Here is a 144,179-nt window from a genome sequence, read left to right on the forward strand (position 1 = left end):
TTTTCATGTGGCGTCTACCTGGAAATCGAGTTCTAAGACTCGATTTATAACCCAAAAATAATTACAAAATATACTCAGAAGACCCAAAATACGCAAAAACGCGGAAAGAAAGAAAGAAAAGAAAGAAAGAGAGAGACCCAGGCTGCGCGACCACAGCCGACCCAGGCCGCGCGCGACCCAAGTCGCAAGCGTGACCTAGTTCGCATTTCTGGTTTTTTTTTTTTTTTTTTTTGGATGAACACATGTTTTCAGCTGAGGTCGCTGAAGAACTCGATGGAATCATTGTTGTTGTCGTTGTGGTTGATGTTGTTGTCGAAAATAATATTTTCTTTGTTGTTAAGGTCAGAAGGTGTAAAGGAACTCTTTTCATTTTAAATATGGATGTAAATCGAGTCTTAGAGACTCGATTTATAGGTGGACGCCACGTGGAAAAAGTGACAACTCAGATCCGATCAGAACATGAAAATTGACCCTCAAAGACTCGATTTATAGGCCCTAAACCGATTCTCTTAGATTCGAGATGCTAGTAAAAAATATAGTTTGAAAACTTAGCCTACTAATTATAATGTTTAAAAATTATGGCTAATTTCCTATTTTGGCCAGGCTGGACTCACAACACTTAGAGTTGTCATGCATCCTTGGTGGGATTCATAGGGTTGAGAATTAAAAAAAAGGTCAAAAGAAAATAATAGCATTTAATGAGGGTGTAGTGTAGTTGATTGTTTCAATTTTTTAAAGAAAAGAATAAGTATAACGAGGGTGGAGTGGTTTGTTTGAATTTTGAAGTAAATGTCATTGTCAAATTCCCACGTTAGCGCAACAAGAACAGGTAGGATTTCTCTGCCAACTTTGTTTCTATTGTATAACACATAAAATGCACAATTGCATATCAAACCCTGCAGCAGCAGCATGCTTACGTGATTGTGATGGCTGAAATACTGCACCCGGCCTGCCTGAGAGGCACCACCTCCTGCAGAAGCACACCTTTTTTGTCTTTCCCTGCTAGCCCCAATACAAACTAAGACAAAGTTAATTTGACCATATAGCCCCGCACATACAAGTCTCGTTTAATTCATAGCCTCCAAAATTTTCTTTTGTCGAATTCATTAATTGTAATAGATGTAGAAAGTGTCCTCCAGCTCCAAGTCTCATTGCAAAATCAGTCTGCAGGGAGTAGCATATGTTTTGATAGGCATTTGGTACCGTGTCCCCAAGGGTATAGTTTATTTTATTTCAATGTTAGTGGTGGGCCCATGTGCATAGAAGCCAGTCTTTTTTTTAAGGATACTACTCTCATTCCCTCTTGCGCCCTAACTTGACATTTGGCATCACCCATTCACCTACCCTAATATTTCAAGGATTCTACTCCAAGGCTAATATCGTGAATGTTCATAAAATTTTACTATTTGCCAGCCCCAGTCCAGATACAACGGCCAAGAATCTTATGTTATTTCCTTTTAATTATATACTTCAAAAGGGTGAAAATGGGTAACTAACCATAATTTTCTAACTATATAATTAGTAGTTTCGGTTCCCAAACTATATTATTTACTAGCATCTCGAGTCTAAGAGACTCGATTTTAGCCTATAAATCGAGTCTCAAAGACTCAATTTTCATGGTCTAATCACGTTCAATGTGACATATTTTTCCACGTGGCGATCACATGGAAATCGAGTTTTAGATACTCGATTTATAACTCTTATATACATATCAGAGAAGAACATATCAAAGAAAAAAAAAAAAAAAACTAGAAAGAGAGAAGAACCCAGGCCGCGCACCTCAGAGAAGAACCCAGGCAGCGCGCGCTGCTTGGCAACGCGCTACCCAGGTCGCCTTTCCTATCTGATCTGAGCTCTAGATTCTTTCTCCCTCTGATCTGATTGTTGTGTTTCTAGATTTCTTATTTATTTTTTTTTTTTTTGTGTATTTCGGCTTGTACGAGAGACTTGAGACTTCAATTTTTTTTTTTTTTTAATTTTTTTGGTTTATAAATCGAGCCTTAGAGACTTGATTTCCAAGTAGGAAAAAAATGCCACATCAGACCATAGAAATTGAGTCTTTGAGACTCGATTTATAGGCCAAAATCGAGTCTTTTAGACTTGAGATGCTAGTAAATAATATAGTTTGGGAACCGAAACTACTAACTATATAGTTGGAAAATTATGATTAGTTACCCATTTTTCAAAAGAGTAAAGTATAAATTTGATAGAGATTTTCTCCAAAAAAAAAAAATATGATAGAGATAACTTAAACATAATCTTCTTAAAAAATAAAAAATAAAAGACTTAAACATAGTCCCTTAAGTAAGACGTCTAAAATTCTCTAATTTAATTTAATTATGTAATTGTATTATATTAGTCGTTTAGTTACATTAGTGAATTTTAGTATCCTTTGGAAGATAATTTCGTATATGTGTGTGTGTGAATTCAAAATTAAGAAGTTAAAGTATAATGCTTAAGATTAAGAAAAGCTCCTTAAACTTATTCAAAATTTAAATTAGAGAGAACATAAATGCATAGCGAAGTTCTTTTCACGGTGACAGAGTTAGCAACCTTCTATTTGTTTTTATATAGTTTGATTTTTTAATGCACCACATCGGAATCTTACAAATGTAATTATAATGCAGATGAGGTGGGTGTTAAATGAGGTTCTTCGGCTATATGTAGTCTATATCTATACCAATCAAGTTGTTAGTAGTCCTAAAACCCAATGCTAAAATTAATAGAGAATGAAGAGAGCCAAAATTTTTATTGTCTATTGATAACCCACTAGCAACTTGCAACACATGCTATTCATTCTTTTTTTTCTTTTTTTTTTGATAAGAAGCTATTCATTCTTTTTAAAGTATACAACGTGAAACAATTTTTTTTTTGGGAGAATGATATTAAGGTACGTTTGGTACACAAAATGAGGATTACAACAGGAATTGTAATATTTATTACTACGAATAAAATGTGTTGTAATGTAATAACTAAACTTATTTATTAGTTTGGTTGTAAGGTATAACATTAGAATGAAACTTAACATTTATTTTAGGAAATTTCTTACTCATACAATTATATCTCCTTAAAAATTGTTATTCTTAAATTTAAGAGAGATATGTGTTATTTTTTATTACTGTTTATTTTTATAATTGTTAGATGTATATGGAAAGTTTGTTTATTTGAGAATATATTAAGTTTCAAAATTACTGCACTTACTAAGGAATAACTAATACAACATTTTAAAGAGGAATAGTTATTCCTCATTTTGAAGAATAACTATTCATAAGGAACGATTATTCCTTGTAATAAAAATATAACCAAATTAAAGAATAATTAAATCATAAGAATAATTATTACATTACAGTGCCTATTATAGTCTACCAAGTATGGCCTTAGTTCTTATCCATCATATATATAATACAAGTTGAAGTTGTAATGGTGGGAAAGGGGTGAGAATTAAAAAAGATGAAAAAAAAAAGAATCAGCATTGAATGAGCTAGGGTGGAGTACTGGGTCAAATTGTGCAAACAAGATCAACTAGAATTACTACCACCTACCAATTTCGTTTTCATTCTTTAGCACACAAAACAAAACGAACAGTTGTGCCAGAGACACAAAGAGTCTCAGACCAAAAGGCATAGAGCTATACTTTTTTGTTTTAACCGCTAGCTTACTAGCTGTCCCCGAAATCACCCTTATGCTGTGCTAGTGCTCAGCAATAAGCATATATACAAACTGTGTATGGTATCTATTTATATTGACCATTCCTCTTCTAGCATGCATGCAAACTTGGTATCATATGAGATGTATAATATGAGTCGGAGTTGTCATGGTGGGAAAGGGGTGAGAATTAAAAAAGATGAAAAAAAAAAAAAAAAAGAATCATCATTGAATGAGCTAGGGTGGAGTACTGGGTCAAATTGTGCAAACAAGATCAGCTAGAATTGCTACCACCTACCACCTACCAATTTTGTTTTCATTCTTTAGCACACAAAACAAAACGAACATTTGCACCAGAGACACAGAGAGTCTCAGAGCCAGAGGCACAGAGCTATACTCTTTTGTTTTAACCGCTAGCTTGCTAGCTGTCCTCGAAATCACCTTTGTGCTGTGCTAGTGCTCAACAATAAGCATATATACAAACTGTGTACGGTATCTATTCATATTGACCATTCCTCTTCTAACATGCATGCAAACTTGGTATCATATGAGATGTATAATACGAGTCGGAGTTGTCATGGTGGGAAAGGGGTGAGAATTAAAAAAGATGAAAAAAAAAAAAATCATCATTGAATGAGCTAGGGTGGAGTACTGGGTCAAATTGTGCAAACAAGATGACCTAGAATTGCTACCACCTACCACCTACCAATTTCGTTTTCATTATTTAGCACACAAAACAAAATGGACATTTGCACCAGAGACACAGAGAGTCTCAGAGCCAGAGGCACAGAGCTATACTCTTTTGTTTTAACCACTAGTTTGCTAGCTGCCCCTGAAATCACCCTTGTGCTGTGCTAGTGCTCAGCAATAAGCATATATAGAAACTGTGTACGGTATCTATTTATATTGACCATTCCTCTTCTAGCATGCATGCAAACTTGGTATCATATGAGATGTATAATATGAGTTGGAGTTGTCATGGTGGGAAAGGGGTGAGAATTAAAAAAGATGAAAAAGAAAATCATCATTGAATGAGCTAGGGTGGAGTACTGGGTCAAATTGTGCAAACAAGATGAGCTAGAATTGCTACCACCTACCACCTACCAATTTCATTTTCATTATTTAGCACACAAAACAAAATGGACATTTGCACCAGAGACACAGAGAGTCTCAGAGCCAGAGGCACAGAGCTATACTCTTTTGTTTTAACCACTAGCTTGCTAGCTGTCCTCGAAATCACCCTTGTGCTGTGCTAGTTCTCAGCAATAAGCATATATACAAACTGTGTACGGTATCTATTTATATTGACCATTCCTCTTCTAACATGCATGCAAACTTGGTATCATATGAGATGTATAATACGAGTCGGAGTTGTCATGGTGGGAAAGGGGTGAGAATTAAAAAAGATGAAAAAAAAAAAAAAAAAAAAGAATCATCATTGAATGAGCTAGGGTGGAGTATTGGGTCAAATTGTGCAAACAAGATCAGCTAGAATTGCTACCACCTACCACCTACCGATTTCGTTTTCATTCTTTAGCGCACAAAACAAAAAGGACAGTTGCACCAGAGACACAGATACTCTCAGAGTCAAAGGCATAGAGCTATACTCTTTTGTTCTAACCGCTAGCTTGCTAGCTGTCCCCAAAATCACCCTTGTGCTGTGCTAGTGCTCTGGAATAAGCATATATACAAACTGTGTATGGTATCTATTTATATTGGCCATTCCTCTTCTAGCATGCATGCAAACTTGGTATCATATGAGATGTATAATACAAGTTGGAGTTGTCATGGTGGGAAAGGGGTGAGAATTAAAAAAGATGAAAAAAAGAATCAGCATTGAATGAGCTAGGGTGGAGTACTGGGTCAAATTGTGCAAATAAGATAGCTAGAATTGCTACCACCTACCACCTACAAATTTCATTTTCATTCTTTAGCACACAAAACAAAACAGACAGTTGCGCTAGAGGCACAGAGCTATACTCTTTTGTTTTAACTGCTAGCTTGCTAGTTGTTCCCGAAATCACCCTTGTTCCGTGCTAGTGCTCAACAATAAGCATATATACAAACTATGTACAGTATCTATTTATATTGACCATTCCTCTTCTAGCATGCATGCAAACTTGGTATCATATGAGATGCCACATTCCACTTCATACACTAAATAACTTTCACAAAATTAATTACTAGCAAAGTTTCACAATTGTATATACCTAGTTTAAATACAGAAGTTCACACAATCAAGTTTAATACAAAATTACTTAGAGTTTAAAGTAATTATTTATAATCCCTAATGAATTTGAAGTGTTTTTTTTTTTTTTTTAATTATTGGAGTGATCAATTTTAGTCTTCCATATCTAGTAATTATTGTAATGCCTTTATTTTGTGGGGAGAGAAGTAAAGAGAATTCATTTGAAAAGAGAGAGAGAGAGAGAGAGAGAGAGAGAGAGAGAGAGAGACAAAGTCACTATATATTAGCTGTGATAAGACATTAATCCTTGCAAGTAGTACGTAGTTGATGCATGTTAGTATTATACTTGAGATCAAAGCATTATACCAGTTGTTTCAAATTGATACTTCTAGCTTTATATTTGTATTTGGTACAAATCTTATGTAATTTGGGTTGGTGTGCCTGGTTTTTTTTTTTTTTTTTTTTCTGCTCTATTAAAGAAATACTGAAGAATGTGTACATTTGGTGCAGGGTATCAAGTAAGGCAGCAAACTTTGATTAGGAGGTTAGAGATGGGTTTTCAATGTATGAAGTTTATTAGACTTTCTGATTGCTGGGATGCTCTCAGTCCATCTTAACTGCCACTTTAGCATGGTTCAAGGGGAAAAACAACCTCCCAGTTAGCACGATAATCAATCAGGAGCACGTCTGACACTAATGACTACCACTATAGTGGAGAATGTTCAATTTTTCTTTCTTTTTTACTTCCTTTTTTTTTTTTTTTTTGGGTTTTCTCCTGGAGATTCATATTCTTAAAATTTTTTGTGTATCTTTGTTTGTCCTTCGGATTGTTTGGTTTTGCCCTGTGTTCATCTCCTCTTGATGAAAATATTTCCCTATGGTGAGGGGGACACTTGTGCTTGGCAATGAAATCTTGAATTTTTAGATATCCTATGTGCCTTAATGCCTTCATTTTTCCCATAATTTTTCATATTTATTGTCAAATGTTTCGGTGACTAGTTGTGCCTATGACGTCTAGCTCAAATGATCCTCTTCTTGAAGTTATGGAATAAAGGGTAGGGTCTTGGGCATTAGACCTATTGGGTGTGTCTAATTTGAATTATAAGAAATTGTTATGAGAAAAGTTGAAAGTCAGTCACATTGCAAATGTGATTGTTGAATCTATGTGACTATGTCAAGAAGATGACAGCATAGGAGCCCTCTCTAGACCTTGTCTTATAATGTGGTCATTATTTTCTCCTAGGATGCCCAAGCCTATCACATGCCCAAGCCACTTTTACAACAAATTCAAAGTAACATATTGTTATTGGCAATTACTAGTTAGACAAAAAAGTAATTTCAATTGTGGATTCAAATTAGAATCAATAATAACTTACCACTTATTATTTGTTGTTAAAATATTGTAGAGATGTCACTTCTCAGTAATATAGGTTTAGTTATAATGAGTTGTTTTAACTTTTAATCCTCAAGTTTAAATTGATCATTTTTATTTGGTACTAAGAGCCCATCTAATTCTTATTCCGTTTATTATTATTGGTTGGAGGAATTATATTTATACATAAGAAGGGAAACAAAAAGAACTTGACACTAACTCTCAAAAAAAAAAAAAAAACTTGACAATAATTAAGAGAGAGAGCCAAAAGGAATCTTCCATTAATATTATACGCTTTCACTCACTGCAAGTAACTTCCAAATTGTTAAGTACATTATATTCCTTTCTATTTTTGGAAAGGTTTTTTCAAAAATTAAAAAAGTTGTTATTATTTTTTCAATTTTTGAAATTTTTTTTTTTTAAAATGAAAACTAATATGTGCCCTTAGGACACACATTAGTAAAATCCTTATATTAAAACTGATTGTCTCAAAACTACTAAATCAAGAGTGCCAGTAACATAATTGTTAAACAAAAGGAGTTATAGTAAACATATAATTGTTAAAACAATATATCTTCCAAAAACAAACAAACACTAAAAGTGATCAGACAACTTTCTCCACAATACTTGGCTCATGTTCATGACATTCTTTGCAGTTATACTCCTTCCCACCTTGTCTCATAAACTGCATTATAGTAAAATATGAGATTCATTACCATGGGAGGAAGAAAAAATAAGCCATCACCAGATATTTTTTGCTTTAAAGTATATAAAAATATCAAGCACTTGAACAATACGAATATGTGTACACAAAGAAGCTAGGTTGAAAATTGGGAAGGGGCAGTTGATTTGATTATGTGATTCTTACAAATATAAAACAAATTCACTCAACTGGTAGAAAAGAATGATGCAAAATCATCACCTAACTATGACTGCAAACAAAAGACACTGTTGATAATGAGGCGAATGGCTCCAGGTGAAGGAGTATTTGCTAGTACGACTAACCAATGATAACAGCATGTAGCACTTAAAAACTGGGCCATAGAATGAGGAAAAAATATACCTTTTGCCAGGACCCACGATTTCATCAAGACAGGGGACCAAAATATAAGAAAAAAAAATTGTGACATGTTTATGATAATTACAAATATCATACAAGCAAAAAACATAGGATAAATAATAAATCTTAATAAACACGATTAAGTTAATGTTTTTATTTATATATATACATATATATATATATATATATATTTTTTTTTGGTGAAAAGGAATATATATTAAAACTAAACAAGAACAAAAATCGCATAGCAAAGTTTGATTAGGTACATCCCATTGAGTTCATCCTCAAAAACAGAAGCAATCATCCAAGATAGGAGACACCAAAAACCAAAAAATAAAAAACAAAAACCCTAAATAACTTTTGCTATAAAGGAAGTATTTTTGAGAAGTTACCTCATTAGCAGTCGTCAAAACTTGCGACTCGTAGGTATCTTCTTTCTCATCTTCCTCAGAGTTGCTTCCCCATTTTTTTTTCTACATCCTTTGTGGCTGAACGAACCGACCCCGGCGGTCGACGGCCAACCACCCTCTTATGGATCTTCAATATGGTCGAGTAGGTGGTGGACAAAGCTTGGTCTCGGTTCATTTTTCTCTATCCCAGCACATCCATCATTTTTGGTTCCTAACAATGGAAAATAAGAAAGCAATTAGATTAAGCTTAAAATTTATTAAAAATGCAAAAAAAAAAAAAAAAAAAAAAAAAAAAAAAAAAAAAAAAAAAAAAACAAACAAACAAACAAACTAGAAGACTTACCAGCAAAATGTCAGGACTCTTAAGTTGGATGGTTTTCCACAACTTCCCGTTTTTGTGCACCCAAAAGATTTGTCGGAACATAACCTAACCGCAAACGATCTGAAATTTTTTTTTTTCAAAAAAAGTTGATGGAGGTGAATTTGCTAAAAAAAACAACACTTGCGATTCCACCACGGAAGACACTTTCACTGTGTCTTCCAAGGTGGTAAGTGTTGTTTTTTTAGCAAATCCACCTCCGTAAACTTTTTTTGAAAAGATTTTCAGATCGTTTGTGTTTAGGTTGTGTTCTGACAAATCTTCCGGCTGCACGAAAACGGTGACAGTATTTTGACGTAGAGCAGTCGAAGGATTCGAAACGTTTTCATGGACATATTTTGTAAAAAAAAAAAAAAAAAAAAAAAAAACAGAAAGGAAGACGATGTTTTTAGGCTTTTGAACTTGAGCTGAGAGAGAAGATGCTTTATGCTTGAACTGAGCTGAGAGAAAAATGAGAGAGGTTCTGGGCTTCAGGAGTTATTTGCTTTAAAATCTTTTGGGCTCATTTTAAAACTCACTCAGCCCAGTTGTCCCAATGGAATGTACCGACACGCTAAGCACTATTAAAATATTAATGTGTTTTTCTTGGATTCTGTATTTTATTTATTTTAAGTTTAGAGCATAAGGTGGTGTTTGGACACCCCTGGTTTCATCCCTCATATCTCAGTTTTGATAACTCATTACTCAAAACTAATGGGCCTACACAAGCAAATTCTATTTGGCAAGGTTTACTTAATTCATTTCTAAGTTTTTTGAGTTAAGAATCAGAAAACTCCTCAGTTTTGAATTAAGAATTAGAAAACTGGTGAATCCAAAAACTTGTTTTCAAAACACCAAAACTAAGTTTACATGGCGAAGTTGTAAATACCTGAACCAAAGTGGGCCCCACGGCAGTGTCTTGTCCCATCACAGCTCAATTCCCACACTCTTCCCAACGGTCGCATGCCAAACATCTCAACCAACCATCTTCACTCTCTCATCATATCACTACAGGAAGCTCACCTCTCAACAAAGCTTCTCTTCTCCTCTCCCAAACCCATGGCACACTTAGAATGGGAAGTGACAAAATTTTCACTCTCAAGATTATGAGTAAAATAAGAATATACATCAAAGAAGTCAATACAATTTTCCTGAACATACATCTGCACAAATGCTAAAGAGAGCCACCAGAAGATATAATCATATAAATATTATTATTTACTTGAATCTAGCTTGGTTAGAAGAACTGTATCTGTTAAATAACATTATTATTAGCAACGCAATGTGTTATACCATGTTGTGTATACTAGAGTGGATGCGAAAGAGGAAGCATAAAATAGGAACACCAAGAACATGAAGGTTACGTGGTTCAGCCTTGTCAGCCTACATCCACAAAGGAATCCCTTAAGGGTTACATCTTTATTGTATAAGAGTGTAGTACAATAACCTGTGTTACAATAAACCCTAACATGAGTATATATAGGCGACTAAACCCTAGACTACTAATATAAGCAGGAATGGGCTTGGGCCTATTACATTGGGCTAATATGTCTAATATATATCTCTAACACCCTCCCTCAAACTCAAGGTGGAAGTTCGATGAAAGCTTGAGATTGGATAAGCATGAGAAGATCACTTAGAGATGCTTTGAAGAATGCCTTTGAAGAAACCACAATAAAGAATATGCCAATTGACCAATTTTAGAGTTTCAAATGAATAAACGGAGTCCAAAATTGGAATCTACGCGAAAAACTAAGCAAGATAGGCACTTTAGAAAATTTTGACTTTTGGTCAAAGGTCAACGCAAAAAATCAAACCCAAAAGGTCAAAGTCAATGGTCAGAGCTCACGGGTCAGATTCGGGTGGTTCGGGTTGGGTCGGTCCGAGTCAACGTCAGCTAGGTGACGTGGTGCTGACAAAGCGACACTGCTGACATGGCTTGCTGACATGGTTGTAGATGTGGCTAGGGCAGACGTGGCTTTTTGCTTGTGTGGCTATTAACGTGGAGTGATGACGTCATCCAGTGACGTCAGATGACATCAGCAGCAGTTTTTCGGCGCGTGGCAGGAGCGTGCGTGATCACCAGCGCGTGGAGGAGAAGCCTGAAACTAGGGAGGCGCGTGTAAGCTTAAATGATGGCCGGAATCTTAGGTTCTGTAAATCGGTTGACAAGAAGGCCGTCAGGGCGGCGCGTGTACCAAGAAGATGAATTGGAAGTCAGGAATCTGAGGCGGCGCGTTGAGATATTTCGGAGACAACTGCGGCGCGTGGAGGTGCGTGGCAGGGCTTCGGGTGACCGGATTTCTGGGTTTTGGTAGCGGGAGGTTGTGGAGCACGTCTGTGGTATTGGTTTCATCAAGCTAAGTATGGATTTGCGCAGATCTGATAAGTTAAGTCACGGCTTACTTGGTTATTGGATTTTGACACAGCACAGAGCCATGGTAGTTGCGAGATGCTATGGAGTCTGGATCTAGCAGACAAACATGTATGACTTCAGATGATGGTATGCACGTGAGAATCTTCTTTTCTGTGTAGAGATGTTTGTTTGATGCCAAGAACGAAGTTTGGCTCTGATACCATGTTAAAATACATTATTATTAGCAACACAATGTATTATACCATGTTGTGTATGCTAGAGTGGATGCGAAAGAGGAAGTATAGAATAGGAACACCGAGAACATGAAAGTTACGTGGTTCAGCCTTGTCGGCCTACATCCACGGAGGAATCCCTTAAGGGTTACATCTTTATTGTATAAGAGTGTAGTACAATAACCTGTGTTACAATGAACCCTAACATGAGTATATATAGGCGACTAAACCCTACATTACTAGTACAAGTAGGAATGGGCTTGGGCCTATTACATTGGGCTAATATGTCTAATATATATCTCTAACAGTATCCAATAGTATCATAGCTTGCACTTTACAGCTCTATGGTATAATTTTTCATACTATAACAAAAATACAAATTGCAAAGACCTCAACTGGAAAGCAATCTGGTTATTGTAAATACTAAACCCACGAGATTGCAAACCATATGATAATTTTTGTTATAAACATGGAGAGATTGTTTAGATACTATTGATTTCCAGTTTCAACTACGAAAATCGTTAAACATTACTTAAATGGATAGAAAACGAATTCTTAAGCATTTGGAAAGTTAACTAATGTAACTGTAAACTAAAGCATTTGGCGCTCGCTGGGTTCCACTATCAAAGATCAATGCAGCCAGATTCAGAGCAGAAGGTAGAGCAGATCAGTGAGCAGCCAGATTCAGAGCAGAAGGCAGAGCAGACACTTGGCTAAGCTAAGCTACTTGTAGTTTTAATTTTATGAATTTTATATAGCCTATACTGTATGTAGTTTAGTTAGTTTGTACATTGTTTAGTGAAGCATGTGACTGTGCACGTGTGAGCATTTAGTTAGTTTGTTAAGAATCTGTTACAGCTGTTAAGTTAGATTAGTTAGAATCTGATTTGTATATAAGGACTACTCGTATCATTAAGCAACTGAATGAGAAATTCATTTTTAGCAAATTTCTCATATGGTATCAGAGCATTAGTTTGCTATTCTCTCAAATCCCCAAATTTTAGGGTTTCGTTCCTTGAAAACTTAAAGCTTTTTCAATGGCGTCTACGTCAAATTCTTCTTTGTCCACTTCATCTGAGCAAGATCCAGCATTGGTTGAAGACATGTCGAATCCCTTGTATCTTCACCATGCTGAAAGTCCTGAAGCTATGCTCGTGTTTGAAGTTCTGACTGGTGAGAATTACCATGCCTAGGCTCGATCCATGAAGAAGGCTTTGATTGCAAAGAATAAATTTGGTTTTGTTGATGGCACTATTACTCTTTCGTCTCCATTGATAAAAACTCCAGCAGCCATTGATGCTTGGATTTACTATGATAACATGGTTGGTTCTTGGTTGAATAAGACAGTTTCACCTCAGATCAGAATTAGCATCACCTACAAAGACACAGCACTGGAAATCTGGAATGATCTTAGGGATACACATTCTCAAGGCAATGGACCTAGAATTTTTCAGTTGCAAAAGGATATTACATCAATCAATCAAGGTGATTGTTCAATTACTAACTTTTTCACTCAATTAAAGATGTATTGGGATCAACTCAAGATTTTCAGGCCTAATCCAACCTGTACTTATAGGAAATGCACTTGCAATATGTCCAAAAGAATTGAGAATCTTCACTTTCAAGATTCAGTGATGCAATTCTTAATGGGGCTCAATGATTCTTATTCTCAAATCAAGGGACAAATTTTGTTAATGGAGCCACTTCCGTCTATTAACAAAGTTTATTCCTTGTTGATTCAAGAGGAGAGGCAGAGGAATGTGGGAAATTCCGATGCTCATATTGAGTCCACTACTCTTGCTGTGAAAGGGTCTAATTCCAATCCTGCCTTTTTTGGAGGAAAGAATTCTAAGGGCAAGGATAGGCCCATTTGCTCGCTTTGTGGGAGACTTGGTCATACTATGGAGAAGTGTTTTGAGCTACATGGCTTCCCTCCTGGTTTTAAGCCTAAAGGAAAGAGGTGAATCAAGTGGGTGTTCAAGATGATCTTGTAGAGAATGGACAGTCATCCAATGATACTACTTAGTTCACTTTTACTTAGGAGCAATGCCAACAATTCTTGTCTATGCTAGGCAATCAGATACAAGCTGCTGCTCACCTTTTTAAAGATGTTCATATGGCCAATAGTGTGATCAAGCATCAGTCAGATCAACAAGCAACTTCTTCTACAACTGCTCCTAAGCCTAACAATGCTCTCACTATGTCAAGTATATCCTTCTTTAGGAATTCTGATTTGAGACATTCTATTTTTTCTGCACATATAGTCAATAGAACAACTTTTGATGGAGATACTTGGGTTATTGACACTGGGGCAACTGATCACATTGTGCATTCTGTTCATTTATTCACTGAATTCACTACTGTTAGTTGTGTGGTTGCACTTCCTAATGGTGAAACAGCTATGGTAACTCACATAGGTTCTATCACTCTTTCATCCACTCTTACCCTTCATAATGTTCTCTGTGTTCCTTCCTTTTCTTTTAATCTTTTGTCAGTTAGTCAACTCACTAAGTCTTGTTCTTGTTGTCTTGTTTTCTTGTCCAATTTCTGTTTTATACGTGACCTTATGTGCTGGAGGACGATTGGTGTGGGTGAAGTTCATGATGGGTTGTACTTGCTGCAACATAGCCCTTCAGATGCTTGTACCCTTCCAATCAACTCCAAGGTTCTTGAATCTTTTCAATCAATCTTCAACTCTGTTTTCAAGACTGTTTTCAGTCAACCTCAATCTCATGTACTCAATAATATTGTTGTACCTTCTTTTATATGGCATCTTAGATTAGGTCATCCCTTAGATGCTAAACTTTCTTCCTTAAAGAATGTACTTCATAATTCCGTTTGTACCTTTAATAAAGATTGTGAGATTTGTCCCCTTGCAAAGCACAAGAGACTTCCTTTCCCTTTTCCTAATCACATGTCAGATTCTCCTTTTGATATTCTTCACTGTGATATTTGGGGTCCCTATAGTGTTCCTACTATTGATGGACATAAATATTTTCTTACTATTGTTGATGATTGTACTAAATCAACTTGGGTTTATCTCATGAAGTCCAAGTCTGATACTAGGTCCATTTTACAATCCTTTTATACTATGATTAAAACTCAGTTCAATAAAGCCATTAAAATTTTTAAAACTGATAATGGCCTTGAATTTCAAATGATTGAATTCTCTAAGACTTATGGCATTATCCATCAACATAGTTTTGTTGCCACTCCTCAACAAAATTCAGTTGTGGAGAGGAAATACCAACATATTTTGTGTGTTGCAAGAGCCTTAAGAATTCAATCTAATGTTCCTATTGCCTATTGGGGTGACTGTATTCTCACTGCTGTGCACCTTATCAATAGACTTCCATCACCTCTTCTTCATGATAAAACTTCTTTTGAATTGCTTTATGGCAAAGTTCCTAATTACAGCTCACTTAGAGTATTTGGCTGTTTGTGCTATGCTTCTACATTGGCTCATAATAGACCTAAATTTGATCCTAGAGCTATCAAATGTGTTTTCTTGGGTTATCCCTTTGCTATTAAAGGTTACAAACTGCTTGATTTACATTCTAAAAGAATTTTTATATCGAGAGATGTTGTTTTTCATAAGTCCATTTTTCCTTTTCAATCTCTTCCTTCTTCCACTTTTCACTCTCCAATTGATCCTTTGTCTCAACTTTGTATTCCCAATGCTCCACCCTTACCTATTGATGATTTACATTCTAAATCTGTTCCTACTGTTAATGGTCCTCCATCTGATCATGTTCCTGATCTTGCATCAAAACACACTAATCATCCTACTTCTCATCTTCTTGAAGATCATTTTTCTAATCTTCTTGAAGAATTATCTGTGTTTTTGCCTAATGATATAGTTGATAATCCTCAATTGCATCCTGATCCTATTCCATCCTTGTCCAATCCTCCTGATTCATCACTTAGAAGGTCCACTAGGGTGTCTAAACCTCCTGCCTATCTTCAATCCTATAAGTGTAACACACTATCCACTAGGTATCCTATAGCTAATTTTGTTTCTTCTCACAAGTTATCACCTAGCTATTCTCATTTTTGTGATGGCATTTCTGCTCTTAAAGAACCTCAATTTTACCATCAAGCTGTTGGTGATCCTAATTGGGAAGCTGCTATGGTAGTTGAACTTGAAGCTTTAGAACAGAATCACACTTGATCTATTGTCTCTTTGCCTCCCAATAAAAAGGTTGTTGGATGTAAGTGGGTTTTTCGCATCAAGTATAAGGCTGATGGTAGTATTGAAAGGTATAAGGCTAGGCTTGTGGCAAAGGGGTATACTCAGCAACAGGGTTTAGACTATACTGAGACATTCTCCCCTGTGGCTAAAATGGTGACAGTCAAGCTTTTCTTGGCTTTGGTTGTTGTGCATGGTTCGGTTCTTCAACAGTTGGATGTTAATAATGCTTTTTTAAATGGTGATTTGAATGAGGAGGTTTACATGTCTCTTCCTCCCGATTTGCACAACGAGGGGGAGTTGGATGGTAAGGGGGAGCTAGTTTGCAAGTTGCACAAGTCCTTATATGGACTTAAGCAAGCTTCAAGACAATGGTTCTCCAAGTTTTCAACTACCCTACTGCAGCTTGGTTTTGTATAGTCCAAGGCAAATTATTCATTGTTTGTTAAGCAACATGGTAAGCTTTTTATAGCACTTCTAGTATATGTTGATGACATACTTATTGCTAGTAATGATATTAAAGCTGTGGAAGATCTCAAGTTATCCTTGGATAAGCACTTCAAGTTGAAGGACTTAGGCAATTTGAGGTATTTCTTGGGTTTGGAAGTTGCAAGATCACAAAAGGGTATTTCTTTGTGTCAAAGGAAGCATGCCCTTGAAATTGTTCTTGATGTTGGGATGCTTGGCTGCAAACCTGCTAAAATTCCCATGGAAGTAAACTTAAAATTAAGCAAGGATAAGGGAGAGTTATTGCATGATGCTGGGATGTATAGGAGGTTAATAGGTAGACTATTGTTCTTAACCATCACTAGGCCAGACATTAAATACTCTGTGCATCGGTTAAGTCAGTTTATGTCTAAGCCTAGACAACCTCATTTGAAGGCAGCTTATAGGATCATTCAATACATTAAAGGGACTGCTGGTCAAGGGTTATTTTTTCCATCAAACACTTCATTGCACATCAAAACCTTTGCAGATGCAGATTGGGCTGCTTGCACTGATTCTAGAAGGTCCATTACTGGTTTTTGCGTCTTCCTAGGTAATTCCTTGATTTCCTGGAAATCTAAGAAATAGAATACTGTTTCTAGATCCGCTGCAGAAGTCGAGTATACATCAATGGCTGTGGCTATATGTGAAGTAACATGGATTCTCTATTTGCTAAAGGATTTGAGTATTACACATGACAAGGCTGCTCTTTTGTTCAGTGACAGTGAGGTAGCAGTCCACATAGGGTCTAATCCTGTGTTTCATGAGCATACAAAGCATATTGAGATAGATTGTCACATTGTGAGAGATAAGGTGCAAGATAGAGTTATAAGATTGATGAACATTAGAAGTCAATCTCAGTTGGCAGACTTGTTAACAAAGGCTTTGAATTTGACTCAATTTACAACCTTAATTGACAAGATGGGAATTTTGAATATTCATTCCAATGGTGCCCATCTTGAGGGGGAGTATCAGAGATCAAAGTAGCCATATTCAAAGCAGGAGGTAGAGCAGATCAGTGAGCAGCCAGATTCAAAGCAAAAGGCAAAGCAGACACTTGGCTAAGCTAAGCTACTTGTAGCTTTAGTTTTATGAATTGTATATAGCCTGTACTATATGAGTTTAGTTAGTTTGTACATTGTTTAGTGAAGCACGTGACTGTGCACGTGTGAGCATTTAGTTAGTTTATTAAGAATCTGTTACAGCTGTTAAGTTAGATTAGTTAGAATCTGATTTGTATATAAGGACTACTCTTGTGTATCATTAAGCAATTGAATGAGAAATTCATTTTTAGCAAATATCTCATATCCACTGAACGTGGGTTCGCTATTAGGGACAACGAAGGGGGAAGCTGACAGACATGGGTCCCATGGCGGCGGTGCAGTTGGGTGAGGATGGAGGAGTTGAGGTCAACGATGGTCGGCAGGTTTGGGATTTGAGAGCACCGGTGTGAAAGGGAAATGAGGTGTTTGAGAGAGGAAAGTGAAAGGGAAATGAGTTTTGTGGTTGGGACTAGAGAGAGAAAAGTGCAAAGCCAAAATAAATTTGGGTTCAATCCGGGCTAACCGTTCTCATTGAAACACATGGCTAGGGGTGGCAAAATAAGCCCAAACCCATTTGCCCGCCCAAACCCACCCACTCTAATTAAACCCAAACCTACCCAATTATTAGTTGGGTTAAATGGGCATCAACTTAATTAGACCCAGTAATTATTGGGTTTTAACTAAAAACTCATTGGGCCCATTTAACCCAAAAATAAAATACCCAAATTCAACCAAACTCTTCCCAATTAAAAAAAAAAAAAAAAAACATCAGACTTTTCAGTGTTCAGGTTTTCATTTTCCCTCCCTCTCCTTCGTCAAATTCTACGGCGGAGTCGGAGCCACCGGTTTCAGTCTCAGCAGCTGCTGCTGCCGCTATTTGCTGCTCGATTCTCGTCGGCTTAGGGAACTGCGGCTGCAGAGACGGCGAGTGAGGAACAACAAGTCGATAGCAATGCGAAGAGCCAAGTCAACCCGGATAGAGATCGAGTTATCACGCCTTGGTTGCAGGACTTCAATGCTTGGTACCTGGATGTCATTGCTAACACTGAGCTCGTTGACTATGGTCCTGTGAAATTTCTTTTGATTTTTGGATTCACAGTGAAATTTTTTTTGGGCTTGAAATGACATTTCTTCATATTTGTTGCACAGTTTGGTTGCCAAGAAAGTGAGAGAAAATAGAAAAGAAAAGAAAATATTTTTTTATTTAAATTTTTAATATAATTGTTGACGTGGATGTGCTTATGTGGAATTTTTAATCCCAAGAATGGAGACTAGAGGGAGTGGAAAAGGGAATCTAAGAAAGTGTTGGAGTTTTTCACTTTAGGAGCATTTTGGTAATTTTGATAATTTGGTGGGTTGGGGTTTACCCATAATAATTGGGTTGGGTTGGATTTAGGTTAGAAACAATTAGTTAAATGGGTTTTAATTAAGTAAATGAGTTTTATATACCCAACCTAATTATACCCACCTCAAACCCGTCTATTTGACACCCCCCTACTCCAACACTATTTACTAACAAGGGAAGAGTACGTACCCAATGTGTCGCTGTCTCTTGCACGACGACCACGAAAACCAAAACCTGAACCTGAAGAGAAGCCTCTGCTCCCTGTACGTAAATTCAAAATTGAAGTCAAACTCAACATTTTTTATAGGCAAAAATGCAAAACTGACCCTCTAACTTTTAGTTTTTGTCATTTCAGTCCTCTAACTTTCAGTTTTGTCATTTTAGTCCTCTAAGTTTCAATTTTTGTCAATGTAGTATTCTGTTCGGTTTCAGTTACTGTTACCGTTTAGTTTGACCCCTTTTTTTTAAAAATAATTTTTGTAATTAAAAGAAAATAAAAAAAGCCTGGAAAAAAAAACATGGAACTTTTTTTTTGTTGCTCGGAAAAATCAGAGCAACAAACCTTAGATCTCTAGCTTTCAGTCAGTTTGGAAAGACGGCTTGACTCCTCAAAGCCATCGAGAGCGCCGCCGCTGGCAGAGGTGGCACCGCTCCATGATAGCAGTGTGGTAGGACTAGCTCGCCTAGGCTCGGCCTTCTTCTTCGTGGTGGAGTCACTGTGTCTGGGCGCCGACTTGGAACAACACTGGCAGACAGTCCAGCCGAGGCGGAGAACAGCCTGAACATGCTTTGGCAGAGGAGGTTGAGCTTGGAAGAGCCTTAAAAGAAAATCCACCACCACCGTGTCGTCGGTCATGGCCTCCTTGACCCATTCATCGTCGCTCATATTCTCACTACGGCGTCGTTTCAGGGAGAGAAAAAGAAGAACGAAAATCTTTTTGGTGGTGTTGTATAGCGTGTGTTTGTGTTAAATAATGGAGAGAGAGCAGAGAACGGGAAGGCTGACTGGCTGAGGAAGAAGGCTAAAGGGACCTTCCAATTCCATTTTTTTATTTTTTTTTCCAAGCATTTTTTTTTATTTTCTTTTAATTACAAAAATTATTTTTTAAAAAAAAAAGGGTCAAACTTAACGGTAGCAGTAACTGAAACCTAACAGAATACTACATTGACAAAAATTGAAACTTAAAGGACTGAAATGACAAAATTGAAAGTTAGAGGACTGAAATAACAAAAGCTAAAAGTTAGAGGGTCAGTTTTACATTTTTGTCTTTTCTATATGTACCAAACAGAGACAAACCATTCCATGAAACACACGCACAACGACAACATTTTTTTAATTTATATAAAAAAAAAAACAACCAACAATAATAATAATCAATTCATAGTACACTGAGAAACCAAGCAATATATATATATATATATATAATATACTCCAAATCCCTAATTATAGAGGGTCGAGAGAGCAAAGAATTTCAATTTCATAATGAGGGTCGAGAGATCAAATATTATAAATTGAAGAACCGCGAGATGACATGATGATGATCTAGAGTTCAGATAATCACCTTTTTTTTTTCTTTTCTTTTTTCTTTTGGTTTTGAGACTCTGAGTACGACTGTACGAGTGTGAGGATGAACAAAACAAACCAGCATTTCTTTTTTCTTTTTTTAATGAAAACAAACATCATATATACTATGCTTGGTGTCACGTGCAAGATGCTTACATACGTTAAAAATGTGTATATATATATATATATATCGCTTACCTTTTTCTCCTCCCAAAAAAAAAAGTATATATATATATATATATATATATTTATAAAAGTTAGAAGGTCAGTTTTGCATTTTTGCCTAAAAATTTTATAAGATCTTATAAAAGTTTGTGGGGAAAGATTTGTGCCTTTTATGTCATATAATGATCGGTATTTCCAAATAAAAGAAGGCCACTGGACTGAAACTTTTGCAATTGTTGCTTTATGCATTTGGAACAATCAAAATGCAAAACACCAAGCCAAGTTTATGACAACCTGCAAAATTTATATTAGAGCAGTGGAGTTGATGCATGAGTATCGATTTGTGATTCAGGATATTTATGTTTTAGCCAAAAAGGCAAACATCGCAATTGCTAACAAAACATTCAGAAACTGCATATAATCAAAGAGAAAGAGAATGAGTAAGAGTTTATATCAATAATATCTTTATACTACATGTAAACCATACATGAATATGTTTGTCTAGATAAAAACCAGAAAGCCCAAAGATAGCAGCTTCAGTCTCACGACTAATTGAGCTTCTACATGAATATGTAAACCATATGATAGAGATTTCCTTGTAGTAGTCAAGTCTCATTGTTAGCTCCATCTAATTGAGCTTCTACATGAAAAAGAATAAAATTCCCTTAGCAACATATCATCCCTTGAAACACCAATAAAGATATATGTCAGCATAGGCTGTAATGTGTTCATTATAAGTTCACTACAAGTTTTTGAAGTTATTACCTCACTGAGGAAAGCCAAAGGAACCTTGGAATTTTCATCAGCCAAAGAAATCCAGAGAAGATCAATTTTCTAAGTTACCATCTAATTGACATGCATTAGATTTTTATTTCAAGAAAATTTTAAATATTAATTTTTTTTTAGTGAGTTCTAACGTTTAACAACAATAAGGAAATAAAATTCAAGACTTGGTATTTACCTCAACTTTTGCTAATATTTTAAATATTTGAGTTCAACATTGAGTGCAAAATATCATAACTTGATACTATCAATTGTTGAACAACCCCAATTAAATAACAAGACATGAAAGAGCTAAAGCTATCAATATTTTGAATAGCTGATTTCTGATTAACAGTAGTCAACATCCTTAGACCACACTATCTTTTCTCTTAACAGAATTTCTTAAACACAAAGATAACTTGATTCTCTCTTCCCTTTAATCCATTGTTGTCGGACTTCTGCTCCAGTGCACTATTTGCATCTCCCTAGTAAGGGGAAAAAAGAAACTAAGTAAAAAAAACCAAATCTATAAAATAAAAACATAATCAAAATATGTCAGACCAGAGAATCCAATGAAGGCATAAGCCCAACACAAAGAGCAGTAGCATCTCCAAAATTTGGACATTACATGATACTACGCATAACAATAAAATGTTTTTGCTGTTGTCATCAGCCAGTAGTATAAATTAATATCAATAATCATGTCATATTTTGACAACCCTGAACTTTAATGTTGGAACCCAAAGATCTTGGTGTTGCTCCTAAAGTTTACAGACCCCTAGAATAATCAAAAATAATAATCAGATCATTCAAACCCTCAACAACTACACCAAGTCAACATTTTTACATTCAAATAGATATTCCTAGAAGTCCTTCAATGTCAAGGTTTTATACAGGAGATGGAATAAAGTTAATTATGTTAGAAAGCATGCAAAAAAAAAAAAAAAAAAGTTCTCCATTACATTGACGTCCAATTGTGACAAACACTTGTAGAACCCTTCCACCACTATATTCTAATTCACATTATGTGCTAAATTGCCAGTGCCAAATTTTCTAAACAATTGAAAATAAAAATAATTGAAGACCCAATTGAATTTAGCAGCTAAAATGATGCCTACGACATTATCAGCCATAACATAAAAGTCAAAAGCAATGAACATAAGTTATCACAACTGATTCTTGTTGGAAATATTTTAGTGAATAAACAAGTTTTGATACAAAATTAATATCCAAAATAATTAGCAAGAATGTAAAATAAAAAGGAATTTAGAACGATCTCACAATGCTATAGAATCACGCTACGAAAGCGTTGTTCTTAAAGGTTGATTCGTGTCACCCGGAGTAAAACTTGGTGCGACTGATTCTCTTGGTCAAACAACCCCCCAGGATTAGACTATAACGTCAACCTTCGTGATGAACACACTTCCACTCATGAAGGTTAAAGAACAACCCTCTATTGCCTTTTCTTAGAACAAATATAAATTGTAGAAAACTATGTGAGAGAGACATATTATAGAATTGTGTATATCTAAATATAGAGTAATAAACTATGACCCATAAGAAAGGGTGTGATGATAGGTATTATATAGGCTATTCATGACAATAATGATCTACAGTTATTAGTTACTAATAATCCATAAAAGCCCAAAGGCTATATTATCTATTATTGCCCAATGGCTATTTTACTCATATATTATCTATTATCTACCTTGGTTCTGTCTAGCACTTAGCCATCACCGCTTGGAGTAGAAGGACTCGTCTCTGCCGTTGGAAAGCTTGCCTCTAGGGCCATAATGGCCCTAGGCTTGCTTCGCCGAGGAGGGGTCCTTCCGTGGATTGGCCCTTTGGCCTGGCGCTGGCCTGGACATGGGCGACCTTGCCCTCCATCCCCCCGTGTAACAATAGCCCCATGCTGTGCCACTTTTTTTTTTTTTTTAAAGTTCTCCATTACATTGACGTCCAATTGTGACAAACACTTGTAGAACCCTTCCACCACTATATTCTAATTCACATTATGTGCTAAATTGCCAGTGCCAAATTTTCTAAACAATTGAAAATAAAAATAATTGAAGACCCAATTGAATTTAGCAGCTAAAATGATGCCTACGACATTATCAGCCATAACATAAAAGTCAAAAGCAATGAACATAAGTTATCACAACTGATTCTTGTTGGAAATATTTTAGTGAATAAACAAGTTTTGATACAAAATTAATATCCAAAATAATTAGCAAGAACGTAAAATAAAAAGGAGTTTAGAACGATCTCACAATGCTATAGAATCACGCTATGAAAGCGTTATCCTTAAAGGTTGATTCGTGCCACCCGGAGTAAAACTTGGTGCAACTGATTCTCTTGGTCAAACATCCCCCCAGGATTAGACTATAACGTCAACCTTCGTGATGAACGCACTTCCACTCATGAAGGTTAAAGAACAAGCCTCTATAGCCTTTTCTTAGAACAAATATAAATTGTAGAAAACTATGTGAGAGAGACATATTATAGAATTGTGTATATCTAAATATAGAGTAATAAACAATGACCCATAAGAAAGGGTGTGATGATAGGTATTATATAGGCTATTCATGACAATAACAATCTACAGTTATTAGTTACTAATAATCCATAAAAGCTCAACGGCTATATTATCTATTATTGCTCAATGGCTATTTTACTCATATATTATCTATTATCTACCTTGGTTCTGTCTAGCACTTAGCCATCACCGCTTGGAGTAGAAAGACTCGTCTTTGCCGTTGGAAAGCTTGCCTCTAGGGCCATAATGGCCCTAGGCTTGCTTCGCCGAGGAGGGGTCCTTCCGTGGATTGGGCCTTTGGCCTGGCGCTGGCTTGGACATGGGCAACCTTGCCCTCTATCCCCCTGTGTAACAGTAGCCCCATGCTGCGCCACTTTTTTTTTTTTTAATTACGAGGCATCTATTGGCTATTCGTGTGGCGTGTTTGACGCTTCGGTACGTGAGGCACACCCTCATTAATATCCTTGCAGATTTACGAGGACCCAGCGACTGGTAGACTCTTTGGAAGTTAGGCGGAGTTAATACTGCGTGTAATTCTTCTTTTGAACTCTGTGCGGATTGATTTCCATCAGCCTTCGCCTTCTATATAAGGCGCTCTGGGGAAATCGTTTTCTCCCATTCCACACATCCCTGAGTTTAATAGGAATCTAAAGTTCTCCACTTTCTAGGCATTTCCAAGGGCCTTGCCAAAATTGGGATTAAGGCTTAGGGAAATGGGGCGGCTCTGGGTAAGGGCAAGGAAGTCGAGCCCCCTTCAAGAGCCGAGAATGCCACCCCAACCTCGGACAACACAGCGGAGGCGAAGTAAGCAGAGGCCAAAGACGCTCCTTCCTCTTGGCCGAGCAAGAAAGAGGATCCTTCTTACAGATGGGAGGAAGGTTCGCAAGGAACATAACATCTCTCTCCAGTACGCGAATTCGCATTCGCCGGCCCTCCAAGTTGGTAGTGATTTGCTAGTGCCCGGTCATTGTGAAACTGGGAGAGAATCAATGGAACACCCTGGGATGGGACCAACAAGTGCCACCGTTTCCTCTTCTTTCTCATCACTAGTACCGTCCATGCTGGCCCGAGAGTTGTTGGTAGCGTTAAAACAAGCCTACCTCAGCCTCTCTTTTTATAGTTGGCTTTAAAACAAGCCTGCCTAAGCCCCTGTTCTTGTAGTTAGCTTTAGAACAAGCCTGCCTAAGCTCTTTCTGTGTGATGTACTTTCCTTTGTTTAATAAAGAATTAACTGCACTTTTTTGCTTATTTTATTTTATGAATCTTTAGCTTTTCCTCAATAACTGTTTCATGTATATGTGTGTCGTTATCTTTCCCTCCAATGGGACCTGAAACTAATGCTGCTAACTGTAACAAAATATCGCCATCTTGACTTTAACAAAACTAACAGTAGCATTCGGCCGCTAATTTCACGTGAGTTAAGTACGTAAATGTAACCAGGAGAATGTCCATGTGTTCTATATTGCCGAGATGACCCTCTCCCATGATTAACCGTCGCATTCACCAATACACAAGTTCCTCCCCATAGACGGCGCCAATTGTAGGGACTGGGTTTGCACACCCTCACTCCGGTTGATGAGTGGACTCCAGCCCGGTTAGCCCCTTACAATAAATTTGTAGAAAGTGGGTTAAAGGACTAGGCATCAATGAATGGGATAACGGTTAATCGTGAGATTTAGGAACAATCAAATAGAGCTTAGCCCAACTTCTACGAGAAAGTTCGTCCTCGGAACAATCCGATGAGCTTTTCTCTCCTTATTATTAAGAGCGAACTAAGTTACAAAAAACCCATCTACCTCTATGGGTGGTTTCTCTTATTATATAGCCCCTTTTCTATTAATCTCTGCCTTCCACTTGTTGGTCATCCAAGCCTATACTTTGGGGGCTTGTCCCATCAGCTGCCTTTCCAAAACTCCTGTTAGTTGAAGCAACCAAGACATCACTGTTCAGAGGTCACTTCTTCATTAATGCGGCCAGAATGTCAGCTGCATGCTTTTAATATGGGGGTGACACCTCCCCCCTCGATCGTTCTTCCTTAGTGCCCCCGTGGCCGACCTAGGGTAGTTATCCTTTTTCCTTGGGATGCTCTGGGAGGCGGCCTTTGATGATATGTTGATCCTCTCCTCTTCGATCTCGGTTGGCCGAGGACATAGTCGTCCTCGATGATGCTCCATGGCGATTTGGGCCTTCCTCGCTCATCCTCGGACGCTGCATTGTCCTCGGCGTGGGCTTTGGGCCTGATATGGAATGGGCCGTGGTTGCCAAATTCCCAGGCCCCACAGCTAATATTATTATTTCACATGCTTGAAGTGAAATGACAATATGCTAGATTTTTAGGGATTCAGATCCCTATATTTCCTAGAGTACTTCACCAATAAATTTCTTTAAATCCTAGCCACTCTTTTATGATTTAATAATCTAGATTCTGTCATATCAGCATTCCACTAATAATACTCTTAATTATTTTGTTTGCAATATTATTTTATTATTTTAAGTGTATTGTTAGTAGAATACTGATATGACAGAATCTAGACCTTCAAATTATAAAAGAGTGGTTAGGATTTAAAGAAATCTACTTATAGAGTACCCTAGGAAATCGAGAGATCTGAATCCGATTTTTAGATATTTCGCATGAGAAACATACTTCTATATATGAAACTTCATAAAATCTTGATTGAAACAAAATTCAATCATGTGTTGCCAAATGAAATTAATTGCTCACAACATTGATCATACCAAAGTCTTAGTCTATCATGACATAAATTTCACATGTCATGACCTAAATCATTTTATTAAACGTCCGAATCTTATAAATCTAACATGCTCCTAAACGATGCAGGATATGAGAAATGCAAAATGATCTTATAACAAATGATTCAATAAATATATTCTACCAAAATTATACCATGACTATCACATCCTACTTATTGACAAAATGTAATCTAAATACATATGGAATCAAGAAATCACCTTCTTTTTTTTTTTTTTTTTGACCAATAAAAAATGGGTTAGCCCGTCTTCACACAATAAATCATTCCATTTCTTTTGACTTATAAGTAAGATCAACATAATAAGTATATTCTTCTTAAAGAAAAAACATAATAAGTATATCATTATATTTTACCTAAACCAAAGATCGATTGCAATCACTATTGAACACGTTCTTGATGTAATGCTCCATGCGTAAATTGACTATAATCCTACCAAACAAGGCTTATCGATCTTTGTCTTTATTTTAATAGAGTTAGTAAATTTACTTACCCAACATTTACTCCAAAGCAGTACCACACATTGCACTTTCCTTTTTTTTAATTTATTTGGATGAAAGGTTGGAACATTGCAGTTTCCTTGGCTTAGCTTATTTGTATTTTGTACCCCACATGGACATAGCTTTTGGGACATAATACAAACGCACTACCCCATAGCATTGAAAACATAAGTGACATAAAATGTCATCATACCAAAACCAGCGTCTATGTTCTAAAACCTCGAAGGCATTAGGCATAGAAAGACGAAAGCATGTGAACTTTGACAAAAAAAATAAATGCATTTGAGCAGTCTTTTTCTTCCTTTCATTTTATTTTTTCTTCTTTCCCTTAAAGCCTGTCACAGCGAGCAAGCACGCCGGGCATGTTTGCCATATTTTAAGCACTTTGTTCCTCCAGTCCAAGTCTAAAATGGGCACCCACATAAACAAATCAAAAGAAGCAACTTCTAAATTACTACATTATTACAACAACAAAAAATTAGTAAACACACGTCCATGAAGACTTTCCCCTCCCTCCTATAGAGGGAGAGACAAAGGCAACATAATAAAACCATAGATGCTAAGTCAGAATCTGACTGCAGATCATGTAGATCAAACAGCACTTTGATATACACTCGTGGGAGGTCCTAAGATCAAATTTATAGAACATGTGAGTTTGTAGGAATATTGGGTCTAGTTCTATCATTTTAGAAGGGGAATAAATGACAACAAGATAACAGAATTGTACACATACAGATGGATAATCCTAAAGATATAAATATATTCATCTCTGTGATATACTTAGATGATTAATCTCACAGGTAAAGGAAGTGTACAAGGAGAAAATTATCATGTTTATAACTCTTAAAACACACTCAGCATATCAGTTTTTAACATAAACAAAAACAAATTCAAAAATATAGTTAAAGCTGCTACAAACTCAGAATCTGTCTGCAGTCGATGCATATTTAAGACAAAAGTTTTGTGCCTTGCATTTCATCTAAAATACACAGCCTAGGTATAAATTCCAGTAATTAAGTTTCCTGCGTTATATGAAATTCAGATGATGTAACATTGTTCTTGGGAATCATTAACAAGAGGATCTAATTAGATATCAAGATTCTCATTGTAGAAACAACAGCTATTTGACACCTAAAATACCACTTGGAGACATAAACACTTCGATGACATAATTTATGACTTCCAAGAACTAGTCCAACAAAAAAATTCAGTATCAACTTCTATACTTTATTGGCCCTGGAATATTACAGCAAAATCCAACCCCAGTTAATAACGAGGCAAGATGGTCGGACCAATAAAAGTTGCCTCCAAAACAACACTTATCTACGCATTCAGCCTTTGGTTCTCATAATTGTGATGCTGCCTTTTCCTCCTTCAGTGCGGATTTTTGTTTTCCCAACTACAGGCTTCCCAGAGAAAGCTGAAGTAGGGTAAGAAGCAGCAGGATCTTCATTACCTTTCTTTGATTTTGAAGGAGGTGGAGTGAGAATCCGCTGGTTTATCTCCTTCAGAGTTACGTCTCCATGAGCCCCACTGGGTTTAATGAAGGCAAATGGATAGGCCACAGAAGCAGCCAACTTAGTTGGAGTCCGTAATTTTTTTTTTTTTTTTTTTTTTTTTTGTGAGTATGGTAGGTTTTGATTCTTTACTGTGGGTCTGAGGAAAGAGATCTGCCTTGGGTTTGAACGTTAGGGGAGCTGGTAGAGGAGGAGTGTTGGGCTGGGAGAGCTGGTAAAAGCAGCTAGGTGACGTTTGGTACAGGAGAATCCACATTACTCTTGGTATTTAGATTTCTAGGAATGTGATTCCTAGGAATCACATTCTTAAGAATGTAGCTATTCCTATGTTTGGTTTATTCCTAAGAATCTTAAATAAATTATTTATTTTTTCCATTCTATCCTTAGATTTGAATGTGAACTACCAAGTTATTTAAAAAAAAGGGTTACAATTGTCAATTTATAAAAAATATAATTTCCTTTAAGCTTGAGAATCTAGATTCTCACCTGTTTTAAAGGGAATCCACATTCCTACTGAGAGGGGTTTAAGGATTCCCCTGACATCTGATTTTTTAGCATGATTTGCAACCAAACATGAGAATCTTTAAACATTTCCAGGAATCCTATAACATTACCCTGTACCAAACGTCACATTAAGGTCTGTATTTTGGTGAAAGAGAAGGTAGAGCATATATCAGGGTCTGATTTATTTTTTATTTTTATTTTTTATAAAATTGCGTTGACGCGAAAAATTATGAGAGTTTCAAGCTTCGGTTTTATATATCCATATTCATTTGGACATATTCAACTAAAGACTATTTAATCAAATTTTATATAATAATTTTTTAAATATAACTATTTGGACAAATGAAACGAAAATATAACAATTAAAATAAGACTATATATATATATATATATATTAATTCTATATTAAAATAGGTGAGGGGATTTGAATATGTGATATCTCCAATAGAACAACAAGAGTTGCCGAATCAATTAGTACAAGGCTCTTGGCCTTTATAATTTTTATTTTTTTCTCATATTTCATCATTTCGCCTAATCAACATCATCTCTAAATCTCTGTAGTCCAAGTCAATATTAGCATAATTTTATTATCTTACAAAATCATCTCACATTGACATCTTTCTCTTATCCAACTTTCTTCATCATTTTCAACCCTTACAATTTATTTCAATAACTTATTCTCTATCTCTTTTTTTATTCCGATTCAGGATTTTTAGATCAGTAACAATATATATATATATATATCTGTTATTAATACTTTTTTTTTAGATAATATATTTTTACATTTATATTATTTGTACTTTATTCATTGTATAGAAAAATATTTGCACCTTCCTATAAACTATAACTCTGTCTTTTGTGGGGATAAAGAGGGGGGGAAAAATACCCCTCATTGACATTTTATTTTAATGGGTTTAATTAAAGAATCCGAATTTGATAAGGATAGAATGTAAAACTAATGTTTTATACCATTCATTAAGAAATTGACACATCAACTTTTTTACTTAAAACTCAACACATCCTACCACACATAATAACATCTCAATAAACTCATAATTAAGTTGGATTTTCAAATGGGTATTAAAATTTATTTTGTGTGGTTATATTTATTCTTTAATATGTAATATGATGATGTGACATATTAAGACTGAAAGGATAAAACTTGAGTTTTACACCACATTTTTATAGAATAGCACAATAATTGAATAACCCAATAATTGTGTTAAAAAGAAGTCCAACAACTTATTAGATTTAATCCAAAGCAAAAATTTTAGCTAAACACTCAATTTAAGCCTATGTCTATGCATCATCCCATACATACAATTCATTCCATATGTATCTATGCATCGTACAATGTTTTTCATAAGCATGGCCAATACATACCTAATATACAATACTCTTTTAGTTCAATTTGGGTAAGTATAATCCTATATTAACTATGCTATCACAACTTCCACCTCCCCCCAACAACGCCCCCCACCCCACAAACCCCAAAAAAAAAAAAAAAAAAAAAAAAAATCCAAAACAAACCTGACAAAATTCGGTTTTAGGACTCATTACATTTTTTGCAAATGTGATGGAGAATCACTGTCCATGGCATTCCACAAAATACGCAGAACAAAACAATGAAATAGCATCTCAAGATACATGCTGAAATGAGTAGCATCCTACGGAGATAGAATATCTACGGTCAACTACCTTGCAGAAATTCACTAACTCACAAATATCCAATCTTCAGCTCATGGATTTCTAAGAGCTTCCAACCGCTTCTCAAGCTCATCAACTCCCGAACTGCATGGGCCAAAATTCCATAGTTGATCAAAAAAAGGAAAGAGTAGAGAATTTTATTTTATTTTATTTTTTGAATAGCAAGGAAAGAGTAGAGAAAATGAACACAGTTCTGGATTTGCAAATGAAATTCCCCGCCCACCCACCCGTGGGGTCGGGGGTTGGTAAAATGAAGATACGATTTATTGCATAAAACTAATAGACAATTATTTTGGTAGGTATGCAATGCACCTCCCACAACAATCAAAAAAATATATTCTATAAGAAAAAGAACAAACAAGTGCTTTAGAACAACACATTAACATCAATTAATTTAGTAATAAACCTAAACACGGCACAATAAATAAATATGATTTAACTAATTTGTATATTAAACAGAAATTTTTTTGATAGGTATATATTAAACAGAAAATTGCAACCTTGAAGTAAAAAAGAGAGACAAAGATTGAGTGCCACTCAGTTGACATTTGTCTTAAATGAAAGAGAAAAAGGAGAATCTGAAAATAGACTTTACATGAAAACACCTAATAAATTATGTGTCCTTATGTGTCCACTATGACCACAAAAAATATAGGAATTTCAACTTTACCTAGTCCACAAACGATGAAGTTAATTAGCATGTTTTAATCAACACAAAAAAAGCTGTTACACTCCTTATATACAGGCACATGACAGTTAATATTAAGCATTAAGAAAGCCTTTCAAACAACTATATTTTGAAACGTAGTACATCTAAATATCTAATCCATATATAGGCCAATTTTATACCACCTTATCCAAACGGTACAGGGGAAAAAGAGTTTCCTTTTATCAATATATTAAATTGCAGAGAATTTAAACTTCATGCTCAATGAATATCACATTAAATTATGTACAACAAAATACTACAAAAGAATAGATAATTAGATGAAGCAAACATGCCAATACTGGTGCAATATCAATTCTCAAACAGCATTAGCTACTTAAACTAATTAATAAGCAAGTGGCACGTAAATCATCACTATCTCAATATTTTAAGCAAAATCAATGCATTACACATTTTTTTTTGTTCATGAAAATACAAAACCAACACCTAAGCATTTGAGACCCTGAGTTTTACTTAGTTAAAACTTTTACCACTACAATAACACCTTCATAGACAGTATTGCAGTGCTTCTTATCACAGTTCAAGCAAAAAAGAGGTTTAAATTCATTATTTTAATAACTGGTTAAATTTTTCCCAGCCATAAACCCATCAACATGTCTTACTTTCAGTTTCATAAAAATCTTTCTTATAGTTAAATACAAATTCATCAACCTCAAAAATCTTGTGTCTCAGGGCAATTGTAAAGAAACTAAAATGTACCCCTTATTTCAATTTTTTTTTTTTTTTCTTTTTTGTGGGGGTCAGGGATACAGGAAAGGTTACAAGGCAAGCAGTGTTATATACCTGCCAGCAGCATCAGCTCTTTTCTGGGCAATCCTTCCTTTGGGAGCTGCTGACAACTGCCAAGAGTTCAAGTATAACCCAAATCAGCTTAGATACAAAAAAATAATAATAATAATACCAAATGGTAACAAAGTCCAGAGATGAATAGCTTCTGATACCAACCTGTGAGGCAACATCAACACCAATTTCATCTAGCACCTGCAAGAGAAAATAAAAAGAAAATTTTGCCATTACTCATTCCGAAATCCTATAATTGATGATTTATAAAGCAAATAAACCTAATATGGCGTCCATCTAAACTTGTAAGAACTTAGGATATCTGACATCATTTCTTCTCAATATTTCTAGCTTTACCACCAGAAACCCAGAAGTCTGTAACTAGTGGCTCAAAATTATCAGGTTGGTTCAAATCCATTGCATGCAATTACAAAATGACAATCAAACTCAGACAGACAAGTCATTTAAAAAATATTAGGGACATCCCTGGATAAGTAAAAGGATTAAACTACTCCTAAATTTCATAAGTCCAATGGTAATTCACTTAAGATAAAAAAAGTATAAACAAGTGCAATTATTTTACAAAGTACAATTAATAAATGCAATTAAAGAAGCCTGCCTGATTTGTGAGCTCTTCGGTCTCATCTTCAGCCTCGTCATCATCCAGGGCATCATCTATGGCATCTGACATCATTTCAGTCTGCAAACCTCAAAAATAGACCGTTAAGTTCCAAAATAAGCAATCAAGAAGCAAACAAAAACTTATTTCCCATAATAGTATAGTCTACAAAGTCAAGGGACAATCTTACAGTCATATCCATCTGGGCAGATTGTTTCTGAAATTCCCGTATCACCTTTGCTTGCTTTGCAGGGGCCATTTGCTGCAAAAGAAATATATCAGTAACAAAAACACCTGCTATTTATGAAGTGCAATTATACAACTTAAGGTTTCATCTAAATGGTAATCAAACAAACATCAAGTGAAAGAAAGGATCTTTTGAACAACTCATTATGAATCATTAAGAAGTCTCTTTGAGATCAAATCATGTCATTGCAGTCAAATCTTGAATCTTGTAACAGATTATTGCGTGTAACTTTTGCTAAAGTCACACAAGTCAAAAACTATACATTAAATTAATGTTTTGTCAATCTCATCATTAAATCACATGTTCTCTCAATTCTTATCATGCATGTCAAATTTCACGTCAATTGGATGTTGTTTACTATTTAATCTATAAATTCCAGCATTTGGTGTATTTTAAATAACAAAAAAATAAAAACTAGAAATTTGAACAATTAACATATGAGATGACTCTTAAATCCAATCACCTTAATATTTGCCAAGCATGACAGTGTGTTAAACACATATAATCCAATGTTGGTTTTGACAAATTACTGCCAATAAAAAAAGATTTTGTGTGGTGTAACAATAACCAAAAGTTACACACACACACACACACACACGCCCGCGCATGCGTGTGTGTATATTAGTAAATATTACCATCTAACCTTATTCATGGCTGCCATTGCCTTGGTGGCCCCTTTCATGCCCACAGCAACTGATGAATGTGCATGCATTGCCTGCAGACAGGAAAAATGTTGCTAAAGCACTATGCACAGATGCACTAGAAAAAGCCGAAAAAGAAAAAGAAAAAATCAAAAAACACAGACAGATCTTTGACAGTCCACCTGTGTATGAGTTGCTATTCCTCTCATTTGAGCTCGACTACCTTGTAAGTTTGCTATTTGTTGCCTAAGCCTGATTAGCTGGCGAGCTAGAATTTTGGTTGCTCCCTGCAGAACACACAGACAGAAATAGGACAGGCCTATGATAAATCTGAAAGATTCAAATAACACAGGAACTGTAGATAAATTAGATGTCACAAACTCAAGTATTTTAGGACTGGCACGAATCTAGTTGACTCATAAGAAACAGAACATACCTCATTTCCAGTTTTAGCCGTTCTCTTTATCTCAGCAACAAGCTTCTTTTCCTAACATGATTTAAAATTATGTGAGAGATAACAACACAAACTTAGAAAGAGGAGATGAGGATAGTTTGGAAGCTCTTCACATACTTCTAATTGCAATGCTCCAATTTCCTTCTCTATACCTGAATCCACATGGAAAAACAGTAAAAACATTTATTCAAGAATTGATAAATTGCCACAGCCACAAAATTTACCAATGAACTGTTAACACCACTTAAAAAGGCAAAAAGAAAATGTGATTTGATCCCATAAAATAGGGAGCTTAAGAAGCAGTTGCAGCAAAATGATAAAATTCCACATCCCAAAAGAGAGTCACATACCCTTCAACCAATTTTGATGACTTATCAAATTAATAGAATGCTTTGTGATAAGGCTATGTTTTCCCATCTACAATATCATGGGCATTCCAATATCCAATGTAAAACAAAATAATACTATAAGTACAGGTAAAAGACTAAGTCAAACAACAAACAATACTTCTAAATCAATAAGAAACAACTCACTATGCAGAGTAACCTAAGTAAACACACTAATCTTACCAATGTAATGGATCCACAATAGACTAGTCAAGGTCAACCACAGGTATGCTTTTTTGCCAAAGTTGTACTCTTTGTTACTTCTTCAATTGACATTTCCTTTTTTACTACTTCTATTATTGTATTTTTTTTGTTATCCTTGACCTTTTTTCATTCCCTCCACTTGAATCAACTCACCCTCTCACCAGTGCATTAATCACTCTCATCTGAACATGACCAAACATCTCAAGCGACTCTCCCTCATCTTTAATCAATAGGGACCACCCCAATTTTTAAGCAATTGAATCCTATCTTTCCTTGTATTTCCACTTGTCCATCTTTCTATTTTTAAAGAGCGAGGAAATATAAAAAGGAATTTACAATGAAGACTGCCAAGAAAATTAGTTCAATCATACAAGGATCTTAGAAGAAAAGACTTCAGTGAATTCCAATTAAACATAACACCATTAAATGTCCAATTATTAGACTCTTGCCAGAGCCCACATAACACAGTGTAATAGCCAACCATATTTTTATAGCTCACATTACTACCAAGCCAACCTTTCCAACAAGCAAGAGCCTCTGTCAATGGTCCTAGGCATCACCCAACATACTCAAAAAAAGAGTTTGCAGTTAGCAATTGTTAGGGTACCCAAGGACGCCCTTTAACCCAATTTGGAGGAGCTAACAATCACTGACGAGAATTTCGTCTTTATTTGATAGAATTTATAAAGGATCCATCACTGTAGCAACTAGACAAGGATGGTTATAGATTATTTGTCTAGTTAAGGAGTACTAGTGGACCAAGTTTCTAATACAGTTCTAGTTTTGTTTTGATAAGTAAAGAAAAAGGTAAAAAAAATACAGATCTAGTTCATAGCCATCACCTGCATTTTTAAAATTAATTAATTAATTAATTAATTATTAAAAAAAAAAAAAAAAAAAAAAAAAAAAAAAAAAAAAAAAAAAAAAAAAGGAGACAGATTCTCAATTGGTGGCACACTAGTAGGCATCTCCAAAATCTGTTTGCTAATTATGCACTCTTTCACTGGGTCTGGCCTATCTTCTTTTTTTTTTTTTTAAATAATAATTGCAATTCATTAATACCAAAAAAGGAATATACAGGAAGCATCCAAAGAGAAGAAAAACAAAGCATGGAAAAGAAACATAGAAAAGAGGAGAGCAAAAGCTGTTAAATTGAATGGCTAAGTCATAAGGAATCTAGGAACTCCATCAAAGAGTATGTAGAAGGAGCAGAAGAGTGTGATACCCATTCAAAGAACGTTTGTTCCGTTTCCCTCAAGCGTGCATCTATTTCATTCCATCCAGATGCACCAAATAAAACTAGAAATGTATTTGAACTAGCCTATCTATGTTAGAATGTCCACATAACAGCATCTTGAGTCAAATTTCCATGTACTCTTGCTTCAAATTTAGAATTTTTTAGTATGTGTGACCAAGTACTCTATTTGATTACTGAAAGCACCAATGCTTTCACAATTTTTACCGTTCTTGATCCTATAAACAGTTTCAAGAATCCACTTGAAATCATAAAATCCACTGAAACAAGTTCACAAGCTCGTGTGGTTGATCACCACAACTGAAATAAAAAAATTTACTCAGCTTCATTGCACACCCCAATTCAAAAGTGACACTTGTTATTAAAATTCAAAGTACCCAACAATCATTTTAAAGCTATACATCAATGCCAATCAACCCCAGAAAAGCACAATGCCTAATCTATAACACAAGGCCTCTCTCATTAAGCCCAACATCACAATATTTAGCTTCCATAACAATCTACAAATACACTAAACACATAAACTGCAATGACGATTGATGATGATGATTCTTCAATGTAATTAAAAGTTAACTTTTCGGAAATAATAACAATATATATATACCTCTAGTAGCATTTGTCATCTCTCTCTTGCTCTCCCTAAGAGCCTCTGCAATTAGCACACACAAACTCAAAATCAGAACAAAATAAAGCAAACCCATAATTCAATTTACTCCACAAAACCCAAAAAGTCAAACAAAATTCAGTCTTGCAACGATCGAATTTTCCAAGACTAAAATTGATTTTTGTTTTTAACAAATAACTGAAACCGTGACTTAAAAACGCGTATAATTTGAATTGAATGAGAAGGAGAAAAGGGAGGGGATAGAACTAGAAGACGAACCTTTGGGGGTGGGTTTCTTTGAGAAGATATTCATCATCTCTGTCTGATCGAAAGCGTACTAAGCTGTTCAACGGTGGACGAAAGTCTATTCAGTCTTCTAATCTAAGGTTTTGGAGTTTGCGTGTGTGAGACAGAGAGGTCAGAGTTGCCCGGAAGATGTGTAGAAAGCGCGCAATGATTCAGCGTTTTCTTGCAATTTATATAAGGATCCTGTGGTGCCTCATAGCATTTGGTTTTTTTTTTTTTTTTTTTAACTCTATTTGATTACTGAAAGCACCAATGCTTTCACAATTTTTACCGTTCTTGATCCTATAAACAGTTTCAAGAATCCACTTGAAATCATAAAATCCACTGAAACAAGTTCACAAGCTCGTGTGGTTGATCACCACAACTGAAATAAAAAAATTTACTCAGCTTCATTGCACACCCCAATTCAAAAGTGACACTTGTTATTAAAATTCAAAGTACCCAACAATCATTTTAAAGCTATACATCAATGCCAATCAACCCCAGAAAAGCACAATGCCTAATCTATAACACAAGGCCTCTCTCATTAAGCCCAACATCACAATATTTAGCTTCCATAACAATCTACAAATACACTAAACACATAAACTGCAATGACGATTGATGATGATGATTCTTCAATGTAATTAAAAGTTAACTTTTCGGAAATAATAACAATATATATATACCTCTAGTAGCATTTGTCATCTCTCTCTTGCTCTCCCTAAGAGCCTCTGCAATTAGCACACACAAACTCAAAATCAGAACAAAATAAAGCAAACCCATAATTCAATTTACTCCACAAAACCCAAAAAGTCAAACAAAATTCAGTCTTGCAACGATCGAATTTTCCAAGACTAAAATTGATTTTTGTTTTTAACAAATAACTGAAACCGTGACTTAAAAACGCGTATAATTTGAATTGAATGAGAAGGAGAAAAGGGAGGGGATAGAACTAGAAGACGAACCTTTTGGGGTGGGTTTCTTTGAGAAGATATTCATCATCTCTGTCTGATCGAAAGCGTACTAAGCTGTTCAACGGTGGACGAAAGTCTATTCAGTCTTCTAATCTAAGGTTTTGGAGTTTGCGTGTGTGAGACAGAGAGGTCAGAGTTGCCCGGAAGATGTGTAGAAAGCGCGCAATGATTCAGCGTTTTCTTGCAATTTATATAAGGATCCTGTGGTGCCTCATAGCATTTGTTTTTTTTTTTTTTTTTTTTAACCCTTGTTACATTTGTTAATTCACTGCTTTAGGAAAGTTTTCATTCTAAAATATTTAAAAAATCAGGGTTTTTTTTCTTTTTTCATGAAAATTTTATAAAAATATTTGTTAAATCATTATTATTAAGACATTCGTTAAATTTTTTTTTTTCCATACATACAGAAAAAGACCTTGGGACCTGGCTGTGCCTCACAATTTCTAAAGGCTTTTGACTTTTATTTGAAGCTACACAATTTCTAAAAGCTTTTGACTTTTATTTGAAGATGGGTTAAAACGATACTTAAGTTGTAAGTAATGTATTAAATTGAAAATTACAACCCTCAAATCTAGGGTAATTTTGATTTTGATCAGTTCCACCTATCGTTAGGTTTCATTTAGATTTAGATTTACTCCCCTTTGTTAATGCGTTTGTAGGAGGCAAAATTTTAAGCCAATTATAAAATACCACATCAAAATTTAGTGACAAATTCTAGATTAATATGTCATCAAATTAATTAAATCAAATGATAACATGTATCATCCAAATTGACATTATATTGACATATTGAAATTTGTCACGTGTCATTTGACCCACAAAATAATGATAACTTCCTTGTTCAAAATTTATGGATAATTATCTTTATTAAAATAAATAAATAAAATAAAGATAAATTTTCTATTCAAAATTGAAGGATAATTATCTTTATTAAAATAAATAAATAAAATAGAGATAATTATTTATCTTTGTTGATTATTATCTTTTATCAAAATATGATATTTATCAAAATAGATCAATATAGATAATTATCTATAAGCAAAATTTGGGTCAATCAAGAGTCTATTACATGGCATATCAATTCAAAGTAGAGCTTATCCTCTATAAATAGAAGACATCCCCTCTCATTTTCACAATCAAGTTTTCAAGAAGCCCAAGCTGTAGAGAAATTTTGTCTCAAGAATCTTGAAGAACATTCGAAGAACTTAAAGGACAACAAATCTCTAACAAGCTGAAAGCCAGAGATTCGTTATGAAGACCCTTTGATCCATCTCCCAACCAAATTGAAGAAAATTTTACATTCGAGTCAAGACCATAAAGAAGATAGAATCAGAGTAGCACTTTTTGTAAAAGAGTCAAAATAGAGATTGTATTCATTACTTGATTAATACAAAATTATATTGGTGAAACTCCTTTTGTTTGATTTTCTACAATTGAGAAATTTTGTGTTTACAGCGCTGTGTGTAGTTGTCCAATAAGATCAAAATTAATTAAATTAGTCATAACCATAGAGGGTGCAAAATTAAAATAATAAAAAACATGAAGGTTGCAAAATCGAAACAAATGCAAACATAGAGGGTGCAAAAATTAAAAGAAATGCAAACATAGAAGGTGTCATTACTCATTGAGTTGTTACTTGTCAATCAAATAGTTAATGGAAACATACAAGTGGAGTGGATCATAATTTTGAAACTTCATGAGACAAAATCAAAATTATTGCTAATTTTAGATGTGTAATTTGCAATTTAATCGTAATAATACTTTAGATGTGTGATTCTAATTTAATTGTAATAACATCATACTTTGTGGTGTTCGATCACACCTCCCCTCCTCACTATCCTTATATATATTGAAAGCCATGAGAGAAGGGGTGGGGAAGAAAGAAAGAAGAAAATGTGAAAGAATGCATTATTTGGTTTTTTTGATATATTTCGATGTAAGATGGAAAAGGGGTGGCAAAAAAAGAAAGAAAGAGGAAAATGTGAAAGAAATCATTATTTGGTTCTTTGATATATCTTGATGTGAGAAGAGCAATGCGAGAAATTTGAGATTCTTTTTTTAAAGAAAAAAGAAATATCTCATTAGCAAATATCAATGAGGATACAACAAAAAATATCATTCATTAAACAAACAAAAATTTCAAAAAAAAAAAAACTCAAAATGAATTTCATTAATGTTAGTATTGAGTGGTGGTAGCCTATTCACGTCACTTCGGACTTTGAATCACAAATGTTAGGCAATAGCTATTCAAGTGAGCATTAATAGTTTTTTTCTTATTGTAGTTGCTAGGCTCAATGTAATTTCATCTTAATAACCAAATGAAAAACAATATATTAATGGCTCCATATTCATAGTCCCAATCTCATAATTTCTCTTTAAAGTTCAAACCGTAGCTGGACTCTTCCCTAACATCCATGATCATTACCGACGAGTTTCACTTCCTATTTGCTGATGAGTTTTGCTTCCTGTTTGTTAACATGTGTTGGGTGTCCTATCTCTCAAGTATGATTTCAAAATCTCATTTTTCTTTTTATCTTCTCTCATTTCTCTCCTTATCTTTGTTCCAAGCTCATAAATATTTGGTTTTTTCCATTTCAAGCTTTTTCTTTGGTTGATTTTTCCCTCTCTTTTTGTTCTTTTCCTTCAAACCGATCATCCAACGAATCCGACCCGCCAAACCGAAGAATCAAGACAAACGATACAATGGGTGAGAAATCTATTCACCTGATCTAAGCGAGTCAAGTGATGATTTGACCCCAAAACCTGATCTGCTCGACCCGTGGATAGCCCTAAGCCCAAGATCCTTCTTGGTCAACTTCTAAGTGATTAAGGTTGACTTTCCATACAACATGCTTTTAGGGAGACCCTGGTTCCATACAGCAGGCGTAGTTGCGTCTACCCTCTATAAGAGACTCAAGTTCATCTCCTAGAATTAATTGATCACCATTATGGCTAAAGAGCCCAACTATCTTCGAGGAGACATCTATCCCTACATCGATGCCAATGCTTTCCAAAAGCATCTTCCATAGCTTTGAGCTAGCTTCCATGATTAATAATGCCGCAAAGCCTAAGTCTGGCTGGCCTGCAGCAGTTTTGAAGGCCGCAAAGGAGATGCTTAAGTTTGGCTACAAATTACAACAAGGCCTCTGAGCCGTAGGACATGGGAGTCCTACTTTCATTGAACTCTTAGATAACAAGGAAGATTCAGTTTGGGGTACAAACCTACTCATGAAGAACTCTTTCAAGCTTCTAGAGGCAAGAAGAGGAAGTGGGACACTTAAGGGATGTCATTCCCCATATTAGAACCACTTCTCCAGCTCAGTCCAGGTCACTATGCTAGAACCTTTCAAGGGGTTGGAAGATGAAGAGCCTGATCTGGCTTGCATTATTTGGCTCTGTCCTGAAGAGTTCTCCATGAACGGTATCCTATCTCCCAAAGATAATCTGAATTCCACTATCCGACCAAGGTTGCCAAGCGAGACGACAAGCCTTTGGACCATCGAGCCTTGCTTTGTGGTTGCACCGGCTGAGTAAGAAGTATTCCACAATCAAGTGATTGGGCCTTCTGATCACTTGAGAGGGTTGGAATAGCATATCTAGTTTGTATTGCATGCTTATGTTATTTCCTGCTTTATTTGTATTCCTTGTTAATTTCCCCAGTCTGTTTTCCTAGAAACAACAAAAAAGAACATTTCCCTTATATCATTATCAGGCATGAACTTTGTTTTTCCTATACCCATAATCCATTAATGAAATATTCAGCATATTATTCAAAAAATTCTTGCATCTCTCTTTACTTGCTTTCCTATGAATATGTGTGTGCAAATTATCTTATGTTTTTTTTTTTATATGTTTTGCTCTATAAGATCTGTTCTGATTCCCAAGTGGGTTCATCGCCCCTTTTCCATAACGAATGTGTAGATGATGTGAATGAGACAATAGAGTTGAATCATGATGTTGAAGGAATTAAAGAGGTCCTGAACTTACCTTGAGACATCTTAAAAGCTCTAAATAGAGAAAGCGAAAGGTCCAAGCCCAATTAGAAGAGACAGAGATGATAATCCTAGTTGATAAAGGCAAGACAGAAAAACCCGTCAAGATCAGGGTAAACTTTCATAAAGACATTAAAAACAAGCTCATAGCTCTGCTGAAGGAATTCAAGGAAATCTTCGCTTGGTCTTATCAAGATATGCCAGGACTAGATACTGAGATCGCTGTCCATAGGATTCCAGTTAAATCTGAATGCCCCCCAATACTACAAACACTTCAAAGGATGAAATCAAAGGTTATCATAAAGATCAAAGAAGAAGTGGAAAAACATTGAAAGCTAGTTTTCTTACCGCCATAACCTACTTTGACTAGGTTGCAAAAATTGTTCCCGTGCCAAAGAAAGATGGGAAAGTATGCATGTGCGTCGATTATTATAGAGATTTGAATCGGGCTAGCCTGAAGGATAATTTTCCCTTACCACATATCGATACCCTAATTGATAACACCACAACCAACATGTTCTCCTCCTCTATGGATGGATTCTCGAATTATAATCAAATCAAGATGGCTGAAGAAGACAAAGCCAAAACAGCATTCAATACTCATTAGGGAACTTATGCCTATGAAGTCATGCCATTCGGTTTGAAGAATGTTGGGCAAACTACCAGTGAGCCATGGTAACCCTGTTCCATGATATGATGCATAAAGAGATTGAAGTCTACATGGACGATATGATGACCAAGTCGTACACTCCTAGAAATAATTTGATTGATTTAAGAAAGTTATTCAAGTACCTTATCAAGTACAGGTCAAGCCTTAACACTAACAAATGCATCTCTAAAGCTCGTTTAAGGAAATTGCTTGGCTTTAAAGTCAACCAAAAAGGAATTGAAGTGAACCCAGCAAAAGTCTAGGCCATCAAGGACATGCCTACGCCAAAAATTGAGGAACAAGTTCGAAGCTTCTTTGGAAGGATCATTTACATAGCTCGCTTTATAGTGCAGTTGACAACCACATGCAATCCCTTGTTCAAGCTATTGAAGAAGGATACAAAGATAGAATGGACGGATGAATGTCAAGCGACCTTTAACACGATTAAGTAGTATTTGTTGAACCCTCCTATTCTAGTTCACCCGACACCGATACATTCATTGATTCTCTATCTAGTGAAGCAAGAAACATCCATGGGTTGCATGTTAGGCCAGCTAAATGAACTTGATCAAAAAGAGAAGGCGATTTACTACCTAAGTAAGAAGTTCGCCAGTTGTGAGATCAACTACATCGCCATTGAGAAGATGTGTTGCACCCTAGCGTGGGATTCGTGCAAGCTGCAACAGTACATGCTCTTCTTCACCACGCGGTTGATTTCCCACATGGAACCCATCAAGTACATTTTTTAGAAGCCTGTCCTCACAATAGAAACCTTAGAACACTAAAAATTCTCACCTTTTCTCTACAATCTTCAAGATAGTGTTCTTGCACCTAATCTTCCTCTCCTTGGTTCCATACCTTCGATTTAAGGTTTAGGGGTGTGGATCTAGATTTTTAGCTACAATCCACGCCCTTTTTATTTATTTTTTTCCTTGCTTCTTTTGGCTCTTAAAATGTTTTATTTGTTTTTCTAGCATGTTTTATCTTCCTAGTTTGTTTTATAGCTTTCCTAGCATGTCTACTTGCTTTTTGACATGATTTATTGCTTTGATGCTGTTGGCCTAGCCTTCTTGGGTGGATATGTCTACTTTTTGTGTTTTTGCTTAGATCCACATGTTTTTAGGCTCTTTTCCATGTTTGTGCTTAGATCCACATGTTTTTAGGCTCTCTGCCATGTTTATGCTTAGATCTATGTTCATATGCTTAGATCTACATGCCTTTTGTGTTCTTTACCTTATTTGTGCTTAGATCTACATGTTAATATTTAGATCTATGTTCATATGCTTAGATTTATGTGTTTATGTGCCTCGTGCCATGCTTGTGCACTTGGATCTATGTTGGTTGCTATGTCATGTGCTACTTTAGCCCTTTTGCCCCCTGTTATCTCTCTTTCATGCTTTTGGCCCTTTCGGTGGGGTGTAGATCTAGATCCTATGGTCTAGGCCTACATCTATACACCTAGGCTTATATTAAAAGGTATGGATCTTTTCCTTTATGCATATACATGTTTTCTTGCTTGCTTCTATGCTTTATATCTATGTGTTAGCCTTTCTAGATCTAGGCTTTTCTATGTGCTTTATGCCCGCTATAGGTTTGTGCTTAGGTGGCTACATTCATCCCTCTTAGTGTTTGTTTGGATGTGACCACCTGCGAGATATGCCTCCGTGGTGTCAATGTGCCAGATTCACACCTTTCTTCGCTTGATGCGATGTTGATATACTCAACTTGCTTGATTTGTGCCACCCATTTGGCTTTCTTATTGCATGCTTGCGTACACGTTCATGCATGAATCTGTGTCTCGTCCATACTTTAATCCAATGAAGCTATAGACACTCAATCCAAACCTACATTTATCCTTCTAGGACACTTCCTTTTTTTTGGTAACGTGTTTGTTTGCCTCTTCGTGTGCTTCACATGTTTGTTTGCCCCCGTTTGGCATCATTTCCTTGCTTGTCTTTAGCATGCTTTTCCTTCTGTTTGTTTCTTTACTTGTCTGCTGGCTTGTTTCTTTTTGCCTTTGTGTGTACATACATGGGGAAGGATGCTTGGAGGAAAGGGCAAGGATGCAAGTAAGAGGATGCATGCCCATAAAGGGCAATGATCAATAGATTAGGGGCTTAGCCCCTCCATAGTGATCTTCTCTTTTCCTCTCTTTAAGCCTCTTATCTAGAGCATGTATTAGGGTCCCTATCCATGTACCCTTTTATTTTCCTGCTCCTTGCTTGGGTCGTGTTCCCTGGGTATAGCAATGTCTGTTTACTTTTCTTGTACCATTTTGGGCCATACCCTTGGAACGTTGGTAATGTCTGGTTTACTTTCTCACTCTGTGTGATAGCATTGTGCATGTTGCATGTATATATATATCTGCGTATGTGTGTATGGTGATTGTGCACTTTGTACGATGGACTCTCATGGCTATATGAGCGACCCTCTCTAGTCATGAGAGCTCTTGACCTTGTAATATGGGTATGCACTCAGGGCGATTAATGTAAGTGCATACTCATGCTATATTGTGTGTATGATCATCGCGGTGTAATTGTCTTGATCCATGTCACCAAGTGACAATGGTTTCCCCATGTATGCAACACATATTAGCATGTTCTAACACTTTAGAGGCCTTCGGCTCGTCATGGTGCGAGCATGTCGATATGCATCGTATACACAAATGTGAAACCATGTCGGTGCACCATAGCGCACCAAAAGCGAAACTATGCTGAATTTTCACCTTGAAAATGGGGCATCCCATTACTATCTTCACTCCATTATCCTCTCAAGATTAAGAGTTCATGTAAATATAAGTCGTGAAATTTATTATTCAATTGACAATCATTAGGAGAATAATAAATTCATAGCGGTCCAGTTCAATATGTCTTAACTCTTAAAACATATCAACATATCAACTAGAAGTCACCACTTCCATGATCAAGACAAATCATCTTAGTTGACATGTTATAGTCTTCACAGGTGAAATGCCAATTTCATCACCGACTACGAACTAAAATTATGAGTTTACAAAAATTTGTGATTTATATTTCTGTGACTTTTCACATAAATTACATACTATGCATCTCATGAGCTATATGATAATGTCCGAATATTCATGTTACCATTGTTCTAGATAATATAAAACAACTTTATTAATCACAATATTAAGTCATACATAATGTTATACATAATATCATATATAGCATCATACAATAGGATTCTAGGGCACTAATCCTAACAATCTCCCACTTGCCTAAAGACTATTGTGCACTAATCTAACTCTCAATCCCTCTAAATGCGACTTGAAAGTCCTTTGAGGTAGGCTTTGTAAAGGATCTGCTAGATTATTTGCACTTTCAATCTTTGCAACCACTACATTCCAAAGCAATGATGTCTCGAATGAAGTGAATTTTGAAATGTGCTTTGCTTTGCTGTGATTTGTAGAAATTTTTTTTTTTTTATATTTTGTGTATAATTTGAACCCTATTTTAATGCTTGAATATGCAAAGTGACTTCCACAAAATGAAAGCCAAAATATTTAACAAGAACATTATAATCATTGCAATTACTCTATTCATTTCAAGTCATGCAAGCTGTATGAAATCAATACAAATTTCTGGACATGAACATCATATTAACAAACTAAAACCCTAAATAGGTTAACCATATCATCAAATAAAATCATATTAGTGTAGGAAATTTAAAATTACCAAGAAACTTAATATGTGAACATAATATACTTGTAAGCTCACCCCTAACAATAAAAAAGTCGAACAGATGTCTTTAGATTGAGATTTCATTAATTTGAAAGGTGCAACTACTCATTTTCTCAAATCTATCATGAATCTTGTCATTGTTCCCCAAGAGGAAATTGTGCCTTGGTTTCCTCTTATTGAATAGTTAGAGGAACGAAAATGGTTAAATGATCCTATGAGCCAGGGTTTGGTGTATGATGGATGGAAAATGTTGAAATATATATATATATATATATATTATTTTTTTTGGGCAAGTGGAAAGGAGTTTCTAATTTAAATTTCATGGGGTTGTAGTATTTGTTCTGAAAATGGAGACTTGTCTTTAAGACTTCTGCTCTAATTCTCTCTAGCTTTTTCTAGAAGCTTATTGGTGTCTTTAGAGTTGTAATATCCTCTATACAAAAAATATAGGAGTCAAAGGTGCTAGAGTTCAATTAGAACTCTTTAATTTTAGAGCCATCTCAACTCATATCTTTCCTTAAGGTGATACAATNAAAAAAAAAACTCAAAATGAATTTCATTGATAAAAAAAAATGCAATTACAATAGTGTTTGAGAATAAATAGCATGGGTTAGGTCCTAGGTACAATCTAAGAAAATAAGGTACATGAATTTATTTTTTAGTCACGATATGGTAAAAAGAAGAAGAAGAAAAAAAAAAGATTACATGGATAAAGTTAATCTCATTTGACCTAGGTAGTCTTACAGGAATCACCCAATTTATCCACATGTGAAAAAAAAAAAAAAAAACAAAAAACAAAAAACAAAACATAATGTGAATTCATAGAAATTACTCATACACAACTAAAAAAAAAAAAATTCTAAACATCTAAAATCAAAGATCAATGAGTTAGGGTCTGTTTGGGATCCACTTATTTTGCTGAAATTAAATTTTTTTTGCTAAAAGTACTGTAGCAAAACTAATCTAAAAGCTAGGTTAATTGTTTTTGGCTGAAAGTACTGTAACTGAAGTTGAAAATGTTGAAAGTACTTGTAGCTAAAGCTGAAAAAGAATGCAAGTAAAAAAAAAAAAAAATCTATTGAAAATTTGAGTTAGGACAATGAAGTGTTGATGAAGGCATTATGTATTCCAATTGACATACTGTGAAAGAAGAAGTTAAACAATATATATTGAGAAGAAAAAAGAAAGAAAAAGAGCAAATAAATTTTACGACTGATTTTGATGATATAGCTTTTAATGAAGAAGAGTAGGATGAGATTGCTAAAGTTGATGTTTGTGGCAAATGGGTACAAAATGTAGGTGGCAGTGGCACTAGTAAAAAGAAACCAAGACTTGTAAGTCATACGGATGCACTTGTCACTCCTCCTCCTAAAATAACACAAATGGGAAAGAGTGGAAAAGGGGTCCAAACAATAATTAATGATGCTTACAAGAAAGAGTTAAGAGAAAAAGCTTGTGTTGATATAGCAAGGTGGATGTATGAAGTAGCAATTCCACTCAATGCTATTAATTATGATGGTTCAAAACTGCAACTCAATCAATTGGATGATACGAAATTGGTATGAAGTTTCCAAGTTACCATGAAATGAGAGTTCCTTTATTAAAAAATAAAGTGGTCCACATCGATGAAATAATGAAGAATAATGGACAAGAATTGGATGTTCTATTATGTTTGAAGGATGGCAAGACAAAAGTTATAGATCTTTGATAAATTTTTTGGTAAATTGCGCTAAGGGAAGCACGTTTATCGAGTCTATTGATGTGTCATCATATATGAAGACTGAGAAAGGATGTTTCAACTACTTAATAGCATGGTGGAGAAAATTGGAGCAAATAAATTTGTACAAGCTATAACTGATAATGACTCAAGTTATGCAATGGCATGTAAGAAGTTATTTATAAAACTATTTATTTTAATCTCATGAAATTAGAAAATAGTATTCATATTGTATCTTCCTTTTTATCTTAATTGTTACTAATTGTTATGCTAATATTTTTACATTATGATGATGATTATTGGGGGCAAAATGACCTAATTTGTATTGGACCCCATGTACTGCCCATTGTTGGATTTAATGTTGGAAGACATTGCAAAGCTTCCTACAATAATGAGAACAATAAAAAGGGAAATTGACTTACTGGGTATATATATAATCATAAATGTCTCATGAACATGATGAGACGGTTTACAGCGCTAAGGAACTTGCTTAGGCTTGCTAAAATTCGATTTTCTACTTCCTTTCTTACATTATCAAGTATACATAAGCAAAATGAAAACTTAAGAAAGATGGTTATTTCTGAGGATTGGACCTATAACAAATGGGCAAAGGAGCTAAAAGGAAAAAATGGTGGCTCAAACAGTTTTAATGCCTAAATTTTGGAACACTATTGTCTATAACCTTAAAGTGTCAAGTCATCTTATTCGTGTGCTTCGATTGGTTAATGGGGACAAAAACTTGCCATAAGATACATTTATGAGACTATGGATCGAGCTAAATAAGTAATTGAAAAACCTTTTAATGAAACAAAGAAAGATACAAAGAAATCTTTGAAATAATAGATCGAAGGTGGGAATGTCAACTCCATCGGCCTTTGCATTCGGTTGTCTATTTCTTGAATCCATAATATATTTATAATAATCGCTCTAAAATTAAGCAAGATGAAGAGGTGATCTGGGCTATACAAATGCATACAATGGTTGGTTCCAAACATTAATCAATAAGATACGATAATTGAAGAGTTGACATCATCTGATAGAGACAAGGGCCTCTTTGGGTTGCCTATGACTGTTAGGTAAAGAAAGAAAAAAGTACCAGGTATTCGCTTTGTTAGCTTTTGTTAGTTGTTATGTATTAGTTTATCAATTTTATTAAATAACAAAATTATTTAGTTTTTATAATGTTTTAGTTAAGGGTTAAGAGTTAAGAGCATTTTTTATTTTCCTTAACAATTGATTGGTGGTCTGCTTATGGATGGGAATGGCAATTTTGCCCTGCCCCACTTGACCTGTCCCTCCCCGCTTCACCCCGTACAGGTTTTCCTCACCCCGCAAAGGTGGTAAGGCAGGGATGGGGCAAGATGGGTGTAACTTTTTAGACCCACCTCGCCCTGTCTTGCCCATCCCCACGTTTATAAAAGTTAAATTATAGATTTTTCATACCCTAAAACCCTACTATTTAAATAAAAATATCATCAGCTTATTTTTTTTCTACCTAATGTGGCTCTCTACCTCTTTTTTTCTCTCTAGCAAAGTAGGAAATAAGATACCAATTTTAATGTTTTCCTTTGTCTTTATAAGAAATAAATTTATATACTATTGAATTATTGATTCTATTCAAACGTCTTTCTCAACATAGATTTCATTATGAACATAATAATGTTTTCTATTTTTATGAGGTACGGGTCTAAATGTTTGTGTTTGTGACATTGTGTGTGGGTGTGTGGTTGTTATGAACTTTTAATGAAACAAAGAAAGATACAAAGAAATCTTTGAAATAATAGATCGAAGGTGGGAATGTCAACTCCATCGGCCTTTGCATTCGGTTGTCTATTTCTTGAATCCATAATATATTTATAATAATCGCTCTAAAATTAAGCAAGATGAAGAGGTGATCTGGGCTATACAAATGCATACAATGGTTGGTTCCAAACATTAATCAATAAGATACGATAATTGAAGAGTTGACATCATCTGATAGAGACAAGGGCCTCTTTGGGTTGCCTATGACTGTTAGGTAAAGAAAGAAAAAAGTATCAGGTATTCGCTTTGTTAGCTTTTGTTAGTTGTTATGTATTAGTTTATCAATTTTATTAAATAACAAAATTATTTAGTTTTTATAATGTTTTAGTTAAGGGTTAAGAGTTAAGAGCATTTTTTATTTTCCTTAACAATTGATTGGTGGTCTGCTTATGGATGGGAATGGCAATTTTGCCCTGCCCCACTTGACCTGTCCCTCCCCGCTTCACCCCGTACAGGTTTTCCTCACCCCGTAAAGGTGGTAAGGCAGGGATGGGGCAAGATGGGTGTAACTTTTTAGACCCACCTCGCCCTGTCTTGCCCCGCCCCACGTTTATAAAAGTTAAATTATAGATTTTTCATACCCTAAAACCCTACTATTTAAATAAAAATATCATCAGCTTATTTTTTTTCTACCTAATGTGGCTCTCTACCTCTTTTTTTCTCTCTAGCAAAGTAGGAAATAAGATACCAATTTTAATGTTTTCCTTTGTCTTTATAAGAAATAAATTTATATACTATTGAATTATTGATTCTATTCAAACGTCTTTCTCAACATAGATTTCATTATGAACATAATAATGTTTTCTATTTTTATGAGGTACGGGTCTAAATGTTTGTGTTTGTGACATTGTGTGTGGGTGTGTGGTTGTTATGATGTATAAGTCTAAAGTATCTCTGGTCCAAGTCTATAGATAGATATATATATATATATGTGTGTGTGTGTGCGTGTGTGTGCGTGTGTGTGTGAAATTTATTTCATGATTTAATTAGTATGATATCATCATCTATGCATATTAATATGACTATATGGATTATGTAGGTGCATAGCAAGAAAAGAAATAGGTTAGCACAATCTCGGCTAAATGATTTGGTATATATTAAGTACAACAAAGCCTTGAAGCGAAGATATGATTTGCATGTCACAATTGATTCAATTTCCTTTAAAGATATAGATGACAACGAGTAGTTGACTAGAATAGTAGAAAAATATGAACTAGATGAATTTCTTGAAGATGTATTTGATGATGATATTTTGACGTGGGGTAGTGTTGCTAAGGCTTCTAGAGTTGAAGAAGAAAGATTCAACTTGAGATCAAGAATGAGGCCACTAGGGCAAGCAATGGGTTCAAGTTCTAGTTTACAACATACTCCTCATGATGGAGAAGAAGTTGATGAGAACTACAAATCTTATGATGACAATGATGATTGTCCCTTGCTTAATGAGGATGATGATTATGTAGATTAGGATTGCATTGCATATTTGCATTGATTTTGTTAGGCAATGATAACATTACTTAACATTCTAGTACATTTTAGCCTTTGACTTTTTGGTTCTATACTTCTATTTTGATTCAACCATGTTTTGTAATTATGACCATCAAATATCATGGTTGCATATATTTTGTAATGCACAAGAGAGTTATATAAATGTTTTATTGTAATTTTTATGATCAATTGATCACTTGATTGTTGTATTGTCCATTAATAAAAAATTTAATTTATGGATTTTTTTTTTAATGTGTGCTTCACATTGATCAAACACACGATTTTGCTTTACGTCTATAGGTTCCGTGAGGTCTTTGTGCTTAAGCATGCTCAACGTTTTTAACAATACTGATTTAATCATAATCTTAAGAATGTTTTCTACAACAACTCGATGTGACTTGATCCTCTAGTTCAGTTGTTTATTTTTTAATACATTGTATCATTTTAATCGTTAAGAGTTCCAATGATGATTACATTACTTATCTAATGGTTCATTTGGCGTTTGTTGGGGAAGTTTTGCTCAATGATGATTTTGGGATCTAACCTGGAACTCAATATTGGGCCAAAGAGAATGCCCATGAGCTAACGGTGTGCGTGCTTGCTTATTTCAAATCAGCCCAAGGCCTAAATTGTGATCTTTGGTCTTTACAAGGCCGTCAATTTGGTTATAACCATAAAATACATCATGCAATGATGGATCAACACAATAGAGATTCCACTACAAATTGATGCTTAACAATATTCTAGCAATTAAACATAAGCAATGTTCGGTGGTAAATGAATTAGACAAGTTTAGACAACCATTGCATTCCGTCGTCCAATAATAAATCCATGCAAACCACAAAATCAATAATATTGCATACATCATAACTATCAATAGTAAATTATTAATACATGGATATTGTCGCCATAATGAATCATACGTTAAAAGATGGTAAACTTAGTGTGGTTAAAGGGAGAGAGAGAGTCCAACCATGTGTAGCAATAGCTTAAACAAGTTTCTTCTTTGTTAAACTTGCTTAAGAAGATGATCTAGTGATGAGATATTATTATAGGATTCTAATGAAGGTTGTTTGTGGGAGGTTTGGTGAGTGAGTGAATGAGTATGGAAGACGAGGAAAATATAATGTTTAGGGTTAATTCTAGCTGCTATAACCAACTAGATTTTCGCAAGACTCTTACTTAACTGCTTCTAACTCACCTGGTTCCGTCTAACTTAACTTGATTGCTTCTTAGTTTCCTTTGTTCTAATACCACCCTTTTATAAAGTGATCTTGGTGGTAGTTGGCGGAGATAAAAGGGGCTTAGACTAATCAACAAAAGGTCTCTTCTCTCTTTCCTAGTCTTAGCAAATAATAGTAAATTCATTTCCTTTAGATTATTTGGTCTTCTTTCCTATTTGGTGAAGGTGCACAAACTGCTAGACAGAATGCAATGTCTAGCATCTAAGTCTTAGTTAGGTCTTTGGGTTTTGAGAATAAGAAGTCTCATCATCTTATTAGGTTATGTCATGAGTGAGGAATGCATGCTTAATGTATTACTTGTTGCACACTGCCAGAGGCCCAGAAGGTAAGAGAAGACATCTCAAGTCTTATGCTTCCATTTTAATGAACCTCCGCTTGACAACTCTTCATGCCCTCCAAACTATGTTTCCTTAAGTTTCCCTTCTTGTGATTCATGAATCAATTAATTACTTATTTTATAAAGGATTTCCAAAGTTGGTTGAAAGAGTGAGAGAACTTTTTTCTTCATTAGAGCTTTGGTTATGGTTTTCACACTATGGCCAAATAAAGGGAGTTGCTTCTTCCTATGCTTGACAAGCTACCACCCATCATGGGTCTTGACCATGTTAGTGGCAACAAATGGTGGGAGAAGAGATTCAAACTTAGCTTGCCATGTGTTAAGTCCCAAAGGAAGTATACCCTGTTACGGGTATATTTGTGGGACTCACCATCCTCCTTCTCATAGGTGGTGAGTCCCACCCACTGTCTATGAGAGAAAATATACATATATCTGTAACATTATATATTTATGAGACCCACCATTTATGGAAGGGAAAATACATATACCCATAACATTATATATTTTTCCCAAGTCCCAAGCTTTTGGTTTTGATGGTTGATTAGTCTAGCTATTTTCTGTCTTAGTTTGAACTATGGAGAAACCAAACCAATTATAGCTAGTTCCTTATGAGGGCTTCAATTACGAGGTGTTTTTCTTGATTTTGTAAAACTTGGGGGTGTTTGGTACATGTGTTTGAAAATATGTGTTTTGTTATTTGAAAACATGTGTAGAAATACGCGTGGGTGAAAAAATGTATGAAAATGCATGTAATATTGTTTAAAAACTGAAAATATGTGTTTGAGTGGGTGTACTAAACACCCCCATTGATTATTTCTCTTGGGCTTAATTATTTGTTGAGTGTAGTGAAGATAATTGTGGGTATTTTACCTACCCAAGTCGTGTGGTCTAGTAAGGAGAGAGAGGTGATGAGCTCATTGGCTCGATATACTTAGAAAGAGGGATTTTGGGCTTTTGGCTTAGTAATGTCATATTGGGTTCTTCGGCCTAACTGTCTAATATAGTGGAGCTTTTGTGATGTAGGCCCAATCAATGTGGTGTAGCAAAATAATTTAGGGAGTCTATTTTCCTTTGATTGTTTCAGTAATGATATTTTCTAGAGAATGAATCATTTTTCAAATTTTATTTTCTATAAAATTATTTTATTTTTCTATGTTTGATAACAACCTTAAATAAGTTGAAAAATAATTTTCTAACTTCTCTTATTTAGCTTGCTATTAGATTGAGTTATTTTCCCAAAAAAATTAGTGGAAAGCAATCTCTAAAAATAAATTGTAAGGACACAAAATTTTGGCGGTACAAACTCACTGAGAATAGTGAAATTTGTGCTATCTAGTTAGGCCCAAACCAATAGACATTTGTAAAGAAAGTGGGGTAAAGCAAGTTGGGCTTAGCCCGAGGATTTAGACAGAGAAGGAAGGAAGGAATGAAAGCCAAAGATTAAGTAAATAAATGGTTCTTTACAATTTCGCCCGATGACGATGTTCTTGCACAAGGATGAACACTTCTCTCTCTCTCTCTCTCTTCTCTCTCTATATCATTGTTCTTGTTCTAATATCTTTTCCTTGATTTTTCTGGGGCCTCTCTCATTTGGAAGTCATCTTTCTTTATATACTCCTCAACTAATTGCATCCTGGCCCTCCATCTACCATCCCCTAGACTCTCCTTAGGACACTTGTCCCTTTAAACTTCTATTGAAAGTGGTAGAAGGAGATGCTTAGTTGTAAATTCTACTGTTTAGGTCACTTCCTCATCAATGCAGTTGATAAAGCTGTTGCTAGTTATTTAATGCGGAGGCAGTAGGTGAGCTTTCACTGGAAACTTCCTTCACCTACCTTGACTCTCACTAAATACCATTCTCTCCATTCGGCCTTCTAGGAAGTATTTTGTCCCCTCTCCTCCTATTCTCAGGCGGATCCCCTCATCGTGCTTAGAATGCTTTTATAATGATAATCACATCTTGTTGTATCCTTTCTCGGTCCTCGGGTCCCCACATAAACTATACATTTTATGTTGACTAAAAATAGTTTTTTTTTTATTAATTTATTTTGATGCTACCAAACATTGAAAAATACGAAAAACTATATTTACAAAACGTTTTTTATCGAAACAAAGCGTAAGGGAAGTCTAGTGAGATTAGGACATGTGACATGAAAAAAAAAAAATATTTGGTAGTAACCTTAAATGAGTTGAAAAATAATCTTCTAACTTCCTTTATTTAGCTTGATGTAAAATATAGTTGTTTTCCCCAAAAAAAAAAAAAAAAAAACAGTGATAAAAATCTCTAAAAATAAACCATATTTTTTATGTTGATTAAAAATAGTTTTCTTTTGACTTATTTATTTTGATGCTACCAAATACTGAAAAATATAGAAAACTATATTTACATAATGTTTTTCATCAAAATAGAGTGTAAGTGAAGTCTAGTGAGATTAGGACATGAGACATGAAGAAAAAACTGTTCCTCAATTTGCTCACATTTTTCTTTAAATATTGTGAACCCTACTTAATTTAGTTTTCTAATCCATGAAAAATATATTAAATTATGAGTAATATTATAATTACAAACTGTTTTACAACACATCAACTATTTATAAAATTTTTTGTAAAAATGTTTATCTCTACCATTATTCTTAAATTATTACAAACACCTTAAAATAGGAAAATATTTAGGAAAATAATCCATATTTTAGGGCGAAAAAAAAGGAAACCCAACTTTTTCCTAAAATAGGCCTAGGTGCACTTCATAATTCACAATTTCACATTCACATCATAAAAAAGAAGAATTGATAAACGATGAGGTATTTTATTGACCATTCAAACCACATAGTCCATAAAAAGCAAGCTCCACTGTACAAAAAGATATTTTTATTGACCATTTGACCACTGAGTCAGCCTGTCCAGGATATAATTTTGATTTTCAGTCAAGCGCGTGTGTCTCTCTCTCTCTTTAATTTTTTATTTTTATTTTTAATTTAAAGTTCAAATCCCTACAATTTCTGAACACTTTGCTACAGTTCGTTCCTTCACCGGAATCCTCTACGGTTCTGAAATAAAAACAAAAACCCAGTAAAACTCTCCCCATAGCTACCTACTGTTTGCACACACCACGAAGTTTCGCTTTTCGAAGCAAACAAAAACAAAAACAAAAACAAAAACGACAGAGAAAACTGTTTTCTAGAAGTGTTTTCAGAATCTAGATTCATTGCTTTGGATAGCTCTAGGGTTTTACGTCATTTTCCCAGCGCTTTGAATTCCAGCTTTGAGTGAGAAAATCGTTTTTTTCTCGAAGCAAAAGTGTTTTTTGTGTTTTTGAAAGGAAGCAAAGGAAAGCAAAGCAAAGGAAGGTAGTTCTGGTATTAAACGGTGACGTTTTATTTTTTGTTGCTGTGAAATTTCGAATTTCGAAGTGTTTTCATTTCGCGAAGCACTGAAAGCGAAATTCCTTGAATTGGAGTACACTGCAATTCAGACCTAGGGTTTTTGAAGCGCGAGGTTTTCGTCTATTTCAGTTCTGAGAAATTGAGATACGATTTTCGAATTCCGGAGTGTTTTCACGAAGCACTGGAAACAAAATCAATTGAATTATGATTCAATTCAAACCTAGGGTTTTTTGAAGCTCGGTTTTCGCCTATTTCAGTTTGAAATTGAATGGTGCAGATTGTGCCTTTTTGATTGATCATTTGAGGGACGTACTGTTGCAATTGGAAAATTTTCGAAGAATTAGGGTTTTTATCTTTTTTGAGCGATGGATATCGATGTGGTAGTAGATGATGTTACTTTGGACCCTGAACTATTGCAACTTCCCGAGGTGTCTCCGTCGGCGCTCAAATTGAGCCCTCTGATTGCTGAGGAACTCTTCTCTCAGTGGCTTTCGCTTCCAGAAACTGGAAGACTGGTAATTCTTTGATTCCCATACTTTTATTCGATTATGAAATTTGCTAGTTGTATCGCTTTGTTTGAGCCTGCATTGTTTGATTTTGAAGCTGGATTGCTTTTTGGCTCGCTGCAATGTGCTTTTAGAATTTCTGTTTTTGAATATGGTTTTTACTGTTCTGAATTTTTTTTTAAAAATTCAAATTTGATGTTGTATCAGAAAGATTAGCCGATATCTCATTTAACCATAACTGGTCATGACATGATTTTAGTATTAAGTAGCCCTAAGTAGCCCACATGGTTAGCTTGAATCGAGTCCCAATATTATCTGATGCACAGTTCTTGCGAGTGGGGTTGTACATCCAGGGTTTACTCCACAGGGGTCGGTCCAAAGGGCCCTTACCTTGAAGAGTTTCCCCGTCATCAAAAAGAAAAAAAGCAATTTTTTTTTTTAAAGTATTAAGTAGATTGGTAAAGTCTAAGTGAAGAAATTGAGAACCAAATGAATTTGTAAATATTGATAGATTATAAATTGAGAGAAAAGTGAGAATTTAACATGATAGAATTTGGATTTAAGGAATGGAAAGATGTGGTTATCATGGGGGATTTTAGAGAAGTTTTGGAGTACAGATCATGATATGGATTTCCACTTATAAAAAAAAAAAAAGATCATGATATGGATTTGTTTAAAGTCAGAAAGCTCAGAGGGCTTAATATATGGAGAGAAATTGGGCATTTGATGTATGGGTGATACTGGTTCACCACTCCAAAGGGCTTGTGCACACACTAGAAAATAACTATATTAAAAGTAAAAGCTTTTTGCTGGTTCATATATTTACGGATTTGAACAACTTATTCCCAAAATTAAAAAAAAAAAAAAATTATGGACTTTATACTTAGTTTTTAACTTTATCTTACAATGTATTATTCAATGACCAATAGATTAGTGAAGTGGTAGCTTTATTGGGTAAGTGGCTATGGTGTTCTGCGATGGAGAGAGATGCTATTTGAAGTAAATTAGTGGAAAAGAAGTATGTTAATGAATGGGGTGGATGATGCTCGAGGTTGGGAAGTGGTCCTTGCAGAGTATGTCTTTGGAAGCATGTTAGAAGTGGATGGGGTAGATATTTTCCAGGTTCGTAAGGTTTGAGGTTGGTAGTGGTACTAGTGTTAGCTTTTGGTACAAATGGTGGTGCAGGGATGGGGTTCTTAAGGAGGCATTTCCAGGTTTGTACAAATTGCTCAATTTATGGAGGCTGCTGTAGTGGATTATATACACTGGAATGCGGCAACCTTCACTGGATATTATGTTTATTATAGCTATCGAAGATTGGGAAAAGGAAATGCTAATATTTTTTCTTAATCTCATATATTCTAAAAGATATGAGGGGACGAGGAAGACTGGATTTGCTGGATTCCAACAAGAAGCAGGCTGTTCAAGGTAAAAACCTTTATGAGTGCTATATGCTGGAGGCATGCAATATTTTTCATGGAAAATCATCTGGAGTATTAAAGTTCCTGCTAAAGTGATCTTCTTTGTGTGGACCGTTGCTTTAGGAAAATTTCTCAAGATGGATAACTCATGAAGGAGGAATATAGCTGTAGTGGAATAGTATTATATGCGTAAGAAGAATGGGGAATCAGTTGATTGCTTACTTTTACACAGTGATAGTGTTAGAGAATTATGGTCTTTAGTATAATGTTTATTTGGAGTGTAGTGGGTTATGCCTAATCAGGTAGTTGATTTATTGGCATGTTGGAAGGGGCGTTTTCGGAATTTTGGATGGTAGACATAGAAGTGAATAAATTGTGGACTAGTTGGAAAGAATGTAACAGCTGTTTTTTGAAGGAATTGAACAAACTACGATGGAACTAAAGATGATCTTATGTTCTGTATTTGATTGGATGACGTGGCCAGTCATTCTCTAATATGCTAGAGTTTCTTGAATCTTGTAATTTTAGATGATTCTTCAATATGCCATTCGTTCTCTAATACGCGTTCTGTGTACTTGGGTGTGCTCTTCCTATTCTCAATTAATAAAATTGCTGCTTATAAAAAAAGAAAAAAATTTGATATATAAAAAAATGCATTGGTGTTATGACATCAACCAATAGTTCCTTAACAATGTTCCTTGAATTAAGAGGTTTCAGAACGATGAAATTAAATAAATATTCCTTAACCCTGAAATTAAAGACATCATGGGTGTGTCTCAAACATGGTAATACAATATGCTGTGGTTGGATACATGTCGTATTCATTGTGGACATAGTGGTAGTATGGTGTAAAATTCTGATGCAGGATAGAAGCCTTAATGGGCTCTGATATCATTTTGATGTAGGATTTTTAGGGATTCAACACTAATTAGATTTCCTGATGATATTTTGAAGGGTTCCGGAATATGGTCTTAATGTTAGGCTTAGGTAAAGATTGGATCTTGAATGTGTTTGATGGTTGTCTGGCGTTAAAAAATAAGAGAGAAATGAGAATAAAGAACCTAAATATAGGCAATTACACTTAGGTAGGAAAAGGCAATCACACCCTCAAACCTCAAAATAAATTGCTGGGATTTTATTAAATCAATCTCACTATGAACTTTTGTTGAATGCATAAAGACTCCTTTATTGGGTATTGCCAATACTACTACTAGAGGAACTAGGACTCCTAATTAACATTTTCCTTGAAAGACTAGGACTTTTAATAATAATGAAATTCAATCAAGAATGTCTAAATCAAATTGAAAAAGGACCCTAAATATAGTATAAGACTCATGGGCCTGGAACAGCCCATTCCAGAAAATACAGAAATTACCAAACTACCCCTATTTTATTAAATCTTTTAAAAAAAAAAATTAAAAATATATTAGTAAAACACAAAGCCAATGAGATCGAGTATAAATGACATTTCCATAAAGAATGTGGTGGAGGATGAGATTGTGGTTTCAAATCGCATTGGATACATCTGTAATTTAATAATAATAAAAGAAGAAGAAGAAGAAGTGTAAAGCATAAAAGGGTTACATCTTGCACAATTGTAATGTAGGATCTATAGGAAGTCAACACTAAATTAGGGTTCTTGAGGAGATCTTGAAGAATTATTAAATAAGATTTTGTGTTTAAGAGTTTAGCTAGGGTTAGGTGATAATAAGTTTGGGCTTGAGGTAGCCATTCAATACACACTTGTTTATTGTTATGCATCATCTTTTTTTGCTAGTAAAACTTTTCATTACTTATCGGTGAAAAAAATAGTGAATAGAATGAGAACCAATCACACCTAGGTTTCCTAAGCAATTGTGTGCCCTTAGTATACTTCCTGTGTACTTGGGTTCCTCTTTTTATCTAATAAAGTTTTGTTACTTATCAAAAAAGAAGGAAAAAAACCTAGGGTCCCTAAGCAATCACACGTATGAAGGAGAAGGCAATCACATCTTCAAAGCTTAAAATAAGCTGTTGGGGTTTTATTGAATTCAACCTTTCTTTGAATGTTATTAGCTAAAATAAAACCTTAATGTAGGCTATTGCTAAATCATTTTCTAGTAAGTCTAGGACTCCTGAATAACTTATCCATATAAAGACTAGGACTACTAACAATAAAGAAAAATTACTTAAAACTTCTAAATAGAAAATGGACTGAAAACACAAAATAAGACTCACAAGCCTTTGGTACAGCCTGTGATAACCCATTCTATAGAATATGGAAATTACCATATTGCTTTTATTTTAGTAACACTTCATTTAAATTGATCTAGCAGCAAATAACCAATAAAATAAGACGCAATTCAACTTAGACTAATTAATTCATGGTCCCAAGAGAGATCTCCTTCATCCAAAATATCCCAACTTAATGGTTGAGCACTAGAACTTGCTTTCTCTTGCCTTTAAGTCTTCAAAGGGGGCTGCCAGTTATGTTCCCCATCAAACTGGTAGACACATTAGTCTCTAGCCTTAATAAAAATCTTGCAGAACAACAGCTTAATGATTTTTTTGAGGTGTTGATAAATTAGAAGTTGTCGTTAATTTACTTTATCGACTCTGGCATATATCTAGTGATTGTTTTTCTTTCCTTTAGGTTCTCTATTTTCTACCCTAATCTGTTTCATTTTTTACTGGTATATGACAGTTATCTTATCTAATAGTGTTTATTGCCCATTTTATGTGAGTGCAGGTGAAATCTCTTATTGATGATGCAAAGGAAGGTGCTTCCTTTAATGCCCTTGCAAACTCTTTTAATGCAAATGCTGCTGGGAGTACTTCATTGCCTTCCATGTTTCCTGCTGGGAGTGCACCTCCACTTTCTCCAAGAAGTTCGTCTGGTTCTCCACGCATATCAAAGCAGAGAAGCAGTCCCTCTTCTCTTGGCTCTCCTCTTAAATTAATTATTGAACCAGTGCGAGAAATCATACCTCAGGTTCAGTTCACATCTGGAAGTTATTTAAGATGATGCATGGTTTACTTGTAAATATGGACACTCTGGTTTTGTAAGGAAGGAAAAAAGACTCTAGTATTTAATTGATGCTGCTTGTGTTGTTGTACCTGCAGTTTTACTTCCAAAATGGTCGTCCACCACCAGTGGAACTAAAAGAACAATGTCTTTCTAGAATTGATGACCATTTTAACAATCATATGGATGGATTTCAAATACATGGTGAGATGTGTATTTTATTGAGAATTCTCCCATTTGTGTTTTAGGATCCTTTCTTCTTTCATTTTATTGTTGGGTGGGTGAGTTAATTATTTAACATGATTTTATGTTTCTTATTTTGTCTATTCAGAGTTTAGGTCAGTTACGAAAGAAATATGCAAGCTCCCATCGTTTTTTTCCTCTACACTTTTCAGAAAGATAGACACCAATTGCACTGGGGTAGTGACCAGGTTTGCACTTATCTATTCTCCTATTTAAATTATTTATTTATTTTTTTGTAAGTAACATAACTTTATTGATGAAAAGGGAAACCCCAGTACATAGGAAGCATACATGGGCACACAATCAATTTCTAAAGAACAATGGTCAATCATATCAAGGAGAGAAGTAAAAGAAAAGGAATTCAAAGCTAGCAACTAATGAAATAAAGAATTAAAGAAAAACAATTTAATGTTGAGAATAGTCCATCCACAGCCCTTGAAGCTTTTAGCATATCATTCCCATCAAATGCACCACATCAAACAATGAGGCACAACTTTCCAAATTGCTATGTTCTGATGACAACCAAACAGCCCTCGAAGTTTCTAGCATTTACATGTACTGTTCACATTCCTGAACAGCAGAGTCCCTGCCTCTTAAAATTTTGTTTAAACCCTAAATCAAATCCTTCTTTGCTAAACCTTTTGAAACCTTAAAATCGATAAACTTCCATCCTTTAATCAACCAGAAACCATTAGAACCAACTGTAAACCTTCCTTTTGGTTTTATTCACAAATTTTCAATTTCTTTCCTCAAAGCCATGACATATTTTATTCAGTATATAAACCCCAAAACCTTCCTCCTACAATCCTGAACTACAATTTTTTTTTTTTTTTGATAAGTAACAAAAAAAAAAAGTTTTGGAGTTCAGGTTCTCCAAACCCCCCAACACCAAAGATTTGATTGCACGTAGCTTTCAAATCTGTTATACATTTACAAAATCTATCCTCTGTTGAATGCAAAGATCTACACCAATTATCTTGTGGAATAGTGGTAATCCTTGACAATTTTTTTTTTTTGATAAGTAACCAAAAAAAAAAAGTTTTGGAGTTCAGGTTCTCCAAACCCCCCAACACCAAAGATTTGATTGCACGTAGCTTTCAAATCTGTTATACATTTACAAAATCTATCCTCTGTTGAATGCAAAGATCTACACCAATTATCTTGTGGAATAGTGGTAATCCTTGAAATTTCTAAAGGTGGAGGTCTGGGTTTAACCCACTGTGGTTATGGAATTTATGGGGTTTGTTGTTTGAATAAAAAAAAAATACAGAGTTCTGCACCACCTAATCTGGCAACTTATTTTCATATAAGAAAAAAGAGGAAAAAAAAATCTGAAGGTGGAGGTAAGTTTAACCTGATGCAGGTTTGGAATTTATGGGATATGTTGTTTGAAAATTAAAAAAAATACTGAGTTCTGCACCACCTAATCTGGCAACTTATTTTCGTATAAGAAAAAAAAAAGGAAAAAAAATTTTCTTTTTATATGTAATTTTCGTTATTGATTCTACTGCAATTGTTCTAGCCAAGAAAGAAAAATAAAAATACTTCTTCTTTGCGGACTTAGGTGTTTTTATATGGATCAGACTTATAAGCTTATAATGAAAAGGGATTATAGTATTTGGTTGCCTGACTATTGACCTATTTGAGTTATCCTTGGTCAATTCTTCTGAGTTCATTGCACCTTTGAGCAATTACTCCTGTCATGTTTGCTTAGTTAAATTACTTGTTTGTAGGGATGGATTTATCAAATATTGGGTTGATGGCAATATGCTGACAATGGACGCAGCAACTAAAATATTCAAAATTCTAAGGCAGCCAGAATGCAAATACCTCACTCAGGTTTGTTGTTTCAACTATTCCTCTGTACAAATGGTTGCCACCAAATTGCATTTTGGACTGTATTTAAATGGCCATGTTTTTTAACTCTACATCAATTTTTCATGTTATTATTTTCTCAAATTATGTTTTTATTTGTGGGACTTGGACACAGGTAGACTTCAAACCTGTTCTTCGAGAGCTTTTGGCAACCCATCCTGGGTTGGAATTCCTACAGAGCACACCTGAATTTCAAGAAAGATATGGTATGTTTGCAAATCAGTTTATGTACTGCCAAGAAGGTGCAATATATATATACTTTGATTTTGTTTTTATTTTTTTTCCTGTATATTTGATTTGTTTTTATTTTTTTTCCCGTATCTTTGATTTGTTTTATATTGTTCATATACCAAGGTCTGTCTTTTGGTTTCACTGTTAGAAACCTAGACTTACCAGGCTACTAGCTGTTCAGATTAGTCAAAATTGGTTAAATTTCAAGGAGGTAATAGATCATGTCAAACTGGACAAGTTTCAGAACTGGGCTTATATTGGGTGGTATGCATTGCTCTAAAGGAGATACCTGGCCTAGTGGCTGAATCTTTTGCATTTGTCCAAGGCAAAAAAAAAAAAAAAGGAATTGGTTTTAGATTTTAGTGGAGGAGAGGGATGTGTAGGTTGCATGATGTCAATTCTGGAGATGCTACTTTTACCCATAAGGATAAAATTTTGAGTTCAAGCTCAATGGTTTCTTCACCTGTAATATTATTTGAGCATCAGTGCTGAGCTCCGTTTTTTCCAATAGGCTTCCTCCACCTCTCCATATTCAATCTTGTCCTTCTTGATCTTTTTTTATTGTTCAGTTTATTGGTAAAGTACACATGCATCTTGAACCCATGACCGGATGACGTAAAGCTTGACCTTGTTTGCACTTTGCACAAGCAGAGGAAATGCATTTGAGTTAGAGCTCATTGCTCTCTTCCTCTAGATCTTTGTGTGTGATTGAGCATGTGTTTGGTCAATTCCATGCGGCAGGAATACTTTTTTTTTTAATAAGTAAATTACTTCATTGAAAAAGAGATAAGAAAATGCAAAAAAAAAAAAAAAAATTGCATACAGGAAGTGTTATAGAAACAATAGAATATCTAAACTAACTAGCAGTGAAAGTACAAAATTCAAGTAAATCATGCAAAAAAATAAGGGTAGAAACCTGAAGCATTTGCCCACTCAGACAGAGTCTGAAGAAAGAAGGCTTCTAATCGTGAATTGATCTTTCATTCCCTTCAAAAGTCTGCTCATTCATTTCCCTCCAAATACCCCACATGAGGCAATGAGGGATCATACTTCAAATCACTGTAGTTCTGTGTCTGTTGAACTTGCCTGACCAGCTGGCTAGATGCTCCACAACACCACGTGGCATGACCCAATGAACCCCAAATAATGAACACGTCATATTCCATAATATTCGAGCTACAAGCCAGTGTAGGAGTTAGTGATCAATAGTCATCTCATTCTGCTTACACATACAACATCAATCCACCAAAACCACTTGCTGCCTCCGCAAGTTATCAACAGTCAAAATTTTCCCAAATTCTGTAGTCCAAATGAAGAAACTTACCTTTGTAGGTACTTTCAGTTTCCACAATGGCTTCCATGGAAAAGATAGCGCCATGCGGCAGGAATACATGATCCGAGTAGCAAGTTTGATCACCGTGATATGACTATTATAAGGCTTGGTGGTTAGTTAAATACTTTAATTAAGTTTTTGTATCCATTTTAGGTGATTTTTATGAATTTTGAAAGGATTCCAGGAAAAAATAGTTTTACCAACAGTCTGTTTGACCAAATCTATTGACTTGGTGGGCTCCCTGTTTTCCTTGGAATATTTAACTAATTTAGTTAGTTCTGGACATTATTGAGAAACTAAAGATTTTTATAGTTGCAATTAATAGAATTGTATCAAATTACATCTTACACCCATGTGTTTTATATGGCTCTATAATCTGATACTCTATAGTCTATACACTGAATCAGTGATTGATTGATTTGTTAAGGATAGGTTTTGGTGCTTGACCTATGGCTTAAGGCTGCATTTTTGCCTCAGATAATCTCAACAAATGTGAAGAAAGAATGGTTTTTCTTCCTGTATATCTGGAATATGTAAAATTTGGTTATACCATGTGATGTGTTGGCACTTAGGAATCTAAAAAGCAGGAGGGATTTTGTAGCTGATAGAATATGGCTTGACTTTTTGTAATCTGAAATCCTTTAGTTTTCGGTATTGAGAATTGTAATGAAATTGTCTTTGAGCTCCCTACATCAATCTAGTGTCAGCTGGTTATCTTAAGTTCTAGGGTGTTGTCCTGATTTTGATTGGTGTCTCTGGGTCTTGAACCCATGACCTCACCCTCCACTTAGCCCCTACAAGGGGAGGAGGTTCCAGTTGAGATAGAGCTCATTGGCATGTTGTCCTAATTGCAAACTGTGTGATGCCCTGTTATTTCTTATGGACCAAACTATAGATGCAAGTCTCTTTCTCTCTCTCTCTCTCTCTCTCTCTCTCTCATAATGCCCAGCTGAGACTGTCATAGTCTATTACTGATATTGTTCTATATAAACTTCTCTTTAATGGCCCAGCTGAAACTGTCATATACAGAATATTCTACTACATCAACAGATCAGGAAATGGCCGTCTTACTCTTAGAGAGCTGAAACGAGGAAATCTAATTGCTGCCATGCAACATGCAGATGAGGAAGAGGACATCAATAAAGTCATGAGGTTTGTGTGCCAGTGGATTTCTTCTTATGAAATAGTATATCAGGAATGGTGACAAAACAATTCTTTCATGAGTATAATCTGGAAAGTTTCTCCATTATGTTTTCATTATCATTGTGGAGCCTAAACCTTTATTTTTATATAATAATAAGTACATAATATTGAGATAAGGGAACTTAGCTCCAGAAGTCTCCAAAAATATTTGACTGGTTTACTTGATGGTTGATATTGAAACTACTTAACAAAAAACAAAATTGTTGATATTGGAATCTCAACTCAGAATAGTATGTTAGTAACATTAGCGTATTTAAAATATTTCAAAAGGATAAGAAATGTAACATTTGCCTTTGTTCTTAGATGGCAGGATCAGAAAATTAGAAAAATGGTTGCATCTTTCCTTTCTAAAATCATTAACGAAGGTGACTTATTTTTTCTGTTTTTTACTTGATTTCAGGTTCTTTTCTTATGAACATTTTTACGTTATATACTGCAAATTTTGGGAGCTTGATACGGACCATGACTTCTTACTTGACAAAGAAAACCTCATCAAATATGGTAACCATGCCCTAACCTACAGAATTGTTGATAGAATATTTTCACAGGTACAGTATGCTTTCCTTGCAGAGTTTTAAATCAAATTAAGTTATATTTTGTGGTATGATATACATTTTCCCTAAAAGAGGTTTACACCTTAGTGTCTGTTTGGAATTAGCTTATTTAGCTTTTTGTTGAAAGTGTGCTAAAGTATACTTGTACCTTGAAAAAATTTGAAAAAATGAGAAAATGCGGGAAAAAGTGGGCTTTTAAAAAGCTGTATATGAAAACTAAAAGTTAAAAGCTAAAAGTTAAAACTGATGCCAAACTGGCTCTTAGTACTCATCAAAAACAAAGAAAATAGAGATTTCCACCTTGGTTGTGCTTATGCTTTAAATCCATCTTAGGTTGCAAGGAAGTTTACAAGTAAGGTTGAAGGGAAGATGGGTTATGAAGATTTTGTTTACTTCATGCTGTCAGAGGAAGATAAGTCATCTGAGCCCAGTCTAGAGTATTGGTATGTTTTGCTTTATTTTATTGTTTTTCTTCCCCTATTTTTGCTAATTGGAATTCCATATCTATTATAGAACACAGAGAGAGAGAGAGCTGGTCTCTCTGAGTTAGTCCTCTCCTCAGTATTACACTATCTAAGGAAAAAATCTCTTATAAAAGGATAACATGAAAAAGCAGTAAAATCATAGTTTTAAGAACTAGTCCAGAGACTCCAGAAAGAGAATTGGAAAAGAGTGGTTTGAGTTTTATGGTCTGACTGGGGTTCAATTGGTGGTTGAACTGGTGACATCATAAATAACCACTAATTCTTTAATAATACAAATAATTAGAATTAGTTTATATTACCATAAATAATAATATTTACTGAAAATGTCCTAAATTTTAAACATTTTTAAATGAGTTTTCCCATCTTACATTAGGAAGGTAGACACTAGAAATAACAAAGCATAGTAAAACAACTTAACTTTACAATAATAATTATAATCCTTCAAGTACAAAGAAGAAGCACGGTGTGAAGACCCTTATTGGAAATGCTGCTGCTTCATGTATGACATCAAAGCAAAGCACTTTTATTCTCCAACACATCAACGATAAGTTCTTTTCTTAACTCCATGCATCTGTTAGCCCACTTTCATTTTTTCCAATTTTGGTACATATGTTTTAACTTCAAATTTTTATGATCTAAAATCATGTCAAAATAAAATATAAATTTAAAAACGAAATTAGTTAGATCTAAGAGAGCATGGCAATAATGTTTTAACTAATTTACTTATATAAAAAAAAATTGTTTTAACTAATTCATTATTTCTTATATGGGGAGAAGAAGAGTCATTGGCTACTATGTATGTTCCCTTTCACTTTACATTTTGCCTTGGGACAAGCCCTGATGCATCATGCAAACTTTTGCTCTACTCTCTGGAAATTTTTATATTTTAGAAAGGATATTTTCTGTTCCACACTTATTATATTCAGTTATATTTACAGGTTCAAATGCATAGATTTGGATGGAAATGGAGTTATTACCCACAATGAAATGCAATTCTTTTATGAGGAGCAGCACCATCGTATGGAATGCATGGCCCTAGAACCTGTGATATTTGAGGATATTTTGTGTCAGATTGTTGACATGATTTCACCACAGGTCAAATCTTAATTCTTGCTGAATCTAGGTTTATTGTATTTAATTACTTTACAGAATGACTTCACTGTGAGTGACACATTTTGCTTGCAGAGGGAAGATTATATTACACTACGTGACTTGAAAGGATGCAAACTTTCTGGAAATGTTTTCAATATCCTTTTCAATCTTAATAAATTCATGGCTTTTGAAAGTCGTGATCCATTTCTCATCCGTCAGGTACATTCAACTTTTAACTGGTTTGCTTAGCCAGTGCCTGACTATGCATTGCTAATTGAATGAGTACTGTTTTATATATCTGGAATGAGACTGGAATTTGTGGTGTGAGCAGGAACGAGAAGATCCAACTTTGACAGAATGGGACCGCTTTGCACATAGAGAGTACATTCGGCTTTCAATGGAAGAAGATGGTGAAGATGTCTCTAATGGAAGTGCAGAAGTTTGGGATGAGTCACTTGAAGCTCCCTTTTGAGTTCAATGAGGTCAGTTTCAGCAAATGGAGCTCCCTTGACATAAAGTTTGCTAAATGTGTAGTGCTATGGTTCTAATTAGCGTTAGGGGTTAGCTGTGATTTAGTTTATCTGAATTTATCCTTTTTTTTTTTTTTTTTTTTTAAAATAAATTTTTTGGATGAGTAAAGCATTACATCAATGCACAAAACAGGGGCATTACCCTGGTACACTGGGGGTATGCAAGAGAGAAACTTAGAGGCTAGAAAGAAAAGATAGCACCTAAAATTTAGGTGAACAATAAAATCTGACAAATTTGAAATGGGGAAACAAATAGTGGTAGTCATCCAATTGAACACAGAAAAAAGAAGCTTCAATTCCTACACCAAACCCTTACACCCTAAAATTTTGAGTGTTTCTCCCTCCAAATACATCACATAATCGACGGCTTCCAACATTACAACAAATCAATCAATAGGTCCTGTTCGTGGTCAGAAATATACCTTTCCAATTCTTTCCCCGGGGTCTACTAAGAAAGATGTTCACTTCTTAAAATATCCCATATACGTAGGAGGGAGCAGGGGAAGGGGTCAGATTTATCCTGACGGTAGCAAGAGTAACAATAATGTTTATAGTGCTACAGCAGTGGGTATATTAAGCAAAAATCATACAAAAAGAAAAAGGTGGATACGAAATAATCATAGTAGATGCATCGTATGGACATTGAGTGGTTGATATTATCCCCCTGGACCTGAACTTCTTGTTTCAGAAGGAGAATCTGTCCAAATTTATCAACCATTTACGAGTAATCCTAATGTAGGTGGATTTGGTCAGGGGGATGTGAAAATAGTACCTCAAGAAATGGATTACCATTGTCCAGAATTCTGGGGCAACATAACGATGAAGATCTTTATGATCTTGTTTCCTAACTCCATTTGCACGTGTAATTCCAATCCGCTACGGTTATACTACACTTGTATGCAGGTTATCCATCATTAGAATCTTTTGCACATGCAACAAATCTTTCCTAATTAAGTAAGAAAAGGCACTCCAATCGAGGCTTTAACTTTCCAAATACTCCAAGAAAAAGATTGCCATCCTTGGATCTTAAAGCCTTATGAACGGTTTCAACTTCAAAACCTTGATTCCATTTGGTCCCAAATCATTTTATCCTCTTCCTCACGCCCAACCTTGGTGTAATAAGAGTGCATCAACAAACAAACCAGGGATTCAAGCTTCCAATCTTACACCACTTTATTAAATCTTTAGTTCCATTGGGTTACCATTTTACTAATTCATGTATTCCATGACTATGGCATCTATCTTTATGACATGCAAATCATAAAAGCTGAGAAAATATTTTCTTTAGTGGAGTATTTCTGCGCCATAAGTAATACCAAAATAAATTTGGAGAATTTTCTCCAACCACCTGTAATATTAAGTATTAACTCATTTCTGTGATTTGAATTTTTTTTTTTTGGGGGTGGGGGGATTAGTAATAATTGAACTCATTTCCAAAATCACCTATAAACTTTGAAATTGAACAGCCTCCATAGGTCCTTGTTTGCTTAGCAATACAACGAGAAAATTTTTACATTTGAGCCTTGCACCTAAGTAAAGTTTCCACCACAATTGGAGACATGACACTGATCCATTAGGTGAAGCTTTCATTACTATTACTATTTGGAAACTATTGAATATGCATTAATGAATAGTGTAGAAATCATGGTTGGATGATATGAAAGGAGGTAATTTAAAAAAAAAAAAAAAAAAAAAAAACCTTGAGAGCATGGAACTTGATTTTGTAAGCAGTGTGACTTCCCCATTGTTTTGGAGATCCAGATAGAGCTTGTATGTTATTACCTGAATGACTAACTGCCACATTGTGCCTGATATATTCGTGCTTACAGAATGTGTAAGTTTTTATAAAGCTTGTTCAAGTGAGAAAGTCAATCCTTATAGAAATTGTGAAGTACTTGGATACAAGGTTTTTCATAAACAAAAGCATGCTTCACTTTCATATACATACATCTTCATGCTAAGTAAACCTTTGTGTCTCTACAGCTACATATACAAATGCTGTTCATGCTTTCTTGAGTTTGGCCATGTAATGAAGAAAAATTGGCAACTTGGACATACTTCTTGAATGAAAACTTACCGGGACTGCAAACCTTATCAGCGATAACTTCAAGCATGGTCATGTAATCTTTTCACACACCTCTGAGTTGGCAAATAAGGCTTCCCTTCATGAAATTAAAGTGAGCTGCGCTGTGGATGACTAAATTGATTTGCTTCTTTGCAATGGGAGGTTGGTACTTGATTGCTGTCCACTTATTAATCGTCACCGAGCTAACAATAGTTCATGCTATTGTTATTGAAGAATTTATTTTGTTTCCAAGGAATTTGCTCCATTGCTGGTTGCTTTCTATCTTGCCTTTCTTCTTTACGGGCAAAGATGGCTGACTCGAAGCTTCTAGTGGTTCGTTGTATTGTTCTGATGCCCTTCCCCCTGCATCGAAGCTATACCTTGTTTATATGTTCTTTATTGGATTTATGTTGAAAGAGAGAATTTCGAACATAAAAAAAATGTAGAAAGTGCAATATCATACAACACTTTTTGGTTGGAATTGATGAAAGATTTTTCTGAGCAACCTGACAAAACCTGTTATATTGTGTTTATTATCCATATGCTTTTTCAAAAATTGTTTAGTCAGTGCTCAGAGTCGGTGATAGATCTATTAATTTCAATAGGATGTTCTCCTTCGGCCAGAGTTAATAAATATTTGTAGGAACAATCATTTATGTCCACTGTTCTCTTCTCCTCCCTTCTCCATATGTTATTAATTGTCGTGTGCCAGCACTGTTCATTTGAGGCTTGACGAAGATGCACTCTTCATCTGAGATTTGACGAAGATCATGTCGGTGGCCAAATTTGGCAAGATCTCCACCATATTTGGTGAGATCTCATCTCAGCCACAATGCAACAAAAATCTCCACCATCGATGAGGCAACCTGCGGCTTTGTGAGATCAAATTATTGAAGCTTTCATGCAATGGCAATTAACAACCCTTGATCCAATTATTGAAGCTCCCATGCAATGGAAATTAACAACCCTCGATCCAATTATTAAAGCTCCCATGCAATGGAAATTAACAGCCTGTATATCAGCGGTTGATAGAGGGTTGAGTATTTTGTAATTGTGTAATTGTTTCACTCAATTTTATTTATCTATTTATACTCTTATGTAAATTTATATTTTAATCCATTATATCTTTTTTTTGGTAAACTTAATCCATTATATCATTTTCTATATTTCTATATTTTTTCTTTTTTTTTTTCACCATTTGGCGTCTCCCCCTTCTCTCCCTCCTTGGCAATTGGCAGCGTGGACGGTGTGCTGGCTAGCTTGGTCGGTGGACTGCAATTTCCTAAATCCATGATCTCACATTTCAAGCCTAAATGCAGCGGACCATTGGGTGGTGAACAGTGGGGGTAGGGGTGGAGGTTAGGTTGATGAGATTTGAGTGAAGTGAAAAATAGTTTACGGAGAATGAAAGCGTAACCAGTTTTTGTCATAAGTGTCTTTATTTTACTGTCAACAGAAAAACAATTTTCGGTTGACCATCATTTTTAGTGGCTCCAAACACCTGTAAATGCAGAAAATATTTTTCGGAATCAATTTCGTCAAACCAAACACATTATTATTCCTTGAATTTTTTCAGTCCAAATTTTGGACTTTTAATATTGTTTAATAATATATTTACTTTAATTTCTGATGATTTTTTTTTTTTGGATTGAAGATTCATCTGCTCCTACTATGGAGGTTTTGTATTTTGATTTGGTTCATATTCAATCATAAATGAAATCGTTGTTCATGTTAAAAAAAAAAGAAAAAAAAGAAAAAAGAAGAAGCCCAAGTGGCAAGTCCGACATCCTTTATGGTTTTGAAATTTGCTTCTTCTCTTTAAAATTTTGAGCATGGCACATCTGATTTTTTTGTCTATATGTTAGATATTGGCAGCCTTGGCTACTTTTGAAGTGTAGGTCCAAAGCCGCTTCCTTGCATGGCTTGTATACAGTGGCGACTCCAGGAATTTTGTCCAGGGTGTTCCTGGACAAATCGGAACAATAACCTATCCTATTCTATTTTGAAAAAATTCTGGGCCATTTCGGTCTATTTCGAGTATTTCGGGACATTTTAGTAAATACCAGCCGAAATTCAAGATTTGGCCGGTATGAAGTTTGTGCTTTTAAAAAAAAAAATTGTTCTTAAAACTAAAACAAATTTGCATTCTGTACACCAAAAAACCTCAAAATGAAAAAAAAAAAAATTGAAAAGAAAAGAAATGAACAAAGGTACCTGTACAATAAACTATAAAATCGTTTGAAATATTAATAAAATTATTAATTATTATTGTTTAGTTGTTTCATTAATTTGTTTGTCTTTTATAAACTATAATTTGTTGTATTGTTGTTTTATTAATTATAAAATTATTAATTGTTGTTTAGGAGCTACGTTATTTTATAATGAAAAAAAAAAATATATATATATATATATAAATTTCTGATGATTTTTTTTTTTTTTTGGATTGAAGATTCATCTACTCCTACTATGGAGGCTTTGTATTTTGATTTGGTTCATATTCAATCATAAATGAAATCGTTGTTCAAGTTAAAAAAAAAAAGAATAAAAAAAGGAAAAAAGAAGAAGCCCAAGTGGCAAGTCCGACATCCTTTATGGTTTTGAAATTTGCTTCTTCTCTTTAAAATTTTGAGCATGGCACATCTGATTTTTTGTCTATATGTTAGATATTGGCAGCCTTGGCTACTTTTGAAGTGTAGGTCCAAAGCCGCTTCCTTGCATGGCTTGTATAGCCCATTTGAACTCTTTTTCCCACTGATCAATCTGACTATGTATATAGCAACAATCCACAAGGCATTATGTATTGCGAAGCTGTCGGCAGAAAAAAATTGCTATGTTAGCTTTGTTCAAAAGGGGAACTCTAAAACAGTATATCTATATGTGGCCCAAACTAAGCAAACTTGCAAAAGCTGTTCAACTACAGTCCAATCTGAGCTTATAATTTCCTGTGTTCGTAATATACAAGGGACAAAGAAAGATGTCATGTGGCCCAGTAAAGAAAGTAATAATAAATTAATTCAAGTGAAAAAAAGATAAGTAACATAAATACCATCAGTTAGTTTTGGAAATGCAAACCAAGCGTTACCCCTAGATAATAGCCTACTGCCAATTTATGCATAAGCAAGTTATGGCAAGTGGAACATGCAGATCTACCATCACCTTAAGAGAGACTAGATTCAATTTCAATACAAGAAGCAGATTAAATTATAGCACTCCTCTGGAGTGGCTGAGTCCACAGCAACAGCAGAGGCTTTAAGTTCATGCATTTTAGACATAAGCCAATCTACTGAATCTGAAAACAGACCAGGTATACTATGACGTTAAATGAAAGACCAATTTGTTTGCAGATACACGGTACAGAATACAACAAATGATGAAGTTCCACAATTGTCAATCTTCCAAAAGACACCTCTAACACCATATTTACATTATAAAATCTCTTGATTATATTAAAACACCATATGTAATTATACGAATTCACCAGAATACAAAAAACTTTTAGACTCCAGCTTCACTTCCTGCATTTTCATACATCGCAACTCAATTTCCAATGTTTTGTCACTGGATCCTGAAATGCAAGCAACTTCAAATTTCAACATTTTTATGTAAAAATAAAATTAGATTACAAGTAACTCAAAAAAATTAGATTACAAGTAACCACGCATCACTATAATATAGTGTAAGTACTTATTGAACCCAAAAAAGAAATGTCAAAAACACTCAAATCTGTTAAAGTTGGCCAAGGCCAAATTTCTGTTACAGTTTAAGAGAATACTGTATACCTTAGGTATGTTAGCATTCGTATAGTAACTGCAACCATAATCAACAATCCAACAAATTTTAATTATTTTACAATCCTACAGCATTAATCAGTGATGCATGCAGCCATTAAAGCATTTAGATTTGCTAGATCTTGCTAACTACAACAGCAAGAGGTGGTGCATGTGATGAAGAGATAATTTGATAGCTTTGAAAATCATTACGTGTGACACTTTGTCACCAGATAAAGAGGCCATGCAATGCCTCTACACATTGAACTGCAATAGCCCACACTTGCACAATCAAGGTTGGCCAATTACTAGCAATTGAATCCTCATTACTCGAAATTGACAAGAAGTATTTTCTGGTAGTCAAGCCTTATTTTGATTTTGTTAATATATTTCAAGGAGTAATGAGGTTGTAGTATAATCATTATTCTATTTATTAAATTCCGAACTCCCTTCCAAGGTGAACTTGAAGCATGCAGAATCAAAAAGCCCCTTCTTAAAATCACGATGAAAAATTGCATAAATAGGCACTAAAAACCAACAGCACAACCCCCTTCTCATGGCCTGCACAACTATCACCTCAGCCAAGCCAAGGAACACACCACTTCATTATTGTGCAATGTACCAGCATAAACTACAAAGATTATCTCAAACATAAATACAACCCCAAAGCCGAACCTCAATTTACAAAACCAACATGATAAATAGTAGTTTACCTGCTGTGAACCAGGGCCACCTTAAGCGTAGGGGCAAGAAATACACGTGCTATTTCTGGGGCTTCCTTATCAAGTGACCCAGCTCGTGAATGTGGGGCTTCCAACAACCTTTCCCAAATATATAGTTATATTCTCCTCCAAAGCTTTCTGTCATAGCTCCAACTGGTACCTTCAGAAAACATACATATACAAGACAAACTAATTCACAATAAGCTCCTATTTTCTTGGTAAAAAAAATGCATTTTATGTTAAGGAAATAAATTGCCAGCAAAGCCAGACTGACTGGCTTGAGCAGTGCTTATATGTTATGGAAACAAAAACCATAAGAAAGCATAAGCCCCAGCATTTTGTCACTCGTCCAATTTCTATGAAAAATGTAGGATAAGATAACAAAATATATATGTTCCAAAGGGAACCCAGAAAGTGGAGAACTCAAGAACTAAGTCTGGCACCACTATTTCAGCCCATATTAGTCAGCATTACAACTCACGAAACTAAAACATCAAAACAAGATAGAATCAAAAGCTTTGTACCCTTTCTATGTTAATTTTCATCTAGTTTCCTTGCAGCCAAACAGAACAGAGAAATAGTCACAAACAAGAAACAAATGTAATAAAAAAAAGGAAAGTTTATGGGATAGAAAAGGAAAATCCACATTAGAAAAAAAGTAGATAGACGTAAAAAAACATACTTTCTGGGAGTTTTTTGCAATCTTTTGAGTTGCTGAACCCAGTTCCTCTCAACCATCATCGGCATCAACCCCAGATTACCAAAAGATGGTGTAGTGGGTGGTGGCAGAGGTAGTGGCACCAAAACCCCTGCTACTGGCAGTAGGACAATGTCTATGCCATCCACCATTGCATGGCCTCTTTACAAATAAGATAATGAGAAGTTTCTAATTAATTCCAAATTGTCAAGAATCGTATCTGTATGCTCATAGACTGAAAATGAAATGCGTAGACAACAGGTAAAACTAAATAAATAAAATAGAAGTTTGTGCTGAGTACATTAATAAAGATGATTCTGATCAGCAATAACACAATTAAAGATATTCAATTGATAGAAAATAGTCCATTGAAATTTGAAAACGAAAAGGCAAAATTTCCACAGCATTCTAATCAACAAACTGAACAAAATTCATCTTCGCCTCAGAGATCATATATAATACAACTGAAAATCTCATTGGCTCCTTTTCAGATTTCAAAAGGGTTAATGTAGTGAAAGAAAAAACGGCCTGAATAAGTGGGATGCATCTATTGTATTCTCCTATGGAAACTTCTACTAGTAAATCCCATAAATAGAGCAACAAAGTTAGTGATTTTACCCTCGAACATAGTTAAACAAAAATGATGAGCATACAATCAGTTGCACATATCTTGCCTGCTACAATGTTACAATTTCCCTCGCCAACAAGGTCCAATAACTTCATAGTATCCAGTTTGGGGCAACTAGCAGAAATAAGAATCACAAATTAGTGAATCACTGAAGTAAAATGGCCATTGTAATTAAAAAAAAAAAAAAAAAAAAATCCTACAGCATTAATCAGTGATGCATGCAGCCATTAAAGCATTTAGATTTGCTAGATCTTGCTAACTACAACAGCAAGAGTTGGTGAATGTGATGAAGAGATAATTTGATAGCTGTGAAAATCATTACCTGTGACACTTTGTCACCAGATAAAGAGGCCATGCAATGCCTCTACACATCGAACTGCAATAGCCCACTCTTGCACCATCAAGGTTGGCCAATTACTAGCAATTGAATCCTCAACACTCATTGACACCAAGTATTTTCTGGTAGTCAAGCCTTATTTTGATTCTGTTAATATATTTAAAGGAGTAATGAGGTTGTAGTATAATCATGATTCTATTTATTAAATGCCAAACTCCCTTCCAAGGTGAACTTGAAGCATGCAGAATCAGAAAGCCCCTTCTTAAAATCACGACGAAAAATTGCATAAATAAGCACTAAAAAGTAAAAACCAACAGCACAACCCCCTTCTCATGGCCTGCACAACTACCACCTCAGCCAAGCCAAGGAACACACCACTTCATTATTGTGCAATGTACCGGATTAAACTACAAAGATTGTCTCAAACTTATATACAACCCCAAAGCCGAACCTCAATTTACAAAACCAACATGATAAATAGTAGTTTACCTGCTGAACCAGAGCCACCTTAGGCGTAGGGGCGAGAAATACATGTGCTATTTATGGGGCTTCCAACCAGTCCCAAATATGCAGTTATATTCTCCTCCAAAGCTTTCTGTCATAGCTCCAACTGGTACCTTCAGAAAACATACATATACAAGACAACATAATTCACAATAAGCTCCTCCTATTTTCTTGGTAAAAAAAAAAAAAATGCATTTTATGTTAAGGAAATAAATTGCCGGCAAAGCCAAACAGACTGGCTTGCTTGAGCAGTGCTTATATGTTATGAAATCAAAAACCATAAGAAAGCATAAGCCCCAGCATTTTGTCACTCGTCCAATTTCTATGAAAAATGTAGGATAAGATAACAAAATATATATGTTCCAAAGGGAACCCAGAAAGTGGAGAACTCAAGAACCCAGCATTACAACTCCCAAAACTAAAACATCAAAACAAGATAGAATCAAAAGCTTTGTACCATTTCTATGTTAATTTTCATCTAGTTTCCTTGCAGCCAAACAGAGAAGTAGTCACACACAAGAAAGAAATGTAATAAAAAAAGAAAAGTTTCTGGGAAAGAAAAGGAAAATCCACATTAGAAAAAAAGTAGATAGACGTAAAAAAAACATACTTTCTGGAAGTTTTTTGCAATCTTTTGAGTTGCCGAACCCAGTTCCTCTCAACCATCATCAGCATCAACCCCAGATTACCAAAATATAGTGTAGTAGGACAATGTCTCTGCCATCCACCATTGCATGGCCTCTTTACAAATAAGATGACGAGAAGTTTCTAATTAATTGCGAATTGACAAGAATCGTATCTTTATGCTTATAGACTGAAAAAGAAATGCATAGACAACAGGTAAAACTAAATAAATAATTAATAAAGATGATTCTGATCAGCAATAACACAATTAAAGATATTCAATTGATAGAAGATAGTCCATTGAAATTCAAAAACGAAAAGGCAAAATTTCCACAGCATTCTAACCAACAAACTGAACAAAATTCATCACCTCGGGGATCATATATAATACATCTGAAAATCTCACTGGCTCCTTTTCAGATTTCAAAAGGGTTAATGTAGCGAAAGAACAAACAGAGCCCAAATAAGTGGGATGCATCCAGTGGCGACTCCAGGAATTTTGTCCAGGGTGTTCCTGGACAAATCGGAACAATAACCTATCCTATTCTATTTTGAAAAAATTTTGGGCCATTTCGGTCTATTTCGAGTATTTCGGGACATTTTAGTAAATACCAGCCGAAATTCAAGATTTGGCCGGTATGAAGTTTGTGCTTTTAAAAAAAAAAATTGTTCTTAAAACTAAAACAAATTTGCATTCTGTACACCAAAAAACCTCAAAATGAAAAAAAAAAAAATTGAAAAGAAAAGAAATGAACAAAGGTACCTGTACAATAAACTATAAAATCGTTTGAAATATTAATAAAATTATTAATTATTATTGTTTAGTTGTTTCATTAATTTGTTTGTCTTTTATAAACTATAATTTGTTGTATTGTTGTTTTATTAATTATAAAATTATTAATTGTTGTTTAGGAGCTACGTTATTTTATAATGAAAAAAAAAAATATATATATATATATATATAATGAATTGTTGTTCAAGGTGTTTCGGAGTTACGTTATTTTATAATGAAAAAATATATATATTATTAATAAAAAACCTATATAAACTATTAAAGGTTTTAAAGAAGTTATAAGTACATATTTCAACTAATATGTAATCTTTAAGCTCAAATAATAATAATAATAATAATAAGTTCAATCATTTATAAAATATAATAAGAGTAATAATATAAAAAAAGAAAATTGATGTTAATATTAGTTTTTTTTTTTTTTTTTTGGGATTGAAAGTGTAGAATACTTTTATTAAAAGAATAATTAAATTCATGTAAAGGAGGGACTGGAGCTCTCATAGACTTAACAGCTAGCCTAGCCCATAGACAAGATATTTATGATTAAACCAAAACCACTAGTGGGCTGGGAAAAGCAGAACAAATAAAAAATTTAAAACAAAAGACATAAAATTTAAGGAAGAGGAGAAGGACCGAAACCCACAGTTCATATATAAAATTTAAGCAAAATAGTCACATACATTACCTGTACAACACGCAGATAAAAAGGGAAAGGCAGACTGGCAGAAGAAAAAATAAAAAGAGAAGAAGAGAAGAAGAAGATGGGTCTGAAACCCAGAAGAAGGAAAAAAAAAAAAAAAAAAAACAAGAAGAAGAAGGGTCCGTAACCAAGAAGATGAAGAAGAAGGTAGGAAATTTTTTTTTTTTGAGAATACGTTTGGGTTGGGCCTGTTGGGTATTTAGTTAATAATGTATTTTGATTTAAAAATCTGGTTGGGGTTGGTTTTGTTTAGGATTGATGTTTGGGCTTTTATTTTTTGGGGTTGCTCTATAACAATTTTTTTTTTTAAGATTTTAGTTCAAAATTTGTTTGGCATAAAACTTTTGAGGGTGTTCCTCATTTTGCCTGAGGGTGTTCTTATTTTTTTTTTTAATGGGTAAACAAATAAAAAAAATTTAAATTATTATATATAATATTTTTTTTTTTTTGGGTCAGGGTGTTCCTGGGAACACCCTGAACCCAACGAGGCGTCGCCACTGGATGCATCTATTGTATTCTCCTATGGAAACTTGTACTGATATATATCATAAATAGAGCAACGAAAGTGCTGATTTTACCCTCTAACATAATTAAACAAAAATGATGAGCACACAATCAGTTGCACATATCTTGCCTGCTACAATGTTACAATTTCCCTCGCCAACAAGGTCCAATAACTTCATAGTATCCAGTTTGGAGCAACTAGCAGAAAAAGAATCACAAATTAGTGAATTACAGAGGTAAAATGGCCATTGTCACAAATTTAAAAAAAAAAAAAAAAAAAAAATGAAAGCATATGCCAATGAATTTAGAAAGAAAAAGATTCTAAAAAATAAAATAAAAAACTTAAAAGAGAGAGGAAATATATGGCTACAAACAAGTTCAGTGAGAGAGAGAGAAAGATGGTGACTTACACCAAAATCACGAGAAAAAAAACAGGTTTATCAGCCTTGCAGATTCAGCGCAGCTACCACTTTCACTGGAATTCCTCTTCCACTTCCTCCTCCTCCACAGAATCAGGGTTACCTTGACCTGGTGTTCATAGATTCCCAAGCCAGTTTCCCAAAAACGGCACAAGACTTTGAATTAGATTAGGGAGTGGTGCGTCTATGTCATTAGAGCCCGCAGCTTCTCCACTAGGTCCAGCCTCATCATGACTTTTCTTAATTTTGGTATCTAAATCGTCCTCATAAGGAGTGATGCTGCAGCTACTAGGCCAAGCCTTTGTTTGCTTGAGATCTTCAATGTCTTGTTCGAATACCAAGCTGGCCCCGCATTTTGTAATCTCCAAGCCTGGACCTTCGGTTTCAAATTTAACCTCAATCTGGGTGAGTCCATTAGCATCGACTCCATTCAATTTTTCTTTCCAGTCATGCCCGCCGTATATAGAGGGTGCAAAAAACAGTGCAAGTTGACATTATTCAATCTTACCAAATTCCTCGGATACTGGAAATCCCCTGTAGCCAATTTCACATCGGTTGGCGTATACGGAACAAAAAAGCACATGCGTATATCTATTACTTCTCCAATTAAAAATATGAAGTTGGTCAAATGGATGATGCTGGCGGAATACAAAAACAAAACACCCAACGACTCCCATCAATTTGTTACATAATAAATCTGAAGAAGGCACTTGCAGATTCACTGACGTCCCCACGTTTTTGTGGCTAAGCCATTTCGGAATTTTGCTTCCAGGAATCACAAGACCGTAGTACTGTTTTCGCTTGTTATGTCTCTGAAACGTAAAAATCATAATGCTTAGAACCTCACATGCAACAGAGAGAGAGAGAGAGTGACCTGGTCATCAATGATATAACGTCTTAGCATTTCAGACAACAGGTCACTATAGTCTTGATTCTCAATCAATTTGACGCAATTGGTAGGATCAAGTGCCGGCACAAATTTGTCTTCTGGTCTTATTGAAAATTTTTCCAGTGAGGTACAACGTATTGCAGCAATACCCTCAATATTTAATGGAAGCTTTGGCAATGATCGAAGACTAGTGCAAAAATTCAACCCAAGACCTCTCAGATTAGATAGTTGAATCAAACTTTTAGGAAGGCAAATAAAATTATTTCCTTCTAGATTTAATTCTAATAAAGATGACAAACAGCCAATTTCATCTGGGATTGACTGAAGATTGCAAAAACGTAAATCCAGGTGGGTCAAATAGCGTAAACCTGATAAAGAATGCACTAACATGCCCATGGGATATAGACTTCTTTGTCAAAAGCTCATGAGCTCATTTGATGATTTAGGTGATAACCCTTCACATCCATAAAAAGATAGTGCTTCGAGATTTTTTAAGAGATTGATAGATGTAGGTAACGCTTTTATAGCAGTTCTACTCACATCTAGCATCTCCAAGCCTTCGAGATGTAGATATTGTCCGCTTTGGGACCCATACCCCTCACGGTTTTGTTCTCCCCCAAAGCACACAGCGGTGGGAGAAAAGACCTCTACACATTGAAGGGAGGTCATTCTTTATAAAAACATTCTCATATGCTTTCCTAGGCGATGTGGGATTCCATGAAATGCAAGACCACCCTTTTTGAGTCACTACAATCCACCCCCCTTACGGGCACACGCGTCCTCGCGTGTGGGGCCCACACTTCCGGCTAGGGCATGACTTTGACACTATCTGTAATGCCCCAAAATCATAAGCAATAAAAGTCTATTTAATCTGAATAGTCCATAAAAGTATTAAATAAAAGAAACTAGCAATCTTACATCTCATTACAAAATCTCAGAGCTCTAATTCACCAAAGACAAAATATCCTCAAAATAATTCTCCAATACAATAATTAATACCACAAAAATAACAATAAAATCCTCAATTCCACAAAATAGTTCGTAATTGCTGTCTCCCAAGAATCTCTACTCCAATAATCTCTTTAATGTATCTGTAATGGGAAATAAAAGAAGGGGGGGGGGGTGAGATAACTCAATAAGTGGAATTCACTAACATTGGAGTGTCGGAACAAACCTTTCAAATAAATAATTCTTACAACAATTTCATAACTTGTAACTCATCAATATTTATCATCAAATACTTCATATATATAATAAAATTATCTTTATATAGTGAGCCATCATAATATATATATTAACATCATCACATTAACAATTTCCTAGGCTTTTCTCGTGGTCAACGTTTACGCCCCGTTTACAGGGTTGTGCTGTCCCCTTTTTGGGATTAGAACCTCCTTTTCATCCCCTTTTTTAAGGATAGATCTTTTGGAACCTAAAGGTGCACTCCCTTGCTAAGGAGTTTCCTTGTTGGATCCTCAAAAGTATACTCCCTTGCTAAGGAGCTATCAAATGAGCACTGTCCCATTTTCTGGGACCGTCCCTTGTTAAGGACTAGCTGCAGTATGATTGTCCCTTACTAAGGACTAAATACAATACTGAGCTTTTAATCACGACTTGCCATAGGTTTTCAAAACATATTCAATATGCTCACAAAAATAATTCATTCAAGATGCTTACAAAATAGTCCATTCATAATTCTCAAAAATATAAAAATATATTCACGCATATAAGTTCAAATAAATTCAGGTTGTCCCTCAAGTTTTTCATAAAATGAATAGCCAATATGCATATCAAATATTTATAAAATATCAATTTATATATAGAATATCAACATATTTCTTTGATATAAAATAGTTTAATAATCGACATTGTTTTGGAAAACCCTCCAAAATTAGTAAACACCACTTACCTCTTAGTTACAAAAAAAAGAAAAGAAATCAACCTCCCTTGAATCACAACAATTTAGTAGAATTAGAACCTAGCAACACCAAAAATAGGTTCATCAATACACAATTTCCCACTTAAAATTAGTTTTCACACTTAAACAATTTTATCCTAGATAATATTGATTTATCTAAATTCTCTATTCATTCACTTAACTATCTAATTCACTCTAATATTATATCTATCCAATCTAATATTGGAAGCCACGTATTGCCTTAATTTGTTGCTTAGCATTCCCTCTTGATGCCACTGGATGTCCATTGACTCTAATATTATATATATATATATATATATATTCAACTTAACATTGAAAGCCACGTGATGGCTTTAATCTATCAATCTAGTGCCTACAATTTTCCTTTGATATATTGCTAGGGTAGATTTTATGAAGTCATGCCTTTTTGTCCTATTAGCAACTAAAGCAATTTCAAGCAAAATTCCTCCTTGAAAACGTGGGATGATTTCTAGCCATATACTATAATTCGGTCAATTCAATTTCAAAGCCTATGGAGGACCATACGGCTATATATATACAATTCCTATTATAATATGTAATCATCCTAGCCCGCTTTCCCATCAATATAGATGATAGGTTTAGATGTTTTGAACAGTTATTTTACTTGGTACCAAAAGAACAAATGCACAGACCCATGTGAGGACAATTATTAGCCATAGATTAATTCCGACTCTATAAATCTTTCAACTTTCAAAAATTCAGCAAGACAACCATACCTGAGATACTTTGCACAGCCGTAGAGAAGAAAGGAAACAGCTCAATCATGTTGCGGCTGAAAACAAAAGGAACTTCCTTATGTACTTACACGTGTAACTTAAAAGGTAAAAGATTAGGGTTATCAAGGCTCATATATTTACTTATGCCACTTCACTTGGGCTTCATATTCTATAGTATTTATCTTATTTTTAATATCTTAGGCCCACTTTAATTTAATCCATTTAATTGTGGGTCTCCTTATAATTTAAGAATAATAATTAAATTAGTGTCAAAATTATGGGGTGTTACATCCACAATGTTCCATCGTCACTAATGGTTATGAGAGATTTTTCCATAAGAACACCAATATTGTAGTCTGGATTATCTCCTATGCAATCTTTGTTCTCTCCTTTGAAAAAACATGCAATATCTAAAAACAATTCTTTTTGCATATATGTTAGCCCATCAAAACTAATTTGAAGTATATCCATAATTTTTTTATTAGGTTCTTCTTTTAGTTTATCTAGGACACTTTTCCATTCTTCCGTTCTTTTAGCAAACAATAAAGAACCTAAAACTTTAAGAGCTAAAGGAAGGCCTTGAGCATAATTCACAAAACCCTTAGAAAAATTCACATAATTTTCTTCAGGGTAAGGTTTATTGAAAGCTCTCCAATTGAAAAGCTGCAAAGCATCATCATTACTCAACCCCTTAGCTCTATATATATCATTCACACCACATCTTTTCAATAGATGACTATCTCTGCTTGTTACAATGATTCTACTCCTTGGACCAAACCAATCATGCTTCCTTGCTAATGCTCCTAATTGTTCATCTTCATCCACATCATCAAAAACAATAAAAACCTTTTTATTACTTAATGCATTCCTCAAAAGATTGATTCCTTCTGGAATATTCCATACATTTATTTCACTTTCTATGAGGATCTTGAAAAGAAGTTGTTTCTGTAAAGAAACTAGACCTCGAGTTTTAGTTTCTTCTCTAATATTAGCAATATAGCTGGTAGCTTCATAGTTATGAGAAATTCTTTTATAAATTTCTTGTGCAAGAGTTGTTTTGCCTATTCCACCCATCCCACAAATCCCAACAAAATGAACATTATCCAACCCTTCAGACAAGTATGAATCAAACATTTCCTCCACAAAAGAGTCCATTCCAACAAGGTCCTCATAAACACTTGAGAATTTACAATTCAACTCACTAAATATCCTTTTAATGATTTCTTCGATAACAATAGATTCAGGTCTGCAAAGAAAGTTGCCACACACCAAAAAAAAAAAAAAAAAAAAAAAAAAAAAAAAAGATGAGGCAAAGTTAGCCATATTGAGAGGGAAAAAAAAGCATTCAGCTTAAGCATAATCTAGAGCTTTGTTCAGTTAGAAAATGTGAATTTTTAAAGAGTAAACTATGGCGCTGTAATTGAGGTTTTATTTATTTATTTATTTTTTTATTTTTGTGACGTTATATGTTCTATAATTGAGAGCCATGTGTTTCTTTATGATTATAAGAGTTAATTGAGTTGACAGTGCCTGCTTATATTAATTCCTCTATTGAACCTTTCTTGGATTGCTGTTTTCCCAATTTTATTTCATAAAAATAAACTGCATAAGTCTACTTTTTGCCAAGCCATTTACCCTAAACATTTTTACCTGCTTATCAAGGCAATTCTGCAGGAAATGCAAACTATAAAAAAGAGGCAAGCATTCGAATGAAGACATTATGGGTAAATTGTAAAATCCAAAGCTATGTAAAATCCTCAAGTCACTTGTATAATGTGGATTACCAAATTTGTGTTTAGACGCAGCAAACAGGTTGTGCTGGGTCGTGTTTAGGGTGAGTCAATTGGGTTAAGGTTAAAAATGTGTCATCTTTAACAAATTTTAAATTGGGTCGATGGGGTTACAGGTCAACCTATATTTTTTTCACATGCAAAAAATAAATAAATGAACAAAAAAAATACTAAATGTCAAATAAAACAAAATAGTCAAAAATAAAACTTAAATAATGCATAGATTCTTAAGTTTGTTGGTGTAGGTGTGTGTTCTAAATGCTTTTATTATTATTTATTTTCTAGACGTTAGAAATTTATGAGTAAAATAGCGGTTGAGCAATTATGATAAAAATAGTCGTTGGGTAATAATGGATAATATAGTTGTTGGGCTTTTATGGGTTATTAGTAACCAATAACTATAGATCATTATTATCATGAATAACCTATATAATACCCATCATCACACCCTTTCTTATAAGTCATTTTTTTTACTACTCTATATTTAGATATACACAATCCTATTATATGTCTCTCTCACATATTTTTCTACAATATATATTTGTTCTAAGGAAAAGCAATAGAGGGTTGTTCTTAAACTTTCGTGAGTGGAATTGCATCTATCATGAAGATTGACGCTATAGTCTACTCCTGGGGGGTTGTTTGGCTAAGAGAACCAGTCGCACCGAGTTTTTCTTTAGATGGCACAAATCAACTTTTAAGAACGACGTTTTCACAGCATGATTCTATAATATTGTGAGATTGTTCTACACTTCTTTTAATTTTATATCCAAACTATATTATTGGGGATGTTATTTGTTATATCAAAACTTGTTTATTCAGTAAAATATTCCAACAATCTTAAATGTTGATTTTTGTGTTTCAAAATAGATAAACAAGTTGTTGATTCTCTTAAGGTTGTTTCAGAAACTACAAAGCTTGAATCTTTTGATGAAAATCTATAATTTTAAAGATTGGCCTGTCGTTCTGTTTCAACGTTTGCCTTGTAATATTAAGCACGTGTATTGTATGATACTATTTGATTTGTAATGATTCAAAGGTGGTTTTGGTTCGTTGGCTTTAATTATATATACGGTGTTTATTCAAAATAAAACTAATATATGGGTTTTGATTTTATTCATATATGTTAATTTTGGTTAATTAGATTGATTTTTACATCGATCTATGCCCTTTGGTTTGGTTATTAGAAATTGAATTTTTATGATCTACAATCTACATCTTAATAAAAAGCACGTGTTTATTTTTCTCATGCAATAGAAGTTGCGTGTTCAATGAGTTTGGCAGTATATACAAGAAACTTTTGAGATCATGTTTATTAAGATTTGATTTGATTTTTTATTTTTATAGAAGATAGATCTTAATCTACTTTATGTAAATGAAATGAGATAAAAATTTATTTTTGGCACAAACATGGAAAATAATGTGTAGAATTATGGTGAGTGCACTCCCATTGTTAACTGGGAACAATGGTGCAGCACCAACTTGGTATTTCCATTGTATGATGAAGATACAATGATACCATAATTTAGTTGGATATTATCTTTCGTGTCAAAGTATTCAAGTAGACACTTATGGTTGTGACAAGAGAAATTGTGATTGATTAAACATTTGTATTATACAATTGTGGTATAACGATATCAAATTTTACAAAATATTAGGTGTCTTATTCTTGTGAAAGTATGGACATTCCTAAGAGTGGTTTCTAGTAGTTAGAGGCTATTGGCTCTATGTACAAATACTATTATTTTTACATCTCTTGATACAGATATATGAATTGAGAAATTATGGAAAATGATTAAAAATTTCTTTATATAAAAAAATAATAAAAAAATGATACAACTAGTATTTTGGGCTAGTAGATAAGATTTTGTGGGAATAAATATTCTTTTTATCCTCCAAATGAAAGAGTGACATTGAAAAAATATATTTACATATTTTTATTGGCTATATGTGTTGTTTTGAGATGATGGATAGGTTTTTGTGAATTTGAAATAAAAAGACCTCGCAAATCAGTAACAAGAGTAACCAAACTCCTTAGTTTGGTACATTGTAATTTGGATGATTTAAAATACCTAGTGACTAGAGGTGGTAAGAGATTTTATGTAATCTTTTTTTATGACCATTCTATATTTACTTAGCTTTGTTTATTAAGAACTAAAGATGAGGTTTTTGAAATTTTTATGAAATATAAAAAATGAAGTTGAGAATAGTGTAAGCCTAACTTGGTATACCTCAAATTGTGTGGGTGGTTGGCTAAGATGTTACCCAAATCTAAAAGGAGAATACCTCAAAGTGTGGGGGTACTTGCCTAAGGTCATGCTACATGAACCTAAAAGGAGGAAACTTGATTCTTAAACATGTGATTATGTGTTTATTGGTTATGTTTATTATAGTTCATGATATAGAATTATTTTCATCAATATTGATGTATTTAGAATTTAATACTATTGTTGAATCTCAAAAATACTTTCTTTAAGTATGAGTTTCCTTTGAAAAATAAGGAAAATATGTTTCTTGAACCTATTGATACTTCTAATGATCTTGTTGTGATGTGCAAGAATTGAGAAGGACTAAGCGAACTAGGGAGAAAAAGAGTTACGGTAACAATTTTCTTACTTATATTGTTGAAGGTGAACATGTAAGTTATTATGATGCAATTAAATTTGTTGATGCACCATTATGGTTGGAAGCTTTTAACAAATTATTAGATTATGTCTAATTATACTTGGAATGGATTGAGCTTCCACCTAAGGTTAAGCCTATTGGTTGCAAGCGGGTGTTTAAAAGAAAATTATAGCCGAATGAGATCATAGACAAGTATAAGGCATGCTCGGTAGCTAAGGGCTATAAACAAAAGTATCATGTTGATTATTTGATACTTATTCTTTGGTTATTAGAATTGCATCTGTAAGAATGTTGTTTGTCATTATATTTATTTACAAACGTATTATACATCATATGGATTTTAAAACTGTTTTTCTAATAGGTGAATTAGAAAAAAAAATAAAAAAATTATATAGAGCAACCCGAGGGTTGTGTTGTCCTTGGACAATAACATGAAGTTTGTAAATTGATTAAATTCTTGTATGGATTAAAACAAGAACCTATACAATGACATGGAAATTTTGATATATGATGCTTACACATGGATTTGTGATTTATGGTCATGAGGATAAATGCATATATAATAAGTTAAATAATCACGAATGTGTCATTATTTTTTTATATGTTGATGACTTACTTATATTCGGAACTAGCCATAACGTTGTGCATGATACTAAATATTTTCTTGCCTCTAAATTTAATATGAAAATTTTGGTTGAGGAAAATGTTATTTTAGGCATCAAGATCCTTACGGATAATGATTGCATTGTACTATCACAATCTCATAATGTGGAGAAAAAAAAATTGAACACTTTGATATGTGACCTATGTCTATTATGTACGACTTAAAGGTGCATTTGGTCAAAAATTGTGGTGATAATGTTTCACAAGATAAACAATCACAAATTATTGGTTGTTTAATATTTTTGACAAAACGTAGTTGCCCTGATATTGCACATGATGTTGGTAGATTGAGTAGATACACTCATTGTTAGGTTCTAAAGATTTAGGAATTTATGTATTTAGAACTCTAATGTGTAATGTTGGCAAACCATGATCAAAACAGGTTGTTTAGTCTTGTTCAGGCTTGCTCAAAGTTGTGTCTTTTTTGTAAAGTTGGAATCGAGCTGATGTAGAATTCACTATGCATTTCGGCCTGGCTCGATTGATCGAAGCTTAGGCTCGATCAATCGAATCTCGGGTAGAATGCGTTTTTGCTGCATAATTCCAACTCAGCCCTAACTCCTAAAACGTTTAGGGTTTTATGTTTTTGCCCTAGGTATATAAGGCAAACCCTAGCCACGTTTTAGAAGTTGCTCATATTGCTGTTTGTGTGAATCTCTTGTGAGATTTGTGAGGAGCTTTCCTTCACACAAACTTAGGATTATCAAGGAGGAGATTTCGTCAAGAACTTGATGATCATTCAGTTGCTGCCATAAGATTTTAAAGATACACAAGCGGGAGTGCTTGTAGTTGCTGGAGAATCCAAGAAAGAAGGAGTCCGTGGTCTCGGAGCTTGCACGTGGTCGTGTCAGTAAGTTTCTACTGGTGGGTAGCAATAGGATGTTAGCGGTCTAAGTCGCTATTGTAAAACTTCGATTCTTTCTATAGTGGATTCAGGTTTACCTTGAGGATAGCTAGGTTAAATCCTCCCCAGGTTTTTGCGGTGTGATTTCCTGGGTCATCATATCTTTGTGTTATTTATATTTCCTCTGCTTATACCTGATATGATTATTTGATTGTGATAACCTAGATTTGCATAATTTGACTAAGTTAATCACTTGGCTAATTAACTAGGTTAATCCAATTGTGTTTTAAGGGGTCTAAAAACTCACACTCATAATCCTAGTGTTGAGCATTAGGATGTAATATCTATATTATTGGGATATTTAAAGGGGACTTCTTATTTTTGTTTGTCATATTTTGGTTAACTTGTTGTTTTAGAAGGATATTGTGATGCTAACTGGATCTCTAATATAGATTATGTGAAGTCCACTAGTGGATATGTGTTCACATTAGCTGGAGGGGTTGTCTCTTGGAAGTCATCCAAGAAGACTTGCATAGTGAGATCTAACATGGAAATAGAGTTAGTGGCCTTAAAGAAGGCTATGTCTGAAGTTATGTGACTTAGGAGTTTATTATTTGATATGCCTCCATTTACTAACTCTATTGTCTCTATTTGCTTTCCTTGTGATTGTCAAGTTGCCATAACATGTGTTAAGAGAAAAGTTTATTATGGGAAAAGTCGACATATCCAATTGAGGCTGAGGTAGCTTATTGACAATGACATTATGTCATTGGACTTTGTGAGGTCTAAAAGGAACTTGGCCAATGTTTGACCAAACCACTAGCAAGAAGGCTAGTGAGTGAGACATTTAGAGGGATGGGACTGATACCTAAGTTGTGACATTGTGCCTAATGCCCAACCTCTATGATGGGTGATTCTACGAAGATGTTACATGGGTAGAGGTCATTAGTGGTCCATGAGGGCATTGTCATTTGTTATGTGTTTTCCGATATCTTGGTTAAGAGATTAGTGATGAATCCATCCTCATCGTGTGAGACAGTGCTAAGTTGTAGAATTTGGTGAGGTTGAGCTTTATGCTCTTAATGGATCCATATCCCTACCTATTGGGATGGGGTGTATTTGCACACTCTTTATGGATGCCACCAAGTTGTAGATTGTTAGAGGTTGAGCTTTCGGCTTTTAATAGATCCATATCCCTACCTGTTAGGATGGGGTGTATTTGCACGCACTCCTGATTAATGCCACTGACTAAGTTGCAGATTGTTGCAGGTTGAGCTTTAGGCTCTTAGTGGATCCATACTCCCTATCAGTTGGGATGAGGTGTCCTGCACGCAATCCTAATGGATGCCACCTAAGTGTGAATGGAAGTTGTGCCACTTCCTATGAGACTTTTTGGTTAGGCCTCTACAGCTCTCATGAAACCCAGTGGCGCATGGCCAGGATAAGGCACCAACCCGCTTAAGAACATCCTTGGTAAAAAACGCCATGTGGGTGGTAAGTTTGGATTACTAATAGCTTGGTTAAAAGAGTTTTAACTCTACCATTGTCTTTTAGTTCCTACTTATTTATCCTAAGTATGGTTAAAACCTTTTGGTACCATATTGATGCATGCTTTCTTTAGTTGCTTGCCTTTCCTATTTTGTGTTTGTAATATGGAAGTTGTGCTGCTTTCTGTGAGACTTTTTGGATAGGTCTCTACAGCTCTCATGAAACCCAGTGGCGCATGGCCTGGATAAGGCACCAACCCGCTTAAGAACAACCTTGGTAAAGAAATTTATGTGGGTGGTAAGTTTAGATTACTAATAGCTTGGTTAAAAAAGTTTTAACTCCACCATTGTCTTTTAGTTCCCACTTATTTATCCTAAGTATGGTTAAAACCTTTTGTTACCATATTGATGCATGCTTTCTTTAGTTGCTTGCCTTTCCTATTTTGTGTTTGTAACATATGGGGGATTGTTGGTATGGGTGTGTGTTCCAAACACTTTTATTATTATTTATTTTCTAGCTGTTAGAAATTTATGAGTAAAATAGCCATTGGGCAATTATGATAAAAACAGTCATTGGGTAATAATGGATAATATAGTTGTTAGGCTTTTATGAGTTATTAGTAACCAATAACTATAAACCATTATTGTCATGAATAGCCTATATAATACATGATCACACCCATTCTTATAAGTCATTTTTTTTTACTACTCTATATTTAGATATACACAATCCTATTATATGTCTCTCCCACATAATTTTCTACAATATATATTTGTTTTAAGGAAAAGCAATAGATGGTTGTTCTTGAACCTTTATGAGTGGAAGTGCATCCATCATAAACGTTGATGCTATAGTTTAATCCTGGGGGGCTGTTTGGCTAAGAGAACCAGTCGCACCAAGTTTTACTCTGGGTGGCACGAATCAACCTTTAAGGACAACGCGTTTGCAGTGTAATTCATTGTCACAGATGAGACTGACAATGGCAAGGATGCTATGAGTTTTATTGTAGAAAGTTGAGGTTTAGACCAATGCGTTGAGCCTTTTATCACACCAAAGGATGTAGAGATGTTATTTCAACTTGAGCTAATTGATACGCTTAATTTTTATATTATAAACTCAATTTCTCCAATTCTTGTTGTCCCATGGTCAAACAAGAAAATAAAAAGAATAGCAATTGGTATTTGATTCTGTGTAGTCATTACCTTTTGATGGTTAATGTCATGTTAGCTTTACATAATTTTGTATTTGGAGTGATTTGCTAGCTTATATAGTGTAAGTTTTATTTTTTATTTTTTAAAAATTAAAAAGGGTCGGTCACAAGTCAAACGGGTTGACCAGTACACTGCCAAGGAAAAAAAGAAAAAGAAAAAAGAAGAAGCTAGATCCGGTCTAGCTCAACCCATTTTTGCTTGTGGTAAAAAATTCTCTAGTTCAAATAAGGTATTTTCCTTCAATTTTGGGTCAAATGAATGATTCGGGCTCACTGTTGCCAAGACTATCTCTGATTGCTCACCATCCCCAACCATGAAAAGGTTCTTCAATCAAAGTCCTCTTTGAGATTATAAATTCCAAAGTTTGTAATATATATGGGACAAAGAAAGTCATTGTTAGATATAAATTCACATTTATTGTCACCATTAGTCTTTCCTCCATATCGTTAAAAACATTCCAGTTAAGAATGAATAATGGTGACAACAAATGAAATGACAAAAAATGAAACTTATAAGACCAAAATGACAATTGACGAAATTTATCATGTGCAATTTGCATTTAAAAAAAAAAAAAAGAACTTTTAACTTTTTTTGGTATGAAAATTTATTTTTTATTTGTTAAAGAGTTATGGACAAACTAATGGTGACAGAAAGTATGAACTTGCAGAATCAGACAGAAAAAAAAAAAAAAAAATGACAAGTAACCAAAATTAATGGATGTAATTTATATTTTTTCCACATTCTTACCTGTCCTTTAAATCCCATCCAGCAAGATTAGCAACTTTGGATAAAGCAGTTTTCCACGTTTGAATATTCCTTATGCTATCCTTGAGATGCTCTTCATGCTTCGCAAATGCTTCTACAAAAGTTCCCCTTTGATTCTGCACATCACTAGGATCCACATAGTGGAAGACAAGCAGAACTACCAATTGCATCTTTTCCATGCACTCAACAATCTTTGTTAGTTCAATCAAGCACCACCTTGAAGAAGCGTAATCTCTAGAGAGAATAATGACAGCAAATCTTGATTCTTCTATTGCTTTCAAGAGCTCTGGGGCAATGATTGTTCCTCGCTTGAGTTTTTCATTGTCCCTAAAAGTGGATATGCCTTTTCGTTTCAAACCAGCATATAGATGGTCTGTAAATTTTGTGCGGGTATCCTCACCTCAAAAATTAAGAAAGACATCGTATTTGCATCCACAGGAAGAAGAAGACAACGATGACAACTGAATAAAAGCCATGAAGGAAATGGATCTGCAATGAGCTAAATTTAGTTTAGTTTTCAAATCTAGGAAATTGTATGTGTGACTGAAATGCTCAAAAAACCTCTTAAAATAACGTTGGGCAGTGGTGCAAAGTGTGAGTGAGACAGAGGGACCGGCAATCATGGATTAAACAATTCATTTTCTAATAAAGTCGGTGCAAGTAGCCCTTCTCCTATTCAAGGCATCAGCAACTACTCAACTACTTCAATTGGCTGTTAATGGGGAATAGGCATAAGGATGACTGTGCATTGCATGTAAGGGTTTGTGTCTTTATGAGGGTTAGAAGATCAGGACAGAAAGGGGGTGTGGTTTGTGCACTACTCTTTTTGTTGGGGGAGCTAAATGAATAAATTTAACTTTATTTATTATAAACTAGGCACGTGCATGCGCATGATAATTTTTTTAGGATGATCTCATTAAATATTTTATTTATACTATAATTTCAGTTATTAATCATTAGTTTTTCATTAGTTTTTAAGTTAATAAAAATCTTAAGTATACCTTTTTTTTAACCAATATATATATATATATATAATCTTTACTCATATCTTAAGTAAATTCTATATATTCCACTTCTTTGAATGCGTAAAACTTTAAACAACTACTCCATAATGACAGTGACTAGTTAATTTTTTTTTTTTTTTAATGATCTCATTTGTAATGCTTAAGAAAGACATCGTATTTGCATCCATAGTGTTAGGTTCTAAAGACTTAGGATTTGATGTATTTAGAACTCTAATGTGTAATGTTGGCAAACCATAATCAAAACAATACGTTTAGTCTTGTTTAGGCTTGCTCAAAGTTGTGTAATTCATGTAAAGTTAGAATCGAGTGGCTGCAGATGTATTGGTGCATTTCGGCCTGGCTCGATCGATCAAAGGATAGACTCGATCGATCGAAAGTCGGCCAGAATGTTTTTCTGCAGAATTTCCAATTCAACCCCACCTCATTAAACGTTTTAGGGTTTTATGTTTTCACCCTAGGTATATAAGGCAAAACCCTAGCCACGTTTTGAGAGTTGCTCTGGTTGTATTGTTGCTCATATTTTGCTGTTTGTGTGAATCTCTTGTGAGATCCTTGAGGAGCTTTCCTTCACATAAACTTAGGGTTTTCAAGGTAGAGATTATATCAACATCTTGATGATCAACTCAGTTGCTGCCATTGGAGCTTAAAGAAACACAAGCGGGGGTGCTTGTATCTTGATTGGAGAATCCAAGAAAGAAAGAGTCCGTGGATTCGGAGTTTGCACGTGGTCATGTCAGTAAGTTCGACTGGTGGGTAGCAATAGGAAGTCGAGCGTGGGTGCTTGTAAGTCCTTTTGTATGAACTTCGATTCTTTCATATAGTAGATTCAAGTTTACCTTGAGGATAGCTAGGTTAAATCCTCCCCAGGTTTTTTACCTGTTCAGTTTTCCTGGGTGATCATATCATTGTGTTATTTATATTTCTGCTGCTATATTTCTGGATATGATTAATTGATTATGTTAACCTAGATTTGCATAATTTGACTAAGTTAATCACTTGGCTAATAAACTAGGTTAATCCAATTGTTGTGTTTTAAGGGGTCTAAAAACCTAACAAGTGGTATCAGAGTGGGTAGCCCTCTTGTTGTAGATCTTTTGATCTCTGAGCTGATCCTTGACCCTTATTCTCATGGAACACGGACATTCTCTGGTTATTCCTCCTCATTTCGATGGGAATAACTATGCTTATTGGAAAGTAAGGATGAAAGCATTCTTGAAATCTATTGATAAGAGGGTTTGAAATTCTGTTGAGTACGGATGGGAGAAGCTCACTACTCCTGTGAGTGAGTGGCAAACTTCTCAAAAAGAAGCAGCTGGGTTCAATAGTAAAGCTATGAATGCCATCTTTAACACTGTTTCTATGGAGAAATTCAAGAGAATCTCTAATGTTGAGATTGCTCATATTGGTTGGAAAATCCTCCAGACTGTGCATGAAAGCACAAAGGCAGTGAAGATTAATAAATTGCAGCAATTAACTTCTAGATTTGAAAGCATTAGGATGTCTGATGATGAATCTTTTGATGAATTTTATGCTAAACTGAATGATATTGTTAATTCTGCTTTTAATCTGGGTGAAATCTATGATCAACCTAAAATTGTTAGGAAGATTCTTAGATCCTTGACTGAGGATTTTAGGTCTAAAGTGACTGCCATTACTGAAAGCAAGGATGTGGACTCCATCCCTGTTGATGAGCTTGTAGGATCTCTTCAGTCCTATGAGCTAGACCTACCCAAAGCTAGCAAATCCAAGTCAATGGCTCTTAAGTCAATTGATGATGTTGAGGTTGGTGGATTTGATTATGAGCTCTATGCTACAGAGATTGCTTACCTTGTCAAGAACTTTAGAAACTTTCTTAGGAACAATAACAGAAAGGCAAGAAATACAAACATTGCTGAACCTAGAAATTTTAGGAAGAATGATCTCATAAAGGTTAGTAACACTGAAAAACCTAGAGAAAAAGTAGGTCAATCTTTTAATAATTCTTTGGGTTCTCAATGTTTTGGATGTCAAGGGTATGGTCATGTTAAATCTGAATGTCCTACATTCTTGATGAGGTCTAAGGGAAAAGTTATGGTTGTAACCCTTAGTGATAATGAGGTTTCTGATGATGAGTCTAGATGTGACGAGGATGGAAACTTCATTGCTTTCACTGCTACTACTGTAGTCAATGAAAGCGTGTCTGTTGAAGAGAACCCTTCTGATGGGGAACTCTCTGAGGATGCAGATCTTCAAGAGGCCTATAATAAACTTTGCAAAGTTGCTACAAAGGATGCTATGAATGTTGAACTTGGCCTGAAGAAAATTAAATCTCTTGAGCTTGATAAGAAGAATTTGCTTGTTAAATTGTTTGATGCTAATGATCTTTTAATTAATGTGAAATCCGAGAATATGCTCTTACTTGATAAAGTTAAAACTTTGGAACATGATTTATCTGTTGCTAGGTCTGCTAGTTCTAAACTTGATCAAATGCTGAGTGTTCAAAAGTATCCTTCTGACAAATCTGGATTAGGTTTTGTTGAAAGCATCACTGTGTCTGCATCAAATTCCACAAACTTTGTTCCTTCATCTTCTTCTGAACCTTTCATGAGTGAGGTTGTGAGTGAAACTGTCAAACTCCCTATGAGTGAGGTTGTCAAACCCATAGAAGTTTCACCATCTAAGAAGATTAGGGTTGATCTGAAAGAGTCTAAATCTAAGGAGTCTACCCTTTCTAAGGACAAGATGCATGGTAAACCTGTTTGGGTTTGTCATTTTTGTGGAAAGTCTGGACACATTCGTCCTAATTGTTACAAGCTTCAAGCTGCTAAAAGAGCAAACAAACCAAAAGTGCCTGTGCCTCAAACACAAGATCCTATGACACTCATTGGTGAATTGGTAAAGGCTTTAAACCTTTATTCCAATCATGGAGTTGGAATCACTTGAACGTGAATAGGAACTCCAATGCTCGCAGTGCAACTAAAAGGTTTTGGATGTAAAAGACTCGATCTAATTGAGTCTTTCTGACATGGTCCTTGTGCTTCATTGCTCTACTCTTTTGTGACCATTGTTCTTTGGTTTTTGTGTTGTTTTTGTTTCTAGGACTTGCATTGCATAACATTCATGCATTTCATTCTAGGATTTATTTTTGTTTTCTCTTTTAAATAAATAAAAAAAAGGAGAAAAGAAAATTGTGTTTGGCACTATTTTTTTTGGTTTTTGAAAACAAGGTTGGTCAATTTATTTACACAGAATATGTTCTTGTACCCTGTTTAGCTTTGATGAGCTTATTTATTGCACTTTACTAGTTGAAGATTTGTAGTGCATGTTGTATGAGAAAGATGTTTATGGTTTTTCATCATTTTGTCTTGATCTTGAAGTCACATGTCTTTGACTGTCGGACTTGATCATTTTGAGAAAGGCATAAATAACCATCTCACCACTGTTCACTAGCTAATCATGAACACCTTAGTGCATATCTTAAGATTCTGTGCTCGAGAAAGTGTAGCACATGCACAAAAAGAACATAAGGTGAAGCCTCGGTTTAAATGCTTAATGCTTAAAATTGGTGTGTACTATTAGGCTTGATGCCAAATCACATAATTAAAATTGGTGTGTATATTATGAGGCAAAATTCAAGAAACTTACATGATTGCAAACTTATGATCTAAGAGATGTGGGAGTTATATGATGTAACTCTTTAGGTGATAGTCTCTTTTAAATTCTAGGTGATGAATTTTGTAGACTTTGTGGTTGATTTCTATTCACATATCACCTCACATGTATCTCAAGTTTTTGCTAGTTGTACGGACTACACAAGTTACTCATTGCTAAACACTGTACATGTTTTGTGTGTGTTTTTGGTCTGACCAACCAAGTTTGAAAATACCTTGAATATTACGCAAAACATATTTTTTGCTTGAGAATTTAAAGGGAGAATGGATGAAATTTCTTTGAAAAATTGGGGTTAAAACTTGGGTTTTTGAAAAAGCATTTTATCTCATACTCATGCATTTTGTTTCATCAATTTTAATGCTTTGAGGAGTTGTGCCCAAAATGTGGTTGTTGTTTTTCAAAACTGTGTTTTTTCTCAAAAATTTTGTGAGCCTCTGCCTATTTCGATCAATTCATTCTGTTTTTCGATCGATCGAAAATTACTTAAAATCCTTTTAGGAGTCTCGGGTTGATTCGATCGATCAAATGTTATTTTCGATCAATCGAATATCGCGAATCAGGTTTTTTTTTAAACACTGTTCTTGACTTTTTCAAATCACTTTTTCAAGTAGTTTCAAAACCTTTTTCTCTCTCTCTCTGACTTGGCAAGCTCACTCAGCAATTTTTTGTCGTTTTCTTCCGATTCTTTTGCAAGGATTTTGTCCTCTAAGGCCGGTAAGTCTATTTTACCCTTCTTTTTTCTTTTATTTTCAAGTTTCATTGAATTTTTCATGCATTTTTCCTTGAAGATTTTCGGACCTATTCTTTTTGGGGCTTTTCTTGATTCAAGTCATATTATGTTAAATTGATCAATGGGTTTTTGTTGGGACATGATATAAACATGATATTGATGGTTTAATTTGATCAATTTTGTGTTTTGTGAAAAATTGAAAATTCTAGGGCTCTTAATTGAATCGATTTGGGGCTTTTGTTCAATTGGATAGAAATTGATGAAATTGGCCTGTTAAATTGATGTAATTGATCATTATATTATGTATTCTAGCTTGTGTGATGATCAATTAGTCAAATTTTTTCAAAATCTTAACAAGTGTTTTTCAATTTTTTTGGCACCTCTGTGCTCAAGCCAATTTTGTGCAATTGAACTTCAATTGAACTTAGTTTAACTGCATTAGAACATGCATCATGTCATTAATATTGTTCATGCATCATATAGATTTTTGTTTTATATTTTTTTTTGTGCTAACTTGTAGTTTGCCCTTGGTTTGTACTTTGTTTTTGTTATTTTGGTTCTTTTTGGGTCTCTGTCCTTTCCTTAGCATCATGCCTAGGAAAACTAGAGCTCATAGGTCTGTTCCCCCACCTTCTCCTCCCTCACCTTCTTTTGACCGAGAGAAGTTTTTGAGTGAGAAAAAACCAAGAGATTTTTGAGCGTTTGAACCTTAGGAGAAAGATTTGGTTTGAGCCTGTTGTAGTTTTAGATGAGGTTGATCCTGCCATTAGGGCAAGTTTTGAGCATCAGGGCTGGTTACCTTTGTTGGATATTTCTGATCCTTCTCCTCCAGCTACCCTGATTAGAGAGTTCTTTTCGAACATCTCTATCAGTGTCTATGATTCCAACACTTTGGTAAAGAGTTGGATACGAGGCGTAGAGTACACCATTACTCCTACTGTAGTGGCTGATGCTCTAGGGGTACCTTTGGTCCAGCACCCTGTCTACCCTTATGATGAGTCTCCTCTTTTGAGTGATGTCATGTCATACATCACTGGGTCTTCTATCCAGTGGGGTTCTGATCCTTGGATCACCACTGCTGAGCTATCTGAGTTGCACTATCTCTTCTTTAGGATAACATGTCATTCTATATAGCCCATTTCTCATCTTCACACCATTCCTCTCGAGTAGTGTGTCTTTTTGTATGCTCTAGTGACTGATGCTCCTATTAGTTTTCCTCATTTGTTTCTTCGTTCTTTGAACGAAGGTTATAAGAGTTCATCTTCCTCTCATGCTTTTGTCCATCCCATATTTATTCATAGGATTTTGTTATATCTTGGTCTAGATGATTTCCTTTCTTCTGAGCCCGTTCATGTTATTGTTCCCATAGGTGCGTCTTTTCTTAGACAAAGGGCTGCTCACCTTCGAGCTGGCTCTAAACACCCTAGGTCTGAGCCTTCTGGTACTGCACCTCCTCCTTCTTCTTTTACAGGTCCTGCTGGTGAGGATGTTGATGATCCTGTTGGTGATGCTGCTGCTACTGGTGTTCCTCCACCTCCTTTGCATGACTTTGATATTCGTCGTACCTTGGAGACTGTCATGACTGTTCAGGCGGCTCATGGTCAGATTTTGGTGGACTTACTTGATGAGATTCGTGCTTTGCGAGTCGACTTAGTGCATCTTTGTTCACCCTCACCACCTCCTTTTGATGATGGCATGTGATTGTCCTTTGGCATTCCATCACAAAAAGGGGGAGTAGAGTTTTGACACTTGTAGAGGAGTTTTTGTAGTTAGGGGGAGATTTTTTTGTTTTGTGGAGCTAGTGGAGATATTAGATTGTATCTAGGTGCTTCACTTTGTATATCATTTTTTTGGGGCTATTCATGTTAGGGGGAGATACATTTATTTTGTTATATTATTCTTGTTTCTTGTGTTCACTGTTTATTGATTTATATTTATAAGTTATTCATTGATATATGTCTTTATTTTGTGTTGTGTGAAACATACAAGAATGATTTATTTTTGTTGTATCTAACTTAAGAGGAGAGTTAGTTTACATATCTGTTGATTTACTGTTTTCTGTCACACATGCGTTTATGCTTTTGTTGAGTGTTTTAGGAATATACAGGTTGATTCAATTGAGTTGCTGTCTACACTTGCAATTGATGGATAGTAGTTAGGATTGATTTTTTTGTGTTTATGAGCATTATTATTTTTATAAAGGGCTTTTATTTGTAAACTTTGAGTTTTTAATTTGTGTTTTGTCACGGATTGCCAAAGGGGGAGTTTGTTAGGTTCTAAAGACTTAGGATTTGATGTATTTAGAACTCTAATGTGTAATGTTGGCAAACCATGATCAAAACAATATGTTTAGTCTTGTTTAGGCTTGCTCAAAGTTGTGTAATTCATGTAAAGTTGGAATCGAGTGGCTGCAGATGTATTGATGCATTTCGGCCTGGCTCGATCGATCGAAGGATAGACTCGATCGATCGAAAGTCGGCCAGAATGTTTTTCTGCAGAATTTCCAACTCAACCCCACCTCATTAAACGTTTTAGGGTTTTATGTTTTTGCCCTAGGTATATAAGGCAAAACCCTAGCCACATTTTGAGAGTTGCTCTGGTTGTATTGTTGCTCATATTTTGCTGTTTGTGTGAATCTCTTGTGAGATCCTTGAGGAGCTTTCCTTCACATAAACTTAGGGTTTTCAAGGTATAGATTATATCAACATCTTGATGATCAACTCAGTTGCTGCCATTGGAGCTTAAAGAAACACAAGCGGGGGTGCTTGTATCTTGATTGGAGAATCCAAGAAAAAAGGAGTCCGTGGATTCGGAGCTTGCACGTGGTTGTGTCAGTAAGTTCTATTGGTGGGTACCATTAGGAAGTCGAGCGTGGGTGCTTGTAAGTCCTTTTGTATGAACTTCGATTCTTTCATATAGTGGATTCAAGTTTACCTTGAGGATAGCTAGGTTAAATCCTCCCTAGGTTTTTTACCGGTTTGGTTTTCCTGGGTGATCATATCATTGTGTTATTTATATTTCTGCTGCTATATTTCTGGATATGATTAATTGATTGTGTTAACCTAGATTTGCATAATTTGACTAAGTTAATCACTTGGCTAATAAACTAGGTTAATCCAATTGTTGTGTTTTAAGGGGTCTAAAAACCTAACACATAGGAAGAAGAAGACAATGATGATGACTGAATAAAGCCATGAAAGAAATGGATGTGGAATAAGCTGAATTTAGTTTAGTTTACAAATCAAGGAAATTGTAGGTGTGACTGAAATGCTCAGAAAACCTCTTAAAATAACGTTGGGCGGTGGTGCAAAGTGTGAGTGAGATAGAGGGACCAGCAATCATGGGTCAAACAATTCATTTTCTATTAGAGTCGGTGCAATTAGCCCTTCTCCTATTCGAGGCATTAGCAACTACTCAACTACTTCAATTGGCTGCTAATGGGGAACAAGCATATGGATGACTGTGCATTGCATGTAAGGGTTTGTCTGAGGGTTAGAAGATGAGGACAAAAAGGAGGTGTGTTCCATGCACGACTCTTTTTGTTGGGGGAGCTAAATGAATAAATTTCACTTTATTTATTATAAACTGGGCGCATGCATGTGCGTGATAATTTTTTTAGGATGATCTCATTAAATATTTTACTAATACTATAATTTTAGTTATTAATCATTAGTTTTTCATTAGTTTTTAAGTTAATAAAAACCTTAAGTATACCTTTTTTTTTTAACCTATATATATAGTGAATTTTTACTCATACCTTAAGTAAATTCTATATATTCCACTTCTTTGAATGCATAAAACTATAGACTACTACTCCATAATGACAGTGACTAGTTAATTTTATCATTTTTTTTAATGATCTCATTTGTAATGCTTAAGAAAGACATCGTATTTGCATATATTGGAAGAAGAAGACGAAGACGATGATGACTGAATAAAAGCCATGAAGGAAATGGATGTGCAATGAGCTGAATTTAGTTTAGTTTACAAATCTAGGAAATTGCAGGTGTGACTGAAATGCTAAAAAAACCTCTTAAAATAACGTTGGGCAATGGTGCAAAGAGTGAGTGAGACAGAGGGATCGGCAATTATGGGTCAAACAATTCATTTTCTATTAGAGTTAGTGCAAGTAGCCCTTCTCCTATTCGAGGCATCAGCAACTACTCAACTACTTCAATTGGCTGTTAATGGGGAACCGGCATATGGATGACTGTGCATTGCATGTAAGGGTTTTTGTCTTTGTGAGGGGTTAGAAGATGAGGACAGAAAGGAGGTCTGGTTTGTGCATGATTCTTTTTGTTGGGAGAGGTAAATGAATAAATTTCACTTTATTTATTATAAAATAGGCACATGCATGCGCGTGATAATTTTTTTAGGATGATCTTATTAAATATTTTATTAATACTATAATTTTAGTTATTAATTATTAATTTTTCATTAGTTTTTAAGTTAATAAAAACCTTAAGTACACATTTTTTATTTATTTTTTATTTTTTATAACCTATATATATATATATAGTGAATCTTTACTCATACCTTAAGTAAATTCTATATATTCCGCTTCTTTGAATGCATAAAACTATAGTCTATTACTCCATAATGACTGTGACTAGTTAATTTTATCATTTTTTTTTAATGATCTCATTTGTAGTGCTTACCAGAGAACATCTCTTTTTTAGTTATGATTAGAAATATGGTTTTCATAGTTAGAGTGTGATTAGTTTTAAGTTTAAATTTAGTACTATGATTGTATTTTTTTTTTTTTGAGAGATAATTACTACATTGTAAAGTTTTTAATGTTCTCCGTATGATAATCTCTATTTTATTTTTTACTTCTCCTTACAACCTCTTTGTTTTCCAATTAACGGTTACTAATTGACGTTTGATTTTTTTTTTTTTTTTTTATCTACTCTTTATTACTTTGTATTGTTTTTTTCTTTACTATCTCTCTCTCTCTCTCTCTCTCTCTCTCTCTCTCTCGTTTTCCAAAATTTGATGATGATTCTATGACATTAAATATGCATTATTAGTTTATTTATTTATTTTAAATTTAGTGTTTCTAAATGACATTTGTTTTGTATTCCATTTTGCCTTTGATGCATTGGGTGTGAGAATGAGTGTTTCCTTAGCATTACTCCACTTTATGAGAACAATTTTATTTATTGATTAATTTAAGAAAAATATTATATGTCTAATTTTTTTAAATTAAAAATGAGAGGAAATATAAATAATTTAATGATATTTATGGGGGATGTGGCTAGATTTAAATGTTGAATAAAACAATATGATAAGAAAAAATAGTAAAAATAAAATATATAACAATAAACACTAACTTATCCAAATCATTCTATGTAATATAATAATATTATATTCTTATATACTATCTTTATATCTTTATAATGCAATAGGATAACATTTAACAATCAAAGTGAACGAAAAAAAAAAAAAACTTAAAATACAAAACTAAATCACATAAACCCAAAATAGAGTTCTAAAGAACACAAAACTTAATCAAGCTAAAGTAGCGATGCATGAAAAATTTTAAAAATAATCCACCAAAAAATTGAGGGAGAAAGAGAGGGAAATAACCCTTTCTTGTTAGGGAAAATTATGCAAAGAATGGAAGAGTGAATGACAAATTTATGCTAGGATGATGATAATAAAAAAAAAAAACAAAATAAAGAAGATAAAGGGAAAGAGGAAGAGTGATATTAAGGTAGAAGGTTTGGGGAGATGAAAAGATAAAGGGAAGGAGAAAGGTTAAAGAAAGTGTAAATGTTAAAAAAATTAGTATAATTTGATGAGGACAATTTTTTATTATTTGAATTTAAGTAAATTATTACATTTTTTTTTATTGTTTAAAACAAAAAAGGAGAGAAAATATAAATAATTTAGTGATAAGGAGGATGTGGTTGAATTTCAATATTAAATAAAATAAGATGAGAAGAAAAAAATAAGTAAAATTAAAAGATATAACAATAAATACTAAATTATCCAAATTATGCTATATAATAGAATAATATTATATTCTTATCTACTATCTTTAATTTTTTATAATGTAATCGGATAACATTTAACAATTAAAGAGAACAAAAAATAATAATATTAACTTAAAATACAGAACTAAATCGTATCGACCTAAATTAGGGTTCTAAAAAATACAAAAATTTATCAATTTAAAGCAGAGATGCAAGAAAAATAAAAATCCACCAAAAAATTGAGAGAGAGAGAGAGAGAGAGAGAGAGAGAGAGAGAGAGAGAGAGAGAGAGAAAACATTTTTGTGATGGAAAACTATGCAAAGAATGGAAGAGAGGATGATGATAGGCCAAAAATGAATTGACCCCTTGTGATAAATTAACCAATTAATTTAGCCAAGTGAATTAATTAAGTTAATTAGCATGCAAACACGTGGTAGCACAAACAAATCACCAATAAACTAATTATGCAGCGGAAAATAAATAACATGGTGATTTGTTTACGAATGGGGAAAACCTAACGGCAAAAACTCCACCGGGTGATTTTCAAGTCACCACTATCCAAATTTCACTATTTTCACAACAAGCGTTTACAAGTAAAGGAATCCCAAGTACCTTACCAACCTACAGTTGAACCCTTACCCCAATACCCAATTGGACTTGTTTTGTAGTAACAATTTCCCCTTTTGATGCACGGCTCTCAAGTACGTGACTAACCAATTACGCGGATCCCAGTACGTGACTTCAATCACCAACTAGAAAGAATTGTTGGCTGCAAAGTTCTTCAGTTCATCCTACACGATGAAGATCAAGAAGATGCTTGGTCACAAAACCCAAAGGTGCACAAACACAGCAACTTCTTTAGAAGAGATGAACTAGGGCGAAATTTTGTCGTCGGTCACAAATTGCTTGAATAGACTTTACTCAATGCTTATGCAACTTGTATCCCTGTTGACGGCTCTTAAAATAATCATTTTATATGTCTAGGGTTAGGAGAAAAGAAGGCCCAAAGACACATTCACAGATCCCAAGAAATCAGATTAGAAATTCTGATTTTATAAACCTCGACAGATAGAAGCTGTCGAGTAGCTGTCGAGTAGGTGTTAAACACACGGGCTTGAGCAGCTTGCTTAACCTCGACACATGCTAGCTATCGAGCCAGTTGTCGAGCTTTAGTAAACTTGCACTTTCAGCTTATTTTCTTGGATAGACTTGAAGGCTTCAACACTTAATCTTGAAACATGGTTTCTTGAAGTATTTCAACACATTTTAGATTTACCCAAATACAAGTAAAGTGCGTTTTGTCAAAAGTTTAGCCAATTACATAAAAGAATGACATATGTTCTTAACAAGTGAACTACATATGTCCTAACAGATGACAAATTTATAGTAAAAGGGAGTGAATAACAAGAGACAAATAAAAAAAGATGAAAGAAAAGATGAATAGTGATATTAAAGTAGAGGGTAGTGGGGAGATAAAAATGTAAGAGAAGGAGAAAGGTTGGAGAAAGTGTAAATGTTTAAAAAATAAATGAATGTTAAAAAAATTTATAGGAAAATTGGAAAGAAAAATAATAATGATGTGGACACTGATGTGGCTTAACTGGAGCGTAACAACAATAAATGCTACGATTCAATTTTTAGATACATATAGCTATAGATTTATACTAGGAATCTTCTTGTTCAAACTAGGTGTCTTTGAATGGGAGTTTGTGAATAAGGATTCATGGAAGTCTGCACATTTGCATTGATTATAAATTTATACTTATTGGTACCCAAGTATAAATTGTAAGAAGACTGATTCTATTGTGAGACGGGAGGGAATCTACTGTTGGGAAGCTATTTTGAACCTGGCCTTAATTTAAGTTGTGACCTTAGTTTAAGGAGAATTTTATAACAATGTTAAGTATATTATTATGTTAACGAATGTCCTAAGAGTATTGGTTTAGGAACTATTTTTAAAAACATTTTACGGAAAAATGATAAATAATTAATTTTGTTGATAACTTTTTATATTTCCTATCAAAATGGTGTAAGTGTCTGTTTTGGGTGCTTCTCCTTACGCCTCAAAACTCAAAAGGCTCAAAGATTATTGCTTCCACACAAAAAAAAAGAAAGAAAAGGCATTGAACGTCCTTTTATCATTTTTGAATAATAATTCAGAAATTTCTGTTGATATGAAATAAATCAATACAAAGAGAAATTTTTGAAATACTGAGACTTCAGCTAGTCCACTGCATGAAAACAGTGCTGCCCCATCCCAACATCAGACTAAACTACAGCATCAGATTGGTGCCAATCATAACCAAAATCTTGTTTTTACAAAAAAACCACTCATAAACCCAGCTACTAGCAAACTTTTAAGCAAAGGTCATGAAGGATGGAATGAGGTACAACCCAGTTATGACAACTCTGTTTAGGATAGAGTTGCAGCCACTTTTTTTTAAACATCACCCTAAACTTAGCATCTTTTTTCACACGGTTCACTATGATTTCCTCTGTTTTGACCTCTCCTCCATGAATTCTTGAGTTTCTTTGAGACCAAATGTGATAGATATAGTAGGCTTCCAAACCACTTTGCACAAGGAACTTATAAGGTTCTTTTCTTTGATACTGGGCTAATCGCATCCAAATGAGTGCCAATTAAGCCCAAGGCCAACAAGAAGCATTTCTGAAGTTACCAGCAATATTAGGAGTACAACATTTGAACATATATGATAACATCTACTGATAGCGACACACCTTTCTAATAGTATATTATATGTGCTTTGAGAGAAGCGTACCCTTTCCAAGTTTTATTTACCCTCATGCTCTCTGGAACCTAGGATCATGGAACAGAAAAGAAATGTTTGTTCTGTTTTGAGGGTCTACTTGGTAGAATGTGAGTGCGGCCTTTTTTGATTATGTATGCATGATAGCAGGGACAGAGCCAGAAGTTCAATCAAATGGGGGCAAAGTATAAAAAAAATAAAAAATAAAAATCTCATAAAAATCTAAATTAACATTCATTTTGTGCTAACAAAATGCCAACAACAAAAGACACAAAATAACTATTTTTAAATACATCGCAATATAATTATTTATTAAAAGAGAACCTGGCATTCTTTTAAATGTCAAAAATCATTACAAAATGTTACAGAAATTTGTCTAAAAATCATCTTCAATTTTATTATAAATCCTATTTTTAACTATAAAAACTACTTATATTTGCTAAATAAAAGAAAATAGGAAAAAAAATAAAAATCAACACAAACTGACAAAGCTAAACAAGATATTAAATGAGTGTTCAATGCAGACCCAAATCAGAAACTGACAAAGAAAAAATAGACCTCAAGCAAATAAATTAGGAAAAAAAAGTAAGTATTACACGACTTTTTCGCCACAATTGTGATGTAGCAATGTGTGAGTAGTGAAGAAAAATGATTAGTCCATGTGTAAGGGATAATAGACAACCACTCACAATTTGCTATACCAAAGTTGTAACAATTTTTTTTTTTTTTTTTTTTTTTGTTGAGAAATTATGATAAAATGTTGTGAAATAATTTATGTTTATTTTTTTTTTTTTTTTTTTTTGTTGAGAAATTATGATAAAATGTTGTGAAATAATTTATGTTTCTAGAATCACTCATATTAAAACCAAGACAATAAGACCAAAAAAAGAAAAAAGAAGAAGAAGAGAAGTTTGCGGTCCACCACTTCACAATTTTTATTTTTGGGTGAAAGACAATCACTCTTTGGGTCTAATCACCACTTTTATTTATTAATTTTCTATTACTAATCAAGTCAGTTGTTGCAAAGCCACTCAAACACTACCAAAAACTCAAGTCAGTTGTGGCAAAGACACTCGTTGATACCACTAATACTAAGGAAAATCTCATGAGGCCAGGGGGGCTAGAGCCCCCCTTGGTCAATACATAACTCCGTCCCTGCATGATGGTGTGAATAGAATGAATTTCAATTTATAGAGTTTGAAATGTAATTTTCCTCTAAAAAAAAAAAAGAAAAAACGAAAAAGAAAAGCATTTTCTGACAACTGGGCAATAAATTCATAAGTTCAACTATGAGGTGGACTTTCTTACATCCAAAATCATATAAGCAAAGGCTTCAGGAGGATGTCCCCTACAATATCAAGTACATTAATTTACTATGAGAAAAATGATCCGCGAGCTCATAATTCAATAAGCATGAGCTGGGGCGCCCATTGATTTTAGTGTTGTAACATTTCAGACTATAAGGAAAAAAAATGCAAGGGGTAAAATTATATAGCTTGTGATCACGTGAACATGTGTTCTTCAATAACTCCCTCTGATTTATTGGGACACTTTCTAAACCAAAATTGAGGACCTAAAAGTTAAAAAATCAATTGAGTTTGCATCATGCCATGTCCAGGTCCAACATTTTCAGGACTTGCCTTGTTGCTTGTTGATATTGTATGATAACATAGGTTGGAAGAGATATCATAGTATTCATAGTAAAATCAGTGGCAGAGCCAATGAATTGCAAAAAGCAAATTACATTTTGCTTCTACCAAAATTACAAGCCCTTAGCCTCTTATGCATCCAAGCAACTTCTTAAAACCAGTTTAAATCATCACCAGACAGCACATTTTATCTCTTTACGTTGTTTTTCCTTTTCAGCTGGGGAAGAAATTAGTTTTAGAAATGCTAACGAAGCATTACTCCTATATAATAGCCTACTGCCAATATATAAACTAATTATGGCAAGTGAAACATGCAGGTCTACCATCACCATAATAGAGACTAGATTCAATTTTCAATTCAAGAAGCAGATTAAATTATAGCACTCCTCTGGAGTGGTTGAGTCAGCAGCAACCATAGAACCTTTAAGTTCATGCATTTTAGACATAAGCCGATCTACTGAATCTGAAAACAGGCTAGGCATACTATAGGTTAAACGGAAAACCAATTCGTGTGCAGACACACAATACAGAATACAACAAATGATGAAGTTCCACAATTGTCAATCTTCCAAATGACACCTCAAACACCATGTTTACATTATAGAGTCTCTTGATTATATTAAAACACTATATATATATATTATACAAGTTCACTTGAATAAAACCAGAATACAAAAACTTGAAGACTCGAGCTTCACTTCCTGCATTTTCATACATTGCTGTCCACTTATTAATCGTCACCAAGCTAACAATAGTTCAAGCTATTGTTATTGAAGAATTTATTTTGTTTCCAAGGAATTTGTTCCATTGCTGGTTGCTTTCCGTCATGCCTTTCTTCTTTCGGGCAAAGATGTTGAGTTAGCGGAAGTTCTGACACTAGATTGTTAAATAAAAGACTGAACCAACAGTTTTTATTAAAAACTTGACTCTTTGAATTACAACACTTTACAAGCACTATTATTGCATTAATACACTTGCACACACCTCACTTCTAGATGCCTACACACACTAGCTCTTGACTCTAATTCACTCTACACACTTGCTACCTATGGCACACACTTCACCTTCTCATACAACTTCACGCATCTCTCACTTGGTGCTTTATGACACTCACTTCACACCCCTCTCACTAGTCTCACACTAGTCTCACACTAGTCTCACACACCACCACATCTATTTATACTAGGTGTATGTTGGTTAGGAAACCAACTTGAAGCTTCTAGCATCTTCCTTTTTATTGGCATTAAATGAATGCCATTCTCTAACCTTCTAGACTACTCTATAAACATGTGGCTGAGTTTTACTTCTACATAGAAGTCTCTAGAGATATCTCTTAGAGAAATCCGGAAAGAGCATCATGGAGAAATTTTCGGAATGTAAGAGAATTTTCTAGAGAATGTGTGAGATGTTCTAGGAGTTTCTAGAAGTTTCTAGAAATTTCTAAAGACAAGAGAGTTAGTGTTGATTTCTAACAAAAGATGGCTGACTCGAAGCTTCTAGCGGTTCGTTGTATTGTTCTGATGCCCTTCCCCCTGCATCCCTAGCTTCTATACCTTGTTTATATGTTCTTTATTGGATTTACTTTGAAAGAGAGAATTTCCAACATAAAAAAAATGTAGAAAGTTCAATATCATACAACGCTTTTTGGTTGGAATTGATGGAAGATTTTTCTGAGCAACCTGACAAAACCTGTTATATTGTGTTTATTATCCATATGCTTTTTCAAAAATTGTTTAGCCAGTGATGGATCTATTAATTCCAATAGAATGTTCTCCTTCGGCCAGTGTTAATAAAATATTCGTAGGAACAATCATTTATATCCACTGTTCTCTTCGCCTCCCTTCTCCATATGTTATTAATTGTCGTGTGCCAGCACTCTCCATTTGAGGCTTGACGAAGATGCACCCTTCATTTGAGATTTGACGATGATCATGTCGGTGGCCAAATTTGGCAAGATCTCCCACCATATTTGGTGAGATCTCATCTCAGACACAATACAACAAAAATCTCCACCATCAATGAGGCAACCTGCGGCTTTGTGAGATCAAATTATTGAGGCTTTCATGCAATGGCAATTAACAACCCTTGATCCAATTATTGAAGCTCCCATGCAATGGAAATTAACAAACCTCGATCCAATTATTAAAGCTCCCATGCAATGGAAATTAATAGCCTGTATATCAGCGGTTGATAGAGGGTTGAGTATTTTGTGTAATTGTTTCGCTTAAATCATGCAATGGCAATTAACAACCCTTGATCCAATTATTGAAGCTCCCATGCAATGGAAATTAACAGCCTGTATATCAGCGGTTGATAGAGGGTTGTGTATTTTGTGTAATTGTTTCGCTTAAATTTTATTTATTTATTTGTACTCTATGTAAATTTATATTTTAATCCATTACATCATTTTCTATATATATTTTTTCTTCACTTTCTCACCATTTGGCGTCTTCCCCTTCTTTTCCTCCATGGCACTAGGCAGCGTGGACAGAGTGTGCTGGCTAGCTTGGTCGGTGGACTGCAACTTCCTAAATCCGTGATCTCACATTTCAAGCCTAAATGCAGTGGACAGTGGGGGTGGTGATTGGGTGGCAGACAGTGGGGTTAGGGGGTGGAGGTTAGGTTGATGAGATTTGAGTGAAGTGGAAAATAGTTTATGGAAAATGAAAGCTTAACCAATTTTTGCCATACGTACTTTTATTTTACTGTCAACATGTAAACAATTTTCGGTTGACCAACATTTTTAGTGGCTCTAAATGCCTGTAAATGCGGAAAATATTTTCTGGAAATCAGTTTCCATCAAACCAAACACATTATTGTTACTTGAATTTCTTCACGGTCAAATTTTATACTTTCAATATTGTTTAATAATATATTTACTCTAATTTCTGAAAATGTTTTTTGGATTGAAGATTCACCTGCTCCTGCTATGGAGGCTTTGTATTCAATCATAAATGAAATCGTTGTTCATGTTAAAAAAGAAAAGAAAAAAAAAGGTAGCCCAAGTAGCAAGTCCTACATCCTTTATGGATTTGAAATTTGCTTCTTCGTCTTTAAAATTTTGAGCATGGCATATCTGATTTTCTGTCTATATGTTAGATATTGGCAGCCTTGGCTACTTTTGAAGCGTAGGTCCAAAGCCGCTTCCTTGCGTGGCTTGTATAGCCCATTTGAACTCTTCTTCCCACTGATCAATCTGACTCTGTATATAGCAACAATCCAAAAGGCATTATGTATTGCGAAACTGTCGGCACAAAAAAAATTGCTATGTTAGCTTTGTTCAAAAGGGAACTCTAAGACTGTATATCTATATATGGCACAAACTATGCAAACTTGCAGAGGCTGTTCAACTACAGTCAAATCTGAGCTTATAATTTCCTGAGTTTGTAATATACAGGGACAAAGAAAGATGTCATGTGGCCCAGTAAAGAAAGTAATAATAAATAAATTCAAGAGAAAAAAAGATTAGTAACATAAAAACCATCAGTTAGTTTTGGAAATGCAAACCAAGCGTTACAAAGATAATAGCCTGCTGCCAATATCTGCATAGACAACTTATGGCAAGTGGAACATGCAGGTCTACCATCACCTTAAGAGAGACCAGATTCAATTTTAAATACAAGAAGCAGATTAAATTATAGCACTCTTCTGGAGTGGCTGAGTCCACAGCAACAGTAGAGCCTTTAAGTTCACGCATTTTAGACATAAGCCAATCTACTGAATCTGAAAACAGACCAGGTATAGTATGACGTTAAATGGAAGACCAATTTGTGTGCAGACACACAATACAGAATACAACAAATGATGAAGTTCGACAATTGTCAATCTTCCAAAAGACACCTCTAGCACCATATTTACATTATAGAATCTCTTGATTATATTAAAACACCATATGTAATTCTACAAATTCACTTGAATAAAACCAGAATACAAAAACCTTTTAGACTCCAGCTTCACTTCCTGCATTTTCATACATCACAATTTCCAATGTTTTGTCACTGGATCCTGAAATGCAAGCAACTTCAAATTTCAACATTTTGATGTAAAAATAAAATGAGAATGCAGTTCAATGTAGAGAAATACACAAGCAAGAAACTCAAAAAAATTAGATTACAGGTAACCGCACATCACTATAATATAGTGTAAGTACTTATTGAGCCCAAAAAAGAAATGTCAAAAACACTATACTCTGTTAAAGTTGGCCAAGGCCAAATTTCTGTTATAGTTAAGAGAATACTGTATACCTTAGGTATGTAAGCATTCGTATAGTAACTGCAACCATTGTCAACAATCCAACAAATTTTAATTATTTTACAATCCTACAGCATTAATCAGTGATGCATGCAGTCATTAAAGCATTTAGATTTGCTAGATCTTGCTAACTACAACGGCAAGAGGTGGTGCATTTGATGAAGAGATAATTTGATAGCTATGAAAATCATTACGTGTGACCACTACAGCAAACTTGACTTGTTTCAACCCACTTTTCTCAAGGGTTGACTAAAAAGTGCCGAAACCATCACTAAAAATTGGAGCGCATGGTTAAGTTTGATTAGCTTTATTCCGAGGGTCATTAAAATCCTTGAAATAAACCTATACAACCCTCGGAAGGGCTAGTTTTTACACTCCAGCGCTAATTTTACCTCCAAATTCAAGCATTTTTCAACATCCTATGGCAACCTTTGATAGAAGATATCTCAAAATTTCCAACCCTTGAAATAAAGTCCAAAATTAAAATACAAAAGGGAAAACTCATTTTTTTCACGCTCCACACTCAGAAACTGCTCACACCATCAGAAAATTCTCTCAAAATCGGAGCTCATCTCAGAAAATTCTCTCAAAATCGATCTGAGCTCATCTCAAAAAACTCAAAGATCGGAGCTCATCTCATCTCAGACGGGCTGATTTGCGGTGGTCAGCTATCTCATCTCTGACGACAAGCGAGCCATTGCGGTGGTCAGCTATCTCATCTTCACCACCCCATTTTCCGATTACAGGTCTGTCTCTCTCTGTTTGTTTCCTGAGAAATTTTGGAAATTACACTTATATCCGATTCTACTAGGTACGATCTTCTACGGCTTTTCATTTCATTGCATTTCTTTAGATTTACTCGGATTCTGTATTTGGAGAAATTGTTTGAAATGAATAGGCTTTGTTTGGGTTTTTATTTATTTAAACAGTTATATTTATTTCAATTGCTTTGAAATTCTAGCTCAATTCATTAGCTTTGTGGTGGAATTTGAGCTCGATTAAATTTCTTTGGACTCGTTTAGAATCTGTTTGGTTGTTGAGAAATCTTAGGAAAATAAATGAGTTTGTATTGTATGGGTTTTGTTGAGATTTTTTTTGTTGAAAATTTTTATTTTTTATTTATTTTTTATTTTTTATAATTTTATTATTGGTGTTTTCAATTGGTAAATTTTCTAGCTTGAATCCCTAACCATTAACTTGTGCTGAAATTTGAGTTCTATTAAATTTCTTTGATTCATTCGAGAATCTGTTTGGTTGTCTAAATATTGTAGAAAAAGAATGATGTATTGGAGAGGATTTTGGGATTGATTTGTACATTTTGGTTTGATTTGAGCTTAAATTATTGGTTGATTTTGCTATTTGGATTTTGGATGAAAAATAACACGTTTGAAATTGTTAGCCTAAAGATTGAATTGTCAATAACTGAGTCTGTGGCTGGCACACCTTAGAATGTTTTTCCTCCAAGAATATGTGTGCAGTCATTAAAGCCATCATCTAGGATCCTACAAGACGCATGCACACAAAAGGAGGAAAGGGAAACAAAGAAGAAAAACTTTAGACTCCATACCAATTGCACTCTATTGTTCTTGTTGGCCATTTTATTTATTACTGTGGAGATGGGCAAAGGGAAGTGTGTCACATAAAAGTATAACCTGTTGAGAGATTATAGTAGGGAAAAATCTGAAGAACAGGACAATGTTTTACTCAATGGAAGAGGGGAAAGAGTTTGATTCATGACAACTGTCAAGTACATGGTGTAGACATGAGAGATCTCTAACATAAAAGTATTGGTACCACTAGTAATGTAAAACTGATGTCAGTGACAGTCATTTTAAGTAAAACGCTAACCAAAAGGTCCCAAGGAGAGCATATAGCTACATCACCAGCAATAGGAACATTCTCTCCATCCTCCCCAAGATATTTTACCTGCAAACAAGTATCAAATTAAAGGATTTAACCTTTAAAGTAGAATGTCAAAAGTATATAATAAAATTTGGCTCACAAACTAATGCTTCCAATGGTATACAGTTTCCAAGAGTGGCTATGCAGCATGTTGTCTATTACAAATCAATATTAGCAACTTTTAAGCAGACAATGCCACATAAAGAAATTAAAACAATATTATGATTTACGTCCCTTGCCCCCATACTCCACAAGAACTTTGTACTTGTGGAGTGACTATCATCGCTAAGGGTGCAGAGTGGTAGCACAAATAGAGCTCTAATACCATGCTAAAAGAGAAACTCTCAATAAACTGATAGGAATTCTATCGGTATACTTACTTTAATTAGAATTAACAGAGAGAGAACTAATCTAACTCTCTCTGTAACTAATCCAAATCTAGCCGCTATACAAGAAAAACAGAATGTAAATAGCTTATTTACAAACAGCCAATCAGATAAAAACACATGTGGCTAGCACACTTAATCTGACATGTGCCTCTTACGTGAACTTTTAACATTACCCGCTGTAGCTGTTGTGTTTTGACCGATGTACATATGAGTTGCAGTTTAGACAGATGCAAGCTGTAGCTGCATCAAACTCTTACTGCTTAACAAATTCAGAAGATGTGCGTTTGGGAAACGTGCCTTTTGCAGGCACAGGAGGCACAGTTCCTAATGGCGGTGATTCAATAAAAGTGCTATCACCTTAAGCTGTGCACAGTGCCACATAAGCTGTGTACTACGACGTATAATATTATGATCAGTTGTTTTGGGGAGCAGCAGAGGTGGAAGGATGTGAAGGGCTTATTTGGGAGGATGCAGAGTCAGGGGTTATTGCCTATTGTGGTTACATACACGACATTGGTTGATATTTATGGAAAGTCGGGGAGGTTTGATGACGCGATTGAGTGCTTGGATGTTATGAAGTCTGCAGGGTTGAAGCCGCCCTCCACAATGTACAATGCCTTGATTAATGCCTATGTACAGAAGGTATGTTGCTTGTTGCATTGATTAAGCAATTTACTTTGAGTGAATATATACATATACTCTATTGCTTTGGCATGGCCATAATAGGATAAGATTATAGGCATCCTGTGTTATTTGTGTCCTGCATATATCAAAACGTGTTTATATTGTTAACAACATCTTCTATACCTTTTTTTATTGCCAATGTTGGTGACTCAAAGGCCCTTTTATGCACAAAGAAAATCCAGTCTGGTCAGGGTACTGGTTCTCTGATATCTCCCTTTTTTTTTGTTAAGTAGTGATATTGATTATTGACTCTTTAACCGGTTGCATCCAGAAGATAATTGATCCTAATGAATGGAAATAAAGGTATAGCTGATTTGAGTTGAAATTAGTTGTGTACTAGATATGCATAGCCTACAGAATCATATGTGAATTAGACAATGATATTGATAAGAGAGAATGACTTCAGAGAGAATAAAAAAGCGACGTGCAGTTAGCATGGTAGTCACAAGACCTCTTGTGCTTGTCCCTGCGAACACATCAAAGTAATCTGCAATTCTAGCTTTGGGGCCATCAATTTTCTGTACCACAAGGTAAAAAATGTAAAAAAACCATGTGAAAAAAATAGTCATATGTTAATTGCCATTACTATTTTGAATAACTTATATGTAGTACCACTTTAGTCAATTTTTGTGGTGTTTGTGCAAAAATTATTGAGGGTAGAAAAGGACAAGGAGAGGGCACAAAAGGATAAGGAGCGAGAAAAACAACATGAGGATCACACTGACAGAGAAATGGTTACAGATGTTGAGGATAAAGTTATTGTAAAACCTGAAGATAATGGTGTATCTGTAGGTAAGTTTACATTGGCATTGAAAGTATTTTCTCTGTTTTCTTGACCTCTCTTTGTATTATCCTTTATACCAACCATGAAGTATAAAACTCTCTGGATGTGTTTTATAGGACCAGAACTAATGGATATCTCTACAACCTTGACTTCTCAGGCATGTGAAATTCCCAGTTCTGATGTGACAATTTGGAAGGACGTACTTTAGAGGTTTGAACATGTCTCCAATCTTTCTGCATTTTTTTGTCCCCCCTTCGCCCACCTCATAATGATTTTCCTTTCTTCCTTCAGGTATGTGCTTGTGCATGGAGTCCAACTGGTTCTCTTCTTGCATCAGGCTAAATATTTCTTTGTTGAATGACATACTTCTTGTGTGATGGTTCATCATGTGTATCTATAACTTATTTTAAACATCTTATGTATATTCTGATACATGCATCTTTCATGTCAACTAATTTGATGCGTTTTCATATTGTGATCCTTTTTTGTTATTGCTGCATTACAGACTTCCTACATCTTAGTCCTTTTGTGTAGTGAATTACAGGTTCCACATTGGATATGATCTTCCAATTGAAGCAAAATCATTATGAAGGGTTCCTGAGAATTGCTTTATTTTTTACTGGAGCAAATAGGGTTTTCTAAGGATTTCTTTTGTGATTATATCAGCTTCTGCATTAAGTCATATTACTGCAGATCATTATATTGTTCAGAAGTAGACTTTAGTATAGAAATGCAGTTGAATGCATCATTAATTTTGAATGAAATGATCATCTGTTTTGATTTGGCAACTAAGAAGTATAACATATTGTATGTGTTAATTTCATTGTAATTCCTGGAATTTCAGATCAGTTTTTGTTATGGTATGGTAACATTATTTAAGGTTGTGAATTTTAATAGTTTTTGGCTGTATGCCTGATAAAACTTCTAGATCCGGAGATTCAACAGCTCGTATATGGACAATAGTGGATGGTAGCTCAAGATCTACTTCTAATGGTCCTTTAAACGTGCTGGTGCTGAAACATGTTAAGGGTAGAACAAATGAGAAGAGTAAAGACGTCACCACACTTGATTGGAATGTGAGTTTTATCTCACTATTCTGACTTAAGTTCATAATAGCTGCTAATTATGCTCTGGCTGAACCCACACTATCGTTTAGTTATACTATCAAATATATTCTCAAAGTTTGCATGTCATAAGCATGTGCTTTTTTAAAGCTTAGCTTTCAACTTGTTGTCTTTTATTATTCTGTACAATATGGTGCTTTATTTTTAGGTTTGATACTTGGTTTGGATTGGAATTATCTCCTGAGAGCCTTGCTTCTGAAGCTTAGAATGAAATAGTCCAACGCTAGAAGAGTGCCTAACTGCCAAGAATTTAGCATGGTCCATGTTGATTTCATGTATATGGAAATGATTTTAATTATAAAAACTTAATATAGTCATTTCATTATCTGATACATATTATTCATTATGTACTTTTCATTGGAAGTGTTTTGGCTCAACAACAATAATAGAACCAATGTTATTGTCTCACCATTCTAGATTGTATTATCTGTTTGAAATCATGCTACGGCATTAATTTCAAAGATTCAGTGCTAACTGTATCAATCAGGCAGGAAAGGACACCCAAAAAGATAATAGAGGTGGCACCTTTCTTACATACAGCATGAGTTAGTAACATCTTAGGTATTTGGTATTCCACATCAATGTGGAGAGGGAACAGTTCCCTCCTTTGTGTGAATGATAAGAATGTGCATTTGTACATAGCAGTACTTTTGCATTACTAATATATATATATATATATTAATGTACTTCTTGAAAAGCAAGAAATGCACTTTCGAGATGCTATTTTGATGGTACCAAAGGCTCCTGCTGATGTTGTCACCATTTTGTATGAAAAATTTGTGATACTTTTGCCTGTCCTTATGCAGGGTGATGGAACACTACTTGCAACAAGTTCGTACGATGGGGGCAAGCAAGAATTTGGAGTACAAATGGTAAGCCTTATTAAGTTCAAAACAGAGTGGGTAAGTGTGTGTACTTGTGTGTTAATGATAGTTTAAATTGGTACAGTAATTTATATGCATCATTTATTTGCTTTTTCAAAAATATGTTACATTTTGAAAATCACATGTCAATATGGACTTCATTGTATGACAATTTTTCAATCAAACACCTCAACCATTTAACAAGTGCATGATTAATTGGTTTGTCTATTTCCTGCTGTTCTTAATGCAAGGGAAAGTTGGTGGCTATGCATCAGTCTCTGAAAAGTACCAGGAGAAGGCAGAATCCTTTATGTGAGATCTTTTAAATATTAGTACATCAGGTTGTTTTGCATTGAAATAGAATAATATTAAGATTAGGATTTTGATCATGCATGGTTCTTGTACTGATTCATTTCTCTTCTTCTTCTTCTTCTTCCTTTTTTTTTCTCCTTTATCTAGTTAAAATACTAAATTCCTTTATGTTAATATGAAAATGTCTACATAAACTTCAAGAATGAAGAATTTAGTAACTTGGAAAGCTAATTGAATTTTGTTTTGATATTTGTGCTTTGGTATAATATAGATTTTTTAATATGTGGTTCTTTAAAGTCTACGTGCATAGCTGTGGGTTTTTATTTTTTTAAAGAGAAAAACCTTATTTTGAGGGTTGGGAGGCCCTCAAAAAAGGTTATTGTTCTTTATTCCCTTTTAATTTTTTCAATGGTTGCCAATCCTTGATAAAGATAAAACATTTGTTTTGAGGGTTATGTAGGCTGTTGAAATTTCAGTTCAAGGGTCACGAAGGCTGTAGAAATTTCCGTTTTGAGGGAATTTGTTTCAAAAGTCATCAAGGTTAGTTAAACCCTCAAAATAATATCTTGAAGCATGCAGAATCAAAAAGCCCCTTCTTAAAATCACGATTAAAATTTGCATAAATAAGCACTAAAAACCAACAGCACAACCCCCTTCTCATGGTCTGCACACCTACCACCTCAGCCAAGCCAAGGAGCACACCACATCATTATTGTGCAATGTACCAGCTTAAACTACAAAGATTGTCTCAAACTTAAATACAACCCCAAAGCCGAACCTCAATTTACAAACCAACATGATAAATAGTAGTTTACCTGCTGAACTAGAGCCACCTTAGGCGTAGGGGCAAAAAATACATGTGCTATTTTTGGGGCTTCCTTATCAAGTGACCCAGCTTGTGAATGTGGGTCTTCCAACAACCTGTCCCAAATATACAGTAATATTCTCCTCCAACGCTTTCTGTCATAGCTCCAACTGATACCTTCAGAAAACATACATATACAAGACAACATAATTCACAATAAGCTCCTCCTATTTTCTTGGTAAAAAAAAAAATGCATTTTATGTTAAGGAAATAAATTGCCAACAAAGCCAAACAGACCGGCTTGCTTGAGCAGTGCTTATATGTTATGAAAACAAAAACCATAAGAAAGCATAAACCCCAGCATTTTGTCGCTTGTCCAATTTCTATGAAAAATGTAGGATAAGATAACAAAATATATATGTTCCAAAGGGAACCCAGAAAGTGGAGAACTCAAGAACTAAGTCTGGCACCACTATTTCAGCCCATATTAGTCAGCATTACAGCTCCCAAAACTAAAACATCAAAACAAGATAGAATCAAAAGTTTTGTACCCTTTCTATGTTAATTTTCATCTAGTTTCCCTGTAGCCAAACAGAGAAATAGTCACACACAAGAAACAAATGCAATAAAAAAAAAGGAAAGTTTCTTGGAAAGAAAAGGAAAATCCACATTAGAAAAAAAGTAGACCGACTTAAAAAACATACTTTCCAACAATCTTTCAGGGAGTTTTTTGCAATCTTTTGAGTTGTTGAACCCAGTTCCTCTCAAGCATCATCAGCATCAACCCCAGATTACCAAAAGATGGTGTAGTGGGTGGTGGCAGAGGTAGTGGCACCAAAACCCATGCTACTGGCAGTAGGACAATGTCTCTGCCATCCACCATTGCATGGCCTCTTTACAATTAAGATGATGAGAAGTTTCTAATTAATGCCGAATTGTCAAGAATCGTATCTGGATGCTCATAGACTGAAAAAGAAATGCATAGACAACAGGTAAAACTAAATAAATAAAATAAAAGTTTGTGCTGAGTACATTAATAAAGATGATTCTGATCAGCAATAACACAATTAAAGATATTCAATTGATAGAAGATTGTCCTTTGAAATTCGAAAACGGAAAGGCAAAATTTCCACAGCATTCTAATCAACAAACTTAACAAAATTCATCATAGCCTCAGAGATCATGAATAATACAACTGAAAAAATCATTGGCTCCATTTCAGATTTCAAAAGGGTTAATGTAGTGAAAGAAAAAAAGGGCCCGAATAAGTGGGATGCATCTATTGTATTCTCCTATGGAAACTTGTACTAGTAAATACCATCAATAGAGCAAAAAAAGTGTGGATAACCCTCTTACATAATTAAACAAAAATGATGAGCACACAATCAGTTGCACATATCTTGCCTGCTACAGTGTTACTATTTCCCTCGCCAACAAGGTCCAATAACTTCATAGTATCCAGTTTGGGGCAACTAGCAGAAATAAGTACCACAAATTAGTGAATTACAGAAGTAAAATGGCCATTGTCACAAATATTTCTTTTTAAAAAATGAAACCATGCCAAGAAAAAGATTCTAAAAAATAAAAAACTTAAAGAGAAGAAATATATAGCTACAAAAAAGTTCAGTGAGAGAGAGAGAGAGAGAGAGAGAGAGAGAGAAAGATGGTGACTTACACAAAAATCACGAGAAAAAAACAGGTTTATCAGCCTTGCATAGTCATTACAGCTACCACTTTCACTGGAATTCCTCCTCCTCAGAATCAGGGTTACCTTAACCCGGTGTACATAAATTCCCAAGCCAATTTCCCAAACATAGCACAAGACTTTGAATTAGATTAGGGAGTTGTATCCACTTTGGGTGTGGTGCTTCTCCACTAGGTCCAGCCTCATCACGACTTTGCTTAATCTTGGTATCTAAATCATCCTCATAAGGAGTGATGCAACAGCTGCTAGGCCAAGCCTTGGTTTGCTTGAGATCTTCAATGTCTTGTTCAAATACCAAGCTGGCCCCGCATTTTGTAACCTCTAAGCCTGGACCTTTGGTTTCAAATTTAACCTCAATCTGGGTGAGTCCATTAGCATCGACTCCATTCAATTTTTCTTTCCAGTCATGCTCGAAGTATATAGAGGGTAAATAAAATAGAAAAAGTTGACACGATTCAATCTTACAAAATTCCACGGATAATTGATGGCTCGTTTTGTAAATTTTGAATCCGTTGGCGTATATGGAACAAATAAGCTCATACGTATATCTTGCATCTCCCCTATCAAAAATACGAAGTTGGTCAAATGGATAATGCTGGCGGAATACAAAAACAAAAGACCCAGCGATTCCCATCAATTTGTTACATAACAAATCCGAAGAAGGCACTTGCAGATTAACTGACGTCCCCACGTTTTTGTGACTAAGCCATTTCGGAATTTCGTCGCTTCCAGGAATCACAAGACCGTAGCGATGTATTCGCTTATCATATCTCTGAAACGTAAAAACCATAATGCTTAGAACCTCACATGCAACACACACAGAGAGAGAGAGAGAGAGAGAGAGAGACCTGGTCATCAATGATATAACGTCTTAGCATTCCAGACAACAGGTCAATATAGTCTTGATTCTCAATCAATTTGACGCAATTGGTAAGATCAAGTGCCGGCACAAATTTGTCTTCTGGTCTAATTGAAAATGTTTCTAGTGAGGTACAACAGCTTACACCAATACTCTCAATATTTAATGGAAGCTTTGGTAATGATCGAAGACTAGTGCAATAATTCAACCCAAGACTTTTCAGATTAGATAGCTGAATCATACTTTTAGGAAGGCAAATAAAATTATTTCCTTTTAGATTTAATTCTAATAAAGACGACAAACACCCAATTTCATCTGAAATTGATTGAAGATTGCAAAAACGTAGATCCAGGTGGGTCAAAGAGCAGAAATTTGATAAAGAATGCTCTAACATGTCCATGAGATATAGACTTCTTTGCTGAAAGTTGATGAGCTTATTTGATGATTTAGGTGATAACCCTTCACATCCGTAAAAAGACAGTACTTTGAGATTTTTTAAGAGATTGATAGATGTAGGTAACGCTTTTATAGCAGTTCTACTCACATCCAGCTCCTCCAAGCCTTCAAGATTTCCCAAATTCTCTGGTAGTTCATCAATTTTTGAGCAGCCAGATAAATAGAGAATTTTTAGAGACATCAAACTACAATAGGCATTCGGAAGAGTTGAAAGATTTTTGCAATCTCTTAGATCCAATTTAATAAGACTAGTTACAAGTTCCACGGATAATGACAGATATTTTATAGGAGTCTCGTTCAAATAAAGTTTTGACAAACATGACATATTTCCCACAATCTCCGGAAACTTCTCCAGTCTTGAACAACCACCAAGATCAAATATTTTAAGAGCTTCCAACCCGATCTTGTTAGGAAGACTTTTGAGGGATTTGCAACCATTCAAATCCAATTGAATAAGCTGTTTGAGATTTCTAAGAGATGCATGAATCTTAGATAGTCTTGTACAATCTCGAAGAATCAACTCCTTTAAATTTGGTGCTCCACTGAAGTTCGGGGTCTCGATCAAGTTTTGAGAGTAACTTAGGTCAATAAGTTTTAACTCATCTAAAGTCTGTTATAAAGCAATAAATAATTAGATAACGTCAAGCCTAAATGAAATTGAATAAATTACACATTTTGTATAAGTGAAAATCTTACCATAATTCCTTTCCATAGTTGTTTGATGCCACTAAAACACATCCTCAATTCAACAAGTTTGATTGGTTGGAAATTGGTTGGCATGGATTTTAAATGATATCCATGCCATTCTAAAAACTGTAACTCATTAGAAAGATAACTGAGGCCTTGTAAAAATTGCACATTACCTCTAAAGAGGTCTTTTGAAAATTGCATATTATTAATTTTTAGCAATCTTAGTTTTTTCATATTTGATAAGGCTTTTGCACTCAAGTTTTCCACTTTTTGAACAGGTGCAATTAGCATTATGCTTTCAACAACCTCAGTTCCCTGATAACAAATGAAAATGAAATTAGAAAATTGGCATATTATTAGCAGAGTTTGTAATAATATATTTATTTCTTCAAGTTTAGATCTAGATTAGTCAACTTACACTATTATTCTTCAACACATGAAGGGCATCCTCATAAGACCACAACCTACTTCGTCTACTGGGCTCTTTAGGGGATTCACGACGTATAATTTCTTGACCCATTGCTTGTAGCAAATCATGCATCCACAATGTTCCATGGTCACTAATGGTTATGAGAGATTTTTCCATAAGAACACCAAGATTGTAGTCTAGACCATCTCCCATGCAATCTTTGTTCTCTCCTTTGAAAAAACATGCAATATCTAAAAACAATTCTTTTTGCATATATGTTAGCCCATCAAAACTAATTTGAAGTATATCAAAGATTTTTTTATTAGGTTCTTCTTTTAGTTTATCTAGGGCACTTTTCCATTCTTCTGTTCTTTTAGCAAACAACAAAGAACCTAAAACTTTAAGAGCTAAAGGAAGGCCTTTAGCATAATTCACAAAACCCTTAGAAAAATCCACATAATTTTCTTCAGGGTAAGGTTTTTTGAAAGCTCTCCAACTAAAAAGTTGCAAAGCATCATCATTACTCAACCCCTTAGCACTATATATATCATTCACTCCACATCTTTTCAATAAATGACTATCCCTGCTTGTTACAATGATTCTACTCCCTTGACCAAACCAATCATGCTTCCCTACTAATGCTCCAAATTGTTCTTCTTCATCCACATCATCAAGAACGATAAAAACCTTTTTATTACTTAATGTCTTCCCTAGAAGATTGATTCCTTCAGGAATATTCCATACATTTATTTCACTTTCCATGAGGATCTTGGAAAGAAGTTGTTTTTGTAAAGAAACTAGACCTCGAGTTTTAGTTTCTTCTCTAATATTAGCAATAAAACTGGTAGCTTCATAGTTATGAGAAATTGTTTTATAAATTTCTTGCGCAAGAGTTGTTTTGCCTATTCCACCCATCCCACAAATCCCAACAAAACGAACATCATCCAACCTTTCAGACAAGTATGAATCCAACATTTCCTCCACAGAAGAGTCCATTCCAACAAGATCCTCATAAACACTTGAGAATTTACAATTCAACTCACTAAATATCCTTTTAGTGATTTCTTCAATAACTATAGATTCAGGTCTGCAAAGAAAATAGCCACACACGCCAAAAAAAAAAAAAAAAAAAAACCGATGAGGCAAAGCTAGCCATATTGATAGGGGAAAAAAGGCATTCAGCTTAAGCATAATCTAGAGCTTTGTTCAGTAAGAAAACGTGAAATTTTAAAATGTAAAATATGGCGCTGTAATTGATGTTTGAATTTTTTTTTTGGTGACATTATATGTTCTATAATTGAGAGCCATGTGTTTCTTTACGACTATAAGAGTTTAATGAGTTGAGAGTGCCTGATTATATTAATTCCTCTATTGAACCTTTCTTGGATTGCTGTTTTCCCAATTTTATTTCATAAAATAAACTGCATAATTCTACTTTTTGCCAAGCCATTTTCCCTAAACATTTTTACCTGCTTATCAAGGAAATTCTGCAGGAAATGCAAACTATAAAAAAGAGGCAAGCATTCAAATGAAGACATTGTGGGTAGATTGTCAAAACCAAAGCTATGTAACATCCTCAAGTCACTTGTATAATGTGGATTACCAAGTTTTTTGTTTAGACCTAGCAAACAGGTTGTGTTGGGTTGGGTTTAGGGTGAGTCAATCAGGTTAAGGTTAAAAATGTGTTATCTTAAACAAGTTGTAAATTGGTTCGATGGGATTACAGGTCAACCTATATTATTTTCACATGCCAAAAATAAGTAAATGAACAAAAAAATTACTAAATGTCAAAAATAACAAAATAGTCAAAAACAAAAGTTAAATAATACAAAGATTCTTAAGTTTACACAATTCAAAGTTACCGATGATATCATCACTATAAAAGTTAGTTTCTTAGCTATTAAGTGCCCAAACCAACATAGTTTTGTTTTGGTTTTTTAAAAAAATTATTTCATTAAAAAACTCCTTAAAATTAAAAAAATATTTTAAGATTTTAAAAAAAAGAAATAGAACAGTAAGTGTCCACAACTCTAGTGGCGTTCTCGGGTGATAGTGGTGCATTTATTCGACTCTCGTTCGCTCAGCTTTGTTCCACTTGAAAACAGTGAAAGAGATAGAGGTTCACTTGTCACAGATGAGACTGACAATGGCAAGGATGCTATGAGTTTTATTGCAGAAATTTGAGGTTTAGATGAATGCGTTGAGCATTTTATCACGGATGTAGAGATGTTATTTCAACTTGAGCTACTTGATACTCTCAAAATTTATATTATAAGCTCAATTTCTCTAAATCTTGTTGTCCCATGGTCAAACAAGAAAATAAAAAAGTTTTAGTGATTGGTATTTGATTCAACATAGTCATTACCTTTGGATGGTTGATGTCATGTTACCTTTAAATAATTTTGTATTTGAAGTGATTTACTAGTTTACATAGTCTATTTAAAAAAAAAAAAAAAAAAATTTAAAGGGTTAGTCACAGGTTAGACGGATTGACCAATACACTACCTAGGAAAAGGTCTAGGTCAACCCGTTTTTGCTTGTGGTAAACAATTCTCTAGTTCAAATCAGGTATTTTCCTTCAATTTTGGGTCAAATTAATGGGACATTCTGGCCTTTTGCCCCTTTGGGCAAAAATATGTGGCATTATGCCCCTGTTTCGAAACTATATAGGTGCGTGCCCTTGTTTCGATACTCGATGACCCTAAAATCGAGTTACTTAAAGTACTCAATTGGTTTAAAATCGAGTTATGCCTGATCAAAATTAAAAAAAAAAAAAAAAAATTGCATAGAACTTGATTTTATGGAAATCGAGTTCCAAAACGTCACTATAGGGCTCCCTAAACCTGCCACGGGACAATCACACTTAGGAAAAAAAAATCTACAGTAAAACGCCGCTATAGGGCTTAAAAATGTCACTATAGGGCTCCCTAAACCTGTCATGGGACAATCACACTTAGGAAAAAAAAATTGCAGGAAAACGCTGCTATAGGGCTTTAAAACGTCACTATAGGGATTAAAAAACGCCACTATAGGGCTCCCTGAACCTTGTATGGGGCGATGATACTAAATTTTTTTTTGCATGGAACTCGATTTCTAGGAGCTCGAGTTCCATGCCATTTTTTTTTTTTTTTTTTTAAGTTTGATCGGGCATAACTCGATTTTAAATCAATCGAGTACTTTAAGTAACTCGATTTTAGGGTCATCGAGTATCGAAACAGGGACACGCACCTATATAGTTTCGAAATAGGGGCATAATGCCAAATAAAAAAAAAAGGGGGTAAAATGCCAGAATGTCCCAAATTAATGAGTCCCCTCACTTTTGCCAAGTCTATCTCTCTGTTTGCTCATATTGAATCATTTAGGGACTACCATGCCAAACCATGAAAAGGTTCTTCAACGAAAGTACTATTTGAGATTATAAATTCCAAAGTTTGTAATATATATGGGACAAAGAAAGTCATTATTAGATATATTATGGGGGCAATGTTAGAGCCATTAGGGCCTTTAACTTGTTGTAACGCCCAAGTCTCTGTAAACATGTACTTGCTCGATAGACATCTAGTCCTACTTGGATTGGAATATGGTTAGACTTATAATGCTTTTTGATCATGTGGCCAAGTAAACAAAGTAAGGAAAAATAAATTTTAGAAAATATAAAAAGTTGACAATAAATAGCATTATTTCGAAGAAATTCTTCGGCAAAAATGCAAATTACCTCCGTTAAATTTGGTCAATTGTCATTTTAGTCCTATAAATCTTATTTTTGTCATTTTGTTCCTAAAAAATCACATTTTTATTTTGTCACTATTAGTCTTTCCTCCACTTCATTAAAAAAAATTTCCAATTAAAAAGGACTAATGGAGACAACAAATGTGAACTTACATGACTAAAATGACAAAAACATGAAACTTCTAGAACTAAAATGACAATTGACAAAATTTAGCAGGTGTAATTCATATTAAAAAAATAATTTTTTGGTTTGATTATTTTATTTTATTTTAGTTAACAGCAGTTATGGACAGACTAATGGTGACAAAAAATATGAACTTATAGGATCAAACTGACAAAAATGCAACTTAAAGAACCAAAAGACAATTGACTATACTTAACAAATGTAATTTGTATTTTTTGCCAAATTCTTACCTATTCTTTAAATCCCATCCAGCAAGATTAGCGACTTTTGTCAAAGCAGCTTTCCACATTTGAACACTTCCTATGTTATTCTTAAGATGCTCTTCATGCTCTGCAAAAGCTTCTGCAAAAGTCCCCATTTGATTTCGCACATGACCTGGATCCACATAATGGAAGACAGGTAAAACTACCAATCGTGTTTTTTCCATGCACTCAACAATCTTTGTTAGTTCAGTCAAGCACCACCTTGAAGAAGCATAGTCTCTTGAGAGAATAACGACAGCAAATCTTGATTCTTCTATTGCTTTCAAGAGCTCTGGGGCAATGAATGTTCCTCGCTTGATTTTTTCATCGTCCCTAAAAGTGGATATGCTTTTTCTTTTCAAAGCATTATATAGATGGTCTGTAAATTTTGTGCGGGTGTCCTCACCTCTAAAACTAAGAAAGACATCGTATTTGCATCCACGGGAAGAAGAAGAAGACGAAGATGATGATGGAATAAAAGCCATGAAGGAATGGATGTGCAATGAGCTGAGTTTAGTTTAGTTTACAAATTTAGGAAATTGCAGGTGCGACTGAAAAAGCTCAAAAAGCCTCTTTAAATAACGCTGGCAGTGGTGTTAAGTGAGATTGTGAGACAGAGGGACCGCCAGTCATGGGTCAAAGTCATTGGGTCAACTGCTACTGCAATTGGCTGTTAAAGTAATTGAGAAATTGCTTGGAAGGCAAGAGTTTGGAATTCATTTTTGTTTTAAATGGTGACTTTCTTGTCAACAAGGTTTTGATATTGTAGCACGCGTGGTATTGAGTCAAAATAAACTTTTAGTGGTGTGTCAAAATAATCCTTATTATTAAGCGGTACATTAAAAGAATTGATGTATCTAACATTAATATCAAAATAATATTTTTATGCCATCTAAGTTATCCTTTGAATTATCATGTGTTCTTAATTAGAAAATAAAATAAAATATTTGAAAATATATTAATTGCAGCTCCATAAGTAAATGAGATTTCATTTTATTAGCAAAAATTGAAAATTTCTTTTCTTTTCTTTTCCTCTGCTTTCTGGGCAACCAAATGGGGTTTAGGTCTTGACTTTTTAGTTAAGGCGCTCATGAACATCATCTAAAAAACATACTATTTACCTAATTTTAAAATGAATCTTTTAAAAAGCCAAATGTCAATTTTTTTACATTATCATTTTTTTAAGAAGTTAAAGTTATTACCAATTATATTATAAAAATCTTGTAAACTAACATGGTAATGAATATAATTAGTGTCATCTCAACAAGGTAATAAATCAATTTCCAAATTATTTTTCTATTTTGTGTTTAAAAATTGATACATTCATTTAATAAAAGTAGTGTGTAACCCCGAGCATATGCACATGTACATTTAAAAACAATCACAATTATGCGTGTGTGTGTGTGTGTGTGTGTGTATATATATATATGATTTAGAATCTAATTGGATCTAGACTTTTCGGTTTTTGTACCAAATAATTCACCTGCTACAAAAATTAAAATATTAGATGAGATACATGACGCAAAATTGAACTCCAATTAAAATCCAATTAATTGAACTTCAATTAATTTACTTGACACACAAATTTAAAAATTAGATAGACATGTAATGCAAAATTAGACTTCAATTTAGAATTTAATTAAATTTTCTCTTAGTTTTGGCTATATATATATGTACGTATGTATGTATGCATAGCTACCTACCATCACTCTATTTAAAATTACATGTTGTTCATGAAATCACAGTCCCATATATGGCCCTTTTTTAGGAGTCACTATCTCACCACAAAAGCTATCTCATATAAAAAAAAAAAAAGTTAGTATAGTGCAATGTATTTGGAATGGTGAGTCTATCGGTATTTGGAAATCAATGTTTTTTTTTTTAAAAAAAAAAAAACCTTAAATTGGACACGTGGCGTAAAATTAGAAAACAATTGGAATCCAATTCAGAATTTAATTGAATTTTCTCTCAGTTTTGGATTTAATTATATATATAGACTGGTTATTGGCCTGTGTGTTGCACGATTTTTTTTGGTATGATATTTTTTGGTAAATATTATGTATGGAGAATATTCTTTTGGGAAAAAAAACTTCTTTCATTTTTATGTAGTGATTTTAAAAAATACAATGAAGGGTTTTATGATAAATTTTGTTAATTTTATGAAATACATTTATATAAAATAAAACTCATAAAATGCATAAGATATATGTAAAGGTGTAATTCATGACTATGCATGAAAGTTATTGTATTTTTTTTTTTTAATTTCTATTAGCTAGATCACATTTCTTAAATAAACTAAACAACCATTTCATCACCCCATTATGCATGTAATGTTTGGAATGTTGTTAGTTAGTACATGATTGCTTGATAAACAATATTGAGTAAAAATTATTTTAATTCTGCTTAAGAAATTTTTTGTGCAATTTTCATTTTCATGTCCATTTTTTTAATCTAACAAATTTAATTTTTCACGTTAGTTTAATTGAACAGTGTTGTGTTTATACTTTTTTTCTTAACTACAATTGATAATTCACAATATGAGTAAACAACTTATTGAGTATTGCAAAAGATACAAATATGAACATTAACATGAGCATGAACATGAAGGGAGATTTTTATTCATTTTCTTGAAGAAAAAATGTACTTATCCAAACTTTATTAGGTAAAGAAGAATCAAAGTTATAGATAGCAAAATCAATAAACCAAAAAATTTAGGAGCCTAAGAGGAGCCATTACTCATTTGAAACAATCAAAAATACTCAGGACTAAAAAAAAAAACCATCCACTTCACACTTCCATCGCAATTGCTTTAGCTCAAGGAAAACAATATATATATATCTCTATATCTTTTTTTTTTTTTTTTTTTAATTTAGAAATAATTACAATATGCTGCTAATTCTGCAACTTGAACCTTTTTTTCCTGATTCTTGCAATTTGAACATTTTNATCAACCCAGCCAACACCCAAACAACCACCACCGATTCAAACCCAGCCACCACTGAAGGGACCCACATTGACACCCAAACAATCACCACCGATTCAAACCCACCACCACACAAATCCACTGCATAAACCCACTGCACAACCCGTCCACCACTACACAAACCCACTGCACAAACCCAATGCCGATCCGAAGAAAAGAGAAAGGGAAGAAGAGAGAATGAGAGAAAGAAAGAAGAGAAAAGGAAGCTGAGATAAACTGAAAGTGACGAAGAGATCAGAGGTTTAGGCGTGTATGATTGAAGGCGGCGTGGGTGAGCTTCGATGAGCTTCAGACCGGAGTTGAGAGACCGGAGTTGAGAGACTGAGCTTGAGAGAGAGAGAGCTTCAGAGATGAAATGAGAGGGAATGAGAGATAGAGAGAGAGAGAGGCACGGTGTGAAAAGAAAGAATAAAAAAAAGGAGCAGCAGAATAAAATAATTTTTTTTTTTTTAGCTTTGAGCTACAGTGCACATCTATTTATAGATGTGCACTGTAGCAATTCATGTATAATTTATAGCTATAGCTCCACTGCTATAAGCTATTTTTTGTGATTTTGAAGCTAAATTTTAGCATTATAGCATTATACCTCCACTGCTGTGAATGCTCTTAGGAGGAGCCATTACTCATTTGAAACAATCCAAAATACTCAAGGACTAAAAAAAAACCATCCACTCCACACTTTCATCGCAACTGCTCTAGCTCAAGGAAAACAATATATATCTCTATATCCTTTTTTTTTATTTAGAAATAATTACAATATGCTGCTAACCCCACAACTTGAACCTTTTTCCCTGTCTCCCTCAATTTGAACATTTCCTCCCTTAAACCCTAAACACTTTGTGTATGAGGAGGTGTCAATTCAGCTACATGGCTCTCAACATACACACACACACACACACATACATACATACATACATACATACATACATATATATATATATATATATATATATATATATATATAATATTAAAAAATTATTAATTATTTATATAATTTAAATAAATAATAATTAAATTATTTATGACGTCATCGGTTCAACCATCGGTCGGACCCCGGTCCGACCATAAAACCGGTATTTAGCTCCTTTTCCGGTTCTTTTACCGTACCGGTTTTTAAAACCATGGTCCACAGACGCTTCCACTCCCCACCATCAAAAGAAGAGAAGAAAAATGAAAAATCATACGAAGGTGCTAAAGTGGGAACACAATGACAAGGGAAACCAATTCATCAAAAAAAGAAAAAAGAAAAAAAAAGAAAAAGAGGCAAGTGAAACCATCAAGCATATATAAAGAAATTATGGTGTTAAGGCTTAAGGGCCTCTTTGGTTAAGAGAAAAAAGTGGTGTTTTTATTATTCATTTTTATTTTTTTTGTAAGATTCACTGCCAAAAAACTTAATTTGGTTTTGTTTTTGTACTAAATATTTATTTTAAATTTTCAAAAAAAAAAATTGAATATAGAAAATAAATACAACTTTTCAATATTTTTTTTTATAATAAATATGAATATAGTGGTATATTCCTAAATATTATTAGAACATAAGGAACCTACAGCTACAACGTCACCTCAAGTCTGATAGTGGACATGTTGTAACAAAAGTAATGTCTATGGAATATGACTATGGAGTATGTTTATTTAGTATGATTGTTACACAGCTGTTGAACTGCACTAGTTTTATCCATTGAAGCCAAAAAAAAAAAAAAAAGAGTTTTATCCATTGAACATTCACTTGATATAATACACTATTTTTTTGATGTTAAGATTGAACTGATATCATTCAAATATTGAAATTGAAGTATAACAGAGAAAGATAGATTTAAATAGGCTTAAAAATAGCTACAGTCCGCTTGAACAATGACAAAGTTTAGTTATAAAATTGGTTGTAGTCTAATTGTCTAAGACTACAATCTTACTTTAATATCTTCTTATTGAAGGTGAATTTTGAGAATTCTATCATTGGATTACATCTTCTTCTTATATCTCCTATGCTTGCAAAATTTCAAGAAAATTAAAGATCAATAGTTATGCCATTGATAAATTGTTTTAATTGTTAGTTTTTGTAGTTTAAGATTTTGCATAAAATATAAACTTACAGATCATAAATTAAATAATATCCGATTGACATAAAATTTGACATATGTATTAAGAGTGTAAAGTACATGCAATTCAACGGTTAGATTTTCAAAATATGTAATAATATTTATTTTATCGAGTAAAGTTGTAACCTTAAGTTACAACTAATTTTGTAACTAAACTTTTTTTCCTTTAGCAATGTTTTGCATAAAGGGTGGAGAGGTGTTCTATGGTGGGTTTGATATAAAGAGTAAAATATACGTGAGAGGTTTTGGTGGGTTTGATGAGGAGTTGTTACGTTTTGCATAAAGGGTGGAGAGGTGTTCTATGGTGGGTCTGATATAGAGAGTAAAATATATGTGAGAGGTTTTGGTGGGTTTGACGAGGAGTTGTTACCGTTGAGTGATGTGACAATGTGTTAGTTGAGAAAAGTTTTTTTTTTTTTCCTTTTTTAAATAGATATAATGTATTTTATACTCAAATTATATATTCAAAACAACTAATCAAACATCTCTATATATGAAAATTGGTACTTTGTTCGTTATTTAAATTCAGGATTTGAATACAAAATACAAAAAATGAAAAGTTGATACACCACTTTTTAAAACCAAACAGGCCCTAAGTGTCTGTTTTGGTGCTTCTCCTTATACCTCAAGACTCAAAAGGCTCAAAAATTGTTGTATCCACACACGCATACAAAAATGGCACTGGATGTTCTTTTATCATTTTTGAATAATGTTGGAATATTTTTAGAAAAATTATTATAATTTATTTTAAATACTTTAAATTCTTATATTTAAGTGAATTGATGAAATCAATTTTCTTTTTACCAAATTTTTGTATTCATTTGTGAGTTATTTTGTATATAATGTTAGCATTTAAGTGACTATAATTATCAATGAGAATACTATAATGTTAGCTAAAACAAGTGTTATGGTGCTTTAAAAGCATGAATCTTTTTTTTTTTTTTTTGATAATTGAAGTTTATCTACTACCATTATGAGACGGTATTTCATGCGTCTGACCCATGAAACATAAGGGTATGAGACTTAGAACAAAACTTAAGTACATTATCTAAGGTTCTTTATTTAATATTTTGACACTTGTCCAATTTAACAAAATAAGTAAACGGTGTTAAAACTAAAAATATCTTCTTCTTCTTTTTTTAATTTCCTTCTTCCTTCTTTTTACCCGTATCTGCAAACCTTTTTCTTCCAAACCACACCCTTCTCTTCCAAACCCAAAACCCATATTTCCTTCTTCTTTCTTTTTCCTGTACCTGCAAATGGCTTCTCTTCCAAACCCAAAACCTTTCTCTTCCAAACCACTCATGACCCTTCTTTTCCAAACCCAAAACCCAAAAAGGAAAAAAAAAAAAAAATGTCAAAGAAAGCTGACTTGGAACCGGATACGATTACAATTACAATGTTGCCATTGCATTTTCAGGTGTGAACGGTGAACTTGTTCCAAGATTCTTTTTTATTTTTAATGAGAAAATTGAATTCATTCAGACTGAAATTGGAATACAACAAGGGAAATTACAAAGCAAGAAGCACCTCTAGATACATTCACGTTGGATGAATCTTATTGTCAAAAATGTTATTGATTCAATGAAATTATATTGCCGTATACTATCCATTTGATAGGATAGATACATGTCTTATTTGGTTGACTTCCTAAGAGACTACACACTGGGGCTTGTCATGCCTAACTACCAATATCAGTGACGGAGAAGAGTTAACATATATCTTATCAGCATTGGTTTGTAAATTATTTTTAAAAATTTTTTATGGGAGAAGAAAGGAGCACTACAAAACGCGACTATAAACCCCTTAGACCTATAGTTACGGGTTTTAGGCCATGGCTGAAAATGCAGCTTAAAAAAACGCGGTTATAAGCCGAATTGGCCTATAGCCACGTTTTCAAGAGCTATAGTTGCGTTTTAAAAATGCGGCTATAGACTATAGGACGTCTTTTTTTGGTAGTGAAGTATCTAAATTTTGTTGACAATTTTTTATACTTCTCATGAAAGTAGAGTATTAAAACTTTTCTAAAATTGTCAATTAATAAATGTCCTATAGACACTTGTTAAGAGGACCTTATTGAGTTATTTTCGAAAAGTTTTGATATAACTTTTATAGAAAATATAAAAAACTGTCAAAGAAATCAATTGATTTTTTTTTTATTTTCTCATAAAAAATTTATAAAAATATTTCTTAAATTAATGTCCCCCTTAAAACATCCATTAACTCTTCTAAATACTAATACTAATGCACGCACTATTGCACACGAAAACATACCTTGCACTGATAAAAGTTTTGAATTGAAACTTGTGTGAAATAAACATTACTCAATGATAAAGGGGTAGGAGGTCAGGGGCTGTTGAAACTTTTTAGTGACATTAATTGTTTGTTCTTAACACCAATTTTATGGAAAAAGATTTGGCTTACTTCTAATACTTTTTTAATTGGAGGTGTCCTTTTATTTTAAGTACAAAATAGCAAGTGGTAGTAGGTTTTAATCTTCATATTTTATTTAGTTAGTAGGTGATATGATAGTTTTTCATTAAAACAAAAAAGAAATTCCAGTTAAAAATGAGTTAAGGAGGTGGTGGAGTTGACATTTTATCATCCTTTGTCTCTTTATTTTTGATAGCTTCACTATGAATTCCTCCGTTTTGGCCTCTCCAGCTCTCCTCCATGAATTCTTGAGTTTCTTCGAGACCAAATGTGATAGATAGTAGGTCTCCAAACCACTTTGCATAAGGAACTTATAAAGGTTCTTTTCTTCGATACTGGGCTAACCACATCCACATGGGTGCCAATTAGGCCCAATGCCAACAAGAAGCATATCTGAAATAGCAGCAATATTAGGAGTATAACATTTGAACATATATCATGACAGCATCTACTGATACTGACACACCTTTCTAATAGTATATTCTATGTGCAGAGTACCCTTTTCTAAGTCCCTTTTTTTTTTCTTCTCTCACGCTCTCTGGAACCTAGAATCATGAAACCGAAGAAATGTTTTATGTTTGTGCTGTTTTGAGAGACTATTTGGTAGAATGTAATTGCGGCCTTTCACCTTTGTTAATTATGTATGCATGATAGCATAGTAAACTGAATTTCAATTTATAGAGTTTGAAAGTTAATTTTCACCCAAAAAAAAAAAAAAAAAGAAAAAGAAAAAAGAAAGCATTTTCTGACAATTGAGCAATAGATTCGTAAGTTCATCTATGAGGTGGACTTTCTTACATCCAAAATCATGAGCAAAGGCTTCGTGAGGACGTCTTCTACAATATCAAGTATATTTATTTACTACGAGAAAAATGATCCGCGAGCTCATAATTCAATAAGCATTAGCTGGGGCACCCACTGATTTTAGTGTTGTAACATTTCAGACTATAAGGAAAACAAATGCAAATGGTAAAAATTATATAGCTCGTGATCATGTGAACATTTATTGGGACACTATTTCTAAACCAAAATTGGGACTTAAAAAATTAATTGAGTTTGCATCATGCCATGTCCCGGTCCAACATTTTCAGGACTTGCCTTGTTGCATGTTGATATTGTATGATAACATAGGTTGGAAGAGATGTCATGGTATTCACAGTAAAATCAGTGGCCAATGAATTGCAAAAACAAATTACATTTTGCTTCTACCAAAATTACAAGCCCTTAGCCTCTTATGCATCCAAACAACTTCTTAAAACCAGTTTAAATCATCACCAGACAGCACATTTTATCTCTTTACTTTGTTTTGCCCTTTCAGCTGGAGAAGAAATTAGTTTTGGAAATGCTAAGTAAGCATTACTCCTATATAATAGCCTACTGCCAATATATGCATAAACTAATTATGGCAAGTGAAACATGCAGGTCTGCCATCACCTTAATAGAGACTAGATTCAATTTTTAATTCAAGAAGCAGATTAAATTATAGCACTCCTCTGGAGTGGTTGAGTCAGCAGCAACCATAGAACCTGTAAGTTCATGCATTTTAGACATAAGCCGATCTACTGAATCTGAAAACAGGCCAGGAATACTATGAGGTTAAACGGAAAACCAATTCGTGTGCAGATACACACAATACAATATACAACAAATGATGAAGTTCCACAATTGTCAATCTTCCAAATGACACCTCAAACACCATTTTTACATTATAGTCTCTTGATTATATTAGAACACTAATGTATCATACAAATCCACTTGAATAAAACCAGAATACAAAAACTTTAAGACTCGAGCTTTACTTCCTGCATTTTCATACATTACAACACCATTTCCAATGTTTGTTTTGTCACTAGATCCTGAAATGCAAGCAACTTCAAATTTCAATATTTTGATGTAAAAAGAAAATGAGAATGCAGTTCAATGTAGAGAAATATACAAGCAAGAAACTCAAACAAATTAACAAATTAGATTACAAGTAACTGCACATCATTATAATATACTGTGAGTACTTATTTAACCCGAAAAAGAAATGTCAAAACACCAAAAACACTCAACTGTTAAACTTGGCCAAGATCAAATTTCTATTGAACTTGAAGAGAATACTGTATACCTTAGATATGTATGCATTAATAAGTTAACTGCAAACATCATCAACAATCCATCAAATTTTAATTATTTTACAATCCTACAGCATTAATTAGTTATGCATGCGGCCGTTAAAACATTTAGATTTGCTAGATCTTACTAACAGCAACAACAAGAGGTGATGAATGTAATGAAAAGATAATTTGATAGCTGTGAAAATCATTACCTGTGACACTTATTACCAGATAAAGAGGCCACGCAATACCTTACTGTTTGCTAAAACTCTACATATTAACCATGCTGGTAGAAGAGTTAGGCTCACACTTGCACCATCAAGGTTGGCCAATTACTAGCAATTGAATCTTCAATACTCGAAATTGATGCTTAAGTATTTTATTGGTAGTCAAGCCTTATTTTGATTTTGTTAATATATTTCAAGGAGTAATGAGTTTGATTCTATTTATTAAATGCCAAACTCCCTTCTAAGGTGAACTTGAAGCACGCAGAATCTAAAAGCCCCTTCTTAATATCACGATGAGAAATTGCATATATAAGCACTAAAAACCAACAGCCTAACCCCCTTCTCATGGCCTGCACACCTCCCACCTCAGCCAAGCCAGGGAGCACACCACTTCATTATTGTGTAATGTACCAGCTTAAACTACGAAAATTGTCTTAAACTTAAATACAACCCAAAGCCAAACATCATTTTACAAAACCAACATTATAAATGGTAGTTTACCTGCTGAACCAGAGCCACCATAGGGGTGAGAAAGACGTGTGCTATTCTGGGACTTCTTTATCATGTGACCCAGCTTGTGGATAAGCAGTACAGCAATGTGGGCATTCTGACAACCTGTCCTAAATATACAGTTAAATTCTCCTCCAAAGCTTTTTGTCATAGCTCCAACTGGTACCTTCAGAAAACATATATACAAGACAACATAATCCACAATAAGCTCCTCCTATTTTCTTGGTAAAAAAAAAAAAAATCATTTTATGTCAAAGAAAGAAATTGCCAGCAAAGCCAAACAGACTGACTTGCTTGAGCAGTCCTTATATGTTATGAAAACAAAAACCATAACAGAGCATAAACCCCAGCAATTTGTCACTTGTCCAATTTCTATGAAAAATGTAGGATAAGATGACAAAATATATATGTTCCAAAGGGCACCCAGTAAGTGGAGAACTCAAGAACTAAGTCTGGCACCACTGTTTCAGCCCAAATTCAGCATTACAACTCCTGAAACTAAAACATCAAAACAAGATAGAATTTCAAAAGATTTGTACCCTTTCTATGCTAATTTTCCTCAAGTTTCCTTGCTGCCAAACAGAGAAATAGTCACACACAAGAGACAAATGTAAAAGGAAAAAAGGATAAAGTTTCTGGGAAAGAAAAGGAAATTAAACCCACATGAGAAAAAAAGTAGATAGATGAAAAAAGATACTTTCTGGAAATCTTTCTGGAATCTTTTTCAACCATCTTCAGCATCAGCCCCAGATACAAAAAGACAGTGTACTGGGTGGTGGTAGTGGCACCAAAGCCCATGCTACTGGCAGTAGGACAATGTCTCTGCCGTCCAGCGTTGCATGGCTTCTTTATCTGATATTGGTTTCTGAATGACAAATAAGGTGATGAGAAGTTTCTAATTAATTCCGAATTGTCAAGAATTGTATCTGTATGCTCATAGACTGAAAAAGAAGTGCATAGACAACAGGTAAAACTAAATCAATAAAATAGAAGTTTGTGCTGAGTACATTAATAATGATGATTCTGATCAACAATAAGTTAATAACACAATCAAAGATATTCAATTGATAGAAGATAGTCCATTGAAATTTGAAAACGAAAAGGCAAAATTTCCACAGCATACTAATCAACTAACTTAACAAAATTCATCATAGCCTCAGAGATCATCAATAATACAACTGAAAAAAATCATTGGCTTCATTTCAGATTTCAAAAAGGTTAATGTAGTGAAAGAAAAAAAGGGCCCAAATAAGTGGGATGCATCTATTGTATTCTCCTATGGAAACTTGTACTAGTAAATACCATAAATAGAGCAACAAAAGTGCTGATTTTACCCTCTAACATAATTAAACAAAAATGATGAACACACAATCAGTCAACAAAGTTCAATAACTTTATAGTATCCAGTTTGGGGCAACTAGCAGAAACAAAAATCACAAACTAGTGAATTACTGAAGTAAAATGGCCCTTTACATAAATTTTTTTTTAAAAAAAATGCAAGCATATGCCAATGAATTTAGAAAGAAAAAGATTCTAAAAAAAATAAAAAATAAAACTTAAAGAGAAAAAAGAAATATACAGCTACGAAAAAGTTCGTAGCGAGAGAGAGGGTAACTCACACAAAAATCACAAAAAAAACAGGTTTATCAGCCTCGCAGATTCATCACAGCTACCACTTTCACTGGAATTCCTCTTCCACTTCCTCCTCCTCCTCCTCCTCCTCAGAATCCGGGTTACCTTGACCTGGTGTACATAAATTCCCAAGCCAGTTTCCCAAACACAGCACAAGACTTCAAATTAGATTAGGAAGTTGTATCCACTTTGGGTGTGGTGCTTCTCCACTAGGTCCAGCCTCATCACGACTTTGCTTAATTTTGGTATCTAAATCATCCTCATAAGGAGCAATGCTGCAGCTGCTAGACCAAGCCTTAGTTTGCTTGACATCTTCAATGTCTTGTCCGAATACCAAGTTGGCCCCGCATTTTGTAACCTCTAAGCCTGGACCTTCAGTTTCAAATTTAACCTCAATATGGCTGAGTCCATTAGCATCGACTGGTATCAATTTTTCTTTCCAGTTCCCGAAGGAGATGAAGTCTCTAGAGGGTAAATAATACAGCAAAAGATGATATGATTCAATCTTACCAAATTCCTCGGATAATAAAAGACTCCTTGTGTCAATTTCACATCCGTCGGCGTTTACGGAACAACGAAGCTCATGCGTGAAGGTACCCAAAAAACCCATAGAACAAGATTGAAGTTGGTCAAATGGATGATGCTGGCGGAATACAAAAACAACAGACAGAACAATTCCCATCAATTTGTTACATAATAAATCTGAAGAAGGCACTTGCAGATTCACTGACATCCCCACATTTTTGTGGCTAAGCCATTTCGGAATTTCACTTCTAGGAATCACAAAACCGTAGTATTGTTCTTCTCGCTTAACGTGTCTCTGAAATGTAAAAATCACAATGCTTAGAACCTGTGTCACATGCAAGAGAGAGAGAGAGAGAGAGAGAGAGAGAGAGAGAGAGAGAGAGACCTGGTAATTAATGATATAACGTCTTAGCATTCCAGACAACACATCACTATTTTCTTGATTCGCAATCAATTTGACGCAATTGGTAAAATCAAGCCCTGGCACAAATTCGTCTTCTGGTCTTATTGATAATGTTTCCAGTGAGGTACAATATCTTGCACCAATAAGCTCAATTTTTAATGGAAGCTTTGGCAATGATCGAAGACTCGTGCAAAAATTCAACATTAGAAATTTTAGATTTGATAGTTGAATCATACTTTCAGGAAGGCAAACAAAATTATTTCCTGCTAGATTTAATTCTAATAAAGACGGCAAATAGCCAATATCATCTGGGATTGTCCGAAGATTACAAAAACTTAGATCCAATTTAGTCAAAGAGCATAAATCTGATAAAGAATGCTCTAACATTACCATGGGATCTAGACTTCTTCGTTGAAAGCTGATGAGCTTATTTGATGATTTAGGTGATAACCCTTCACATCCATGAAGAGACAGTAGTTTGAGATTTTTTAAGAGATTGATAGATGAAGGTAGTGCTTTTATAGCAGTTCCACTCACATTTAGCTCCTCCAAGCTTTCGAGATTCCCCAAATTCTTTGGCAATTCATCAATTTTTGAGCCCCCAGATAAAGTGAGAATTTTTAGAGACATCAAATTGATCTTGTTAGGAAGACTTTTGAGGCATTTGCAACCATTAAGATCCAGTTGAATAAGCCGTTTGAGATTTCCAAGAGATGCATGAATCTTAGATAGTCTTGTACAACCTCGAAGAATCAACTTCTTCAAATTTGGGGCTCTACTGAAGTTTGGAGTCTCGATCAAGTTTTGAGAGTAACTTAGGTCAATAACTTTTAATTCACCTAAAATCTGTTATAAAACAATAAATAATTAGATAAAGTCAAGCCTATATGAAATGGAATAAATTACACATTTGTATAAGTGAAAATCTTACCATAATTCCTTTCCATAGTTGTTTGATGCCACTAAAACACATTCTCAATTCAACAAGTTTGTTTGGTTGGAAATTGGTTGGCATGGATTTTAAATGATATCCATGCCATTCTAAAACTCGCAACTCATTAGAAAGATAAGTGAGGTCTTGTAAAAGTTGCACATTACCTCTAAAGAGGTCTTTTGAAGGTTGCACATTACCTTTAATGAAGTCTTTTGGATGCTGCACATTACCAATTTTTAACAATCTTAGTTTTTTCATATTTAAGAAGGCTTCCGCACTCAAGGTTTCCACTTTTCGAATAGGTGCAATTAGCATTATGCTTTCAACTTCCTCAGTTCCCTAATAACCAATGACAATGAAGTTAGAATAATTAGCAAATGATTAGAAGTGTTTGTAATAATATATTTATTCCTTCAAGTTTAGATCTAGATTAGTCAACTTACAGTATTATTCTTCAATACATGAAGGGCATCTTCATAAGAACACAACCTACTTCGTCTACCAGGCTCTTTAGGGGATTTACAACGAATAATTTCTTGACCCATTTCTTGTAGCAAATCATGCATCCACAATGTTCCATGGTCACTAATGGTTATGAGAGATTTTTCCATAAGAACACCAAGATTGTAGTCTAGACCATCTCCCATGCAATCTTTGTTCTCTCCTTTGAAAAAACATGCAATATCTAAAAACAATTCTTTCTGCATATATGTTAGTCCATCAAAACTAATTTGAAGTATATCCAAAATTTTTTTATTAGGTTCTTCTTTTAGTTTATCTAGGGCACTTTTCCATTCTTCCGTTCTTTTAGCAAACAACAAAGAACCTAAAACTCTAAGAGCTAAAGGAAGGCCTTGGGCATAATTCACAAAACCCTTAGAAAAATCCACATAATTTTCTTCAGGGTAAGGTTTATTGAAAGCTCTCCAACTAAAAAGCTGCAAAGCATCATCATTACTCAACCCCTTAGCACTATATATATCATTCACACCACATCTTTTCAATAAATGACTATCTCTGCTTGTTACAATGATTCTACTCCCTGAACCAAACCAATCATTCTTTCCTGCTAATGCTTCTAATTGTTCATCTTCATCCACATCATCAAGAACAATAAAAACCTTTTTATTACATAGTGTATTCCTTAGAAGATTGATTCCATCAGGAATATTCCATATATTTATTTCACTTTCCATGAGGATCTTCGAAAGAAGTTGTTTCTGTAAAGAATCTAGACCTCGATTTTTAGTTTCTTCTCTAATATTAGCAATAAAACTGGTAGCTTCATAGTTATCAGAAATTCTTTTATAAATTTCTTGCGCAAGAGTTGTTTTGCCTATTCCACCCATCCCACAAATCCCAACAAAACGAACACCATCCAACCCTTCAGCCAAGTATGAATCCAAAATTTCCTCCACACAAGAGTCCATTCCAACACGGTCCTCATAAACACTTGAGAATTTACAATTTAACTCACTAAATATTCTTTTAATGATTTCTTCGATAACTGTTGATTCAAGTCTGCAAAGAAAATAGCCACACACATACAAAAAAAAAAAAAAAAAAAAAAAAAAAAAAAAAAGCATTCAGCTTAAGCAAAATCTTAGCATTGTTCAGTATAATATGGCACTGTAACTGAGGTTTGAAATTTTTTTTTTTGTCACATCATATGGTCGTTAATTGAGAGCCATGTGTTTCTTTATGACTATAAGAGTTTAATGAGTTGAAAGTGCCTAATTATATTAATTCCTCTATTGTATG

The 144,179-nt window shown here is 34.4% G+C and overlaps 6 protein-coding genes and 3 long non-coding RNA genes across 20 annotated transcripts in view; 3 read left to right on the forward strand and 6 right to left on the reverse strand.

The window, feature by feature from the left end:
* Positions 1–12,659: 12,659 nt before the first annotated feature.
* LOC136066301 (uncharacterized) lies at positions 12,660–13,586 on the forward strand. Its single transcript, XM_065770402.1, has 2 exons — positions 12,660–12,795; positions 12,910–13,586. Exons 1-2 carry the CDS (start codon positions 12,660–12,662, stop codon positions 13,584–13,586), a joined length of 813 nt encoding a protein of 270 aa, XP_065626474.1.
* A 16,632-nt stretch (positions 13,587–30,218) lies between these two features.
* LOC112023286 (vacuolar protein sorting-associated protein 2 homolog 3) lies at positions 30,219–37,097 on the reverse strand. The gene is made up of 11 exons (XM_024055904.2): positions 36,905–37,097; positions 36,626–36,670; positions 34,294–34,328; positions 34,159–34,209; positions 33,905–34,009; positions 33,725–33,796; positions 33,025–33,096; positions 32,835–32,915; positions 32,381–32,416; positions 32,219–32,274; positions 30,219–30,792 (listed from the first exon to the last, which is right to left on the reverse strand). The coding sequence occupies exons 1-11, from the start codon at positions 36,939–36,941 to the stop codon at positions 30,741–30,743; spliced, it is 642 nt and encodes a 213-aa protein (XP_023911672.1). The 5' UTR covers positions 36,942–37,097; the 3' UTR covers positions 30,219–30,740.
* Positions 37,098–37,296: 199 nt separating this feature from the next.
* On the reverse strand, positions 37,297–38,178 carry LOC136066288 (uncharacterized). Its single transcript, XR_010627740.1, has 2 exons — positions 37,879–38,178; positions 37,297–37,644 (listed from the first exon to the last, which is right to left on the reverse strand). It is a non-coding gene; the product is annotated as an uncharacterized LOC136066288 (long non-coding RNA).
* A 17,582-nt stretch (positions 38,179–55,760) lies between these two features.
* On the forward strand, positions 55,761–71,357 carry LOC112023285 (serine/threonine protein phosphatase 2A regulatory subunit B''alpha). Its single transcript, XM_024055902.2, has 13 exons — positions 55,761–56,713; positions 60,854–61,096; positions 61,228–61,333; positions 61,461–61,560; positions 63,106–63,211; positions 63,363–63,453; positions 65,822–65,963; positions 66,415–66,562; positions 66,902–67,011; positions 67,992–68,148; positions 68,239–68,364; positions 68,477–68,627; positions 70,659–71,357. Exons 1-12 carry the CDS (start codon positions 56,564–56,566, stop codon positions 68,615–68,617), a joined length of 1,620 nt encoding a protein of 539 aa, XP_023911670.1. The 5' UTR covers positions 55,761–56,563; the 3' UTR covers positions 68,618–68,627; positions 70,659–71,357.
* Positions 71,358–74,288: 2,931 nt separating this feature from the next.
* Positions 74,289–78,675, reverse strand: LOC136066289 (uncharacterized). Of its 2 annotated transcripts, XR_010627741.1 has the most exons (5): positions 78,390–78,675; positions 78,006–78,209; positions 77,381–77,508; positions 76,877–77,038; positions 74,289–74,305 (listed from the first exon to the last, which is right to left on the reverse strand). It is a non-coding gene; the product is annotated as an uncharacterized LOC136066289 (long non-coding RNA). The 2 variants fall into 2 exon arrangements; XR_010627742.1 differs by lacking the exon at positions 76,877–77,038 and having other exon boundaries at positions 78,390–78,663.
* Positions 78,676–84,282: 5,607 nt separating this feature from the next.
* Positions 84,283–95,572, reverse strand: LOC112040941 (disease resistance protein RUN1-like). Its single transcript, XM_065770403.1, has 3 exons — positions 95,550–95,572; positions 93,366–93,710; positions 84,283–85,174 (listed from the first exon to the last, which is right to left on the reverse strand). The coding sequence occupies exons 1-3, from the start codon at positions 95,570–95,572 to the stop codon at positions 84,283–84,285; spliced, it is 1,260 nt and encodes a 419-aa protein (XP_065626475.1).
* An 18,102-nt stretch (positions 95,573–113,674) lies between these two features.
* On the forward strand, positions 113,675–119,805 carry LOC112040940 (uncharacterized). 4 transcript variants are annotated; one of them, XR_010627743.1, is made up of 7 exons: positions 113,675–115,523; positions 116,043–116,941; positions 117,072–117,203; positions 117,353–117,405; positions 118,124–118,271; positions 119,126–119,191; positions 119,434–119,804. It is a non-coding gene; the product is annotated as an uncharacterized LOC112040940 (long non-coding RNA). The 4 variants fall into 4 exon arrangements; XR_002886123.2 differs by having other exon boundaries at positions 113,679–116,369; positions 116,818–116,941; positions 119,434–119,803; XR_002886121.2 differs by having other exon boundaries at positions 113,678–116,941; positions 117,312–117,405; positions 119,434–119,805.
* Positions 119,806–122,071: 2,266 nt separating this feature from the next.
* Positions 122,072–129,116, reverse strand: LOC112040942 (TMV resistance protein N). The gene is made up of 5 exons (XM_024073865.2): positions 128,562–129,116; positions 124,428–125,505; positions 124,016–124,324; positions 122,853–123,929; positions 122,072–122,776 (listed from the first exon to the last, which is right to left on the reverse strand). The coding sequence occupies exons 1-5, from the start codon at positions 129,056–129,058 to the stop codon at positions 122,072–122,074; spliced, it is 3,666 nt and encodes a 1,221-aa protein (XP_023929633.1). The 5' UTR covers positions 129,059–129,116.
* An 8,547-nt stretch (positions 129,117–137,663) lies between these two features.
* The window catches only part of LOC112031536 (disease resistance protein RUN1), a 9,621-nt gene continuing 3,105 nt past the window's right edge, over positions 137,664–144,179 (reverse strand). The window contains exons 2-9 of one of the 8 annotated variants that reach the window (XM_065770354.1): positions 142,862–143,939; positions 142,416–142,757; positions 141,467–142,330; positions 140,544–141,376; positions 139,588–139,789; positions 139,464–139,496; positions 138,916–139,090; positions 137,664–137,944 (exon numbers count right to left, since the gene is read on the reverse strand). In XM_065770354.1, coding sequence (XP_065626426.1) covers positions 140,717–141,376; positions 141,467–142,330; positions 142,416–142,757; positions 142,862–143,939 — 2,944 coding nt within the window. In that variant the 3' untranslated portion in view covers positions 137,664–137,944; positions 138,916–139,090; positions 139,464–139,496; positions 139,588–139,789; positions 140,544–140,716. Of the gene's footprint in view, positions 137,945–138,915; positions 139,790–140,543; positions 141,377–141,466; positions 142,331–142,415; positions 142,758–142,861; positions 143,940–144,179 lie in introns of all 8 variants that reach the window. The other 7 variants (XM_065770355.1, XM_065770353.1, XM_065770351.1 and 4 more) reach the window with 7 other exon arrangements.

Source organism: Quercus suber, unplaced genomic scaffold (genome assembly GCF_002906115.3).
Source record: "Quercus suber isolate HL8 unplaced genomic scaffold, Cork oak 2.0 scaffold_30, whole genome shotgun sequence".
NCBI classification, from domain to species: Eukaryota; Viridiplantae; Streptophyta; class Magnoliopsida; order Fagales; family Fagaceae; genus Quercus; species Quercus suber.

Coding starts and splice junctions, on each gene's coding strand:
- LOC112023285 (XM_024055902.2), top strand. CDS start 56,564: ATGGATATCGATGTGGTAGTAGATGATGTTACTTTGGACCCTGAACTA. Junction 61,097..61,227: donor TGCGAGAAATCATACCTCAG/GTTCAGTTCACA, acceptor TTGTACCTGCAG/TTTTACTTCCAAAATGGTCG. Junction 61,334..61,460: donor GGATGGATTTCAAATACATG/GTGAGATGTGTA, acceptor TTGTCTATTCAG/AGTTTAGGTCAGTTACGAAA.
- LOC112040941 (XM_065770403.1), bottom strand. CDS start 95,572: ATGAGGAGGAATAACCAGAGAAT. Junction 93,711..95,549: donor AGGAGGAATAACCAGAGAAT/GTCCGTGTTCCA, acceptor ATCCACTTTTAG/GGACAATGAAAAACTCAAGC. Junction 85,175..93,365: donor GGATGGGATTTAAAGGACAG/GTAAGAATGTGG, acceptor TAAATTCTCAAG/TGTTTATGAGGACCTTGTTG.
- LOC112023286 (XM_024055904.2), bottom strand. CDS start 36,941: ATGATGAATATCTTCTCAAAGAAACCCACCCCCAAAG. Junction 33,797..33,904: donor GAATAGCAACTCATACACAG/GTGGACTGTCAA, acceptor TCCTGTCTGCAG/GCAATGCATGCACATTCATC. Junction 30,793..32,218: donor AGAGCTGATGCTGCTGGCAG/GTATATAACACT, acceptor TGGCCCATGCAG/TTCGGGAGTTGATGAGCTTG.
- LOC112040942 (XM_024073865.2), bottom strand. CDS start 129,058: ATGGCTTTTATTCCATCATCATCTTCGTCTTCTTCTTCTTCCCGTGGA. Junction 124,325..124,427: donor ATGTGTTGAAGAATAATAGT/GTAAGTTGACTA, acceptor ATTTGTTATCAG/GGAACTGAGGTTGTTGAAAG. Junction 122,777..122,852: donor GTTATATCATTGATGACCAG/GTCTCTCTCTCT, acceptor TTTACGTTTCAG/AGATATGATAAGCGAATACA.
- LOC136066301 (XM_065770402.1), top strand. CDS start 12,660: ATGGCGTCTACGTCAAATTCTTCTTTGTCCACTTCATCTGAGCAAGAT. Junction 12,796..12,909: donor CGTGTTTGAAGTTCTGACTG/GTGAGAATTACC, acceptor TAAAAACTCCAG/CAGCCATTGATGCTTGGATT.